This window comes from Takifugu rubripes, chromosome 15 (assembly GCF_901000725.2).
Source record: "Takifugu rubripes chromosome 15, fTakRub1.2, whole genome shotgun sequence".
In the NCBI taxonomy this organism is placed as follows: domain Eukaryota; kingdom Metazoa; phylum Chordata; class Actinopteri; order Tetraodontiformes; family Tetraodontidae; genus Takifugu; species Takifugu rubripes.
This window is the reverse complement of record NC_042299.1, coordinates 4,078,404-4,200,299: the sequence shown is the minus strand read 5'-3', so window position 1 is coordinate 4,200,299 and position 121,896 is coordinate 4,078,404. Positions and strand designations below refer to the sequence as shown.

General features: G+C 43.3%; 8 protein-coding genes, 3 long non-coding RNA genes, 1 other non-coding gene and 1 pseudogene across 26 annotated transcripts; 9 read left to right on the top strand and 4 right to left on the bottom strand.

Moving 5' to 3' along the window:
* The first annotated feature begins 21,150 nt into the window (after nucleotides 1–21,150).
* p2rx5 (purinergic receptor P2X, ligand-gated ion channel, 5) lies at nucleotides 21,151–30,716 on the top strand. Of its 2 annotated transcripts, XM_003976361.3 has the most exons (12): nucleotides 21,156–21,467; nucleotides 22,667–22,817; nucleotides 23,032–23,103; nucleotides 23,182–23,257; nucleotides 24,435–24,519; nucleotides 24,707–24,787; nucleotides 25,298–25,439; nucleotides 28,815–28,948; nucleotides 29,030–29,123; nucleotides 29,203–29,268; nucleotides 29,352–29,440; nucleotides 29,650–30,716. In XM_003976361.3, exons 1-12 carry the CDS (start codon nucleotides 21,337–21,339, stop codon nucleotides 29,909–29,911), a joined length of 1,383 nt encoding a protein of 460 aa, XP_003976410.1. In that variant the 5' UTR covers nucleotides 21,156–21,336; the 3' UTR covers nucleotides 29,912–30,716. The 2 variants fall into 2 exon arrangements, with proteins under 2 accessions (XP_011615583.1, XP_003976410.1); XM_011617281.2 differs by lacking the exon at nucleotides 24,707–24,787 and having other exon boundaries at nucleotides 21,151–21,467.
* Nucleotides 30,053–31,801, bottom strand: LOC105418263 (uncharacterized). The gene is made up of 2 exons (XR_965551.2): nucleotides 31,581–31,801; nucleotides 30,053–31,182 (listed from the first exon to the last, which is right to left on the bottom strand). It is a non-coding gene; the product is annotated as an uncharacterized lncRNA (long non-coding RNA).
* A 1,366-nt stretch (nucleotides 31,802–33,167) lies between these two features.
* shpk (sedoheptulokinase) lies at nucleotides 33,168–37,821 on the top strand. Of its 4 annotated transcripts, XM_029847873.1 has the most exons (8): nucleotides 33,168–33,352; nucleotides 33,424–33,565; nucleotides 33,960–34,134; nucleotides 34,227–34,379; nucleotides 34,577–34,752; nucleotides 35,383–35,619; nucleotides 36,163–36,290; nucleotides 37,690–37,821. In XM_029847873.1, exons 1-8 carry the CDS (start codon nucleotides 33,215–33,217, stop codon nucleotides 37,696–37,698), a joined length of 1,158 nt encoding a protein of 385 aa, XP_029703733.1. In that variant the 5' UTR covers nucleotides 33,168–33,214; the 3' UTR covers nucleotides 37,699–37,821. The 4 variants fall into 4 exon arrangements, with proteins under 4 accessions (XP_029703733.1, XP_029703731.1, XP_029703732.1 ...); XM_029847871.1 differs by lacking the exon at nucleotides 37,690–37,821 and having other exon boundaries at nucleotides 36,163–36,905; XM_029847872.1 differs by lacking the exon at nucleotides 37,690–37,821 and having other exon boundaries at nucleotides 33,169–33,352; nucleotides 35,419–35,619; nucleotides 36,163–36,905.
* trpv1 (transient receptor potential cation channel, subfamily V, member 1) lies at nucleotides 37,749–44,830 on the top strand. 4 transcript variants are annotated; one of them, XM_029847864.1, is made up of 17 exons: nucleotides 37,749–37,878; nucleotides 38,216–38,262; nucleotides 38,973–39,203; nucleotides 39,362–39,513; nucleotides 39,596–39,748; nucleotides 39,831–39,968; nucleotides 40,634–40,932; nucleotides 41,192–41,368; nucleotides 41,442–41,597; nucleotides 41,683–41,778; nucleotides 41,868–41,938; nucleotides 42,229–42,394; nucleotides 42,471–42,537; nucleotides 42,666–42,994; nucleotides 43,061–43,182; nucleotides 43,504–43,610; nucleotides 43,691–44,830. In XM_029847864.1, the coding sequence occupies exons 3-17, from the start codon at nucleotides 38,995–38,997 to the stop codon at nucleotides 43,786–43,788; spliced, it is 2,340 nt and encodes a 779-aa protein (XP_029703724.1). In that variant the 5' UTR covers nucleotides 37,749–37,878; nucleotides 38,216–38,262; nucleotides 38,973–38,994; the 3' UTR covers nucleotides 43,789–44,830. The 4 variants fall into 4 exon arrangements, with proteins under 4 accessions (XP_029703724.1, XP_011615582.1, XP_029703723.1 ...); XM_011617280.2 differs by lacking the exon at nucleotides 37,749–37,878 and having other exon boundaries at nucleotides 38,144–38,262; XM_029847863.1 differs by lacking the exons at nucleotides 37,749–37,878; nucleotides 38,216–38,262 and having other exon boundaries at nucleotides 38,387–39,203; nucleotides 43,504–43,626.
* Nucleotides 44,831–44,972: 142 nt separating this feature from the next.
* Nucleotides 44,973–69,651, bottom strand: fam222ba (family with sequence similarity 222 member Ba). Of its 5 annotated transcripts, XM_029847868.1 has the most exons (5): nucleotides 54,450–54,577; nucleotides 54,241–54,294; nucleotides 53,934–53,952; nucleotides 48,624–53,486; nucleotides 44,973–48,230 (listed from the first exon to the last, which is right to left on the bottom strand). In XM_029847868.1, exon 5 carries the CDS (start codon nucleotides 48,211–48,213, stop codon nucleotides 46,501–46,503), a length of 1,713 nt encoding a protein of 570 aa, XP_029703728.1. In that variant the 5' UTR covers nucleotides 48,214–48,230; nucleotides 48,624–53,486; nucleotides 53,934–53,952; nucleotides 54,241–54,294; nucleotides 54,450–54,577; the 3' UTR covers nucleotides 44,973–46,500. The 5 variants fall into 5 exon arrangements, with proteins under 5 accessions (XP_029703728.1, XP_029703726.1, XP_029703729.1 ...); XM_029847866.1 differs by lacking the exons at nucleotides 48,624–53,486; nucleotides 53,934–53,952; nucleotides 54,241–54,294 and adding an exon at nucleotides 69,288–69,651; XM_029847869.1 differs by lacking the exons at nucleotides 48,624–53,486; nucleotides 53,934–53,952.
* On the top strand, nucleotides 64,897–70,436 carry LOC115252567 (uncharacterized). The gene is made up of 3 exons (XR_003890910.1): nucleotides 64,897–65,037; nucleotides 66,514–66,616; nucleotides 69,686–70,436. It is a non-coding gene; the product is annotated as an uncharacterized lncRNA (long non-coding RNA).
* A 3,373-nt stretch (nucleotides 70,437–73,809) lies between these two features.
* eral1 (Era-like 12S mitochondrial rRNA chaperone 1) lies at nucleotides 73,810–77,912 on the top strand. Of its 3 annotated transcripts, XM_029847875.1 has the most exons (12): nucleotides 73,810–74,043; nucleotides 74,181–74,330; nucleotides 74,437–74,564; nucleotides 74,632–74,709; nucleotides 74,800–74,846; nucleotides 74,915–74,976; nucleotides 75,184–75,296; nucleotides 75,610–75,915; nucleotides 76,011–76,160; nucleotides 76,729–76,791; nucleotides 76,932–77,012; nucleotides 77,647–77,912. In XM_029847875.1, the coding sequence occupies exons 1-12, from the start codon at nucleotides 73,950–73,952 to the stop codon at nucleotides 77,767–77,769; spliced, it is 1,395 nt and encodes a 464-aa protein (XP_029703735.1). In that variant the 5' UTR covers nucleotides 73,810–73,949; the 3' UTR covers nucleotides 77,770–77,912. The 3 variants fall into 3 exon arrangements, with proteins under 3 accessions (XP_029703735.1, XP_029703737.1, XP_029703736.1); XM_029847877.1 differs by lacking the exon at nucleotides 76,729–76,791 and having other exon boundaries at nucleotides 76,011–76,183; nucleotides 77,647–77,785; XM_029847876.1 differs by lacking the exon at nucleotides 76,729–76,791 and having other exon boundaries at nucleotides 73,811–74,043.
* An 886-nt stretch (nucleotides 77,913–78,798) lies between these two features.
* mir144 (microRNA mir-144) lies at nucleotides 78,799–78,871 on the bottom strand. Its single transcript, NR_105345.1, has one exon. It is a non-coding gene; the product is annotated as a microRNA mir-144 (primary transcript).
* A 2,524-nt stretch (nucleotides 78,872–81,395) lies between these two features.
* Nucleotides 81,396–93,295, bottom strand: LOC100049642 (reggie protein 1b). 2 transcript variants are annotated; one of them, XM_029847828.1, is made up of 11 exons: nucleotides 93,095–93,295; nucleotides 90,640–90,721; nucleotides 89,215–89,305; nucleotides 85,699–85,822; nucleotides 85,118–85,236; nucleotides 84,845–84,958; nucleotides 84,641–84,760; nucleotides 84,360–84,574; nucleotides 83,853–84,036; nucleotides 83,505–83,654; nucleotides 81,396–83,424 (listed from the first exon to the last, which is right to left on the bottom strand). In XM_029847828.1, the coding sequence occupies exons 1-11, from the start codon at nucleotides 93,141–93,143 to the stop codon at nucleotides 83,383–83,385; spliced, it is 1,290 nt and encodes a 429-aa protein (XP_029703688.1). In that variant the 5' UTR covers nucleotides 93,144–93,295; the 3' UTR covers nucleotides 81,396–83,382. The 2 variants fall into 2 exon arrangements, with proteins under 2 accessions (XP_029703688.1, NP_001092131.1); NM_001098661.1 differs by lacking the exon at nucleotides 89,215–89,305 and adding an exon at nucleotides 88,652–88,742 and having other exon boundaries at nucleotides 83,383–83,424; nucleotides 93,095–93,143.
* Nucleotides 93,296–99,380: 6,085 nt separating this feature from the next.
* Nucleotides 99,381–100,022, top strand: LOC115252667 (zinc finger BED domain-containing protein 4-like). Its single transcript, XM_029848492.1, has 2 exons — nucleotides 99,381–99,693; nucleotides 99,780–100,022. Exons 1-2 carry the CDS (start codon nucleotides 99,387–99,389, stop codon nucleotides 100,001–100,003), a joined length of 531 nt encoding a protein of 176 aa, XP_029704352.1. The 5' UTR covers nucleotides 99,381–99,386; the 3' UTR covers nucleotides 100,004–100,022.
* Nucleotides 100,023–101,928: 1,906 nt separating this feature from the next.
* Nucleotides 101,929–107,684, top strand: LOC101066972 (sodium- and chloride-dependent GABA transporter ine). The gene is made up of 13 exons (XM_003976356.3): nucleotides 101,929–102,109; nucleotides 102,238–102,372; nucleotides 102,454–102,658; nucleotides 104,192–104,324; nucleotides 104,393–104,527; nucleotides 104,634–104,737; nucleotides 104,843–104,967; nucleotides 105,649–105,761; nucleotides 105,845–105,985; nucleotides 106,086–106,185; nucleotides 106,416–106,516; nucleotides 106,611–106,778; nucleotides 106,872–107,684. The coding sequence occupies exons 1-13, from the start codon at nucleotides 101,983–101,985 to the stop codon at nucleotides 107,022–107,024; spliced, it is 1,740 nt and encodes a 579-aa protein (XP_003976405.2). The 5' UTR covers nucleotides 101,929–101,982; the 3' UTR covers nucleotides 107,025–107,684.
* A 1,339-nt stretch (nucleotides 107,685–109,023) lies between these two features.
* Nucleotides 109,024–117,031, top strand: LOC115252720 (uncharacterized). Its single transcript, XR_003891040.1, has 3 exons — nucleotides 109,024–109,136; nucleotides 109,509–109,643; nucleotides 116,687–117,031. It is a non-coding gene; the product is annotated as an uncharacterized lncRNA (long non-coding RNA).
* Nucleotides 117,032–117,059: 28 nt separating this feature from the next.
* LOC101075633 (sodium-dependent dopamine transporter-like) lies at nucleotides 117,060–120,475 on the top strand (annotated as a pseudogene).
* The last annotated feature ends 1,421 nt before the right edge of the window (nucleotides 120,476–121,896 follow it).

Genomic DNA, 121,896 nt, shown 5'->3' with positions numbered 1-121,896 from the left:
TATCGGCTACCTGCTGGGCCACATTCAGAGTTTCTTTCTGAGTTCTCTGATTTCTTATCTGACTTGGTGCTTAGAATGGACAATGTCACTATCATTGGAGACTTTAATATCCATGTAGACGTTGTAAATGACAGCTTTAGAAATGGCTTCATTTCATTACTTGAGTCAGTTGGTTTCCTCCAGCAGATAAACCAACCAACTCATAGCTTCAACCACACCTTAGATCTAGTTCTGACTTATGGTGTTGAGGTAGAACATGTGTCAGTGTTCCCTCAGAACCCACTCCAATCAGACCATTCATTGATCACTTTTAAATTTGGATTCTTCTATCCTCAGAACACAGTCTTACTATAGCAGATGTCTTTCAGATAATGCTGTAGCTAAGTTTAAGGAATCAAATCAAATCAAATCAATCTTTTGGAGAGGAGAGGAGAGGAGAGGAGAGGAGAGGAGAGGAGAGGAGAGGAGAAGGAGGGGGAGGGGGAAGAGGAGAGGAGAGGAGAGGGAGAGGAGGGGAGAAGGAGAAGGAGAGGAGAGGAGGGGGAGGGGGAAGAGGAGAGGAGAGGAGAGGGAGAGGAGGGGAGAAGGAGAAGGAGAAGGAGAGGAGAGGAGAGGCACAGAGCACAGAAACACACATAAAAATACACTATACAACGGGTCGACCACCGTGTGTTTCCCCAGGGATAAATCATTATAATCTTATCCCTGCTGAGGTTGACTCTATTGCGGAAGGTGCAGCAACCTCACTGAGAATCACGCTTGATTCTGTTGTCCCCCTGAAAAAGAAAATAGTAAATCAGAGGAGGTGTGCCTTGTGATATAGTTCACACATTAGGACCCTCAAGCAGAAAGCGCACAGACTAGAAAGGAAGTGGCATTCTTGTAAAATAGATAGCTATTATGTAGCCTGGAAAGGCAGTCTATTAGTTTACAAAAAGGCCCTTCGCAAGGCTAGAACAGCTTATTTTTCTTCTTTAATTGAGGAAAATAAGAACAACCCCAGGTTTCTTTTCAGCACTGTGGCCAAATTAACCAAGAGTGACAGTGTTTTAGATCCACGTTTCCCTTCTTCCCTTAGTGGTGAAGACTTCATGAGCTTCTTCACTGATAAAGTTCTGGCTATCAGAGAAAAAGCTAACCAGACCATCCCAACAACTGGACCATCACCAGATGTGCTGACTGTGGGAACATACAGGTTCTCCAATGAGCCCTTAAACTCCTTCAGCCCTAAATATTTGTCTGAGGCGTCATCGCTAATTCAGAAATCCAAGTCCACCACGTGTCTTTTAGATCCCACCCCAACACACCTGTTGAAGGGTGTTTTACCAGGGGGTGTGGGCCAGGAAGTGACAGCAGAAACTTTGGCAGGGTCCATCTGCAAGCTCCCCACTCCCATAATGAATTCCAGGAAGGAGACGGAAAGAGCATGGAACTTGCACTTGTTGGCCTTGACAAAGAGTGAGTTCTCCAAGAGGCGTCTCCAAGGACAGTCTGAACATGATGGATATGCTCATCCTTATTCGTGGGGAAGATCAGGATGTCATCTAGGTATACAAACACGAACTGATTCAACATGTCCTGGAGTACGTCATTGACCAATGCCTGGAAAACTGCTGGGGCGTTGGTGAGGCCAAAGGGCATGACCAGGTACTCGTAATGTCCTGTGGGAGTATTTAACGCCATCTTCCACTCATCCCCCTCACAAATACGGACCAGGTGGTAGGCGTTGCGCAGGTCCAGCTTCGTGAATATTGTGGCCCCATCCAGGAGTTCGAAGGCCGAGGAAATCAATCAATCAATCAATCAATCAATCAATCAGTCTTTATTAATATAGTGTCTTTTACAATCAAAATTGTTTCTAGGCGCTTTACAGAATCTCAGGGCCTAACCCCAAACAAGCAACGGTGGCAAGGAAAAACTCTCCTTTAACAGGAAATTAGAGGAAGAGGGTACCAGTTCTTTATAGTGAGCTCATTCAGGCCATGGTAATCAGTAAATTATCCTTTTTCTCCACAAAGAAGAACCCCACTCCTGCTGGTAATGATGAGGGCTGGATGATGCCTGCCACCCGCGAGTCGTTAATATAATCCTCCATGGCCTTCCTTTCGGGAGCCGACAGGGAGTACAAATGGCCCAGTGGAGGGGAGGTGCCGGGCAGGAGGTCTATGGCACAGTCGTCTGGTGTGGTGGAAGGTACATAGCTTTTGTCTTGCTGAACTCCTCAGCGAAGTCCCGATATTCAGTAGGCACTCCCGTGAGGTCCAGAGGAGCACCAGAGTCAAGAGATGGTCGGGGAACCACAGCATTGCACAGACAAACCTGATGGCAGGATGGACCCCACAACAGGATGGCTCCCATGACCTAGTCTACATGTGGATTATGTTTTGCAACCACAGTCAGTGGTAGATGGGGAAAATGCAGGATGTGGAATTGGATGGGTTCGTGGTGGTTCGTGGTACTGAAGAAGGGGAAAGTGGTGGACAAATTCTGATTCTCAATCTCAGGAACCGTAATTCCATCGATCACGGAGCAACCAGTCAAGAGCCTGGGAAAGCTCTTTGACTCCAGCCTGAAGGACACTGCTGCTATCCAGAAGTCTACGGAAGAGCTTGGAGAGTGGCTCACTAAGGTGGACAAGTCTGGCCTGCCTGGTAGATTTAAAGCCTGGATCTACCAGCACTCCATCCTTCCCAGAGTCCCGTGGCCTCTCCTCGTGTTTGCAGTCCCAGTAACAACGGTGGAATCCTTTGAAAGGAAGATCAGCAGCTTTCTGCGCAGATGGCTGGGTGTTCCTCGCAGCCTTAACAGTGCTGTATGGGACAAGTAACACCCTGCAGCTACCCTTCAGTGGGCTCACTGAAGAATTTAAGGTAGCACGCACAAGAGAAGCCCTACAGTACAGAGATTCCAGGGACTGCAAGGTGTCATCAGCCGGGATTGAAGTGAAGACAGGAAGGAAGTGGAAGGCAGAAAAGGCAGTGGAGGTGACTGAGTCACGCCTAAGGCAAAAGGCACTAGTTGGGGCCGTGGCAACAGGAAGAACAGGCTTGGGCTACTTCCCAAAGACGGTGTATGATGTTGTGAGACCCGAAATCTTTAAGTTTACATTTAGCCAGTGACCCCTAGGAAAGACTAGGTGACAACCAAGAACAGTTTGGTCGACTACTGGAAAGACAGTTTGGCAGCTCGGAAAGACGGCACCCGGGACAGTATGGGTTAGCACCCTGGCCTGTATCTTTCGCGAGAAGGAACCCAAACAAGCTACAGAAAGCCCTACAGAGAAACACCCCCAGGAGATCCCAAGAGGGGGGGAGGATGAGATCCCCAATCGGACAAACCTAATGTTAATGACCCCTGCAATGGAAATGACTACGACAGTGACATGTATCTGCAGCAAGCTGTGCAAGAACCAGCGTGGCTTAAAGATCCATCAGGCCAAAATGAAATGTCTGGAGCGGGAGGTTGAGGTGCAACGCACAGGTCCTGGACCTGGTGAGACGCAGGAGCAGCCCGGACAGGAGGCAACCCACAGATCCCAGTCCCTCCACGTACCAGAGCCTTCCAACCCTAACAGAGTAGTTCAATAGCAGCGGATTAAGTGGCCCCCAGCAAATAGACGGAGTGAGTGGCTGCAGTTTGATGAGGACGTGTCCAACATCATCCAAGCCATAGCCAAAGGAGATGTCGACAGCAGACTCCAGGCAATAAGTACCATCATCGTCAGCTATGGCTCAGAAAGATTTGGACGGATCGAGAAGGGCAGCACTGAGATCAAATCAAATCAAATCAATCTTTATTTATATAGCGTCTTATACAATCAAAATTGTTTCAAGGCACTTTCCAGAATCCTAGGGCCTAACCCCAGACAAGCAACAGTGGCAAGGAACTCCCCTTTAACAGGAAGAAACCTTGAGCAGGACCAGGCTCATGTAGGGGGACCCTCCTGCTGATGGCCGGCTGGGTAAAGAGAGAGGAGAGGAGAGGAGAGGAGAGGAGAGGAGAGGAGAGGAGAGGAGAGGAGAGGAGAGGAGAGGGAGGGGGAGAGGATAGGAGAGGATCACCTCTTACACCATGAATCGCAGGTCTCCAACTGCGCAAGGAGCTGCGAACCCTCAAGAAACAGTTCAAGAGAGCTGCTGATGGGGACAAGCAAGCTTTAAAAGAGCTGTATAACATCCTGCGGAAGAAGATGAAAACTCTCCGCAGAGCAGAGTGGCACAGGAGGCGTGGGAGAGAGAGAGCAAGGAAGCGAGCAGCCTTCATTGCCAATCCCTTCCGGTTTTCTAAACAGCTGCTCGGGGACAAGCGGAGTGGCCGACTTAAGTGCTCAAGGGAGGAAGTGAATCACTTTCTCCAGAACACCATGAGCGACCCACTGAGGGGTCAAGACCTAGGACCCAACAGAGCGCTCATCAGCCCTGCCCGACCATTGGCAGAGTTCAAGTTGGCAGAGCCTAGTTTGAAGGAGGTTGAAGAAGACATCAACGCAGCCCGTTTTGCATCTTCCCCGGGCCCCAGTGGTGTACCTTACCTCATCTACATGCGCTGTCCAGAAATTCTCCGGCATCTGTGGAAGGCCTTGAAAGTGATCTGGCAAAGGGGGAGAGTAGCCGACCAGTGGAGGTGTGCTGAGGGAGTTCGGATACCCAAGGAGGAGGACTCAAAAAACATCAACCAGTTTTGGACTATCTGAGTGCAAAAGGAAGGGTTGAAATGGAAATTTAGGAGAGCAGATGAAGTCCGTTTGGTTCCTCATTCATTTACAAGGAAACAAAGGTGCCCTGAGGTTCAAAGAAGACCAGCATCAAACGACTGAGGGGGGGACATTCTCAGTCATTCAACTTCTTGCACCAGCCCGAACACATGCTGTGAAGGCACCAAACTCCTACGGTGCATGCAAGCGCGCACCTACTGTGTTGACGTCCTGTGTCCTGTGCATGCAGCACACACATGCTGTGAAGATGTCCTGTGTCTGCGCCTCAGAGGCGAGCCTTCGGCTAAATAAGTTCAGAACTGTGAACACTCAATAGAGATCTCTCCACATGCTTCCATGTGTGTATCCTGACCGACTGACTGGAATAAAACCATCTCCTATGCAGTAACTTAGATTCATTGTTTACTTCTCAAAATGGCTAAAAATTCCGCGACAAACTTGGTGTCAGAAGTGGGATCCTTGGTACGTCCGTCGGGACCCGACCGAGGGGCTGGCCACCTGAATCCACCAAAGGCGATTCATCCTCAAACCACGCAATCTTAAGGAGGAGGAGGACCCAGTCGGTCCCGATCGACGGTCATAGGATTCCTCGAATTCCATGGCTGAATTTAAACTGGTAAGACGTATTTATCCTAATATTTGGAACGAATTCCTGCGTAGGATAGACGCTAACCTTACTCTGCTAACCGGCGAGTGCCGCCAAACAGCTTAATTAAATACGAAAATCCTGTGAGCCCTTTGAGACGAGACCAGGTTACAAATATAAGTAAACATCAAAGGAATTCCTGTGAATTTATTAAAATAAGACCAGGTTACGACAAGAATTCCTGTGAGATCATTAAGGCAAGACCAGGTAATAAAGTGTAAATCCTGTGAACAAGAAAAGAGGCAAGACCAGGCATCAAAGTGTAAATCCTGTGAGCAAGAAAAGAAACAAGACCAGGTGTTCTGACTCCTGTCAGTGTTTGTGTTATGTTTAGCACCCCCCACTGGCGTCTTAGGGCATTACACCTACCACGAGTTTGTTTTTGAGAAGCCATCTACAGTACGTGTCACATGCAGGCTGTGCTCCACCGCAGTGTTGTTGTCTGAACCTACGCAGTGCTCGATGACCAAAGCAATCGGTCTTTGGTAAAATCAGAGTTCTTCAGTCTTTTGGACATTGACAGCGTCGCATCCCCCTACACTCTAAAAACATGCTCTGGCACAGTCGAGACTTCAGGGAGGAAAGCAACTAACGTCATAGTGGAGTCACTCGACGGGAAAACCAAGGTGACACTTCCCACCTTACTGGAGTGCAACTACTTACCTGATGACCGATCTGAGATCCCAACCCCCGAGTGCACCCAGTATTTTCCTCACCTCCAATCAGTAGCTGACAAGATCCCTCCACTAGATGACAGTGCTCCCATCCTGCTTCTGTTAGGCAGAGACATTTTGAGTTTGCACAAGGTACGCGAACAGCGTAACGGGCCCCAAAACTCACCATACGCCCAGCGCCTTGACCTTGGCTGGGTCATTGTCGGGGAGTTATGCTTAGGCGGCGCTCACAAGACAGAGGAAGTCAATATCTATAAAACTCATATCCTTCAAAATGGACGCTCCTCTTTCCTCAAGCCATGCACCAGCAACATCCATGTAAAGGAGATCTTTCAGGAGACCTGTAAAGATGGTTTGGGGGAAAGTGTGTTTCAAAAAATGGCTGAAGATGACAAACTAGCTATGTCAGTGGACGACAATAACTTTCTCAAAATTATGGACAATGAAGTATACGTGGATGATGAGAACCACTGGGTGGCGCTGTTACCCTTTCCTTCCCCCCGTCAGCTCCTTCCAAATAATAGAGAACAGGCCTTCCAGAGACTTCTGTCTCTCCAGCGCTCGTTCAAAAAGAGACCTGACATGAAAGAAGACTTCTTTGACTTCATGCAGAAGGTCATCGACAACCACCAGGCAGAACCAGCTCCTCAACTACAGCTAGGGCAGGAGTGCTGGTATTTGCCGACCTTTGGTGTATACCACCACCAGAAACCTGGGAAAATAAGAGTTGTTTTTGACTCCAGCGAGTATAAAGGAGCGTTGAATGATGCACTCCTCAGCGGACCCAACCTCAACAACACACTGATTGGTGTTCTACTACGGTTCAGGAGGGAGCAAATAGCTGTCACTGCCGATGTAGAACACATGTTCTATGGGTTCAAGGTCAGAGAAGATCATCGCCATTTCCTTCGATTTCTGTGGTACAAAGATAACAACCCAGACAAGGAGATCATTGACTACTGGATGACTGTCCACGTGTTCGGGAACAGCCCGTCCCCAGCTGTAGCAACATATGGGATGAGGAAAGCTGCAGAACAGGGAGAGACCGAACATGGCACGGATGCAAAGCATTTCATCTTCAGAAATTTCTATGTTGATGACGGACTCGCCTCGGTGGCCAAGGAGGATGATGCTATCGATCTCCTGTGGCGAACCAAGGCTCTGCTAGCGGAGTCCAACTTAAGACTTCACAAGATAGCTTCAAATAGCACAAAGGTCATGGAGGCCTTTCCTGTATAAGAACGAACAAGTGACTTTAAAGACCTAGATTTGGGAGCAGACCCCTTGCCCCTCCAGAGGAGTTTGGGTTTAAGCTGGGAACTCCAAACTGACAGTTTCACCTTCAAAGTGTCAAGGGATGCTAAACCGTTCACTCGCAGAGGCATGCTGTCCACGGTAAACCGTCTTCATGATCCCCTTGGATTTGCTTCCCCCATAACGATCCAAGGGAAAGCATTGGTCAGAGATGTTACCTCAGAGCAGCACGAGTGGGACGCACCTCTTTCACTAGAGAAAGAAACTCAGTGGAAGGTATGGACTGACTCCTTAGTGGAACTTGAACAGGTTAGCATCATTCCAGTCCCTCTGTCATTTTGTAAATGGATTGAGCTATGTGTGTTTGCAGACGCTTCCACCATGGCGATAGTGGCTGTAGCCTACCTGCGTGCCTTGGACTTTGATGGAAAATGGCATGTCGGGTTTGTGATGGGAAAATCAAAGCTAGCTCCTTACCCCATGCACACTGTGCCACGCCTGGAGTTGTGCGCAGCAGTCTTGGCAGTCGAGCTAGCAGAAGTGATCCAGTCTGAAATGGATATAGAGTTGCAAGCAGTCAGGTTTTTCACAGACAGGAGGTTCTATACCTATGTAGCTAACCGAGTAGCTCGCATTCGGAGCTCCACTGAACCAAAACAGTGGCAGTACGTGATGACTGACGAAAACCCTGCAGACCATGGAACCAGGTCAGTTCCGGCGGCTCTCCTAGCCTCCTCCAGTTGGTTGCTTGGCCCTCCTTTCCTCAGTCAGCTAAGTCCAAGTCAGGAGGAGAAAGCAGAGTCATTTGAGCTTGTACAGCCAGATGCAGATAAAGACATTCGGCCCCAAGTCACTTGTCTCATAACCAAGGTCATAGAGCGGTCTCTCGGAGCAACAAGATTTGAACGCTTCTCAGTTTGGAAGAGGCATGACAAGTCTCGTCCACGTAGCCAAGTCATTCTCCAGAGACACAAAGACTGACAAATGTAAGGGGTGGCATCAGTGTGGCCAAGCACTCACCACAGACTATAACACTCTCAAGCAAAGGTGCACATCTTCAAGGCAGTGCAGGAGGATGAAGAGGAGCTAAAATGTCTCACTCAAGGCATCAAGGTTCACCGCCAAAGTCCCCTTGCAAGGCTTGATCCCTACATCGATGAGAACGGACTGATAAGAGTTGGAGGTCAGATACACAGAGCAGACTTGGAAAACCAAGAGAAACATCCACTCATCCTACCAGCCGACCATCACGTGACCACCCTCCTGGTCTGACACTATCACGATAAAGTAGCCCAACAAGGTCGCCACTTCACAGAGGGCGCATTACGCACCGCTGGTGTCTGGATAGTAGGAGGGAGGAGACTCACCTTGGGCATCATATTCAAGTGTGTCATCTGTAAGAAGTTGAGAGGCAAGAGAGAAGTTCAAAAGATGTCTGAGCTGCCGGCTGACAGGTTAGCAATGGACCCACCATTTACTCATGTAGGACTTGACATTTTTGGCCCGTGGAGTGTGACCACTCGGCGAACGCGTGGCGGAGCTGCTGAGAGCAAGAGGTGGGCCGTCATTTTCACCTGCCTGAGTACAAGAGCTGTCCACCTGGAAGTTATTGAATCAATGTCAACCTCAAGCTTCATCAATGCTTTGAGACGTTTTCTATCCATACATGGACCTGTCAAACATCTGAGATCGGACAGAGGCACAAATTTCATCGGCGCATGCAGAGAGCTTCAGGTCAACACAGACGACCCTGAGATCAAGAGCTACTTGCAGGACCAGGGCTGCACATGGACCTTTAACGCTCCCCACTCCTCACACATGGGAGGAGCCTGGGAGAGGCTAATAGGAGTGTCCAGACGCATCCTGGATGGACTGCTAATAAAGGATGGACACACCAGACTGACTCATGAAGTCCTATCAACCTTGATGGCTGAGGTTATGGCTATCATGAATGCTCGGCCTCTGGTTCCCATCTCCTACGATGCTGAGATACCTGAAATGCTCTCTCCTGCTACGCTGCTCACCCAGAAAGCAAGTCTTACCCCTGCTCCCCTAGGAGACTTCAAGTTGGACCATCTGTGCAAAGTACAATGGCGCCAGGTCCAGAGTTTGGCAGACTCCTTCTAGAAAAGGTGGAGAGTGGAGTACCTGGCAACTCTTCAGCCACGACGAAGTGGACCACAGAGAAGCCTGACCTCCAGGAGGGGGACATTGTGCTGATAAAGGACATTCAAGCAAACCGCAACGATTGCCCTCTTGGTCGGATCATCAAGGCCATTCCTAGCTCAGACTCCAAAGTCCGTAAGGTTATGGTTAAGACTCTTAGCCAGGGGGTTCTTAGAGAGTATCTTAGGCCCATTGCTGATGTAGTTTTACTTAGTCTCAGAAGTAAGAGTAAATAGTGGTATTATATAATACCAAGCGGGAAGTGTTCTGACTCCTGTCAGTGTTTGTGTTATGTTTAGCACCCCCCCCCACTGGCGTCTTAGGGCATTATACCTACCACGAGTTTGTTTTTGAGAAGCCACCTACAGTACGTGTCACATGCAGGCTGTGCTCCACCGCAGTGTTGTTGTCTGAACCTCGGAGTAGATCCATCATTTTACAACAAGACAAACAAAGAATAAAACCATCTCCTACGCAGTAACTTAGATTCATTGTTTACTTATCAAAACGGCTAAAATTACGCGATAGGCTGTAGAGGCTTTGCAGGACGCTCCCTCTGTAAAGTCTTTGGCCGATTGGGAGTCATAGGGACAGCCAAAAAGAGGGCCATTAAATCTGCAAGTGAAGCTGCAGAGAAAGCCACAAGGTGGCTGCGGCTGAAAAGGGCAGATCCGTGGGTTCCTACTGGGACACAAGCCGGGTCTTGATCACCCCGGCTGGGTCGCCTGGGCGAGGGTGTATGATGTTGTGAGACCCGAAACACCCTATGAACCCAGGATACATCACTGATGATGTGTCCCAGTGCATCCAGGAGATGTATCTTTAAATGAACTTTGACCTGGCTATCTGGGAAACAGTTAAAAACAACGGAGAACAAGGACTGTGCCAGTATCCAATGGAACTGGAAGGAGAAGACAAGGTCATCCAATCATAAGACAACATCGAACTGGATCAGCATCAATAATATGCCTATTTGTTTCTATAAAAGACTGGGTCAAGGGATAGTTAGGTTGTCAGACTTCATGCCCTGACAAATGACTTTGTTATTGTAGGGTTTTGAACTGGCCCAGAGCTCTGTTTCGTTTCGTTTTCTCCCGCTTATCCGGATCCGGGTCGCGGGGGCAGAAGCTTCAGGAGGGATGCCCAGACAGCCCTCTCCCCGGCCACTTCCATCAGCTCTTCCGGGGGAACCACCAGCCGCTCCCAAGCCAGGCGAGAGATGTAATCTCTCCACCTAGTCCTGGGCCGGCCACGAGGCCGCCTCCCAGTGGGACATGTCTGGAACACCTCTAAAGGGAGGCGTCCGGAAGGCATCCTAGCCAGATGCCCGAGCCACCCCAACTGACTCCTCTCGATGTGGAGGAGCAGCGGTTCTACTCCGAGCCCCTCCCGGATGTCCGAGCTTCTCACCCTATCTCTAAGGCTGAGCCCGGCCACCCTGCGGAGGAAACTCATTTCAGCCACTTGTATCCGCGATCTCGTTCTTTCGGTCATCACCCAGCATTGATGGCCATAGGTGAGGACTGGGACGTAGATCGACTGGTAAATCGAGAGCCTTGCCTTCCGGCTCAGCCCTCTCTTCACCACGAGAGATCTGTCAAGACGCCGCTCCGATCCGCCTGTCAATCTCCCGCTCCATCCTGCCCTCACTCGTGAACAAGATCCCGAGATACTTGAACTCCTCCACCTGAGGCAGGACCTCCTCCCCAACCTGGAGAAGGCACTCTACCTTTTTCCGAGCGAGGACCATGGACTCTGACTTGGAGGTGCTGATCCGCATCCCTGCCACTTCGCACTCGGTTGCGAACCCTCCCAGCATTTGTTGGAGGTCCCTGCTCGATGGCGCCAGAAGAACTACGTCATCCGCAAAAAGCAGCGACGAGATCTTCCGCCCACCGAACTCGACACCCTCCACTCCCCGGCTGCGCCTAGAAATTCTGTCCATAAAAGTTATGAACAGAACCGGTGACAAAGGGCAGCCCTGGCGGAGTCCAACCCTCACTGGGAACGAGTCCGACTTACAACCGGCTATCCGGACAAAACTCCTGCTCCTTTGGTACAGGGACTGGACGGCCCTTATCAAGGGACCTTCCACCCCATACTCCCAGAGCACCCCCCACAGGGTGCTCCTGGGGACCCGGTCGTAAGCCTTTTCCAAGTCCACAAAACACATGTGGACTGGTTGGGCAACCTCCCAACTCCCCTCAAGCACCCCAGCAAGGGTAAAGAGGTGATCCGTGGTTCCATGACCGGGGCGAAACCCGCATTGTTCCTCCTCGATCAGAGGTTCAACTAGCAGTCTAATCCTCTTTTCCAGCACCCTGGCATAGACTTTCCCAGGGAGGCTGAGGAGTGTGATCCCCCTATAGTTGGAACACACCCTCTGGTCCCCCCTCTTAAAAATAGGGACCACCACCCCGGTCTGCCAGTCCAAGGGCACTGCCCCCGATGTCCATGCAATGTTGCAGAGGCGTGTCAACCAGGACAGACCTACAACATCCAGAGCCTTAAGATACCCCGAGCGGATCTGATCCGCTCCCGGAGCTCCGCTGCCGGGCAGCTGTTTCACTACCTCGGCAACTTCCGCTCCGGAAATTGGATGATCCACCTCCTGGTCATCCGACTCTGTTCCACCTTGAGGATACGTGTTGGTAGGATTGAGGAGCTCCTCGAAATATTCCTTCCACCGCCGGATAATTGCCCCAGGAGACGTCAGCAGCTCCCCACGCACACCTAACACGGTGTGTGCGAGTTGCCGCCTGCCGCCCCTAAGGCGCCGGACAGTTTGCCAGAATCTTCTCGGAGCAGACCGAAAGTCTTCCTCTATGGCCTCACCGAACTCCTCCCATGCCCGAGTTTTTGCCTCCGCGACTGTCGCAGCCGCAACCCTCTTAGCCAACCTGTACCGGTCAGCTGCTTCTGGAGACCCACAGACCAGCCATGACCTGTAGGCCTCTTTCTTCAGCTTGACAGCTCCCCTCACCTCTGGTGTCCACCATCGGATACGGGGATTACCACCACGATTAGCACCAGCGGCCTTGCAGCCACAGCTCGCGACAGCCGCCTCGACAATGGCGGAGCGGAACATGGCCCATTCAGACTCAATGTCCCCTACCGCCCTCGGAACATGATCAAAGCTCTGTTGGAGGTGGGAGTTGAAGACCAGCCTGACGGGTTCCTCCACCACGCATTCCCAACAGACCCTCACTAAACGTTTGGGCCTGCCAGGTCCATGCAGTGGCTTCCCCCCCCACCTGATCCAACTCACCACCAGGTAGTGATCAGTTAACAGCTCTGCTCCTCTCTTCACCCGAGTGTCCAAAACATATGGCCGCAGATCAGCTGACACGACTATAAAGTCAATCATTGACCTACGGCCCAGGCTGTCATGGTGCCACGAGCACCGATGAACAACCTTATGTTTGAACATAGTGTTAGTTATGGCCAAACTGTGACTAGCACAGTAGTCCAATAACTGAACACCACTCTGGTTCTGTTCGGGCAGACCGTTCCTCCCAATCACGCCTTTCCAGGTCACGCTGTCGTTGCCCACGTGAGCGTTGAAGTCTCCCAGCAGCACGATGGAGTCCCCAGTTGGGACACTGTCCAGCGTCCATCCTAGATCCTCCAAAAAGGGCGGGTACTCTGAACTATTGTTTGGTGCATACGCACAAACAACCATCAGAACCCGTTCCCCGACCCGAAGGCGTAGGGAAGCAACCCTTTCGCTCGACCGCGAGAACCCCAACGTCGAACTAGAGAGTCTGGGGGCAAGCAAAAAGCCCACCCCCGCTCTCCGTCTCTCACCCTGAGCAACTCCAGCGTAGAAGAGTGTCCAACCCCCCTCAAGGACTTGGGTTCCTGAGCCGACGCTATGTGTGGAGGGGAGGCCGACCATATCTAGTCGGTAACGCTCAACCTCCCCCACAAGCTCCAGCTCTTTCCCCGCCAGTGAGGTGACGTTCCATGTTCCAAAAGCCAATTTCCATAACTGAGAATCGGACCGCCCAGGCCCCCGCCTTGGTCCGCCGCCCAATCCACACTGCACCGGACCCTTCATGCTCCTCCTGCGGGTGGTGGGTCCACTGGAGACGGGAGTGTCCACATAGCTGGTTCGGGCTGGGCCCGGCCGGGCCCCATGGACGTAGGCCCGGCCACCAGGCGCTCGCCATCGAGCCCCAGCCCCAGGCCCGGCTCCAGGGTGGGGCCCCAGTAACCCTCCAGGCCGGGTACGCGGCTTCCCTTTTAGTTGTTTCATGGTGGGTCTTGAACCATTCTTTGTGTGACCCTTCACCTAGGACCAATCTGCCTTGGGAGACCCTACCAGGGGCAAACTGCCCTGGACAGCATAGCTCCCAGGCTCATTAGGGTACACAAACTCCTCCACCACGATAAGGTGATGGTTCACGGAGGAGCCGGAGCTCTGTAATATTTGTATCTTGAATTGATTCTATTTGCTAAATGCATTTTTAAATTGGCATTTTTCTTCTAAAAGTATTTATTCACAGAACACGCGGTTCGGCAGTGACACACTTGAGAATATTGCGATCCAACAAAGCCTAAAGTGGAATCATCCTGTAACAACTAGGAATTTCCCACTGAGATTCCTTACACATTCTTAAACTAAAAGACACCATACTGCGAGTGCCCATGGCTGCAGACCCAGGGAAGAACGCAGACTGCTATGCTCAATTAGTGAATGCACTCGATGATAAGAGCCTGTCTTTGATTAGACATGAAGCTGCTGAAGATGGAAGGAAAGCTCTCAAAATTTTGAGGGAGCACTATTCTGGAAAGAGCAAGCCTAGAATTCTCAATCAGTACACACCCCTGACCACCATTCAAATGGCAGAAGGTGAAACTGTCACTGATTACATGATAAGGGCTGAGAATATTATTTCAGCTCTTCGTGATGCAGGAGAGGACATGAGTGATGGGCTGCTTGTAGCCACTATTCTGAGTGGACTGCCAGACTCATTCAAGCCATTGGCTGTCCACGTCACACAGAATGAGGACAACGTGACATTCACAGACTTCAAGAGAAGACTGAGAGTCTATGAGGAACCTGAGAAGATGAGGGCAACTGGTTCTGCTGACAGCGTGATGAAGACTAGCTCAAAGCAAAGCAGATAAGGCACCAAAATACACAAGAAGGATGGGGATGCCACTCTGACAAGTGTGGACAAAGAGGACACATCAGAAGCAAGTGCTGCCAAAAAGTGTGGTGCAGTCACTGCAAGAGCAACACACACGCAGAGTCCCTATGCAGGAAAAAGGGAAAAGCAGATGGAGCCAGGAAAGTTGCCAAAGAAAAAGAAAGGGACATCGACGACGAGGATCAGTGCTTCATGGCCAAGCATGCCCTGCAGTGAGAGACCATCAGCCAACGTAAAGAAGAAGGGGATCATGGTGGACGCTGGAGCAACGTCTCACATTGTGAATGACATCACCAAGTTCCAGAGCTTCGACAGCTTATTCCAGCCCGACACCCATTCAATCGAGCTCGCAGATGGAACAAAGTGCAGCGGGATGGCTCAACACAGAGGGACGGTGCTGATCTACCTACTAGACACCGATGGACGTCAGCACAGAGCCTGGTTGAAAGACGCACTGTATATGCCAACCTATGCACACGACATCTTCTCAGTGGCAAGAGGGACAAATGGTGGAGCTACAGTCACTTTCAAGAAAGGGGACAGTCACATGATCACCAAAAGTAACCACAGGTTTGATTTTCATGAAAGTGGTAACCTGTTTTACTTGCAGTTGAAAACAATGTTAATGGTGATAAATGTAATGTGTGCCACGACATGCAGACTTGGCATGAAATTCTTGGGCATTGCAATTATGAGGATATGCAAAAATTACTGGATGTGGTAAGAGGCATGGAGATAAAAGGCAGTGCAGTGAGGCCAGCACAACTTTGAGAAATTTGTACAAAAGGGAAATTCACACAGACAAGGAACAGAGAACCAGACAGAAAGGCTACAGAACCTTTACAACTGGTTCACACTGATTTAGCGGGTCCTATGAGAACCCCAAGCATAGAGGGTCACAAATATGTTATGTCTTTTACAGATGACTACTCAGGTGCTATAACAGTGTACTTCCTGAAATCCAAAAGTGATGCTACACATGCCACAGAGAGATTCTTAGCAGACTCGGCACCTTATGGGAAAATAAAATGTCTACGGTCAGATAATGGAAAAGAGTATACTAATAGGGAATTCAAACCACTGTTAACCAAAAATGGCATTAGGCACGAGACATCCGCACCATATTCGCCTCACCAAAATGGCACGGCCGAGAGGGGGTGGAGAACTCTCTATGAGTAGACACACAAAGAAAACACCGTATGAGATGCTAACAGGCACGAAAACGAACATGTCAACATGAACATGAACATTTTGTCTATTGACAAAAGAGATCACATAACTCCTGTAATGGCGTCGCTTCATTGGCTGCCCGTTAAATTTAGAATAATTTTTAAAACCCTTCTTTTGACCTACAAGGTCCTCAGAGGCCTAGCTCCATCCTACCTGGAGGAGCTAGTGATACCTTATCAGCCCAATAGACCACTCTACTCTCAGAATGCTGGTCTACTTGTGGTTACCAGAGTTTCTAGGAGTAGAATGGGGGGCCGAGCATTTAGCTACCAGGCCCCCCTGCTATGGAACCAGCTCCCTGTCCAGGTATGGGAGGCTGACTCCATCGCTACTTTTAAGATCAGACTTAAAACCTACCTCTTTGAAAAAGCTTATTGTTACTAATTCTGTAGTTCCAGTTACTATCATAGACAGACAAATTATCATACTTAGGGGGTCGTCTAATCATTAGGTTAACATCTTAGCTATGCTGTTATAGGCTGTTGAGAATTGTCTTTATCATGTTATGTGTTTCACCATATGTTTCTGTCTTCTCTTAGAAGTTAGGCAAGGTAGACTCATTAGCAAATGTAATAAAGAACAGAGACATTTGCAGGATTGTTGTTTGTTCTATTGTTATCTCAGGAGCCAGTCAGGCAGGAGCCAGTCAGGCAGGGGGTGTCAAACACTCATTGTAAATGCGACATCAGGGGGGTTGATGATGATCACATTTGCATGAAGAATGGGATCTGGCCACTGGGAAAACAATGGAAGAGAAGAACTCTACCAACACCAAGTGGGACTGGAGGAAGAGGACGGGGACATCTCAGCGGGGGATCTGGATTGGATTGCATGGACATTGTGAATTTGCATGTGTGTGACTATAAAGGACTGGGCCAAGGGATAGTTAGGTTGTCAGAGTTTGTGCCCTGACAATTAACTCTGTTGTTGCTAGGGTTATGAACTGGCCCGGAGCTCTGTAATATTTGTATCTGGAATTGATTCTATTGTTAAATACATTTTGAAATTGGTACTTTACTTCTCGAAGTCTTCATTCAACGAACACGCGGATCGGCAGCTACATACAGGAGGTATTGCGATCCAACAAGGCCAAGGCTGCCGGGGTCCGGAAACATGATCACCTGACAGGCCTCTGTCAGCCCACTGGGTCATGGTTTCCTCTCCTCTCCTTTCCTCTCCTTTCCTCTCCTCCTCATCAAGCAGAATAGTTATGCTGATTCTTGTGTAGTTTTTCTGCTTATCTCCCCCCCTATTTATTTACAGGTATCGCCGCCTTCTGAGCTGCATGATGACCTCCGGCCCCGCTGACCCATTGTATAGTGTATTTTTGTGTGTGTTTCTGTGCTCTGTGCCTCTCCTCTCCTCTCCTCTCCTCTCCTCTCCTCTCCTCTCCTCTCCTCTCCTTTCCTTTCCTTTCCTTTCCTTTCCTTTCTTTTCCTCTCCTCTCCTCTCCTCTCCTCTCCTCTCCTCTCCTCTCCTCTCCCCCTCCCTCTCCTTTTCCTCTCCCTCTCCCTCTCCTCTCCCCTCCTCTTCCCCCTCCTCTTCCCCCTCCTTCTCCTCTCCTCTCCTCTCCTCTCCTCTCCTCTCCTCTCCTCTCCTCTCCTCTCCTCTCCTCTCCTCTCTCTTTACCCAGCGGGCCATCAGCAGGAGGGTCCCCCTACATGAGCCTTGTTCTGCTCAAGGTTTCTTCCTGTGAAAGGGGAGTTTTTCCTTGCCACTGTTGCTTGTCTGGGGTTAGGACCTGGGATTCTGGAAAGTGCCTTGAAACAATTTTGATTTGTATAAGACGCTATATAAATAAAGATTGATTGATTGATTGATTGATTGATTGATTGATTGATTGATTGATTGATTGATTGATTGATTGATTGAAAACTTCAAAAATTCGGATTTATGTGTTTTGCCTACAACCCACAAGAGAAAGGGAAAATGGATTCAAGAAGTGTGCAGGGTCTTTTCATTGGTTACGATAAGAATAGCCCAGCTTATCTTGTGTACTATGCAGACACTGAAAAGGTTCAAAAGCACAGGCTGGTAAAATTCACAAACAAGACAGACAATGACAAAGAAATGTAGACCCTCGGGCCACACATCGAATGTCATGACAGAGAGGTGTACCCCAAGGTACTTGACATTAAAGAAAATGATGATGACAAAATGGGAAATACATCAGGTCAAAGTGTTCAAGGTGATGTTTCTTAGGTTGAAGTTGAACTGCCAAGCACTGAGCATGTAACTAGGAAGAATCCACCTAGAACTAGGAGAAAGCCAGTGCGCTTGCAAGATTATGAGACTGAGGATACAGTAGACAAACTGGTAACATGTGTAGACTCTTGTTATAGAGCTGTCTGTGACATACCACAAAACTACCGAGATGCTATAAGGTCTACCAAGTCACAGCAATGGATAAATGCAATGACTTGAGGAGAATAACACATTCAAAATCACCCAGTTGCCACCAGGCAAAAAGGCAGTGGGGGGTAGATGGGTGTATACCCTCAAGAGTGATACTGATGGGTCTGACAAGTATAAGGCCAGATTTGTTACAAAAGGTTAAAGCCAAAAACAAGGTATCAACTATGAGGAAACTTTCTCGCCGACAGCTGACATGACCACTGTTCGAGTTGTGTTGCAAAAGGCAGTGCAGGAAGATTTAGTTTTACATCAAATGGATGTATTGTGAGGTTTATTTGGAACAGTTATGAGAAAAAGTCCAAATCAGGAGAAAAACTGGTATGCAAATTACAGAAGTCACTGTATGGTCTTAAGTAGTCAGGCAGGAACTGGAATACTCTGTTACATGCATATCTCACTGAAAATGGTTTCGAACAAAATCCTGCTGACAACTGTCTGTACACAAGGGAAAAACAAGATGAAAAAGTGATTCTGATCGTATGGGTTGATGATCTGATTATCGCTGCAAACACTGAAGAAGTTGTGAAAAGTGTCAAAATGATGTTCACTGAGAGATTTAAAATGAAAGACCTGGGGAAACTGAACAATTTTCTGGGAATAGATTTTAAACAATCAGATGGTCAAGTCACAATGACACAAGAGAGGTATGCCAACAAGATCCTATCAAAGTTTGGTATGCAAGATTGTAAGCCTCGAGAGACCCGATGTGAGTCTAAACTTGAATACACTGATGGTGCTAAGAAATTGGAGAAGCCAAGGGTGTATAGAGAGGCAATGGGAAGTTTGATCTATCTGGCAACATGCACTCGACCAGATTTAAGTTTTGTGGTCAGCAAACTTTCCCAGCATTTCTCAGAGCCAAGTGAAGAGCACTGGAACACTGTGAAGCACGTGTTCAGGTATTTAAAGGGTACAACAAACCATGGATTGTGTTTCAAAAAGGATGACACGGATGCACTAGGTCTAATAGTCCAGATTGATGCTGACTGGGCAGCGGATGTCACAGACCGATGTAGCACCACAGGTTACTGTGCCAGTCTTAGTCAGAAAAGCTCTCTCATTTCATGGGACACAACAACCTGCAGCTGAACGCTCAGAAAACAGTGGAGATGATTGTGGACTTCAGGAAAGTCACAGCCCCTTTGCCCCCCCTTGCCCTCATGGACTCCCCCATCACCATCGTGGACTCCTTCCACTTCCTGGGCACCACCATCACCCGGGACCTTAAGTGGGAGCCAACCATCAGCTCCCTCATCAAGAAGGCCCAGCAAAGGATGTTCTTCCTACGGCAGCTGAGGAAGCTCAAACTGCCTCCCAGGATGTTGGCGCAGTTTTATACGGCCATCATCGAGTCCATCCTCACCTCCTCCATCACCGTGTGGTATGCTGGCGCCACCGTCAGGGACAGTCTGAGGCTGCAGCGCGTCGTGCGCGCTGCCGAGAAAGTGATCGGCTGCAGGCTTCCATCCATCCAGGACCTGTATATCTCCAGGACCCGGAGGTGTGCAGGTCGGATCACGGCCGACCCTTCCCACCCTGGTCACCCCTCCCCTCAGGCAGGAGACTACGGTCCATTCGGACCAAAACCTCCCGCTACATGAACAGCTTCTTCCCCTCTGCCATCAGGCTGCTGAACACCAAGTGACTTATCACTTAAGCACCATGTAGCCAGTCGGACTCACGAACAATACATTACTCCTGCATTGACCTGCACTATTTCTTACTATTTATATATATACTGTATATATATATTATTTTATTTATCTTATTCTAGTGTTGTCTTCTTTATGTTGAATGTCGCACCGTCACACCAAGACAAATTCCTAGCTTGTGTAATACTGTGTATTACATGAACAATGGCAATAAATCTGATTCTGATTCTGGAAGAGCAGAAAACAACCAATAGTAGCACTATCTACATGTGAGGCAGAATATATGGCCTTAGCCTCAGCTATACAGGAGTGTATGTACTTACAACAACTACTCAAGGGAATTGATAAATATCAGTATGCCCAAACCAAGGTGTTCGATGACAACCAAGGAGCTATTGCACTGGCCAGGAACCCAGTTAACCGGCAAAGGTGTAAACATATTGATATAAAATATCATTTCATCCGTGAAACTGTGAATAGTGGGATGATCTGTTTAAAGTATTGTTGCACTGACCACATGGTTGCTGACTTGATGACAAAACCAGCCACAAAGCTAAAACTCCATAAGTTTGCACAGTATTTGTTTGGCATATAAAGTGCAAGAAGAATGTGCCAATGTGTTTTTATTTACTTTTGCACTGAAGTCCAAAGGGAGAATATTTTTTATTTATTTTCTACCACTGAGTGTATCACAATAAGCAAAGGTCGAGTGGGGGTGTTAAATGTGATATGTGTGCGTCCTTACTCATTGAGTCCTGCAGAGTGTAATGTTCACGATGCGTCATGGACGTGACGTCACTACCTATGTACCTGTTCCGGTATAGTTGTGAAACAGAGCGGCAGCTCATTGCATCTCCCTGTCTGATTGATTAAATATGCCTAGAGGAGGCTAAAGATAATTCTGTTATCTGAGAGTTTGAATCTCCACCGCAAGGCACTCCGTTCAACATATATATTTTTTCATATGTTCCGATTAATATACCATGAAGAGTTTCTGAATTACTGAACAAAATAAATTCAAGAGAAAGCCGCTTCTAGCCTTTACCGTAATGCCTCATATACACAGAGCAAGTGAAATTCGGTTGTCTGCTGGCTTTTCTGTTTCTACAGAAGTGTTTGAAGTGGCTTGACCGCAGTAGTCATTTCTAGTCCCTGCGTAAACATCACCTTGCAAGCGCGCGTATTCTAAAGCCAAATTGATAACCTTGAAAAACAAAATTAGTTGAGTGTTGCCTCTCTGCCAGCAACAACAGACTGACCCTTGGGCAGACTGATCCTTCGGAAGCCCAGACAGGCTCGGGGGGCGAGGGGTTGCAGCCCCCCTGTCTGGGTGGGTTTGTCCAGCAGGAGCGTCTATATCAACTAGGAGTGTTCGCCCTGCTGCCTCACTTGTGCTCGACGTGCAGGAGGAGGAGGTGGAGGAGGACAAATGGCAGGCTGGGGGGGCTTCTTCTTCTCTCTCTTTAACTACAAGACAGAGAAATATGTCATCGCCGAAAACAGAAAAATCGGAATACTATTTCGAATTTATCAACTGGCCGTGTTGGGATACATAATCGGGTAAACTTGCTTTATTTTTCTCATAATATGAATGACTTCAAGTTACTTTAAAACTGCTGGGCTTAAATTATTCTTAAAATGACAGCGCAGTAGATTTTAAAGAGTGCGATTGGCTCAATTATGAAAAGATTGGCCCTGACAGGCTGTGATGTCACCGATCTAAGAGAAACTATCCGAGCAGGTGACAGCGCAGGATTTTGTGGTTTGACAGTATCTGCTTTGACCTTTAACACTGTTTGTCAAAGTTATTTCCAACTGTAAGATGACCCAATAGGTCAGTAAAGGTCCAGAAAAAAAAATCATATTTTATGCTTTGGCATGCACTGATGCTTAGGACCTAATTTGACTGACAAGGCATGTGGGATTTTGGGGTAAGCTTTTGATAATTAATTAAACACCGTGTGTGTTTATAGGTGAGTGATGTCTCATGATGTCAGGAAAACATTGACACATCTACATGGCTCCTCACATTTGCTAGTGAATGACTTTTAGTTTTTATATGAGGACATTGCCATCACACTACAGTAGTGTAAGATGCCTCCTAGGCTGTAGCATGATACCCAAAGTAATATTAGCGAGCCCAAATGACAATATACAAAGAAAAAAAGTGCATTTTGTGCCCATAGTTAAGTGTAAAACCACAAGGTCTGACCCTTTCAAGCCTAAAACATGAAATAACTGCCATTTGAATGTAACTGTGTATTTAATCTACTAATAAAAATAATATGGGAAACTGAACAACAGTTTGCAGGTGTGCATTTTATTTTGCATGGTTTTGCTACATTCAGCATTATTGTGCAATTATTTGCTTGTTTAATAAACAAGAAACAACAAATCTCATAAACCCATCTACCAACTATGGTAGCCTGCTTATTAGAGGGTTAAATTTAGTCTGACTCAAGGAAAAAACTAACAAACTGCAACAAATTTTGTAAAGTAAGGACATCAATAGAATATTATTCACTTTACTCATTCGATTTATTTTTCTTGTCTGTCCCACTATAACCAGTCCATTTATCCTTTCTGTACCAAAATTCTTTTGCCCAAAGTATCCCCTAGATCCCAGTATTAGCAGCTGATTTAGAGGGGTTTCCCACTATAATCAGTCCGTGTATTCCCAGTGAAAGTAGAAGCATATCTTTCTGTGCTAACACTCCTCAGAGGTATCCTGGCAGCTGACCTTTGTGTGCTTCTTTCAGCTGGGTGTTAGTGGTGAAAAAGGGCTACCAGGAGAGAGAAGAGACTATTCAGTCATCAGTCATGACCAAGGTTAAAGGAGTCACGTTAACGAACAGTTCTGAGAGTGGGCTTCACCTGTGGAGCCCTGAGGACTACGTCATACCTCCGAACGTGAGCTCGTGTCCCTATTTACACCATCCCATGATTAAACAGGACAGAAAATGGCAGCAGAGCTGAGGACACACTAGGACTCCCTAAGCTGCTGTCGAAAGACATTTTAAACATGTTCTGTTTCATTAGAGCCAGCTTTTCCTTCAGTGATTAACATCCTTGTTTAACCTTTTGCATCTTCTTTTCATCAACTGGGTCTAATTGGGTTTTTCAGGGTGAGCGGGTCTTCTTCATTGTCACAAATTACATAGAGACCCCCAACCAGAGGCTGAGCTTCTGTCCCGAGGTGAGTTGACAGTGGAAGCACATATTACCTTTCTCTTTTTAATAATGTAGATGTGACAGCTTGTGCTCTGTCCCAAAGAGTTTCAAAGTGCCACATGGACAATGTCAGAGTGACGATGACTGCGTGGAGGGGGAGGCAGTCATTGCTGGTCATGGTGAGGATCATGGGACAATTGTCAGGCTTAAGACTAAAATCATTACATTGTTTTTTGATGATTGGTTTAATGTCAAATTCATTTTTATTTACAGTATACAGTACGTTCCCAAAAAAACCGTTTAGGCACTTTACAGAAACCTGGGATATGGCCCACAACAAGCAACAGTGGCAAGGAAAAACTGCCTTTGAACAGGAAGAGACCTTGTCCAGGACTAGGCTAATAAAGGGGGACCATCTGCTGATGGCCAATCGGGTAGAGGAGGAAAGGGGGGCAGAAAGAGGAGACTATATAGATATAGTGTGTCTAGAGCTGAGCCAGAGTGACCCTTAGACTCTTATTCATGTGAATTCTTACAAAGACCATTTTCCCCAGTTTGCACCACTAGTCAGCTCTGGAAGAGTCCTGGTTCTTTCATTGTAGAATGCTGGAGGTCACTGTGCTCATGGGAACCTTCAGCATAGGAACTCTCTTTTGTAGCTGTCTCATATATCTGTGCTTCAAAACAGTCTCTAGATTCTGAGCTCTTGAATTACTTCTCTGACCTCATGACTTGGGTTTTACTCTGACATTTAAACATCTTTTCAAATTCATGTTTAGCCACTGAATTTAACACAGGCAGAATTCAAGGTTCAGAAACATCTCAAAGGGAATCAAGAGGAATTTAAGTGTCATGGCAAAGGCTCTGAATAGTGGTCTCAATGCAATATTGTTTTATTTATTATAGTATAAGTCTAAAACAAAAAGGGAAAATATATTTGTGTTTACTCTATATATACATATATGATGTTTGAACAACATTCTCTAGTTCAGCAGTAGATGGAATATTACTTCACACTGCAAACATTACCAGATAAGGTCAGAAGCCCAATAGCAACGCATTAATTCTGTCTGGCAGCTGTTTGACGTCACTTTTTGTGTCCTTGAATTCTTTCCATTGTTACCGTTAGCTAAATTAGTAGTGACTTCCCTAACAAGTGAGATAAAATATTATTATTGAAGAATAAATGCTATAGAATAATAAACAACCTATAGGCTGCATATATACTGTAGATCAGATTTAAAACAGTACAGACACTGATTATTATGTTGCATTCATATCAAACACAGTATTTGAAAGATATTTGCGAACTTTATTTGTAAAACAATTTATAGCTTAAACTTTCCCCCCCTCCAGGAATCAAAACTGGTATGTGTTTGAACAGCACAGGGACCTGTGAGATCCATGCCTGGTGTCCTGTTGAATACAGCAAGAGACCAAGGTAAGTCCCTGTGTCCTTCTGCAGAACTGCTTGAGATCTGCCACTTTGTGCCATGATTTCAACACTTGCTCTGGGCTCTCACGGGGGACAGGATACTTCACGGGTTTTATTTATTATGAAGAAAGAGCCCAAGCGACTCTAGTTGCTTTGCTTTTGTTGATCACTCAGCTGCCCATCTCGTCTGCAGAGAGCCCTTACTGAGCGAGGCTGAAAACTTCACCATCTACATCAAGAATTTCATTAGGTTTCCAAAGTTTGAATTTTCCAAGTAAGTGGCTGTAAGTACTGCTGATTGCTGCTGTACTTATGGTTTCAAGGCACCATGACAGATCACAGAGAGAGCTTAGAAGCGTCTGTGTTCTAATGACTGCTTCAAATAACTCTGTTGCAGAGAACCTTCTATTTATACCAGCATGTGCATGGCAGTCAGCGAGACAGTGAAACAGTCATCTGAGATGTCCTTGACAGCAGGCCTTAAACTAGACAGGTGTCAGCTCAGATGGGACTAGTCTAGTGAACTGTGCTGCTATTTCTTTAAATCCTACAGGAAAGCAGAGACAAGATCTTAGTCCAATTACACTGTCATCCCTCACACTCATCCCCCCTTGTTTTCAGTTGTTTACAAGGATTGACTGGCAATTTAGTCCCTTCATGATGGGTGATTACGTTACAAAAATATGGTTACGGCCTGAGCCTGAAACCAGAAAGTGTCTGTACTGTGCATTTAAGTTTACCTATAATCCATATACTGTGTATGACGTCTACTATGACTCCGTAGATCCAATGTTCTTGAAACCTCTGATGATGGCTACTTAAAGAGATGCTCCTTTGACAAAGAGAAAGATTTGTACTGCCCCATATTTCAACTCGGGGAGTTGGTAAGATGGAGTGGGCATGACTTCCAGGAAATGGCTGTGAAGGTGAGTTCACTTCCTGTCATCAAGATGCATCTGAAAACTCCAGTTTTAATGAGTTTTGTCAGTCTCGTCAAAATTTACACTTATAAGGTTTCATTCTAGTCTGACTGGGATATTTAATTCTTGCGATAAAAGCAAAACATTGACACTCCTTCTGTGGTAATCATTAAGATTTAATATTTATTAATACCATCAGCTTTACGATCAATTATTTTTAACATTGACACTCCTTCTGTGGTAATCATTAAGATTTAATATTTATTAATACCATCAGCTTTACGATCAATTATTTTTAACCTAAAGCTCTCAAGTTGGGGGCCAACTCTCAGTTCCCACTAATCTGGGGTGTTCAACATACCACTGCTCTCAACTGAAACTATTCAGCTGAGCCAGCAGTTCCAAGCAGAACTCTAAACTCGGGCCACAGCTGTTTTGCCAGATATCAGCGTGAGCAGTGTTACCCACGGCAGCAGCCAGGTTTGCTCAATACAGCTGCTCCATCAATGCCATCATGATGCAACATAATTTTCAGCCTGGTGTTGCAAAGATGTGCAACAGGTTAAAATCATCAGACAGAATTCCTGTTTTCATGACCCAGAAAAAAATACAGGTTATTTGTGTACTTAAAAAAAAAAAGGTCATTTTACAGTTAGGATTTGACAGGTTAGTTTTGATCGTTTTAAACTGGTCCATCACAAAGCTCTTGTGATCAGTCAACAACCACGTGCAAAAAAGGATCATGCTTATGTAGCTGCTTCAGTTTCTGTCAAGACTTGAATGCCGGAAACTGTTTTAAATTGACTACAGCAACCCAAAGGCAAAGTTAATATTAGCAGTAATGCTCTAATCACCATAATTTAAACAATGAAAACTGTGCAAACCCTGAAGGCAAGGCAGGTCTCATTGTGTGGCACAGTTTATGCCCAAGGCTTCTCAAAGTGCTTTACAGAGGCACAGAAATACACCCAAATTAGATATGACGCACTTGTTAAGACCACATCAAAAAGACTAATGTCTCAGAGGATAAAAGAAAAGTTCCAGACAAGAAAATAGAATAAGTGTGCAGAGAGCAGGTACGGATTTGTGTGCATGTGTAGTGTGTCAATACCACCTGTTATTTCATTGTCACAGAAGGCCAACACAGCATTTCCAAAGAGTCAAAACAAGGTTTAGTAACAATGTTACTAAAAAAAGCTTGTGGAATGTACCCAGATTGAGCCAACACACTCGCAAAGACTCAGAGCTCAGTGCTGGGGTTTACTACAACAGTAGGGAACTGAGGGGGGAAAAGAATTCACAGTATAAATCACCACTGCATTGCCACAGAAACCATGTAAAACACCAGCGGAGGAACCACAACTCGCTTAGCCCTCAGCAACTGTTGTGATACAAGAAAAAAAAAGTCAACACCATGATAGCGTGGAGACATCTGGGCCATTTGCAGTTAAGAAATATGTAGCAACGAGATACAAAAAAGAAAAAACAAGCAAATTGTCAAAACCAAATAAAATTAGTTTTCTATACAAAGCAAAAATTCAATCTACATCTAACTTTAAAAAAGAAGCCCGAGTTTAAACCATTTTAAACTAAATGAGGATAAGCAAAAAACCCAAACTTAATACAGCTTCCATCATCTCAATACACAATAATTGACAACAATTCAATTAATGAAAGAATTTGGTGGAAAAAAATAAAATTATAACCAAATTTAAAGAAAATAATCTATAATATTGAAACAAAATGTTTGGAAGGAAGGAATGACTTTAAAGGAGAGGTGTGACCACCCTGCTTGACTTGGTGGCTGATGTATTTCTATGATCTCTGCCTATTCTCTCCTCTACCTGTCCTCCCCCTTCTCCTCCCTCTCTACCCAGCCGGCCATCAGCAGGAGGGTCCCCCTACATGAGCCAGGTACTGCTCAAGGTTTCTTCCTGTTAAAGGGGAGTTTTTTCTTGCCATGGTTGCTTGTTGGGGGTCAGGCCCTGGGATTCTGGAAAGTGCCTCGAAACAATTTTCATTGTAAGAGACACTGTATAAATAAAGATTGATTGAGATTGATTGATTGATGAGCGGATCACACCAGGACGCCAATTCAATAGGTGCAAATTTAAGAGTGGGGAGGCGGCTGATTACTGCAACTCCCACTGCACAGCAGAATAAAAAAGTGTCATGGCTACAGATGAACAGCTGCAGTGCCAAACCTCTCAGCCTACCTCTGAGATTGACTACACGCCCAGAACCAGCCCTCTCCCTCAGACCTACTCAGCACAGCAACAGAGCGGGAGGAGGAAAACCCAGAGTAAGGTTTAAAAAGAAAACTGCAATTAACGGCAGGTTTTCTACCTCGTTTTTATGACAGGAAGACACAGACCAGAGGCACAAAAAAGGAGAAAGAGGGCCCGGTGACAAACGCACCTGATTATAATTTTGCTCAGTGCTGCCCAACAATTTATTTGCATAACTGGAGACGGATCACAATGTTGTCAGTTGTAGTAATGTTGTAGTATGTAGTCATGTGGTGACACGTTGGAGTGTCATCTCCATAAATATGGTATGAGAGATTGTGATATTCCAATATTGGAGGAAGGAGTAGCTTGTAAGTATTGAACATCGGAGATCCGAGCATGGACCTTTGTGGAACCCCACATGTTTGTGGAAGGTTTGATGTGGGACCATTTAGTAGCTTATGACTGAGACACCCGGTTAAACCTATTCTGGAGGTGGTTTGATCACGGACAGTTTCAAAGTGCAAGGAAATAATCCTGATCATTGAAAAGAAATTTAAATGGTTTGGAGGCAGAGTCTCAAGGAAGGAATCCAAGACATTGTGGACTACCAGAGCAGCATTTTTTTTAGTATGGCAGTTGTGTCATTGATAACATCGCCTTGTTACCAAAACTATTTCTGAGGTCATGAATGTAAACCGAGGGCAGTTGTGTGTTGAATGTGTCACATGTTCAAAGAGCCATAATATCAGTGTTCCTTAGCATTTCCTTCATTAAGAGTCCACTTGAATGTTAAAGTCACTCACTAAAACAACACAGTTACCGGTAATATCACCGCACACAATAGATACTAGTTTAGCAAACTCATCAAAAAGCTTTGCATAGTATTATGGATGTTAGAATAAGCAAATACTGTTGCCATTTTGTTTAATGGCAACCCCCCCCCCCCCCTCCCACACACACATACAACTCCATCTGAATACTTTTAACTCCATCTGAATACTGCATAATCTTAAACCAAATTTTTTTTAATTAAAAACATAAAATTAAGGTCGTATTTTTTTCATTTTTAAGAGCAATTAATGTAGAACATATAAAACAAATCAACACAAAATGCATTCATTTGAACAAAGTGCTTGGTTGTGTGCGTCAGGGCGGGTCCATCGGCATTCTCATCGAGTGGAACTGCGACCTGGATAAAGACTCTTCGCAGTGTAATCCAGAGTACAGCTTCACCCGTCTGGACATGAACCTGAACCACTCAGTCACTTCAGGATACAACTTTCGGCATGTTCTCTCAGGCATATTTACAGGAAATCCTCTGTCACTCCCCACTTTACTGTCATCAGTTATTATGTCTCCCTGCAGATTTACCCGCTACTACAAAGATCAAAACGGCCAAACCTACCGCACATTGTATAAAGTATACGGCATTCGCTTTGATATCATGATCAATGGGCAGGTACAGCAGTAACATGGCTTTTTCCCGATTGAACAATTGACACTGCTGGAAGATGTGCGTTAACTGTCTTCTCTTGCAGGCGGGAAAATTCAGCATTGTTCCTACTCTGATTGCCATTGGATCTGGTCTGGCTCTACTGGGAGCGGTTAGTATTTAAGTTTAGATTAGTACATAGTTTGTCTCCCTACTTTGATAATGTTGATGGCTGATTGCCTTTTTTCCTTCTAGGGAGCCTTTGCCTGCGACATGATACTTCTGTACATGATGAACACAAGCTCATACTATAGAGAGAAGAAGTTTGAAATTATTAATTTCAGGTTGGATGTAATAGAATATATATATATATATGTGTGTGTGTGTGTGTGTATGTATGTATGTACGTGTGTGTGTGTATATATATATATATACACACACACACACACATATACACACACACATACATACACACACATATTTTGTCTCAACTGGCCTTTTCAAAAATGTTGCCCAGTAAGATAACCCTAACCCTCTGTCAACATTGCACCAGTAAAGAGAAGACCAAACCCAAAGATGGGAAGGTGGGTCACAAGGAAAGAAGAGCCAGGAAACAAGCTGAAGACAACTTCTCCAAAAAGCCAGAGGGTGGTGAAGACACAGTTGGTTTTTCTGTCACAGAGAGCAACCAGCCTGTGGACTCGAGGGGTCCCACTATCCCCCGGAACACAGGACAGCGTTATTCTGCTATTGTCTCTCCACGGGCTGCAGAGCCAAGGCATCACATCACTTTCTCCTCACATAACAAGGTTTAAAAGAGGAGCAAACTGTGGTCTCAGTTATGTTACTCGAGGGGGATGCAAAGTTTGGACTCACCAAGGTACCTGAGCTCCGGCCAGATGAAATATTTGCAGGATCAGACAAATTTTCACCAGAGAAGTTTCAACATGCACGGGTTAATAGTGATACACAATATTTTTATTTCAAGGTAACGCATCATGGGCCTGCATACTGACAGGAATGTTACTAAATGTTGACACATGATAAAATGTAAACTTGCCAATATACAGGAATTTACTTTTTTCCTTAAGTCACAGCATCTGATATCAGCCACATAGGACAAGTTCACTTTAGACACGATGGGTCACACTGGTGGTACTGTTCTGGGAGATACACACCCTCAAAGGCTCCCTACTGAGTTCACAGGAAAAATATTTTTGCAATTCAGGTTAAAGTGTCACTGTAATTATGTTGTTCAGATTGCATTTGTAGCCATGCACAAGCTCCAACACATTATTTTCATCAGAATGTATTTTTTTTATTTAACAGCAAGACAAGTTGACTGTTGACTAAAAGTACTTTGTTGTTACCAACCATAATTGACAAGTTATGTCAGAAGATTATGATCTATATATAATGTATGCAAATGTTGTTTCAGAGATATTTATTTCATTTAGTAATTAAATCAGTTCTATATTAATCACACTGCTGTACATTAAATTTAATGACAGGTCCTATTCCCATTACACTTCTGTTACCAGAGTTATGCAGTGAAATTGTTCATGGTCAACCGTTAAATGTATAAGAAAAATTAAGAATAAAATTGACAATTTTTGTTCAGCTAACAGAATTAATTTTTTAAAAAAAATCAAAACAAATTCCAGTTGGGAGGAGACTACTTGTTGACATAGATCAAATGAGATTATTTTAGTAGATTAATTTAGTACACATGTACCATTCCATAGAGGAATGTCCAAAACAGGACATAAGTGAAAAGACCTCCAACTAGACCCCCTGTGAAGAGCAGTCGCCGGGATTTAAAGAATTTGTTCCATCGGCGCCCAGCCTTTAGAATGAGCAACACTGAGAGAAGAAATGCAGACATGAAGTAAAAAATGAAGCCAAACAGTCCAGTCAAGCCAAGGATCCCAGCAGTCGCCCCAGACAGTGCAGACACAGAGGTGCGGCAGTAGTCCAGGACAGCAGCATTGCCCCTCACTGCTACTTCACTGATGAACTGTGGTCCCTCACGCTTGGCCACGACTCCTGCCATCTCCGTCCGGTCAGCTATCACAGGTGGGTGCAGCTGATCCGCAAAGATTACACAGGTTAAAAGATACACAAGCACATTTCGCAACCTTTGCTTTTTTTTTCTTCAAACAACTCTATCAAGTGTTTCATATGTAATTATGAAAAGATATAATAAACAAGGTTGTTAGCATATTATCCTTAGAGAACTTAGCTGCTGGTCACCTTGACAACAATCAGGTTGTATATTATCTACGTCAGAGGTTTAGCTGAGCTGAAATAAAAACTAGAAAATGACACAGCATAATCCAGCGTCAGAATGATCCAGTTTCCAAATTATTACGATATATGGTACTTTTATTTCAACACTCCTCACTTGGTGACTAACGAGCTAGTATTGCTAGTTACTTAGCTCTCTAAAGTGCTAGCTGAATATAATAGACGACAGGTTCTCACCGAATATCAACACAGGAATTTACTTCTCACGGCGAGATCACTAAAGCATAATTTGTTAAGTAAAATTAATATATCGCAATATGGCTATGTGTGTTTAAAGGGATAACGGCTACCCTGATAGATAAACAGCACACTCATTCTTGTCTGGATGACGTTCCTAGATCAAGTCCGCCATGCTCCTTGGCGACAATCTTCTTCTTCGGATAGTGCTTTAACGGCGGGTAGAGTATGCTGCTGCCACCCACTGTTCATAGTTTTACTGCCGTTCTCTTTAAATTTATAGTTACAAAGGGAGAAAATTTCATTATAAAATTTCTCACTATTTTTGAACCGGATATTGTACAAAAAACAACTAGAATCTTATCTTTTCTGTGACATTAATCTTATCTTTTTGTTTCGCATTAAGTTCTTTCCCTAATACATGTTGCCAAGATATGTAAATAAAACTGATTCTACGGTTTTTATATTTTACAAATCCAACGAAGATTTATTTATTTATTTTTACAAAAGCACTTAGTATTTTTTAAAAAAATGAAAATAAATTATCTTCCAACAATTTCTTGCAATTGTTATAGGGTGCACATTACAAAAGGTGCAAGTTGCAAAATAAAAAATAACCCAAATAATGTTTCGTTTGAAAAAAATAAATTAAGTATTGTTACTGTTTATCTGCAATTATCTATTTGGAAGAGTATCTGTTTTGGCCCCAGAAAATCACAATCATCTTCCATCTTAACACGGCAAAACAAACATTTAGTAATAAATATAGATTCATCACCAAACACAGTTTTTTATATTGTGTATTCACTTCATTGATGATAGGATTCTCACCTGAGGAACAAAAAGAAAAAAAAACATTTGTAAAGTAGAGTAACTCCAGTGGGTATAACGTCAAAAGTGAAAACTTTCCTTCTTTGTATTTAATTAATATTATATTCCTTCTTTATACTTAATTTATATTCCTTCTTTGCGGAATAGTTGGCTCACTAATGCAATGTCATAATAAATAAAATTGCACTAGTGATTCATACATTATGATAATAGGCTATTTCTCGCAACTCATCATTCCTAATCGCTCAGTTATTAACTAAAATTCAGAATATTTTTCGTGACTCCAGTAGGCCTAAATGTCACTTTTGATACATTCCACATCGAATCCCTCTCTTTCGCAATGCATTGTGGGAACAGAGAGCCTCATCGCTGCGACAAACTGGATCGGAAATGTGAATTTCACTCTGAAAATATTTTCAAATTGCTATATATCAAAAATTCTGGTGAAAGGAAACATTGAAAATTAAATGTATTACTCACCACGTAAGCCTAAAGGATTCTATCCATTGATTTAGTGCTCTGATAAGAGCTTATTTTTATAGATACTATTCAGTTTCTTTAATTTAATGTTACAAGCAAAACAATAATCATACTTATTTTCTTTGGGGTTTTTTTTTGCATACCTAGAATCTGACTGGGTTTTATTTTTAATTTGAACACGACTGTTACCCACCAGTGGTTGCCTTTGTGTCTATATCAAACCGGTGTGTGAGATTACCTATTTTATGGAATGCGTCATTGGTGACTCTGACGTCATAACAGCCGCTGGCTGCGTGTCAAAGTGCGCGTGGCCACCAGTAACAATGCCTGCTTATATATTAGGTATAGACCTCGGTACCACCTCTATAAAAGTAGCTTTGTTAGAAAAAACATCCCGAACCGTGGCTGCGAGTCACATTTTACCCACTACGTCAGAAATCCTCGACGATAGCAACATAAAAGTGAGTACGTTAAAGAGCTTGAACTATATTAACACCAGCGCGCTAACCAGCCTTTATAAATGCTTTACCAGGCGAAAGAGCAGCACACCGGTCGGATCATAGACACCCTGAACAGATGCATGAACCTGCTGCCCAGGAACACGCTGAAGCATGTCAGCAGTATAGGGTTATCGGGGCAGATGCATGGGCTTTTATTCTGGAAGTCACAGAGTGGTAAGCCTGTTGCAAGCTGCGTGTGTGTGTGTGTGCAAGAGCGTGCATAACACATGATGTGTGATGCAATAACTTCATGCCCAGGAGGCGTATATTATAATAAAAAAACAAATAAATTCTTATTAGAATCGTTCTTGTTGCCAGCCAGTTAAAATGATCTTTGTTCTTTCAATTAAGCGCGACCACAGTCTTTACTTTTACGTAAATTTACTAGATAAATGTTTCTTTACAGTCACGCTAGATTTGTCTTAAAATTTATGCAATGAAGGCTTTATGACTATCTTCTGAAGTTATGGTCTGCATTGAGTTCAAATAATTTTCAAGATCTCAATTTAATTTATATGGTCATTCTGCTTTTCATCTCTCTTTTTGTGTTTCCTTCTTTCCTTTCCAGGTTGCAGTTGGTCCAGTGGGGACTTTTTCACAGCTCAAGACACGAGTCAGCTGATCACCTGGCAGGATGGACGTTGCAGCAGTCACTTCCTGTCTTCTCTCCCAAAGCCAAACTCTCACCTTAGTATTGCCACAGGGTTTGGCTGTGCAACTATCTTCTGGTACATGAAATTCAGGTTAGCCCACTGTTTTAGAAGCCATTGCATTCTAGAACCGACCCCTTCTTCACCCACTGAATGTACCCTGATGATAGTCATTGTCTTTCCAGACCCCAGTTTCTTGAGGATTTTGCAGTTGCAGGGACCATCCAGGACTACGTGGTGTCCATGCTGTGTGGGTTGGATGGATGTGTAATGACACCTCAGAATGCAGCTAGTTGGGGCTTTTTCAACACATCTTCCAACCAGTGGAATATTGACATGTATGTCTGCGTCTTTCTCTTTTACTATATTTAATAGACCAATTGGCTCAGATACAGATTACATGAAAACACATGCACGTTTTGTTTTCAAGTACAGTTACTAAAAAATGGTTATGGTGAGTTCTGAAAATACATTATAGGCATACATTGTCAGGGTTATTGAACATAACAAGCTGCTCTGTGTGTGCACATTTCAGTCTCAAGGGTGCCGGCTTCCCTTTGCACCTACTTCCGAAGTGCGTGTCATCAGGTGGCGTGGCGGGACACACGTGCTCTGAGTGGCACGGCATCCCTGCTGGCACACCAGTAGGGGCTGCCTTGGGAGACTTCCAGTGCTCTGTCTACTCCTGCATGAGTGCACGGACAGATGCAGGTGAAACAGCAAGTCCAGTCATGTCTCTGCTGACAGGGTCCTTCAGTGGAAATATTGTAGTGGGGGAACAGGCCAGAACACCTTAAAAGCATTGCTGAGGTACCCTTGAGCAAGGTGCTGAACCCACAAATGCTCACATAGGGCCCTGCGATGACCTGGTGACTCATCCAGGTCTTGACCCTGCCTTCACCCACATGTGCACAATCCCCGTGACCCCAAAAGGGATAAAGTGGGCAATAAGACAAAACAAATTCAGAACATCGAACATGAATCGGCAAAAAATAAACCGCTAACAAAGCTTCTTTGTAAGGAAACACCAGAGTTTTTAATTTACCCAGGAACTCGCCCAAAATATCACTGGTAGAAGGATTTATTGTTTTACTGTATTCATCCACCAGGGGACGATCAAGAAGCTTTGATCACTGTTGGAAAGTTGTCCATCTTTGAGTAAATTCTATGATTTATTCATTTAATTAACAAGTTAATTTACATAACAGCTGGAATGAGAATGTATCCGAGTAGGTGTAAATCATTCTAATCTTTTCTGTCATCGTGTGAAGATAATTGTCACATTTCAAAAGTTTTTAGCACAGTGAACAGTGTGCTACTTTCTCTTTGGTTGGTTCATAGGCCTCAACTCTTGGTTTGTTCCTCTTGCTCTCACAGTCCTGAACATAAGCACGTCAAGTCAGCTGACCTATGCCATGCCAGCTGACTTCAGACCTCCAGATTCTCCTCAGCCCACCTCTCCCATCTCCTATTTTCCATATTTTGAAGACACGTATTTGGCGGTGGCGGCCTCACTCAATGGAGGGAATGTACTGGCCACATTTGTGGAGATGCTAGCTGCGTGGATGAGAGATCTGGGTGTGTATTTTGTTGATGTGTACAGTATTTCAGTAATTGGGGAACACTTCTGTTGAGCGAAAGCGTGTTGCTATTGAAATCTGATACTGTGGTTCCATCATGTTATCACTAACACTCGAAGTCTGCAGGCTACATATAATATTAATATCTGGACTATACTGGCCTCATCTTTAGGGAGGAAGTAGAACGGAACCACCTGTATTTAACAAAATAACTCAGGTCTATTTGATACTTGCTGATGTTTTTGATGAGCCTGATACTTGTGAATGTCACTATAACAAGGACACACGTGTTTTGTTTTGTCTTGTATTGTAAAAATGTCAATGAATATTTAATTATAACATTTGGACAGTCATTCCCATTGCACCTCTCATGAATCATCATGCTGCAGGCTCTGCAGGTCTTTACACATAATTAAAGACAACACTATTAGCTGGAACAAATGTCAATAATCATAAACCTTAAAGGTTAAGCCTGTTTTAAGTGAATGTGTAGGTTTTAACCCCTCTGAATGATGAAATGGCTCCTTTTCTTAATTCATAGGTGCAGATCCGAGTGAGTCATGCTTATACCAGAAGCTGATCCACTGTGCCCTGAATCAGGCAACCAGCGACCTCCAAGTGAGTCCCACCATCCTCGGGGAGAGACACAACCCACTCTGCCTGGGTCAGGTGACCAACATCTCTCCCAGCAATCTCTCTCTGGGCAACGTGACCAGGGCATTGTGCCGTGGAATTCTAAAAAACATCTTCACCATGATGTCAGCCGACCATCTGCAGCATGCAGGGGTCACTAAAATTGTAGGCAGCGGTAGTGCCATTGCCCGTAATGAAATATTAAGGCAGGAAGTGGAGAAGGCTTTTTCCCAGCCAGTGATATATGGACAGAATGCAGATTCAGCTGTCGGCGTGGCGATGGTCTTCTGTGACCGAAGTTGAGCTGCAACCATATTTACAGAATTAATCAGTGATTTGCACACTGAAATTCTTAGGATGTGTCTCCCTTGGTGAACCAAAGTCATTATTAACCTGAGAACTAGTTTAAATGGTTGCTAATTTGCACATAAGTCCATAGCACTATGCAGGGCCAGGTCTTAAAATCCTCATCTTCTCCAAAAGTCATTTCCATTGAGCTGAATCATTTTGAATAATTTACTAAACATGATAATGATAGAATCTCAATATTGGAGATAAGCCTGAAAATATTTCTGCCCGATCCTGATGTCTAACATTGTTGGACACCCCATCAGTTCAAAGTCTTGTAATAAAATACTATCATATTTGGGTCTCAAAGTATATTTTCTGTTGATTATCCTGATGGTAATGGATAAAGGAATGAGAAGAATTCAAAACTACAAAAGGAGATCAGAAAAATAATTCATCCATCCCGAATTTGATCACCAAAATATTGTATTTCTTTGAACAATTTACTAAACCAGCAGTTTATTCCTCTTTTCCACATGCTGGCGGACTGTCGTCGTCCCCACTGTGGACATTTTACATAATGCAGTGCCTCCCGCAGGGCTGTCTGATGTAGTAATTAGCAGATCTATATTTACATGCAATTTCTCTTACAAAGTTGAGTTGTCAATCTATTATGCTTGATTCCTTTGTTTAATGTAAATTTCCAAGGCCTGGTTACCCTGATCAACACAATTAAGCTGTGAAAGAGCATGGTGATACTGGAAAATGACAGATTAGCTGAAGTCTAAAGATGTCTGTGGTCTCCCACTGGTTTTATGAAGATCTTCCTCTACCCACCTGCCACTTTAGATTAAAATATTATTTTTTCAAGATGACTTTTTGCCTGCCACTTGTTGCATAATTGTCTATTTCATTGTTAATTTTACCTACACCAAGTTGCCTTTAAGAATAAAGAGCTTAATTTAGCATCTGACCTTATGGCATTTTAAAAAAAATCCTGATTAGAGACTTTATACCCCCTCCAGCTGTACAGTTAAAGGTGCCATCATATTTTCTAATTATTCAAGTATATTCCTATTTTTTGTTATACTGTATGTGTTGGGTTGCAGTTGTCCTCAGTGACATGTGTCATTTGTTCTCGCCAAAGACGAAGTGATCACAAGATTTGTGAGTGAACCACCACACCAGAGCACACAGAAGCTGTGCTGACACAGAAACCAGAGGCAGGCGTAACAGGAAACAACCAAAATGTTCAGAACTGATAACCAAAAGGCAAAGAGTATTCACAACTGACAGAACTGCAGAAACACAGCAGGGCAGGTTCTTTTCTCACCAGGTCAGTAGTCTCTCTGTGTTATATTGAGGGTGTTTTTTATGTAATTGAATCTGTGGCTCTAAGAATTTTTTCTTCTATGCTGCTACTGTGTGCATCTGGATACTTCTGTGGCGATTCCTGTCATCTTGGTTTCATCCGGTCTGATCAATACAGCATCCTTTTAAGCACTCAGGCCTCCAGTAATGTGCGCTGATATTCTCCAGGGCGTGTCATCTTATCTCCCTCTGGCTTGTTTGTGCTAATCTCAGTTCCGTTGTGTTATAAGATTGCGTTCAGGTCCTGCTGGATGCTCCGGGGTCTACTAGTATTTTTGTGTTGCTCTCTTTTTGATGTGAAGATCAGATTTTTAATTGGCAAAATCTGGAACAGGAGCCTCTCAAACTGGTGAGTCTTTGTCTTTTTTGTTGCTTTTTTTCTCTTTTTATGCTGGCCATTTAAATATATATACCTATGTATGAATGAATACATATACGTAGATAAATAAATGCATGTCCGTGTCTGGAATATTTACATGGAAATATAAACTCAACAGCAGGACATAACGATGTGGTGCACGAGACTCATTTGCAGATTTCCCAGATTTTCCAACGCATCCTTCTGCAAGATATTTTTAAGATTATTTTTACCCCTTTTAATGTCCAAGTCACACACTTAGGAGTCACCATTTCCGCATTTCAAGAAAGAGGAAGACAAATCAGTAAAATACTAAGCTCTCATTCTAAAGCCCAACAAATTGGAAGTTTATTGGCACTGGGATCAGCTTTGTAGGAATAATATCATGTCAAACTTTCTGTGAGAGTAATAAGTCGATCCTGTAAAGCTGTGGCTCCCAGTTGATCTGCTGTGTGCTTCTGTCACGCTTGTTTTCTTGTAAATATGCTCCTTTGTTCATCTGTACTGATGGAGTATCACATGTCTGAGAATATATTAGTGCCGTTAGAGACCAGGGAGGTGACGGGCCTGTAATAAACATGTCTTCACAGCCAGCTAAGAAAAACACACAATATTTACCATATTAACTCCAGAGGCAACGTGAAGAGGAACTTTTCTGGGATTTAAGTTTGTCTTATGAATGATTTATGTCTGCAACACAGACCACCAAAACGTGAAGTGAAAATGAAGAAGTCAGCGATGTTTGGCTTTTCACTGGAGGTGGATGACAGGACCGAGGAGGACAAGCTACGTCAGAGAGCCTTAAATCAAACCGGAATGGCCTCTGTTCTGGGACCAGGCCAGGAGGAGCCCGAGGCTGTCATGGACACTGACCACCAGGAGAAAATGGAGGAGCCCAAGGATCAACTTCGATATAACCCCAACTTTGACAAGTGAGCCACAATTAACTGCTGCTCATTACCCAGCGTGCATTACCAAGCCTGCAGCAGACAGAGCACTGATGTTTTTGCTTCTTAATAACCTCTGACAGTGTTTTACTGTCTTGTTGAAGAACAAGCTTAGAAACATGATGTATATTTGGTGTCTTTAGAGGCATTCGTGGGCTAGACGATAAGAAGAGAGAGAGCGACATCTATAATATTTCAAGGTTGTTTGAAGCCGTGGCAAGAAGGGACGTGGACGATCTGGCCAACCTGCACCAGTACCTGCACCGGAACATGAAGAACCTGTCTGACTCCCTGTGTGAGTGTGATGAACAGTGATGCAACGCCTGTGCCCGAAAGCTGATTGGTGTGTTGGTAACAGACCAAATGTGCTGCCACAGATCAGTCCTACGGTAAATCTGCCCTGATGAAGGCCCTGCTGCACCTCAAAGATGGCAAGAATGAGACAGTGGAGTGGCTCATCCACATCTCAGAGGAGATGGGGGATCTTAAGACATTTGTGAATTTGGCCTACACCAGTGCCTACTACAAAGGTGACCTGTGTACCAGGATGTGTTTTTCACTAATCTCAGTGTGGCTCATGTCGTGATATGACTTGCTGTGCAACTCTGACAGGGCAGACGGCACTACACGTGGCCATAGAGAGGAGAAGTCTTTCCTATGTGAAGCTACTGGTCAGTAAAGGAGCTGATGTTCATGCCAAAGCCAGTGGGACATTCTTCCAGCCACACAGCGGCCCCAGCTTCTACTTTGGTGACTATGAACTCTTTCATTTTTAGCAACTTGTCTTATTATAGATTTTAAGACATTAAGGCTTTAGCTGTATGGAATTTTGATTTTAGATTTTTTTTTTCAATACATCATTGCATTTTACTTAATACAATTTAACTGCACTTCAATTACATCTGTGTTTGCTTTATTAGAATGTGAGGATGCGAGGATTTCAGATGCATTATAGGACAAACAGATCGTGGATCAGTATAAACGCGAGATGACGCCAGTAGCTCAATCAATGCTACATTTGACAACACTGCCCCCAAATGTTGATATGTAGAACTGCAAGTAAATAAAAAGGGGGGCCTTTCCCTCATAAATGGACTTTGTTTGACAGAGGTAAAGGACGCAATCATTATCATAGTGATAATAATCACAATCATGATCATATGGAAGTCCTTCCCAGCTCTTTGCACATCGTAGTGTAGTGTGTAAGCAGTTTCTGTCCATCCACTCTCAAGTGTTTTGTGATTAACACTAAAAAGAAAGAAGAAATTACCATCTGCCTTTTTCCCTCAGTGAAAAGTCACCATGAAAATAATAACTCATCTTTATTAAGTATGTTAAACATTAGGGTTTATGGCTGATTTTTAATTATTCAGTTGTAATTAACATAAATGAAATTCTATTTGGACTGTATCCAGGCGAGCTGCCACTGTCACTGGCAGCTTGCACCAACCAGCCCGCCATGGTGGACTTCCTTATGGACAACAAGTACCAGCCAACAGACCCCAATAAGAAGGACTCTCATGGCAACACTGTCCTGCATGCCCTGGTGGCGGTCGCGGACAACTCGGAGGAAAACACAAAGTTCATCACCAGCATGTATGACCACATCCTGGTGATGGTGGCTCGGCTCTACCCCAAGCTAAAGCTGGAGGACATCCAGAACAATAACGGGCTGACACCACTCACGATGGCCACCAAGACTGGCAAGAGTGGGGTAAATATATATGTGGGCAGATAGAGATCATATAAAGGCCTTGGGCACTCATCATGTAAACAGCTATTGACTGTGTTGCAGGTGACATTGGCATATAACATCCGAAATTAGAGCTTATTTACATTGTCTTTAACTAGTCACAAGCCTTAGAAAAGAAGTGGTCTGCACTCACCTTCTAGCATCGCCTTTTGGTATCTCAACTCTTTGGCCTGTTCCAGAAAAAACCCATCAAATCTGTTTTCTTTTGGTGTGTCTACAGCTCTTCTCACACATTCTGAAGCGGGAGTTCCAGGAAAACGACACCAAACACTTGTCCCGTAAATTCACAGAGTGGGTTTACGGACCCGTCACCTGCTCTCTGTATGATCTGGCCTCTGTGGACTCATACCAAAAAAATTCTGCACTAGAGATCCTGGTCTACGGCAGCAATGTCCCAGTGAGTCCCATAAGCATTAGCATTAGCCCACAATCAGTGTCATGTGTTTCTGAACTCAGCTGTCTTCCATCAGAACCGCCACGAGATGCTCCAGACGGCCCCTCTGGGCCAGCTGCTGGAGTCAAAGTGGAAGAAGTTTGCGGGTCATATGTTTTGTTTGAACTTCCTGTTCTACCTTGTGTACCTGATTGTCTTCACAGCTGTAGCCTACAACAAGAATGAGGGACAGGTGAGCCTGCAGCAACACTTACTGGGATTGGTGGGTGAAGATACACCTGCGTTTACAGACTTGTGCATTGTTCTTCTTCCCACAGTGGATGAATCGTATTGAACATACCTTTTTAGGATACACGTACATCTCTGGCCAGCTGTTCACTGCGCTGGCAAACTGCTACTTCTTTATCATAGGGGTACGCCACTTCCACCTTTTCAAAATAAAAGTCATTATGAGCCACAAGAGCAGTGTGCTTTATCCCAAAAAATGATTTTGAATGCCCAGATTTTAGACATGAGGAGGAAACGACCGAAGCTGCAGACACTGCTGATTGATGGATATTATGAGATCCTTTTGTGAGTGCTACACTTCTTCCTTTTTATCCCCCTTTGTCTCATCTCTGCCTTCAATAACATCCTGTTACATTTGTTTAACAGGCAAAAATGGCTGAGCGCTTAAGTCGCCATCAGGAATCATTCAATTTGATCAAAAATCAAGATTGTGATTGCTGATGTCAAATAAATGTGACTAGCTTCTTTTTCTGCTGCTCTACTGAGATGGTTTCCATATGTTGGACAGTACACACATGCATCGTTACCAGTGAAAGCCATACAGCCATTTGGTGTGACCGCTCTGCTGTGGTCAGTCTCTTTCAGGGCACCCTCTTCATGATCTCAGCTGGGCTGTACCTGATGGAGAGGGAGGAGTTTCTGGGCTTCCTGGTGGTCTGTCTTGCTCTCAGCTGGGTCAACCTGCTCTACTTCTCCAGGGGTGACAAACACATGGGCATCTACAGCATTATGATCCAGAAGGTATGACCTGTGAGGCAGCGGCACAGTTGATATCCTAATGGAAAACAACTCAACACTTTGGTTTCATGTGTTGCAGATGATTCTCGGTGACATACTACGCTTTCTCTTTGTGTATGCTGTCTTCCTGTTTGGATTTTCAGCAGGTATTGTATGCTAGTGAAGTTTTTATTAAACATGTGATATTGGATGAATATATCATTATTGTCAAGCTTCAGGTGCTCCTGCCCAAAGAGTCATACCAGAATTTCTTGCATGTATTCTCTGACCACAGCGGTGGTCACCCTCCTTATTGAGCCTCCTGCGAAGAATATCACCATTAACGAGCGAGGCCGTCTCTTTGGTCCCATTAGCAACGGTGCGGAGTGTGTAAAACCCACCTACAGGAACATCTCTTACACCACACTACAGCTCTTCAAGTTCACCATTGGCATGGGCGACATGGAGTTTACTGAACACTACAAGTATAAGGAGGTGTTCTATGTGCTCCTCATCGGCTATATCATCCTCACCTACATCCTGCTGCTCAACATGCTCATTGCTCTTATGAACCGCACTGTGGAGAAGACCACCATGGAGAGCACCAGCATCTGGCAGCTTCAGGTGAGGCCAGACATCAATGAGCTCTTTAAGGGAGGTGGGATGTTGATGATATTCTGTGGATTCCAGAGGGCCTTCACTATCATGGATATGGAGAGGAGGATCCCATACTGCCTGAAGAGCTGGTTTCGCTGTGGGGTAAAGAAAAACCTGGGCTCTGGGTGGGGAGATGACCACCGCTGGTGCTTCAGGTTGGTGCAGCGAAGGTTTATCTGCGTTTTTCTTTTCTGTATTCAGACTGTTCATACAGACCAAAGGTAAATATATTTATGAAAAACATGAAAATGGTAGACACGTTCCAACACGTTGGTCCACTGAGCAGCAAAATCACTGGGTCTACCAGGTTATGATAACAGACTAGAACTGTTTTAGGCCTGAAGACGCAGTTGTGTGAGCGATCGATGGACGCCCACGAGCACACCATGTTCCTTGCTAATTTGGCCCCTCTGACAACAGATTGATGTGTCACCCCATGAACAGTAATTGATGCATGTGTCCTCTTGTTGTCTCAGAGTGGAGGAAGTCAACTGGAACAAATGGAACATCCACCTGTCTAAAATCGATGAAGATCCTGGGTGCTGGGATTGTAAACAACCTCTGCGTGATGGAGTGAGCAGAGGTGCTGCAACATTGAGGCAAGAGTTTCAGATTTTGGCTACAGGACAGCGGCCATTAAATGTATTCCTGTTTTGTCCACAGCGAGGAGCAAGAGAGATTTCTTAATGCCCCACACATGGCGTCAGAGGCCTACAGATAAGGCCACCGAGATGGATCCTCTGCCAACTTCAGTGGCCTGACGGACAACAGAGACGGACCACCTCACCCAAACAGCCATAATTTGGCCAAACAGCTCATAAATACATGGAGAACTGCTTTACAACAATTATGATCCTTTTGAGTCTTAAACTGATACAGAATGGTGTGAAGTGAAAGAGCCAGAAGTTTCCTTTTTAGAATTTTAAGATTGTTATTATGCATTTGTACATGTACAAAATGGGAGCTTCATAGCCATTAAAAAGTTGCAGCAAAATGGCTTCACAATTGTAACTCCAAATAGATTTTCCCTCTATAAAACAGGGAATTTTTCTTAGTTTAAAGGCAGGATTTCACTAGGATGATATTGGTGTAGACATTCCTGTATACAAGGGATCTGTTCTAAATGGGGTGCAGCTGATTGCTGTTTCTTTTCCAGGGAAATCCTTCATTTGTACACGTTTTCATCACATAACCTGCCATCACCTCTGGCATCACTCAAAATGGAATTATATACTGATCACCAAGGCCCCCCCACCCACTGTGCGCCCTTAAATCAAGTCCCATTTCCATCACAGCCAGAGAGTAGAAATCTTCTACAGCCCAATAGTCCTGTGGTTTTCACAGCTGGCTTTGTCTACATCACTTCCCCTCTCTCACTAGCAGAGACAGGCTTGGAAAGAAAGCGCAGTGATTGGTGCAACAATGGCCACCTGCAGCATCCATCACTGGCTCAAAACTTCCACATTTCAGAGATCTATTGTCGGCTTCCGCCCCTGGCAAGGCTGATTACATCAGGACCTTATGTGACCTTTGCTCCAGGATAACTGGTGTTTGTCAAAGAACGGCACGTTGTCCCAGTCAGATACGACTACATTTCTCCTACATAAATTTTCCCCCAGAATGAAATGTAAACATATATCACTAACACATCATTAATTCATATTGCTGATTAAATGTCCCACTTTTTTTTTTTATAGAGGATAAACTAATATTATGGTCTTACTGTAAAAAAAAAAAAAAGTGCTTACTGTCACTTCTGAACTGCAAAGAAAAATAAAGACTTTTGGTATCAATTGAAACAAATTTGACGAAGTGGATCATGTTTTATACACAGAAAAAATGTTCTAGAAATGAAACAATAAATTGAAATCTAAAATTAGAAAAGACAACTATGATTGGATGAGTTACACCATCTAATGTTGTAAATAATCCACAAAGTACAATCTTTTTTAAAGCTTAAATTAGAATTTTATTTTATTATTACAATATTACAAAAAGAGTAGCACAACTCTCACTCTCCTGCCTCAGACATGTTGTACAGAAGGACAAAAAAGGCTGTTGGACCTTCTTCCAATTCACAGCAATAATACAAGAAATGAAGAAGAAAATATAATTTAAATAACAAGCAAATCAAGTATTACTGTATAAATAGTCACAACAGCAAAACTGAAGCTTTGAGACCAGGAAAAAGTTATATCTCAGTAACTACACGTTGCTAAAATATAATTACAAAATATTACTCCTTTTCTGCTTTGTGTAATAAAGAAAAGGAGTAAAGAATCTCTAAGGAATTGCTCTGTCTATCCCATAAAAGCATCATTAAAGTAAAAAAACAAAAGAGAAACCAAATTTTTGCTGTTTCTGGATTACATAGGATTTCTTATTATTATTTGGGGTTTTGATTAAAACCATGCTTGTTTTCAAGGGAAGTCCAAGGACCACTTAAGGCTTTCTGAGGGCTGTTAGGGTCAGGTGAACGAAACATAGTCTTCACTGTGTTTCTACACACTCACGGCTTCTACTCATCAGCCACACACACACACACACACACACACACACACACACACACACACATACACACACACAGTCATTTTAAAGTTACAGTAGTCTAGTAGGTAAGCCAGTGTACAAGAAAATAAACAATGCGTTTGCTGTTTCACTCTAAAACTTAAAAGTCCTTTCTGTTTAAATCAAAGTGATCTTGCAAGTGATCAATTTGGTCTTCACGTCAGAATCAGTAGCAACTACGCAAAAAACAGGCAGGTTCCTGCTGTCAAGGTCAAACAGTCACACCATTATTTTTGCCACACCAATGCCTGCAAAACAAAAAACTCAACATTCAAGTATAATGGTTCCAAAATAAAAACAAACTGATTAATGGCACATCACATAACAGCGTGTCTAAACCTGTTAACCTGACTTTGGCCATTTTAAAACATGAGTCTTTTTTGAGGTTGAGGCCAAATCTTCCTGGCGTTGACAGAATGTTCTCTTTTAAACACCTGAATCATTGCAGCGGCAGCAGCAGTAGGACTTTGTTTTCTGCTGGATCTAAACAACCTGATTACAAACTTCCTGACAGAATCAATCTTTGACAGATTTACAGTATGATCATTACATTTAGGTAGAATCAAACATGGGCATAAATGTTTTTAGCTGTATCATAAAGACCTGATTTTGTAAATCCTAAAACAGAAAAGGGTCCTTATCAGAACTAGAGATTACTTTTGATTTTCTTTGCTCTTACAGAACGTGCACAAGACATCCAGCCATAAAAAAAAAAGGAAGAAGCTGGGAATGAAACACAACACACAGAAATGTTCCCCAAAGTGCCAGGTAAAAAGCCCTCGTTGCTAAAAAAAAAACCAAAACAGCAATTGATCACTTGCAAGATATAGAAAAGAACAAAAGAACTATTGTTCTTCATTAAATATATTAATTTACCTTCTTTAGCGGTCATATAAGTTATCATTTTAGTTGTAGTTGTGTATTTCCTTTTTTAAGACTAAACACGGGTTGACAACTGCTGTGTAGACAAGGCCATAGCTTATCTGTACCCTGGATGCTGGATGAGAGCGGTTTCGGCCATCCCCGACCTCTTGACCTACCCTGCCCAGAGGAGGCCTTTGCATCTTGCTCATCAACCCTAGATTCTGATCACGGAAATAGGGCGTCTGGAAGTCCCCACCCAAGTAATCTGTTGTTTGCATCAAATTAGTCTGGGCAGAGGAGGAGGTGGAGGAACTTATTCCTGGCCTGTAATGGGGACCCCCTGGGGGCCCACAGTCTAGTGTAGCGCACCCCCCTGGGCCTGCACCATGGAATGGCATGGCCATGTCCTGAGACCCAGAGCTGTCACTATTGGGGGTTGGTAGGATGCTGCTACTCCAAACGTGGGACTGGAAGTAGGGTCCATTGGTGTAGTGGGCCATAGGGCCTGGCATACAGCTGCTGTTGACTGGCGGGGAGGGGGTGGGTCTCTCTATGGGAGGTTTTAGTGTGTAAGGCTGACCTGCACACACCTCCACTGGATAGCCCATGCCTTTGAAATGAAAAGTTAGGTCTCTGGAGGGCTGCCTGCAGAGGAGGGTCCCACCATTCTGCATGTTGTCCACTTGAACTAATTGGTGCTGATTCCAAGATCGCATTTTCTGATGTGGTGTGTTATGTTGGAGCTGTTGAAGGTGGTGGTGTTGCTGTTTAACATCAGTGTGGACCGAAGGCAAGTGGTTCATAACAGCCACACTCGATGATGGTTGACATCCCAGTCCCTCATGAGGGCCAATGATGCAATTGGTCGGTGGGAAGCCAGGGGTGATGGGTTGACTAGGCATGGACACTCTGGAACAGGCGCTGATGAGCAGGTTGCGGCTGATGGGGCTGGGGTTGGCGATCTGGCCCTCACACATGGAGGTGGCTCCTGACCCCCGTGCCCGAGCTTGGCAGAATTGGTTGATCTGATGGACCAGGGTACCCAGATCAGTCTGGCGACCCTGGTGGAGCCCAGCAGCCATGGAGATCGGAATGGTTGAGGTAGAGACGGTAACATTTGGTGGAGCATCGCCATCTGGCAGCTTCCTGCTCCCCTGCAGACCTGGTGGGGGCTGCTGCTTAAGGTGCTGCTGTTGAAGCATGGCAGTAGGGGGTCCCTGCATGTGGCTAAAATTTGGATGCTGAGCCTGGAGTCTTGGTGGGCCCTGAGAAATCTGGGCCACAGGAAGATGGTGTCTGAGGCTTTGGGTGTGGTCTTGCTGCTGAGGGACAGGCATCTGCAGAGTTGGAGTTGGGTCCTGCAGGTGCACGCTCTGCTGGAGCCGGGGAAGGCCCGGGAGAGGATGGCGGTGGTTTAAAGTGCTGGTTGAAGCCGTTTGATACGGTCCAGTGGGTGGATTCATGATCACTTCCGGGTTCAACCGAGTCCGACTGCCGTCAAAATCTTTTATGACACCTTTAACTGTGGGTGCCCTGACAATGGCGAGGAGGCCCGGCTTGGCACCTGCCTGAGAGGAAGGGTAAGGGCTATAGCGCTGGCCTGATGTGTCCAGCCCGTTTACTGTGCGCCGCACGTGGTTTCGCTGTGGGACCTTGACGCTGTTGGGGAAGATCTTGATGGTAAGGGGGTTGTTGGCAACTTTCTTAGCATATGCATCCAATTCTGCAGGGGTCGGAAATGGAGTAGATCTCATCCTTTGTGTGGTGTCCCCTGTGGACAGGAGAGGTCAGAGGCAAGAAGGGCAGAAAGTCAGAAAAACAGAATTAGTCAGACAAAGACAATAAGAGCGCATCAGTTGTCATCTGAGCAGTGCTCTGATATTCAAATGCTCGCTGAGCTGCTACTACAAACACCCACAGTTCTCCTCTCATGATGACAAAAAGATTTCCAATCTTATTCTCAATGGAATTATTATGACCAGCACATTCCCAGTACAAAATCCAATTCTGTAGTGGCACCTGTGACTTTGAGGTCAGGAGTTTTTAGAGGCTTTATTTGATGTAATATGAAGGCACACAATAGGAATTCTCCTCAGGGGAGGGGAAGGGGGTGTCTGCCAGCTACTAAATTACAAACTGAAAGAAAAAGCGAGGCAGTAATCACCACAACCGATTTAGGGTGGAAGTTCCGAAGGAGATAGATGCAGAGTTCCGTGACAGCAGATAATCAGACCCAGCAGTGGTGTCTCTACACCTCCCAGGACTCTGATCACAGACAATTGTTACACCTACCATGTGTCACAGTTAAATTTAAACAATGATGAGAGACAATGTGAACATGATTACAGCATCTATAAAAAGTCCCTTTCTTACCTTTACAAAATGTCAATGTCTGTAATTTGATAAGAATTTGCAGGGAAAAAACTGTGAAAAGGAGACTTCTATGAAGAAAGCAGAATGAACGCAGACAAGGTAAAACACATGCTTGGCTATTTGTTAGTCTAAGCTCTTTTTTTAGCACTAGTCAGGCATGAACAGTCATGCTCTGCTCACAGGGCCTCCATCATGTTGATTTTTAAGTTGACTTCAGAACATTTGCTTGTTTTAAAGTACACTTTCCACAGTTTTCTCTCTGGGCTTTAGGTTGGTGTGCATGGATGAAATAGTTAGGTCAGCAACTGTCTGGACAGTGACACACAAACAATCTTACCCTCTCTGTACCACAAAATATGACCTCATGTAACTGTAGGTTTTTAGCTATTAGACTTATAAGAACCATTTGAGAATTCCCAGTAAATTAAAGCCAGATAGCTTACAGAAAGAAATCTGCACCATTTTAAGTCATTATTATATTGATATTCATTCCATTTATAAAAGTGAACATCATCCAGGGATGTGAATATTTTTACAAGTGCTGTAGGTGGGTATGTGTGAGGCTGCATTTTCATTTATCATGTGCTGCAAGAGGTGCAAAAGGATCATGCAGGTGTCAGCTAATATCTTCACATCTTGTACATAATGGGCCTCTTTTCTGCCTGGAGAATGCAATTGTACATGAAACACAGCAAGCTCACATCCACTTTTATTCACTAACACAATAAATGTCAAACATAATCGTTTTTGGGAGTGATGTGCTCTCCTCTGTCCCACCAGTCTGACCCACTTAAGCTGCAGCTCTCAGACTGACGGTCAAGATCAGAGTTGACCTGATGGAAGAACCACTGATCTGTGTCTGATGGACTGAGTCAATTTTAATTTACTCATTAGTTTTAAGAGGGTATTTTCCAGTTCAGGTAAAAGTGAGTGCTGGCATCAGAAATGAAGAACTGAAGAACTGAAGAAGCCTTCTGGATAGAAGGCGAAACGTCTTCAAGAGAAGAAACCCAGTCCAGTTGACATAGAAAACTACCTTGGATACAATGACCTGGATGATTGAGAATCTACACAGACATCTGGCATCAGAAATGTCGAAACACCCAGCCGAGGTATGTGGCTTCAAGCATCAGCAGGAGACGGCGCTTGAAGGACAAGGCACGAAAATAATCTGTGAGTGGGGGCATCAACAATTGTGTCAACTGGCTAATTAATCCTCCTTTTATTTATGAATAGGAAACAATGGGTGGTAATGTTTGGGACCATTATGGGGCATTACACAGGGGGACCGCTGTGCGTTCAGCCTGCTGATGGCAGCCTCATTAATGCAGGGGTCTGGGCCAAAGAGCAGGAGCATGACACCCACCATCTCCAAGGCCTAATGTCTGCTGCTGAATAAATGCCAGCATGAGCAAACAGATAAACACTTGGACATTGGCTCACAGACATGCTGACAACCGGCTTGATTAAACACCCATCTGGAAATTATGCTTCATATAGTATTATAGAGATCAGAGAACACAAGAGAAGTTTGTCTTTAATCATATGGGTGGTTTCAGGAAGACATGAGTAACATGGCCAGCAGTACTGAGGTCAGTTTAACATATTAAATTCAACAGGTGACAACACCAAAACTGGACATGCAAAAATAACAAGTGACTTGCTCTTCTGTGTCCTCAAAACAACAAAACAGGCACAATAAGATTGGTCTAGTAACCAATATGCTAAAACTGCTGACTGTTGTGGCACTCATCTGAACTCTGGGTAACATCAGCCCTGGCAGGAAGCATCTAAATATATAAATGTACAATCTCCAGTCATTGAAACTAGATGGGATATTTGGTAGGTGACATGGAGTCCCTGTGAGGCAGCACTACAAAAGTTGACTGACTTTTAGGTGCTGGAATCTTAATCCAAGTTAATATAAGATTATCCTAATTCCATGATGAAATGTTCCATTGCTCACTCTAGAATAACAGATTAATCACAGCAATCTATATTTCTTTTAGTTTTATTTACAGTGCAATGCTATAATGTTAAAAGGGTTTTTATGTGTGCCCGCGGAGTTAAAAAGGTAAAACTATGTCAATACGAGTGACTATGGCAGTGCTACAAAAGCTTGAGTGTGAAGTCTGAGAAGTTTGTTGAAGATTATTTAATATCTTGAATTATTTAAGGGATTATGAGATTCAATATCACAAAAACCTGTTTCAATATCCCAACTGAGTGTAGTCTTGTAAAATTATATTATTATACAAAATATTCCTTTTTCTAAATAGTAAAAATTTAAACAGGGTAATTTAAAAAAAGATAAAAACACAGCCACAAAAAATGCAAGCAGTTAACTCTCATAGTCGCCCAATAAATCAATATACTGTACAGTGATATTTCTATCACCATATTATATACCATATCTTTATATAGATTTATTTTTTTCCATAATTGCTCCTGTATTTACAAACATTCTGGTTGCATTACGTACTTGTCTCATCATTTTTTCCTCCAATGTAGCTTAACAGGACAGCTACTTATATTTTGGTCTTGCTCCATATATAATGATAAAAAGGCTTTCTATTCTATTCCCCTTTTATTTCCTTGCTTGTGAAACTTGTTTAATGAGTTTTAACTTGGTTGTGATACTTACAGCGAGTTACAAAGACAGCAACGTAAATTGGAAAACTGACCAATACATTAAATTGGAAAAAGGATTATAGATTGTTAAGAAAGCACAGAGCAGGATTTTAGGGTAAAAGAGGAACCAATGAGGATAAAGAGCCCAACAGAAACAGGGCAAATTATGTTGTGGAAACCTTACTGGTTTGAGTATTTTGCTCTAATGTGCCCTAAATTCCACATCTCACATCTGTTATGATGGACCGCAGCTGTTGACAGCTTATTAGCATTTCAACCTGAACCTGAATTAGTTGAAGAGCTCAAAGCATCAATGGAGGGTTAATGAGGATATGAGAGAAGCTTGTAGGCGGATGCAAGAATATCATCTCTCAGATCTCCAGTGAAGCATGTTTCACTGGGAGGCAATGGGGGAAACAGGCCAGTTCTGGCCATGCGTTAATTACCCTGCTGCTAGCAAGCTAGTTGGAACACAAGTGCACAGTCAGCAGGCACTAATTTGAGTTTCTTTTATTGAAACCTCTGTTTTTATTGAACAAGGCTAAAGCAGCAGGAGGTTTGGGCTCTTGCTGTGGCAAATTGCAATTTTCACACAAGGGCAGGAAATTGGGTCTGAAGTTTCAGTATCAAATTAGACATGTGAATTTGGCTTTCCCTGTGATGCCACCTCCTTACATTTTTACAGTTATTTGAGCAGAGCATCTCATGCTGATAGAGCTTTGAAAAACCAAACATATTATAGGGAGAGGAAGGAAGAGGGGATGGCTGCTTTTGATCTCAGCAGGAACTCAGATGTGAAAATCAGCCAAGTCACCCAGCTGTACTCACTGTTTGTTCTGCCTGAAAGCACCCAGAAACGAAGGGCCTCTTCCTTGACACTTAAATCTCTTTGCTCAGAGTCCCAGCAATTTTAATCATGACCCAGTGTCTCTTTTTATACCTGATCCACTACTCTAAAGGCATTTACATTATATAGCCATTACTGGTCTGCAGCTGCTCCCGTGTGATAAAGGGAACAACTGCTCCAGACCTGCATCTGTCAGTGACCTGCAGGCTTGTAGCTTTAAATGAATCTCAGACGCACAGATTCCCCGAGATGAGAGGTTGCAGAGCATGATGGGTGTGCTGATGTAGAGTTCTCCGATGGAGGGGAAGGTGTCGAAGATTTTGTAACACAAAACCTGACATTAGAGCAGTGCAAGGATGGAGCACAAAGTAATGGGAAGAAATTTGAGCTAATTATGTTAACTCCCAATCTAGCCTTTTCCCCCCTTTGGGAACGTTTTAGGGTATTAAAGAAAGATTCCAGGGGTAAAAGGACTCTATGAACTCCACCTAAAAGCACTGAAGCACCTCTCTTGGTGTTAAGCTGTCAAATCTTTCTTGCTGGCTGTCTACGGGAGAGAGGCAGCAGATTATTTCTTGAAGGTTCAGCCCGGGTTCTGCCTGTGTGAGGGAGCAACACAACTGCATAAACAGCACAAACTCCAGCTTTTTAACCCCACACTTAATTTTTTCTGTGATACTCTGGTAAGCAAATGGCTGAAAACACTTTGCAAAGTTTTGATATTATGACGTCTCAGATATTTTGAAGAGCAGGTGAAAAGAATTTCAAGAGAATGGGGGGACACACACAGACATCTGTGCCACAAGAAGCTCCATTACTAGTATGATTCAGAGGGCTGAGCGGAAAAAACAAATTAAGAACACTTGTGTCTTGTGCTTTAGTATGTCCCATAACGAAGGAGCAGGGAGACAGTGTAGTTGATGGTTCCACCATGTCACAAGCTCGCCTGAGTGAGGCAACAGACGTTGGCACTTAGCACTCACTCGTGCTTGCTTGCCGATCTCCTGGGGCTGGGCTGATTACTGTGATTCTGAAATTACACTCTTGATGAGCTAGATCATTTTGGGAATGAAAGAAAGAAAAAGAAATGGGTCAAGCTGGGGCCGAGTCTACCCGCAGAAACTGGCAGAGAAAAAAGATCTTGCCTTTTCCCCCAGATGGATGGGCCATAATCACCTAACAAATAGAATTTATTTTTTAAATAGAGTCAAAAATTTGTGCTATTTAATATGCAATAAATTGACCCGCTCACTTGAATGTTTAAATGTGCACTGAACAAAAAGAAAAAAAGCACTGAACTCACATTTTGTCCAATCTGAACAAAGAAATATAACAAGTTGCTGGTTTCCCTGGCACCAGCAGTGTGAAGTGACCTGGTCCCTCTCTATATATTCTAGACAATTTTAATAACTGAACTTCAGTGTTTGTCTTTTTTTAGAAAGATTCCTCTCCATTTATGAGACAAAATAAACTGTTGTTTTTTTTAAAAGGTGGATATGATGTACAACTGACTCCACCCTGAAGAAGGAGGCAAATTAGCCCCCCAAAATAATTTTTCTGAAAACAAATTGTTCTGTAAATTATCTTCAGCAGATTTATGTTTGAACCGTGTCTTTAACTCACCGAATATGGACCAGTTTTGCTGTGGAAAAGACAATGGGGGAGGTGGTAGAATCCAAATGGCAACAGTTACAAATATACATAGAAAAAGGGCACACTCTTGCGTTCTGTGTCGAGAAACAACCTCCGCAGAACACCTCCATTTTAAACTCATCCATAAAAAAAACACATCAAAAACACAAAAACAATGTTGCAGTCTTGCAGGTTTTGTGCGTTATTCACATGCAACTTTGCAAACCAAAGTCATTGCACCATGTTCTTCTTTTAGAGACAATAAAAGTTATGCTTGTTCTGTTTTCTTGTTATTTACCTTTCAAGAAAAGATGTTGTGACCACGGTATTGAGGAGGAAATGTAATCGGACTCTGTTGAAGTACAGAAATATTCTCTTTTTCTTGTTTTGATAGAACCAGGCCTGGGTAGGCATGGGCAACCGATGAGGGCTGGGCAGGGAAATTCAACAGCCTGGCTTATTGTGTGGGCTGGAGACTGTAGTGCAATGTGTGTGTGTGTTGCTTACATTTCTGAAGTCCAGTGTTCATCTGCGTGTGGGGGAGAAGCTGGAGGGGGAGGTCACCTGGCCCTGGCAGACAGGCCAGCATTTCACAGCAACACTAATGCAACATGGGACACACACTTCTCCTCACACTGCAGGGAGACAAGGAGAGGAAGAGAGATAGAGAGGTCAGCAGTCAGACATCACTGAGGGGAAGCACATGGTGCTTGGTGACACAAAGGCTGGGTCCTGTCTAATAGAACTCTGTAGAATATCCCTAGAGGCATATGGGTTGGGGGAGACATAGTTAGCTTTCAATTACAAAGTGATTCACACCTGGAGCATCAGGTAAGGTGACATTTGATGCCAATAACAACTTCAATTAAACATCAAACGGCTGAAGTGAAACGACAGACTGTGCCCGAGGGCCTGGCAGCTTTAAATCGACTCGGTACCTCCTCCATCTTGCCCTGAATGGTAGCCTGCTACTTGGAAGCTACTACCTACACTTTGCCTCTCTGCTTCTACCAGACCTTGGCCAGGGAAATAAATGACTTCTGTACACTGGAAAAGGAACATGCTTGAGAGGCCTGGAGCTGGTGAGTGAGTCTTCCATCAACGTGGCAGCACTCCAGACCTCAAAGCAGCATTTATTTTGGGGACATTAAACGATGGCGGTGATGAAAAATGAATTAATAAACGAAGCTGAAGCTCCAATAAACACCTGCCAGCATCATGCAAGAACCGAATGTTACGCAGAGAGCGAGTGAGACGGGACTTTAGCCATGCTCTACTTGGCACACGGCTGTATTCAAAACACCAGAGATGCTTGCTTAATCAGCACTGAAGAATAGTCAGAGAGCAAATTAAGTCTACAGAGTCATCCCTTTTAGCTGCATGTCATTAGAGGAGGATAGCGAGTGGCATCTATAAGAGAGGCAATTACCCATTAAACAACCTTGGCATGTCTGTGTGCTGCAGTGTGATGCCTTAAAAGTGGCTCATCCCCCCTGCAGGGAGAAGAGACAAGTGGGGGAAAGAATGACAAAGTGGAAGAGAATGGTGGAAAGACAGAAAGAGTGATGGCAGATTTGGGGTGGTGATGAGGGTGGGGAGGACAAACTCACTTAAAAAAAAAAAAAAAAAAAAAAAAAAAAGCAGGAGCTCAAAAAGGTCAGGATGACAGCTCATTTAAATCCTGCCAGTGAGAGAAGAAAAAACAAGCCTTAATAATGCAGCCAAGTTCAACACAGGTACCTGAGAGCACTGCACCTCAGGGAGGCAGAGGGAGGGGAAGGTGGCTGCTGTCTTGAGACAGACGCGAGGAAGAAGATGTCGGGGCCGCGTCACCCTCTCTACAGCTCGGTCTCCTTCTCCCTTCCACTTACTGATTTACAGTCTGGATCAGCATATGGATCAGCATCCCTGCCCTCCATTCAGAGTGTCACAATGCATTAACTTTAATTGGCCTGATGTGTTATTCTTTTCCCTTGGCCTTGAGAAGATTTTATTTACATAGCACCTTGGTGTCAGTAGGCAGCATTACCAGAGCTTTCTTATTTATCAAAATGCCAAGACATCACACAAAGATAAGAGAAATCTCTTTGACAACAGGCGGGTTTGGGTAGGAAGAAAACTAAATATCTAACACAAGCATGTCTTTTTGCTGGGGGCTTTCAAAAGGGAATCAGTGGCATGAAAGCAACCATCAGTTCATTTGTTTCCAAAAAACTAAAACCACACACATCGACATACTCCAGGCAGAAAAATAAAACAGCAAACAGGCGATCAACCCACCACCCGGCATGCCTCCCCCACAGCGGCCCTGAATGTCAGAAAGCTGTGCAGTGGGGAGTGCTACAGCAAAGGTCACTCTATGGAAATGACCCAGCTGACACTGTGCTTTGCAAGCACAGAGCTGGAGGAGATGAAACCCGGCAGCCAGAACCCTGACATCTACTCAGTCTTGTATCACCACCACTGCCAGAGCTGCTTCAAATGTGCAAAATACTGGCACTCGCTACAAAGACGCCCGCCCCATACAGACTTTAACCACACTGAGTATTTGTATGGCACGGGAGGATGGCTACACCTGACAGACTGTTGACTCCGCAGTCCACTGACTGAAACTGAAGGTTGCCACTTCTCAGGCAACCCTCGGCACACAGCAAACAGCTGCAGGATTCTGCCGAGTACACTGGAAAACTAGTCTGTCCCATTTAAAGAAAGCAGCGAGTCCCTGAAATGACAACACCCCCCACACCACATTTAATCGACTATTCCTACCTAAGCATGTCCTAGTTGCCTGGAATATTTGATCATTTTGTTTTATCAAACTTAATAAATAATTTCAAAAATAATGAATACATTTAAAGCTGTAGAGACACGTGAATTATTTTCTGTCACAATTCATCCTATATTCCTTGGAACCAGAAACATTTAGTGCCTCAAGAATGTGAAGATACAAAAAATCAATTCAGGGACATTTTTCCACAACAAAGAGGTTAGTAAAAGCCTCTGCTGCTGGGGCCCAGAAAAACCTGCCCTTTATCTGTTCCTGAACGCACTAGGAATCAACTGTCCAGTGGGATGAAGACACAGAGCTCCTCCTGTCCTGCACTGGAAACAGTGGTATGTTGGTGGAGGCCAATTCAAGCCAGCTGGGCAGGCCTCAAAAGCATGGATCAGTTTGGTGGAGTGTTGCCAGGCATCTCACACTATTGGCTCCATGCAGACAGACACCATGATTCTCTGGGTGTTTGGGGGCAGCAGTATGTCTGTGCAAGATCACACTCGTTCACTAGTTAGTAAAAGTCAAGAATTATCCTTCATTATACATATGTAAATATGAGCCGACACAGGCCGGAATGATGTTGATGATGTTGATTAAAAGCTGGCCTATATTTATTTTTTTTGCTCTTGGAAAAAGAAGAAAAGAAAGTCCTCTAAACTTAAAAGGACTAATGGAAAGAAGCATTTTCTGGCCATCTTTGACATTCAATACCTTACCCAACTTTGATATGGTGGAAAAAAAACAAGAGCAGGCAACAACAAGAACTGATACTGAAATATCAAGATGTAAATATAGTGCTAAATGTCTCTTAAATGAAAATTCCCTGGAAAAGAGAGTCAAAGAAATGAAGACATGCATGGATGCAGCATATTGAAAGAATTTCTTTTCCAATTAGAGGCAAATGCAATTTGGGGTACCAAGTCACCATGTTACACTTTGCTTGTGCTAACGGCTCAAGGACAGGAGGAGTAGTGCAGAAAGCAGGCTGCTGTTATTTTAATTGCATGTTTACCCTCAGGTTATAGGTCTGTAATACAGCCAAGAAAAAGAATGTTGCCATAAAAATTCAATGCAACTTCTCTGTGTATATTCTCTCAGGGACAGAGAGTGAAATTACTTTTCTTTGCAAGTCGAGCCTCTGAATAGAAGGTAAAGAAAGGAAAGGAACAGGAAGTGGAGAATAGCTTTTACCCTTCAATACCAAGCCTGAATGTTGTGAAAAGAAAAGAGAGAAAAGGCTTTGGCTCTTAAGCACATTAGCAGAAATGACACATCAGCTTTTACAAACAACAGAGCCAATAAAACATTTCTGCTGCTAACAGGGCCATGGGTGTGTTGAGCTGCAACAGCCTGGTTCACTGGCACATACAATGGATCCTGATGACTACGGCACCAGGATGGGATGAATGCTGGAGGGTTATCACTGGACTCTGTGAAGCGGAGCAGCGGTGAAGGCAGGAACCTTTGACATAAACCCGAACTTGCACACAAACTCCATCTGTGAAATACCAGCTTCCCGGGTTACCAAGCGTCAAATAAAAGCAGTCAAACTCCAAAACAGCTGCAGCAGTGTGGGAGAGAGAATGACATCTACTTGAATCTGCTCCTCTTTAGAGTTGGGGGGGTTTGGGTCTGTGAAAGGAGGTAGAAGCTGAATGCTCAGTAACTCACTGATGGAAAAGTGACAGATCCCTTGAGGTGGGATGGTGGATTTGGATGGGAGAGAGACAGCGTGCCCTCAGACTTATGCAGAGTCCATAGCTGGAGCGTCTCCGTCTTGGCATACATGGCAGAAATGGAAATGAGTTCACAATAGAAACTCATCTTAAATGAGCTGTGGAAAGAATGAGGCAACTAGTTATCAGACTGGACTCCCAGCCAGGAAACTGGGACAAAGTCCACAGTGATGATGGCTATGACATACAGTATGACAGGAAGATACAAAACAAATTAACTAATGAATTTACTAATAAAAGTCATCATATTTAAATTTGATAGCTTGAAAAACATATGATTTCTTATGTCCAATGTTATATGTTGGGTCCATCTTCACTTCAGTGTGTCAGTGGGATTTTTCCTAATATCTCCTCATTTCATCCTAGGGTCCAAAGACAGGCATGTTAGGCTGATTGGAGATGCAACCCCCAAATTTCCCTTAATAATCATATTTTGAAAAACAGAGGCAAGCAGTGATCTGGGTAAGGCCGGGCAACCTTTGCAAGAACTTTGATTTTGTGGAAGCCATGTCAGAGTTGCAGCAACAGCCGGCCAAGGTCCATTTTTCAACCAGGGGTCGGTTTCACTAACAGCCACTTAAGACCCACTTGGCTTCCTAAAGAGTTCTAGAAACACTGAAGGCAGCGCCAAGTGAACCCTCTCATGTTGAGCCGGGCCAAGGGTGGGGGTGGGGGGTGGCATCACCTCGTGTGTGGTGTCATGAATGCCAAAATTGCCTGGGGTGGCTCCTCTGGCTGTGCTGTCTGACAGGCATGTTTACACCTGATAGAAAATGCAGTGAAAATGGCCTGCCAAAGCAGCAGGGAGCCATACAGAGGGGTACCAGCCACAGTTATTTATTTATGCATTTCAATCCCACAGCCAGAAGCTGGGCACTGCCCAGTGAGGAATAAGTTGGTCTACCTCCAGACGTGACAGCCTAAAAACACTGCAGAGAGGGCAGGAAAAATAAAACAAACAAACAGATATCAAAAACAGGTCCCGAGACTGGAGACTTTATCCAGTTTTAATGCTGAAAACCAGAGAAAATTGAACCACCATTAATATCAAGCTGAAATCTAACGATTCTGCAGAATCATTTCTGTAAAATATGCAATGTCAGGTGATGCAAAATATTTGAGATTGCTTTAAACTATAGACAAAATGTATATTTTTGTTCAGAGTTTTATCGCGTCACAAGGAAACTGGAGACTCACGCTGCTGCCAGTGGCACCACAGAGACAAAACAAAAACAGATATTTATCCTGGTTAGTCTGTGTCAGCAGATAACAGTAGAGAGAAGGTAAAAAAAAAAAAAAAAAAAAGAATGTAGGAAATGCCGATCACATCAAATCAGTATCTGCAATATCTGCACAATCGTGCCAACTCAAATACCAACAGATGCAGGACTGGCCCGGACAGCCAGCGTGGCTAAAGACAGTCAGACAGACCATACTGCCACACTCTAAATATACTCCATGTGTTAAGGAATGTGCAGGGAAAAAAGAGAATACAATGGAGGTTATTATATGAATGTTATGTTGCTTTGATAGAAATCAAAACAACAAAAGTCTGCTTTGTTTTGATCGACTGAAAGCATTACACAACTCACACAAAAGATATGCCCCGAGAACATGGATGGCTTAAAAAACAAGAAAAGGTGTTGGCGTTCAATAATAAAGTGAAACAGAAATAGGACCTGGTTATCTATTCGGAGGTTCAAAAGCAGGCTACTGATTGGGTTTTGTCTATGCAATTCAGCCAAACAGTCTCCATAGTCAGTGGGAAGCAACTCTTTGTTATGAAGACTGAAGCATGGCGGCATTGTTCCAGCTGGTGGAAAAAATTAAGATGGAGTGGTTCGATTTCATTTGTTAGCAGGTGCATCCATTTTGTCTTCTTCCCCCACACCCACTTTGCTGCTCTCAGTCAAACCGCTTATCAGAAATTGGACACCCCAGTGACAAATTGAGCTGCGATTAAAGGGAGAAAGAGGAAAGCTTTGTTAAGTGCTGCTGATTGGGATCCCAGGCTACCCTCATACCTCAAAGATGTGAATGTGTGTGTGTGTACGTGTGTGTTTGGGGCACAGCCAACAGCAGACAACCAGAGCTGACACAACCACCTCATCTCCCATTTTCCCCCCTCACTCCAGGTGTTCCCACAGCTTACATTTCAGTGAGTGCTCAACAGACAAAACCAAATCGATGCAGCTGTTCTCCCAGCTCTGACACATGCTCGTACATTAAACGACGCATGCAGCCTTCATACAAAACTGTGACTTTTCTCATTGGAATAAAGATTTCCCCCTTGCTCACCATGTGTAGCTGTGAAAAATCTTATCTGAAGGGCTTATGTGTCACACAGATTCACATTACTGAGCCCCGGCCTGTTAGCTAGCAGAGAGAGGCTGATTTAAGAGGAGAGGGGCTGAGATCGGCTGTGCACGGCAGAGCTATGCGAGTCTCACAAATCATCCTAAAAAGGGCTTAAAACACAAAAACAGCTTTCAGTGTTACATATGCCTGGTGAGAGACATTAATCCACTGGGCCTTTACACTAACTGGACTCTTAACCAGCTGAGCTGTACTTATAACGGTCCACAAAATATTTCAGTTATAGTAATTTAGCCAGATTCAAGGATATGTAGAAGTGGACAAACTAATTGTACACATCAATGGATCAGAAACTTTGGGTACTGAGTCAGTTATTAACAAAGAAGAGCATTCTTTCACTGAGTAATAGCAGTAAACTATAGCATTGGTGAACTTTAACTCTTAGCAGAAAGAATGAACAGAACTGGAGAAAACATCATGCTACACTGAAAAATACCACCATACAAGTCAAAAACAACCCTCTAAATGTCGATTCCAAATGCTGCTCTGTACACATTCAATGAGAGATGATCCTGCATCTATGGGAGACCGGTAAGGTCAGCCACCTACTCCGCAGCTCTGACATTCATTCTGGCATCTGGCAAGCCAGTCCAGCTCACACCTACAGAGCAGAAATAAAATGTCTTTCTCTCCTGGTGAGAATGAGATATGTCCCTTTTGCCTCAGGCAGGAGACGGGATATTGATGGTCTCTCCTTTAACCTCCATGTATAAGTGAGCCTCTGTGGTACACCACAGCACCTCAGTTCTTTCCCTGGCAGATGCTGCCTTCAGCAGCCAGCTGGTGAGTCTGAAGAGCCAGGCAAACACGAGCCCGGCATGACAAACATCTCACCTCTGTGTCTGCATGGGAACAGCTAGGCCTCAGAGCATCAGAGCCTTCCGACTGTCTGCCCATCAGTTCGCACACGCTGTTGTGTTTGCTGGGCTTTCATGTTCAGACGCAGGATAGCAACACAGAGGCTAACTATCGAACTACCACAACACTGTTTATTAGCGCAAAGGTTAACAGGTTATGTTTTGATTTGTTATGTTTCTGCTGGTGTTGGTATGTTAGAAGCCCGCTCCCCCACCCCCCCAAAAATGCACAGTTTTTCTGCATTGCATTCTGTCTATACTCTATCATTACTTACTCTCTCTATGGGTGTGTGTATACCTAAATGTAAAGGCTTTACTTAAAATAGAAATAAATATAAATAAGCCTGTACCAAAGAGAGTGTTGTGATAGATATAAATGAAAGAAACTTCTTTTCAAGCTCTCCCACTTCCTTGCTTCCTACTTGCTCACTGGTAGCTCATGTGGCCATCCACCAATTCAAGACTGATGAGGCTTGCTCAAAGGTCTGCGCCATTGAGCACAGCGTTAATGCACCCAGCAGCAACACCTCACTGTACACACTTTGGGAGGGACTGTCACAGGGAGGGAGTTACCAGATGTGCTGATAAACAGAAGAGTGAAATGACTTGTGAATCCAAATATGTAAGAAATTCCTCAAGCCTCAAGTTAAAGTGACTAGAACAAAGTAAAAATTAGGAAAAATATAACTTTTGTATTAATTTCAGTTTTGGGTGATTTAAAGCAAATTCTGGTGTGGTTACAACTGATGGAACCAGGGACACTTCAATCAATGTAAACAGCACATGAATAAAAGAGAAAAAGTCATCCATTAAAATACTGAGAAAATGGAAAACGGTGTAAAAAAAATCTAATTTCAAAGGGAAATAAACGATATCCAGTGAACCTGGTCACCGATGTGCAGTAGATTGTGATAGATCCTACGAATGAGGCCAAGGAAGGATGGCCATGAATAGAAAGGTCTGCATTTAATTTGCTAATCCATCATTTCAATTGTCCTCAGTAACAAAGGGAAAAGAGAGTGGTGGTGTATTCAGAGGCAATGAAGCATGCTGCGGGGTGCGTGTGTGGTTCTCCATGGAGATAGAGAGGCCATGGCCCTTGGCCCTGAGAGTCCAACTGGTGTGTCTAAGAATGGGATCTGATGAGCTGAATGCAGGCAGAGCTAATCCCTTCGTGACCAAAGAATTGTTTAACTATGTTTGACTGATTATGCTAACCCCCCCCCCACCCCCCTGACTCCACTTACAATCTATTTGTTCAATCAAGTCTCATCGCGCCACAGAGGTGGAGATGGAGAAGAGGATATATGCAAAAGGAAAAAGGGCAACATGAAAAAAATCATCCTGGAGGAAGCACAGTGCAAGTCAAAAGGCCATTTTTTTGGTACAACTTGCAATTTTCCAAAAGCACAAATATGCAAACTAGCAGTTGCTAATATTTAAAAGGTCACGTTTACTGAGTAATTTTGACAAAAAAGCTGATCATGGTTACTCAGCATACCACGCTACTTTTTACCAATTTTCCCCAGCATGAAAAAAGAGGTTGCCAGGAAGATTAACCCAGCTTCCTTTTATAGCCCCTGACAAGAGGTTAAATCTCACATGACACTGGCTGAAATGTCTGCGAGTAATTATATCAAGAAAATTTATTTTCTGTTCTTCCCCTTGCCGACTGCAGCTGATCAAAGCCTAATGATGGTGTCAGGACTGTTGGCAGTGCTGCCTTGCTAAATCGCCCCATTGGGATGGCAATCTGTCAGGGCTGCGAGCCCTGCTAAACAGCACAGGATGCAAGTACAATGACGCTTGACAGAGAGTTGACTAAATTAACTGGACCTTTTCCAAGCAAGCTTTCCATCAGTGGGATGCCATTAAAACTCAATGTAATGATAAAACATCTCTTTGTTTTGAGTCTGGAACTTTGTGTTTATATGTACACAGAGGGCTGTGTACACAGTCAGACATCTGGGTTACTACCAATAACAATGAAACCCATCACCAGAGCATAAGCCGTTTTCCCATAGAAGAGCAAATCTACACAATGCCTGCTTCCTACATTATGTGAGGAATGTGGCTATTAATTAGGAAAATTAAACACATAGTTCAGGCGGGCAAACTCTCGCAATGACACGTTTCATACAGAGAGAAATGGTTCTCTGTAACAAAGCAACATGATCCATCTAAGGAATATTTAGACCAGTATGCCTTTTACAGGGTGGGCCCCACCAAAAAACAGCCCATCAGTCTCCCACTTTGTCTGATAATGTTACACATCTTCAGGGGATTATTTTAGAATAATTCAAAATAGCCATGCAGTAGCCTGATCAATGCTGACATTTTGCTTTGCTAATTAAAAACCTCCTTCATAAATAACCTCGACTTTTTAGAGTTTGTTTGCAACACAGCATGTATAATGGTTGGTTTTATTATTGGCTCTAAGGCCCCGTGGCCACAGACAACAGGGGGAAATAAAAAGAATATATGCCAATCACTTATCACTAAAGGATTCCTGACAAAAGAAGCCTTAAAAATCTGACAGCTTTTCTTCTCCTTGTCAGTTCTCGGCATTGGTGGCTCCTTAAAAAAGGGCCCTCAACAAGAGGCTCCTTCAAGAAGTTTGACCCTAATCTTAACCCCATACAGGTGGCACAGCAATAACACAGAATGTAGGAGTGCTATTCACAAGAGGGCAAACAAAAAACAACTAAAGACCTGCACAACTAAAGACGATTCAGTCGAGTACAAAGATGATTCATCACCTAAAATGTATTTTAATGTGCTGAATAGCAAATTCCTTTGAGGGCATTAAGGATAAAGACTTCTACTCATGAATCAGGTTAAAGGCTATGTCACAAAGTTGGTTAAAAACTAGGTAGATAGCACCAATGTTGGAATTTAAAAGCTGTAAATATTCAACCACTGTGTGGACAAAGGTCAAATTGCCTGTTTTAAACCTGTAACCGTTAAAAAAAAAAAAAAAAGATGGGGATCTGTCACCTGTAATCTCTTACTTCGGTAGAAAAAGGGGCAATGATTGCTTCTTTGCTGCGTCCAGCTGCAGTTTTTGAACTATGAACTGTGATTACAGGCAACACCATCCCCCTGAACATAAGCTGCATGCCTGCACATTCCAGGAAAAGCAGCCAGGTGAAGACAACAAAAACATAAAAAATGAAGGCAAGCGTGTGAGCTGAAGCCATGTTTACCATCCCTATAAGAGAGGTTCATCATCCTCGCAGCTTTCACAGTAGCCCTGGAATTTGAGCGTGTGGTGCAGATGGAGGGGCAGCTAATGGTGCAGGTCTGTGTACAAAAGGATTAACCACAAGATGAGAGACTGTTTGGACAATGTAGGTGTGATATAAACTCTTCATCAGCTGTTCAATAACGATTCCGTTCCACCTATTACACAGGAGGTTTATTCAAAAACTCAACTGTGGAAGGAGTTAAAAGTAATTGTTGCCTTGTTTGACTTTTGTACTTTGTACTCAGGCAGAAAGGTGTCATTTGTTTCATAGGGGCAGTGAATGACATGCCTATAAGATTAGCTTCTGAAGGTCACAGTCCTAGCCTCTCTTTTCAGTTGCCTTTCACAACACAACTTGGGGCTCTTTTGAACAACGGGATGAATGTCATCTGGTTACTTTTCAAGGCACGGAGATACCATTCACTGAGGCAACAATGGCTGCAACAGGGACCAGAGGGTTAGAAGGGCATAAAGAGTCCCATTCTGAGTGCTGCTCTACTGTATCTCCAGTGTGCTGCAAGCATAAATGAAACACACCCTCACACAGAGGCCTGAAGAAGACCTACAAGTGAACAAACTATGGCCAGGGACTCACCACAGTGCAGCTCCCAATACAAGGAATGGCATTATGGTAAAACATCTACAAATGTGTTTACAGTATTACCTACATTCTTAATATATTACAATTATTCATATTTGACCGTCTTAGAAACCAGGTCTGCAGGTTTTTTTTAAAGTAATCAATTATTTCATTCATCACAAAATGGTGTATCTATTGCATTTAACCCACATAAACCATTTATCTTTTTTGTGAAAGGTTGATCAAAGCCAATTGCTACACTAAGTCCTACCAGAGAAAGAAAAACTAAAAGGAGATATTTAAACACACAAATACAGGCCATGATGACTGGCCTGATCCACATGCTTGGACCTTTATTCATATGTTAAAGGCCTGTCTCCAAAAGATTATTCCCCCAGAACTGGAATCCTTCACCAATGAAGTTTCTAATGAGGCCTTGGCAATATTAAAAATACAGTCAAGCTCAATTAGCCAACTGCATTTCACATCTCCTCCTACTATAATCCTCTAGTAGCTTAGCCTTATCTAATGTCTGCGCCAACTATGACACTGTGAGCTCAGCCACCCTCTCACCCCCTCCAGCTTTACTGCCGCTATGCTGTGGCATTCTTCCTGAACCCACAGACCAGGTCACAGTCTGAGCCTCTTCACTTGTGTCTAATGATGTCCTGAAATGTGCTGTTGGCATGAGCGTTGGAAAACTGCAGCAATAACTATGGAGATGCTAATGGCATGGCAGCGATTACTTAAGGGTCATATGGGACTCACCCAACAACCTCGCAGTACAGAGGATGTGTTATTGGGGGTAGAGAATGTCAGGGGAGCGTTAGTGATCCGACTGAGACGACCTTATCTTGCAACATAAACAGATAAGAGTCTGTGTCTGCTTCACTATTCTGCTGTCTCTAAGAGATTGAGGTGGATAAATAACCCTGTTGTCTCTGGTGCCTGACAAGCCTGATCAGACAGATCCTCACCTGAATCTTGTTTCTCCTGCAGATATTACTGCTATTTTGCTGTGAATGTCACCAGGAGGCTTCGATTCTTGGCTGATTACACTCAAATCAAAGACGCAACATCTGCAGAAAGCCCTTCACAGCAGGTCTTCACCAATTTCTTGCTTTATGTTTGTTTGTTACATCCAGAGAAGCGTAGTTCTTTGAGAGCTTTAGCAAAAATCGCAATGCATGTTGCAATCTTTTATGCATATTTGTGGTGGCAAAAATACCAATTATAGCTACATGTCTTTTTTTAGATGCTTTAAGAACACCTTGGTAAAAATATTGTACTAGTGTTCAACACTGAGAGACTGTTTGCATAGAAATAATCGAGGAAATGGCTTTGGTGATGTTTGACAAATGTCTTGTGATTGGTAAAGAAAACTATAATAACAGGTCAAATTTGTGTGAGAAAAATACGGACGCTGGATAACTTTCAAAGGATTGTGAGGATGAAGGATCCCGAAGGATCCTGGCTGAATTTGCATTAACTGTTATGACTGCAACAAGAATTCCTAGAGGGAACGCCTTTAGTCAGTTTGCAGTTCTCCCGACTCAAGGCTCAGGGTTTGTAATAAAAACTATCCAGTAAGTGCAGTGCAAAGGATCCTGTCAGTTAAATCCAGGCAAACAAACAAAAAAGTTGCAAACAAAGATATTATCTATGTTGCCTGATGCCTGCAGTCATTGGCATTAAAAAATAAAACATGTTAATCAGACTAAACATCAACTGTCCCACAGCCTGAGCCCTGCAGGTAAGTCCCTGACCTGTAGTAACCTCTTTATGTCCCGAACTGATTATCATATGGTTGTACCGCTAATATCTTAGCCTGACCTGCATTCGACCCACACTGGGCTTCCTCAAGTTGATGGCTCACACAAAGACTTCTAAACATCTGCTCGGTGTCTGAGTCCAGACTCGTACAGCTGACGTGACACTGGGTGGCCGCACAGAAAGCCTCTCCGAGTGGTGGGTGGCTAAGTGGGGGAATGCTGGCCGACAGCTGGCCCAGGGACTATTGGAATAAAAGGTGCAGCCAAGCAGCAGATGACTGGTACCTGTCCTGCTGTGGCATACCAGTCAGGCTGATTTCATAAATGGAACGAATGCCGCACATCTGAAAACATTAGGGTGAGAAAAATAACTTGCTGGCGCACAGAGCTCACAGACAACATCTGCAAGAGAGTTGACGTTGACGGTTCCCTGCTGGGAACTAAAAGGGTCAAACCCTGTGCTTGGGAAAGAGTGCAGAATCCAAATGTTCCAGTTTAAGCATCAATTCTAAAACCTTATGGTGAATGACTGATGACAATTGCATGGTGAGAGAGGGAGGTTCACTCCAACATGTCAGAAAAACAACTGCAACTGAAATATACCGGAGAGCAGCGCCATTCACAGTCAGGACTGACACTAATCAATGGATTTTAATCAGTTCACTGAGGATCTCAACAACAGCCGATGCATAAAAGCTGCTCAAATCATCCTCTATTTCAGTCTTTGTACCTTATGATCTGGTATTCATAGTCCTGCTCTGAAGTCTTGAAGAAATAAAGCAGAGCTTTGATGTTACCCTCTTATTACCAATATTGGAGCCAAGCAGAATGTGGAGGAATCAGACTGTCAGTCACATGGCAAACCAGCAGCACTGCACATCTTTGGCTCCGTGTAGGGGCACACTCATCAATATCTGCTCTGTTGTTTGGTTACAAGGATGTTCAAGACCACGAGGAAAACCAAACTGGATTATATTTACTGATTTTCTAATTCAAGAGGGCAGAAATATGGGTATGACAGCAGGTTAACAGGTTGCGCCTCCACCAGGGATGGCAAACTGAACAGCTACTGCGGCCAACCCACACAAGTGTTTATTTAAAAGTATTTAAATACATTCAAATGTGTTTTGCAGCAGTTGGCTGGGAAAACTTTGCTTCAGTTTTGGTTAAAGATCAACCAGTCAGGTCACTGAAATTGGGAGAGACACAGTGAAAAGCTGCGGCGCGACATGATCCACACATAGGTTTTACCTTATTTTCAATGCTGTCATTTTCTACAATTCTGACCAGCATGACCTAAACCTATAATGCCCAAGACACATTCAAGGCCACATCCAAGTTAACTAAGAGTTTGTGTGAAACAGTTACAGCTGTTGCAGATAGCTGTAAACATCTCCCGCTGTCACATTCTTAAAGCTCTTGGCATGTTCTGTGAAAGTAAGAGATGCACTATTACAGAGAAGGATGGGATCTGGATGCTAAATACAGCTATGCTATTTTCCCCAAATGAAGAAAAATGATTAATTTTGGCATCTCCCCTTGCAAATAATAATTTAAAACATGGCTTATGGGATAAAATTTAAAACACTGCCAAAGTTGCTGAAACTTTCAACTTTGCTTTAATTTCTTTCTGAAATATATCCGTCAAACTGCTGTCAGAGCAGGCAGAGTGAAATTTACAGGCGGAGGGAGGCCTTAGAGTTATTTGCTTCTGAGACCTAATTAATCTTCATTGTGCTGGGAAACATAGCACCCCGATGCAAAACTGGTTCCTTCTACAGATAATTGCAAAGAGCCAATAGGCCTGCCTGAGTTTCCCAGACAACAGTGTTTGAAATTAAATTATCTGCTTTTTGCGAAGTACAAGCTTTATAATATTGAAGAATTACTTATGCAATATCAGTCATGCTGGAGTGACCCCCTTATATCGCCGAACACAGTCAACAATCAATTTAAATTATAAACAGTTAAAAGTGTAAACGCATGTTGAGTTCTGCTTACATCTTTTTACCCTCTGCAAAGCAAACACGATCACTTCCATAATCCAGCCAGTGAAATCATATCCGTGCACATTATAGATGGATGGTCATAAAAGCAGCCTGGGAGCAGTCAAAGACAACACCGGCAGCCTGGGGAAACATTAACATTCCACCGTGCAAATGTCAGACATGGGAGGCTGACAAACGTCGACAGGATGTAATTAGCAGCGTGTTGCCTTAAGATACCCGAACTGTGATCAGAGATAGAGGACAGCCTTCCCTCTGTGGCAAAACAAAGCTGCTCGGCTCATCTCAAACTCCTGCACTCCTCCTCCTCAGCGGCCGAGGTTGTGCGGCAGGATCAGGATGAGCCCGGTGACGTCAACCTTTTGTTATCACCTTTAACACTTGCCTTTGCAGGTGGGAACGCTTGTCGCTGTCGTCAGATCCAGCGGTGCTATTTCTAGCCGCGCCGTCGCGCCAGCAGCGTGCAACATCTGCACAGCACGTGAAGGCGGCGGACGCTAAATTTGGACATAACGAACTGGTTTTGGGAAGAACCGTGAGGGACAGAAGCGGTGGAAGAAGGACTGAGTGACAGATGAAACGTGTTGGAGAAGAAAAAAACTCGGGAAAAGCTTCTGGCGGCCTCGCTTCCAACTCTGCTCACAGCTTCATCCTTCTAGGAAAGAAGCAACTTGTCATTTCTCCAAAAAGGTGGCTACGGTGTCTGTCTCTCCACAGCTCTTACACACTGACGCAGGCTTAAAAATGACTCCGAAGTCAAATTAAACTTCTTATCCTCACTGCCTGGTGTCATCTTGTTGAGATAAACACAACTAGTATACGAGTCCAACAACACAGATTCATTGAGTTAAGCAAACGACCTGTAATGAATCTTTAATGTCGAAATGGGACGTTTGCGTGGAGGAAGGGAATCAAGACGTTAAAAGTAAACAGTCGTTATTTAGGTAAGCTCTACAGCAGCTGTAAACCTGCAGGTTATCAGGCAATGAACCCAGGCTCCAGGCTAGCTTACCAAGCCAGGCAGGCTGAAACAGTCCTATTGTTGCCTCATCCAGCTTTCCCAAAATTTAACACAGAATTTCAGAGAACACCACGCATAAACGGAAAGAAAAGGCTTTGGTAAGATACAACTACTTACTCTCCGTTCTCCTCTGCGAAAGGCATCGTTTATTGCGTCGCCATGGTTTAAAACAGCCTAATTTTCTCCCGTTGCCCTGCGTTGCCGAATCACTGCTGCTGCTGCTGTCTGCGGCAGCAACTTCCGGCGCATGCGCAGTGGAGAGGACGGCCCAGACTGCACGCTCCGCTTTAAAGACACAGTCAATGGCGAATTTAATTGGACGTCTGCAAACACGTTTAGTTTTTTACACGTTTTTTTTACAACATCTATCTATCTATCTATCTATCTATCTATCTATCTATCTATCTATCTATCTATCTATCTATCTATCTATCTATCTATCTATCTATTATTTCACAAACTTCTAATGCTGAGTTTTGTGGAGAAGACATAGATGAGGTGTTCTTGTGATGATAAAAACCATTGAGGACCAGTTGAACAGGATACCACAACCCCAGAGTTGCAGTAAATCTGGGGTTCTTACTTGCTCTTCTACCAAACCCAGGGGCAGTAGGTTAAGCAGTTTATCTCTGATAATAATGTTTTGGTTGTTGTTTTGTCATCATTATTGCTGTCAACTGCCTTTTTTTATTTTATTTTTTTAGCTTTCTCCTTCTTAAAATAACCCATGGCTACTTATTGTTGAAAAGACTTTAGAGGAACCTATCTATATGATGGGTATCTATAAATATTAAGATTTTCATCATCCTGTCTTTCCTAAAAATTATTGCAAACAAGCCTTGACCTTAACAGGCCAATTACGTCCTGAAACCAGTCAAATTTACCTGACAGCTCAGATCTGTTTTTTTTTTTTTACTGCTTTCCCCTTTTCACTTAAAAATTTACAAAAATGTAACTGACATTTATGAGAGCTTTCTACTTATCTTTCTATATTTTGATTGACTTGTTGTGCATTCTTTTACTCTTCATCAATAATCCTTGTTGCTGGGGAAGATAAAACTGACCTAAAAGCTTTCATGGTCAATAGTACCACATGCTTCATGACTTGATGAAATGTTCAGTTTAAGTAGCCTGTGTGTATGGCTCCCTAATCAAAGACTTATATTTCTGTGACAACTAAAATAAATTACTCTATTACACCCACCCACCTGCCCTCTCCACAGTATTGACACCATTTTATGAGCAGAGAGAGACAAATGGACAACACTGGGGATTGTGGCAAGTTAAGAAAATGCTGGAAAATGCACCCTTGGTCATGTAGTGTCAAATCACAACCTGCATGAAAAACCCAGATGAATGCCAAAACGCAATAGCAAGTGTTCTGATTGTCATTGCACATCATGATTATTAAAATATTCCAGTCACTTCTGGTCTGCAAGCTTGACTTTCAAAATCAGCAAGGAAAAGAAGGCCAAATTTGGTCTGAAAGCCCAATCAAACACAGTGCTCTCAGTCCAGCAGGTGGGGGAAGCAGCAGCAGCAGCAGGCTTCATCAGGCAATAATACGAAGTTAATGATGCAGAATGGTGTCTTTCTCCACACCAAAAAGACATCAATACAGGATGTTTAAGAATGCCGTTCCAAATTACGCTCTTTAAATTCATCACTGACATGACTGATGATTTCAAAGAGAGGCATTATTGATCCACTTCACAGACAAGTCACATCGATTGCAGGTCTAGAATGAATAAAAGTTTTTTCTCCCCCCATCCATATCCCCTGCAGAGAGAAAGTGATTGTACAATCATTGGTGCAACCTATATGGGTAGTTTGGTAACCAAATCACCTCCTTTAAAAAGCAGTCTGAGACAGGACATACTATATAGAGCTGTATGTGCTTGCTGAACTGGGGGACCTTGGAGGGCCTTAAGGGCAAAACAGCAGAATCACTCTGCTCTCCAATTTTTTTGAATGTGGAAATGCATCCATCAATTTATTAACCTGCAGGATCCTGCAATAAGGAGCCTGCCTGGGTTCTCAGCAGGGTAAAATTCAGGAGGGGCTCTTTTATAGACAATCATCCAGCTGTGCAGCGGTACACCTCTCACTGCAATCAGTGGTGATGGAGTGATAGATGCTCTGACATACTGACAGATTGTTTTTTCCCCACCTCTGCTCCCTGTTGACATGCCCCATGGCTCCTGCTTAGTATTCCATGAACTTTGTTATTCCTCAAGAGCAGCCAGATGTTCCTATTAGCAGATATGCTTCCAGTTATTGCATCCAAGTTATAGTGACATTAGGAAATCAACAAGGTAGGGTTCTGCAGCAAAGCCTGTTCCACCAAGCAATCTGTTTCTAGACGCAGATTCTGAAAATTCAAGGACACTTCCCCAATTTTCATCAGAGTGAAGTTTTTAATGTAAGAATGACAGAAACCGAGATTAATTTGAAATCCAAACAGACTTGCAGCAGCAGTGGGAGGTTTTCCATTACACCATGCTAAATCCCACTTGCAAGGGCACTTCCACTGAAAAAGTGGGCTAGAGCTTATGATTAAATGGTATGCAGGTGAAGCCTTTTTGTCTTTTTTTAGAAAGAAAGAGAGAGGAAGTGTTGTCTTTGAAGGCCCGAGTTAATGCAGTAGTAAAAAGACTTCTGATACACTCCCACGTGAAATAGCCATGTGTGGAAAGCCCAGAGGGAGAGGGGGCCTTGAATGAATTTGAGAGAGAGAGTGGGAGGGAAGCAGATAGAGAGAAAGTTTAAACATCGTTGATCCTCAAATATCCTTTTGAGTTCTGGTTCAATTGGAATTCTGCAGTGAGTGTCTGCTAAAAGCCCATTTTTGTTGCCCTTCCATTGCTGCTGAGCTTTTAGAGTTCTACGATGATAGATTGCAGGCTACCTGATATCCTTCATCATCCTCCCCAGTGGAGGTGTTTGTTCCGCCCTGAGCAAATCCTTGAGGACTAACAAACAGCCGGCACGTTTGATGCATTATGGGGAGACATCTGCTCTTCCTGATTCTCACATACAAATTAAAACAATACAGTAATCACTCAGTATGCAAACTCCTTTAGTCACATGATTTACCTTACACAATCCTCAGCTCTAACATCACTGCCTCCATTTGTTATTATGAATCATTATTAAATGGCTACAGGGTGTAAGTGACGGCTTATACATTGTTTTCCTTAGGTTAGCATATTGTTTTTAACAACCTCTGTAACATTGTCATAAATGTGCTTCAAACATTTTATGCTACAAAAAGTGTAAATTGGTGAGTGTATGCTTTGGTTATCAATTTATAATTACCTAACTTAAATTTGTAAACCCTTTCAAATGTTGTTTCTCCCTGTAAAAAAATACTATTTGACATGAACTGAATCTGTGAAAGAAAATTATTAAAATATTAAAACCGAGTGTCTTTGAGATGTATTCCGGTAGGAGGCAGTAGCGCCCCTCCCTAAACCATTGTTAAGACTCTCTTAGCGGAAGTTGCGTGTCGTTAGTCGTTAGTCAACATGGCTTCATCCTGTGGGTAAACGTGAATGTAAATATACGTCACATTATCTGAAAATAAATGTATTCTCACGTCGTCCGGAACGTACAAGTATCTGTCATCTAAGTTCAATGGCGTTCAGAGTGTTTGCTCGGTCCGTACGTTTCTGTGGGCGGCTGGCGGCGTCTGCCCAGAAGCAAAGCGCGTCAGAGGGGCTTTTCCCAGGTAAGTCACTCAAATCAGCTCATTTGTTGAGAGGTATCGGTCCAGCATCGACGTGTTTGTTGTCATTCTATTAGGACTGAAGCATGAGTAGCTGACAAAGTATAACGTCGACTCTAATGCTCTCTTTATCATCGCAGGTGGCGCTTCATGCAGAGGTGTAGAAGGGAGGAAAGGATTTGTCTTCGTTCCTGCCTGTTTTATTACATCAGAGGCATTTCTTACGAGACTGGCCAATGGGGCAATATTAAAAGCTGATGCCCCTTTGCCCTCAGTTTTGCCAAACAGCGGTAATCCCATTTAATGTCCTGAAATCCGTCTGATCAATCAGACAACATTTCTCCCACTGCTGTCATTTACTTGTAGTGACTCCTGATTCATTTTGTGTTCTTCCAGGTGAACACTTATCTTTATTATTGAGACACCCAGATCAACCTGCAAAGTCAAAAGTGTTGAAAGTAGCCATAATAGGATCTCCAAATGCTGGAAAATCTACATTGTCCAATCAGCTCCTTGGAAGAAAGGTGCCTAAAGTCTTTGTGTAGATGTGATGTGACTGGTTGTGCAATTGTCATTGGTTATTTCCCAAAGGTGTTTGCTGTGTCCAAGAAAGTCCACACTACCAGGAACCGCGCCATGGGTGTCTTAACAGAGGGTGACACGCAGATAGTAAGTTCATGGCATCCATGTTCTGAATAATGCTCTTCAAATGCCTGGTTTTCATACTTGCATATATATATCGATATTTTTGTTTTGTAGATTTTACTGGACACTCCTGGTCTCACTACTGTATCTAAAGTGAAACGGTGAGTTAGTTTTGTCTCAGCTGAACACTTTTTACATGAGATATGAATGGAAACCCTTTTTTCTGTAGACATCAGCTGGAGAAATCTTTGCTTGTGGACCCCTGGAACACAGTGAAAGAAGCTGACCTAAGTATGACAAATAATCACTTTAAACATTAACTTTTTACATTTTTGTTGAACGTGAACTGCAGCTTTCTATTTATAGAGGTTTTAATTTTTTACATCTTAAACAGAACCTTATAAACATTTTCTAATCAGAATATGTAGAAGCATTGGCCTCTACACAGTTTAAAACCAGGCCATTTATTATACAAAAAGATTTTTGTTTCTTTGACAGTGGTGGTGATGGTGGATGTGGCGGACAGGTGGATGTGCAGCAGGTTGGATTTCGAGGTGCTTAAATGTTTGGCTCAGCACCCTGACACCCCTGCCATCTTAGTTCTGAATAAGGTATTCTAAGATCAATTGGGTGGAAATAATATAAGTGTACAGTATGTGTAGATTCTGAGTCATCCAGGTCATCGTTATCCAAGGTAGTTTTCTCTGTCAACTGGACTGTGTTTCTTCTCTGTGAAGACGTTTTGCCTTCTATCCAGAAGGCTTCTTCTTCAGCATGAACTGAAAAAGCCTTCTGGATAGAAGGCAAAACGTCTTCACAGAGAAGAAACACAGTCCAGTTGACAGAGAAAACTACCTTGAATATAAGCGTAATAATTCATGTCACAAACCACTCCTAAATGTTTACTGATGTCTGTTGTTTAAGGTTGATAAAGTTAAGGCCAAAGACCGGCTGTTGGATATCACAGCTGTGTTAACGTGTGGAATGGTGAATGGACACAAAATGCGGGTTAGGCCAGTGATTAAGCCTCCATGGGCTAAAAAACTGCCTGACAACCACTTGGAATCACTGGATGAAGAGAATCACACAGAGACTAAGAGCCCCTCTGAGCTGAACTATCAGCTGAGTAAAGAGCAGCTGAAAGTGCTGAGGAGCCAGCTGGGATGGCCTCACTTTAAGGACGTTTTCATGCTCTCTTCTGTAGACAGTGACGATGTGGAGACACTGAAGGTACAGGATATAAATTAACTTTATTAAATACAGTGTTTGTATTTCAGCACTGAACTGACTCTATATTTGTGTTTTTCCTCATCCTGGTTGTGTAGACATACTTCATTACTAAAGCCAAAACAGGGTCGTGGAAGTACCATAGTGAGGTCCTAACAGATCAAAGTCCGGAGGAAGTCTGCACCAACCTCATCAGGGAGAAGCTTCTGGAGTATCTGCCTCAGGAAGTGCCCTATGCAGTGACACAGGTGTTTCCCAAGTACAACAAAAGGCATTTTCAACCATTTTTCTTTTTAGGTTTGAAGACACTGTAAGCAAAGTTTTGCATTCCTCTGTCGTTCACACATAGCCTTGAGATTCTGAAACACTCCTTGAATTAAAAATTTTGCACTGATTTACATCAGGGGCACAGTTGACAGTTGCAATACAGTGGATCACCAGAGAGGGAAATTAAGCTCATTGTTCATTTAACAGCATTCAACAGTGTCCGTCACAGGATTACTGATTGAGAAGAGGCTGGGCACTTACAGCCAGGCAGCTGCAGATTTCAGAGTAGATTTATGAGCCAAGTTCAACTGTGAGCAGTCTTCACCAGATTGGGACATTACTGGACAGTGGACACGACTGCTCTGCAGGGCTCAGTGTATGGTGTGGTGATGGCTTGTAACTCAGTGGCCGTGCTTAAAAGAGGCAAAAGAAATGTGAGTTTCAAGTGAGTGTCTCGCCTGCTAGTCCTCATTAGAATAAGCTGGCGGGTCTTATCCAGAAAGCTTCTCAACATGCCCACATCACTGAATAAAAATCCTTCTATTGCAGGTCTCCACTGAGCCGCCAACCCTGGGGCGCTCACACACTATGACTGTTTTAGCACCGCCACAGGTGACCTGTGCCAAAGATGACATGGTCACCTGGAGTTCTTCTCTGGTTTTTTAGACAGTAGAATGATCTGCTTGTTTTAAGGGAATGATTTAATCTCTAAAATGTCCACAACAACCTGATAACCTTTTGTCTGTTTACAGTCTATTGAATTCTGGCAAGAGGGTGAAAATGGCGAGCTCCATATCAATGTCAAGCTTTATGCCAAGAAAGACACTCACATGGTAAGAACTCTAACCATGTATTAGATTTATCGGGATACACTAAATGTCCTCTTTTTAAATGTTGCTACAATGTAGTTTTAAATCTGTGAATTAGACTAGAATCAGTCTCTGGTGTGTTTCTGTATTTTTTAGAAAACTCTATGGAGTCAAGCCTCTCTGCTCTCCCAATAACACCTGTGGCCTTTTAAGGTTTCACATATGTCATTCCACCGCCTCGGATTTTTATTCTCCTAGTGTTTTTAACTTGTAAATATTTGAGCAGCCTTTCTCAGCCATGCATCTTTAATGGCAGAGTATATTTGAGGCTGTGCCTGAGTGTGCCAAAATCTTTTCAAGGCCACTGACCTCTTTACAAGTAGAGAGCTTCAGACCAATCTCTTCCTGTCGTTTTTGTGTAGCAAATCCATGCACATTTATTTCATGAATACTTTTGATAAAAAACGTTTTGAACGGTCGAGATGAGACCTCAGATTAATGGACACTTTATCCCCAGAGTCTGAATATTTGTTGAGCTTCTCATTTCTCATCAGATGTTCCTGCTACCTCACGGAAAATGTTAAGTCACACTAAAGCTACTGAGATAGAAGGTTTGGATATTTTGGGTCGCTGATAGAGTTTTTGTGTGTGTCTGCAGAAGATGCTGATTGGCACAGCTGGCCAGGTGGTAGCGCGTATGGCCCAAGAGGCCGGGGAGGACCTAGGCCGAGTCTTCCTGAGGAACATAAAACTGAAGCTGTCAGTCAAACTGAAGACCTAAAGGGATGAAACCGCCACTTGTTTGAATTGACACTATATTTTTTCATATCTGAAGAGGCCGCTGCTGTTATTGTGTAAAATGAAAGAAAAAAAAACATGTAGAAATTATATTCAACAATATATTCAATAAACCCAGCTACTGTATTTGTTCCTATTTCTCTATCAATGATTAATCTATCCTGGAGTAGTTATGGTTGACATGTCTGTGCTGTGAAGACTGATTTATCTTTAGCATTCAGAGCTCTTTGAGTAGGAGCTGCACAGTCATGTTCACTCAGGTGTCCCAGATGCAGCATCCGCCTCTGTTCTACATATAGCTCACATCAATTTAGCCTCTACTGCTGCCTTTCAACTGGGCCCAACCAACCCTGTTTTTGTTTCCCTGACTCCATCCTTTCCTCCCCCAAACCCTCACATTCAAGGCCCTTTAAAGCTCAGCGCTGCCCCCCACCCGGGGTTGAATAGTCTCACTAATGGATGGCCAAATGGAGCACTAACCTGGTGCTGAAATTTTAACTCCATGTTTACTCTATCTGGGCCATTTTGGTGAATACCCAGTCAGTGGCTTAAAGTGAGGCAGGACTGTGTGTGTGTGTGTGAGAGAGAGAGACTTAAATGTCTCTGTAAGCCCCTACAGCTTCCCCTGATCTCAGCAAACGTCTGCTTCCCAGTGATTAGACCAGCCCGTTGTGCAACAGTGATCAACACTCCAGACAAGCCAACCACGGCTGGAAAACTTCCAAACGGATGTACGGATCAGCCAGAACATTAAAACCCATTTTACACACCAACTGATGGAAGAAATAAGGTGCTCATTTGTTTCAATGGACCACACTTTATTTCCTCACAAGTACATCTCATAACAACAGCGGACCGTCCTCTGGGTGCTGATGACTTTGAGCGAGAGCCGTGGAACCCTTACCATAACTGAAACTCAGTAATGGTAACGGTTTGACGGGCCTCCCCTGCAGAGAGCAGCCAGTGAGAGCCTCCTGAGTGTGTGCCGATGGAGACGGAGGAGGACTGAACCCCTGGATAGTACATCATCTATACTGTAGTGTCTCTTTAATAAACTTACAGTATTAGATGATATCCTGTCCAGGGCACAAGACATAACGGTTTCAGCGACTCCCAGCTTCATGTACGGTCTGTGAAATAAAGGAAGAGACATTAAAGAGATTGCCCAGGGAATAATTAAATATACCGTAGAAAAAAATGGAAGAGTCCACCACCGTCGTGACCCATCTTGTTCACTTACCTCTGTTTCTTCATCCACTGTGACGTGACCACATGTGGTTCAGACTCCCAACACTCTGCTTGCTGGTCTCTGACACTTAAAGGCTCCCAGCTCATTAGCATACCCCGATGACATCTGGGCGGACCAGACAGCTTGAGGTTAACTTTGTCTTATCTGGCTAAAACGTGGCCGTCTTCTGATGGCCCCACACCCTTCTTTTTTCAGGCTAATAGCTTTATTCTCCTTTTTACTTTCTGCATTCAAGGATATGATTTAAATAAGACTAAATATTGAAGGTCATAGAAAAAAAATCATTTGTTTTTCCACCTTTGGGATGATCAACCCTCTGATTTACATGTGTGATTAAAAACCAAGAAGCGATTAACTCACGGTTCCTTTATCTGACAATGTTATAAAAGGCTGCGCCTCTTAAATCCTGACTCACAGCCCGTGAATTTATGCGTGATGGTTCCCTGGCTTGGAATTTAATAGTGCTATATGTCAGCTACTGTCACATATCCGTCTTATTAATATTTTTTCTTTGGCTCAGCTAGATTCCAGGATATGGAAAAGCTGAGCTCTCTTTTATTAGATGTGTCGAAATGCATATCGAGCTCAAGGCATCAAATTATGTGAACCTGAGAGAGCTGGTAAACATTATTGCCTTTTAAAAAAAAATCACAGAGATTGTACAGATTGTCTGCTTCTTAAAAAGATATGTCATGCACATATAAATATGCAAGATCTATGTATACATACCCTAAATGTAGCTAAAACTGCTCGAGCCGTTAACACTGGTTCCGACAAAAAGCTGTAAGAATACTTCGTAACTTATTGTGTATGGAGCTGTGAGGTTGCAGACCAGTTAGGGAGCCCACAATGACCCCTGTCCACTGCTGAAAGCACCATCAATGGGCAGAATTGGTGCACTGAGGAATGGAAGAAAGTGGTCTGGCCTGATGGATCACCAGGGTGGAGGACATGAGAAGTTTGGATGGGGTTCTGCCTTGGCATCCATGTGGATGATACTTTGACATCTTCTATCACCTCAAGCATTGCTGCAGACCAACACTAGACCATTCAGGGATCTAGTGGAGTCCGTGGTTTGATGGGTCAGGACTGTGTTGGTAGCAAAAGGGGGACCAACACCATATCAGGCAGGGTCATAATGTTATGCCTGATCAGTATATATGTGAATCATCTGTCATTAGGGGGTCATTTCAGTCATTATAGTGAATACAAACCTGCAGCTGTGCAGTTGCTGTTCTTCACCTCTTTAAATGTGCAGCTCTTTGCTCATGAGTGTCTTCAGGAAAGTACTGGTGGGCAAGCATGGGCACTCCTGGGTGTGGGAGCTGCTTCAGGGTGTGAGCAGTTCTCCTGCAGGCTGGAGACAAAGATAAGGACGGAGATAGGAGGATCTGGGTGGCTTGGCTTTGCTCCAAACACTTATCTGTTGCAGAAAGTCTCAAAAATCCAGTTGCATTCACAGATAAATTTTTTGTTCTTCTGCAGAGGCACAAACATTGAAGGAACCTGTTGTGCAAAACATCAGCTTTATTCAAGATCAGAGGAAGACTTGGTCTCAAATAGTCTTATGGTCGCTGCAACATGCTGCCGACGTTGAGACGAGACTCTTTTATCTGCGTGTAATACAAATTAAAATACATAAGTTACTAAAAGGCTAATAAAGTCAATAATATCACCCGTTAGTCATTTGGTCTATGAACTATGAAGGAGTAATATAAACCATATTCTGCATATAGTCATTAAAAAGAAACATTTAGGAATCAAAAAAATTGTTTAGGTCTCACTATATTTCATATTCCCATTTCATATTTCAAGAAAAAAATGAAAATGTTATAGCCATATGTAGTAATCTGTAACTTAATGCCAATCAGTCAATTAAATAAATTAAATTGAAACAATAACTAATTTTAATGAGTTTACAGAAAGGGCTAGACCATCTGTCATATACTTATTATCAATTCTAATTATTTTAATGGTTAATGGCCTTCTTGAATGGATGATTAATTGCTACATTATTACTAATAAAGAACAGTCACAACATTGGTAGTTCTCAGTTGAAGTGGGTAGCGGGGTGGTGGTGGTGTGTGTGTTTGTGGGGGGAAGGCAATGCTCATCCTGTGGGAGATGACATGACTGCCACCTTCAGGCTAGAAGATGAAACCAACCTGAAACCATTATTACCATAAAATGAGTATAGGAAGAATATTTTACAAATTGGTTAAATAGAAGCTCAACAAAAAATGAAAACATTTTTTCTTTAAACTCTTCATTTTTTATTTTATTCCTTCTAGAAGTTGTTGGTTAGTTATAGTCTTGGTACTTCGAAAGTCAAAAGCTAGTTTATCACAAAGCTACAGACATTGAGGAAGTGATGTAACATTTATTATAACACAACACAGATTAACTTGAACACATGCTTAAAATGCCATGCCAGTTTTCCAAAAATCAACATTACATGAAAAGCGACAATATTATTCCATTACAGACACCAGATGAAGTTGATAAGGCTAGGTTGTAGTGTTTTGGTCTTTAGTCACTCCTTTAAAATCAGACAAGATGTTGGGGATGAATTAATTCAAATGGAGATGTGTTTTTTGGCACTCACTGTGACGGTCATATACTGAATACTTTCAGATGTCTAGAAGATTATTAGAATATTTGCAACAGTTGGGATACAATCTATTTCCTGGTATGTTTACTGCATAGTGCAGAAACCAGAAAGAACTTACGGCTGTAGTTGCATTATACAACATTCTGACACTCAGTCTGGTCAAATTCACTTGAGAATCGCCAACCTCTACTTCAACATCTGCCTGTTTTATAAAAAGGCAAAAATAAAATTGGACCATTTTATGTAATATTACCCTTTTTCAACATCAAAAAAGCACATTAACATGGTTGAGAGGTTTTCCACAACTGTTTTATTTTTCAGCTAAACACATTCTGGTGCCACGTCATGCTGCTGTCTAACTGCAGATAATGACTGGCGTGAGCATGAGCACAGCCTGATGGATTCATGAAGAAAATTCCAGACCAAAACAGGAGAAATCAGGGAAGGACTCATCAGACCTGGGATGGCCCATACAGAGCCACATGGGGAAATGCCACAACGCCTCATGTTTAATTCACAGAAAAGCTGAGAAACAACCCTGCTGATGTGGCAGAAAAATCAGTCACAGGTGCAGAAAAGTGGTTTCACCTAAAACGTAACAGATTGGTTTCAATCCCGCTATAGAAAAACTGGCCCAACTATTCAAACTTCCCCATATTTCCAGCTAAATCAAACAAACCTCTGTAAACCTCATCACATTCTTATCCTTGAACTTTACTAATGAACCGAGTGCAACATGCACGACCTGAAACGTTATCACAGACTGGGTGTAGCCAGATAAGCAACATGGCAGCAACGTTTAACCAGGAGAACATGATATATAGCGGGATCAATATCAGGGACATACAGCTGAGTAAAAGAAAGCGGATGTTTCATCTGAGCGGACGTCTAGTCAGAATCAACGCAAGGACAAAGGAAATGTTCACTTGGTCTGGCAGGCGATTACTGGTTAAGGCTAATTATTTCTACGCATGGCTTCGTGTCATGTGATGCTTGAGCATATACATCGACTTGTGTTTAAACACACCACAAACATTTGAAGACTAAACATCTCTGTTAGTAAAAGCGGATATTCATAGACCAGAAGGCTACATTGACACCTCTCCCAGCTATTGTACACATCCCTCTAAAGCCAGACCACCCTCCTCCAGTTTGGGCACTTGAATGGTGAACAGGCACTGCATATTAGAACTATGTAGATGAAGATACCAGAGGTAAGAGTAGACATATATTTGCTAACTTGGAAGTAAATTAGTGAGGGTGGTGTTCAGTCTACTGTTCAAGCTGGGTATTAATAGAAACAACTTTAAGGAAAAAAACACTGACTACAGCCAAAAAAATCATCATCTATCTGACTTATTTAGTTATTTAAATATCTGATCATATTTAGCTCATATTTTTAATCATATGATATTTAACTACAGGTTTATTTCTCAAAAATACCCAACTTGGCTTTGGATGGTATAGAGTACTGAACAGAGTTGCAGCATAAAAATTCTGGCTCTAGACTGTTGTGTTTAAAATAAACCATAAAAATGACAGAGGATACACACAACCTGGACGCAACAACCCCAGATTTGGTTCTGATAGAAAAATTGGAAACATTAAAAAAAGCCATCAAGTGTTCTTGGACAAATAAAATTGGCTAAAAGGCTGAACTAAAACAAAATGTCAACTGTCATGCTTGAGGCAGATACCCGTTGAAGGATTCAGTGTGGATTTTGTGGCCTGAGTCATCATATGGCGGTTTGGCCGACCATCTTCTGCAGTAGAGGCATCTGTGGGGGGAAGTCAGAGGAGAGGAGATTCAATTAAAGAGGACTTACTGAGAGGCGGGGGAGCGCGACGACACTCTTACCTTGGTCAGATCCACTCCAGTCAGAGCATGGACCGACACTGGCAGTTCGGCTAATAGGCGGTTCACCTCTCCAGTGACCCGACTTCCTTCCCCGCTCAAAATGACGATCTCATTGGTTCTGGCCAATGGTGCAGCCACCTTACCAGCAATCTGGACAAATATAGATGTTTGTTGATAAACCAGGAGAGGACTGACAGTGCTGCTGATACATGGCTCCTTAGTGATCGGATGAATCTTCTAGTTTGGGTGTGTGTCGTACTTAAATGTTAGTTCCAACCTTACAGCAATGGGACTATGAGGTATAGAAATCAATGTGTTGAACCAGCTATGTGTAGAGGTGGTGCAGACCTTGGGCAGAGCCTCCAGGACAAGAGCAGTTTTGGCAGCCTCGCCATATTGCTGGTAGGCTTCAGCTTTCAGCCTCATCTTCTCAGCCTCTGCCTTTCCTACCGCTTCAATTGACGCAGCCTCTGCCTCTCCGATGAAGCGGATCTTTTCAGCCTCTGCCTGAGCCGTCAGCACCGTCTTTGTCCTGGACGCACAAGTGTTTCTCAACATAATCTCCCCTTCCTTTATTTAACCGTCAGCCTCATGTAAACTCAAGAAAAGATACTGTATGAGATAAACATCAGCTTTGTACATGTAAATGTAAGACTTCTACAGGGATGACACTGGGGCTTGGATTAATCCCTCATGTTTCCTTAAAAAAAAAATTCAGAATAGAATAATATTACTGGTAAGTGAATGAAAGCAGGAGAATGGAAATTCCTAGGGGGATAACCACGAAGCCAATGTTTCATCTCCATAAGTCCAAGAAATAACGCTGGGATTCAAACTACGCATCAGATCACTTACTTGTGTCCCTCAGCCAGCTGCTGCATCTTATAGGCTTCGGCCTCAGCAGGTCTCTTCACAATGGCGATGAGCTCCTTGTCTGTGCGCTCGATCTCCTTCTCCTCAATGGAGATCTGCTTCTTCCTCTGCACCACCTCGATTTCGATCTCCTCCATACGGATTTTCTGCTGCTCTTTGGCAGCCTGTAGCTCGTAAGCCAGCTGAGCCTCTGCTTTCTGGAGAGACTCTAGTCAGGTTTAGTCTGCCAGGACATCAGACGTGGCATCATTACACCATCATACCTTTGTGTTCACTTCTTGATTGAAGGAAGCCTTCTGCATTTCCAGCTCTCGCTTGGAGTCGGCCATTTTTGTGTCAGCTAAAAACTTTGTATCCATCATTTCTTTCTTGCACTCAGCTTCCTGAAAGACAACGGCAGGCCGACGGATTGGGAGGAGTTTAATCAAACACCAAGAGATGTCACACATGATTTGTGGTGCTCTTACCCTAATGCCAGCATCTCTTTCTGCCTCTGCTACACCAATGTCTGCATCCCTCTGGACTGCAGCTGTCTGCGTTTTACCCAGCGAGCTCAGGTACTCGACTTTATCATACACATCCTGTCAAAAGTGCCAAAGTAAATGTGTAAAGCGAGTCAATGTGTGACTGGTTGAAGGCTCAACACCCCTCATTGAGCTGTATAAAAGGGAATTGTTGTATTGTATTCAAAGGAATTGGGATTGTTTTAAACAGAAATACAAAAGAAGCCAGAGGCACACCTTGATGGTGAAGCTGAGGATCTCGATCCCCATGCGGCCCACATCAGGAGAAGCCACTTCTCGCACCAGCGTGGCAAACTTATCTCTGTCCTGGTAAATCTGTTCAACGGTAAGAGTGCCTGAAATGACAAGCCCAAAATTAATGTGATGCTTTGTCAGCATGATGGATAAAGTTTCATAGCTGTATTTGCATTACACATTCTAAAGCAAAGGAAGTGAAAATGGGAAAAGTTGAAGCAGTGACTTAAGGGGCCTCTGGGTAATTGGCACAATATCAAAAGTTCTAAAACCTTTTCGGACTGACAGACTCTAAAAAAGACCTGCCTCATTTTAAAATGTGTATTAAGAAAAGACAGACCTTGGTTTACAAAACAGAATCCCTGCATCCATATACTTTAAAGTAACCTGTACCACATGTAACTACCATACTCATAAACGGCACCCTGGCTTTTCAGCATGTGGGTCCGAAAATCACCCACTGCTGTTCAGTTTGAAGATGCAACTCAGTGATTACATTTAGGTCAAGAAAAAGAGCCACTCCATTAGCAAAAAAAATAAGTTAAAATCTTGTGACTACCCACCAAGAATAGCACGCAGGTGACCCTCTAGGGTCTGCAGGATGACACTCTTGATCTCCACGACGGTCTTCCCAAGGAACTGCTCACAGGCATAACCCAAAAGCTCTTTCTCTGTCATCACCTTCACCTGATGCCAATGTAACAAGAGACCGTCAGTTGAACACACACACACAAGCGCACAAGCACAGACAGACAGACAGACAGACAGACAGACACACACACACACACACACGATGCAGTCTGACAACAAAACAGTTGTCAGACTTTCTGGTACTCTGCTCAGTCATTTTTCCACAGACCACTTATTTTTGACTAAAGGAATTGTTTTTAGAACTCAGGAACAAATCAATCACAAATGGGAAAGTTAAATCCACAGTTATAAAGTACATCTGATTTGAAGTGCATGCACGTGTAGTCATGCACAGTTTATAAATGTTGAGCTAAATCTACAGCTTGTGGCTGCAGAGAAGGTGCAAAAGCATCCAAGGTACTCACCTTAGACAAAGATTTATAACATTCTGTGTGGCTACTTTTATCTGCCAGAATGTATTGAGATCAATTAGAGTGATATCTTTTTCACTTTCGATGAAACAAATCAGAGGACTTCACAGGGAATACTCCATCAAAATGTAAAACACTGTAGCTGTGTCGTTGGGATCAGCAACAGCACTTTTAATTCAAGATCATTTTGATTTTGTCAAATGAAGAGGAAAACTGATTAATGGACAATACATTTAGAAAAAATGGGGGGAAAAAATGGAGATTAACTTCACGAGGTCTCAGAGTAAAATAGGTCATATTAACAGTCAAGAAATCGGGAAAAAAAAAGAAGACAAGATTTTAGGTGATGTACTCCACTGGAGCTGTAAATAAAAAAAGAGTGAGCTGGGTCCTTAGGTGAGAGGTCTGCTCATGGTTGGGTTTTAACTTGCAACATGCACTCAGAATAAGAAGAAGGGCAACAAAATATCAGGGTAGATGGACATCATTCCATACACAACAGGCTGCAAACCAGCCATACAACCACAGAGGCCAGCAGAAGCAGGCAGCAGGGGGAGCTGTGCCATGGCTAGACTGGGCTAAAGACTGGACTCAGTGGTGGTCATCCCTTGGCCTTAACTCCTTACATTCTACCCTCACCCAATCTAATTCCATCACTCTTTCTTCCACCTCCTCTAAAGTCACACATCCCTCTACATCCCAGATTTACAAGAACATATGTCAAGGTAGATTTCACATGATTTTTTTCTTCAATTCAAAAATATTTTAATCGTTCAGAAATTTCTCCATAAATTAACAGGACCGCGAACATTAACATTCATCGTTCCTCATTCTACTCTGGTGGCTTTAAATTAATCCAAATGCCTCCCTCCCAAACTAAACACAGGGAAAATATCTCCTGTTGCCATGAGACGCGAGTCCCGCAATGGCTTTGGCTGAAGTTGAGCAAATCACATTGGGCCTTGATAAGTCTGCGAAGTAAACGGTGCGAGAGTGAGGGGCTGTTCATCTCCAAACAGTGGGCTCATTGTTAGCATGCATGTCAGAACACACAGAGGAACACACTGCCATGACCGAGACCACAAAACACAACTGAGAATCTCCAAAAACAAAACGACAAACAGGCATGCAGATGAAACAGGGAAGTGATGAAGGGCAGGTTATCATTTCAGGAAATATTAAAAACAGTGGTTTAGAGCCTTAACTGAACGATGACTTTGACTAAATTAGGTCAGACATCAAGTTATTTACAAGGCGATTGTTGACACTGAGCCACTCCTGAGAGTTATCTTTATAGTCCGTTCTTTTACTGTAGTTACCCTTTTTTAACCAAAGCTATTTATCCTGCGCTCAATCTTTAGTCTATGATTTAATTTTGTCCTTTATAAAAAAAAAAAAAAAAAAAAAAAAATTGTATCCACCCATTTACTTTTAAGAACAAAAACAAATTCCTCATTGGTGACATCAGGGGTGCCAGTACCTAAGAGCCACTGGGTGACAGGCAGGAATTCACCCTTGACAGGTTTCCTGTCTCTCACCAGGAAAAATCACTCTCACACTTCTCTTATCTTCAGGGCTGTTGTATTTTCTTGATTAGGTCTATTTCTAAGTCTTTTAATTACCTTAAATATTTAAGGAATTACAGAATAAAAATCTCTGGTGTTTTCAGCATTATAAATTCTTCAAACTAATGTAACAAGCATTGTTTATCTAAAGTAAAAACTCCCCCATTAGACAAGTTTGGCCACAACAATAAATCAATGAGCTCCGAGGTGTAACTTAAAGAAACCCTTTATTATGTGTCAATAAATAAAGATTGATTGATTGTTTGATTAATTGATTGATATCTATTATTAGAATGAAGGTTGTGATGGATCAAAGTTTGTGAAGAATATAACTCTGGGATAGCTTTTTGTGAAGGTGACAGGTCTGATTTGCCTGACTAAATTTTAGATTCTGGAAATTATTTTAAATCATTCAACATCAGAGACTTAATCAACATTAGATGAAACCTGTTGAAAAAGCAGATGATAATAAAAAGAAAGAAAATTACACATTACACAAAGAACAAAAAAACTGCAACCTAAATCCAGACTGAGCATCACTGTCATAAACCTTTACAAAAGAATCACTTCTTTGTAATAGTTATGTGTGCTGCGGTTTTGATATTCCAACATAACTTTCAGTCTGAATGCAGGCTGTCAGATTGCAATCTCCTGTTTTTTTCTAATATATGTAGGGGGAAGACCATGCAGACAGTCCATATCACATATCTCTATTATTGGTGTCCTCAGAAATGCAGATGCAGATATGGAATTGAGCCCTCTGTATGAAAAACCACCTCTGCTGTAATTGTGGAGTAATGCCAGAGAAAAGACGGGGAAGATGAGGAGAGAGGGTGGGGAGGTGTTTGTGGAGTCTGAACTGGCATTCCCAGACAAGTGTGATGATTTACCTGAGCCACCCCAGTGACAGTAATAGCTACACCCTCCGCTGTCTCTACATCCTCACACTTGGGTTGCAGGGTCATAATCTCAAGCGTTATCCTGTGAAAAATGTGGAAAAATATAAAATAAAAATTGACATGTTCGGAGGGAAAGCAAATGAAGGGAAGGACCAGAACACAAGGAAGAGGACACAGTGAAACCATTCACCCAAGGACTCCAGATCACTAACAACGGAGCACAATCAGATGCTCAGGCCACGTGGGATTTAAGCTTTTTGATCCAAATTATTTAAAACAAATGCTTTAGGTAAGCCAATTTGTATCTACCGGTAGTGTTTTACAGCCTTCATTTGTTTGACCCCGTTGCCACAGGTGACACAAGAGTAAAGCGTTATGGCAAAGCCCCGGGTAGTGACGGTTGCTTGTCTCCCTTACAGTGCTGAGGGGAAAAGCCGCAAAGATGGGAAAAACAAACAGAATGTTAGCTCGTTATTTCAACCATTTTCCTTGGTCTTCCTTTGGTTTCCATCACCAGCCACTGTTTTTTTGTCTGGTCTTTAGAAATGCATTACCTGAGCCACCCCTGTCACATCCAGGGGAACACCCTCCGAGGTTTCGATATTCTCACAGCGACAGAGGATGGTCATAACCTCCAGAGACATTCTACACAGGCGGACAGGCAGGCAGGAATAGCAAAAGCAAAACAATAAGTTGGACAACAGCTGTTAGGAATGTCAGTAACCATGGCAAAGAGTAATACTGGTGGGGTAAAGAGGGTTATATTACACATTCTCATCATTTTTTATCCTGATTTTAGTCTCAAGGGCTGTTTTTCATTGTTTTGCAAAAACCAAATGCAATAATACACTTGAATCCTGCCAACCATTTCAATAAGCTGGAAAAAACTCAAATTCATGCAGGTGTTGAAAGGATTCTTCATCAAACCGCCACCCAAATCCATGTATATGGTTTCAGAAAACCTGCATCGATAAACAATCGTCACGTCCCACTTGACTCCGAGTCTAAATGGACTGTTGATTTAAGATCATGTTGCAGAGCTGAGAAAACAACCACAGCAGTTCTCATGCTTTACTCTAGTCAGTGGGGAAGATATTGGAGCCTACCACCTCTTTCCAGATGAATAAGATCGATGAGATGAGGCCTGGACAATAATGGGATTACTGCATTTTAAGGGGGGAGACGCGCCTCCCACTCTTATGTTGTTATGGTGCTTTCTGGTCATTAGCTTATGCACCCATGGTTAAAGGATAAAGGAGCTGCAACTGAGAAATCCAAAAGATGTAAAAGCTGTAGCAACTAATCCAGGAGAGCATCTGAATTGTTAACCAAACTAGATCAAGGAAGATTTCTGACTCTAAATGGGTATTTATTAATCTAACCATGGTAATTCCGAGCAACAAGAGCACACAGAGAAACAGAGAGAGAGAGACAGAGATTAAGGAAGAAACGCAGGAACTAAGACGGGAGCCATCGACACCAGACAAAGCATAGCAGGTTAGCATATTCCAAGATGCAGAAAAACACCAAATGAGATATCCAATAAAAGACAATCTCTAGAAACAAAACATTATCACTGGTTGTGTATGTCAATTGTCATAACATGTGCTACTTTATAATATATTTAGTTTGATAATAACTACCGTACATATCTTGAAAATGGCAATATATGCTAAAGTCAAACAAATGGTTTGAGCATTGACCAGAACTCCTAAGTTGACAGTTTGTGTAAATGTTTCATGCACAATATCATTTAATATCTATTCTATATCTCTATCTATTCACTCTATCCACAAAGTTCTAACAAGCTGGTTTGCTGGAGGTGAAGCAGAATGTGGTAGCACAGTAAAACATCTAGTATTACAATGTTGTTTGGGACAAGTTGTAAGTCATTCCTATTTATGCAGACCTAAAAACATCTGTATATCAAAGCTTTTGAGGAATCTGTGAGCACCGAGCAGAGGCGAGGGACGGCATACCTCTGGATGTCAGAGATGAGCCACCAGGCCCACGCCCAGCCTCCCACAACATAGGTCTTCTCATCAGATCCACAGCATCCACCTTTAGAAACAACACAATGCAAACTGAATTCAATGACACCGGAAAGGACCAAGGCATGCTTTAATTGGCATTAGTATCAAAACAACCAACACAATAGGTTAGGGATAAAATACTTTTAGGACAACTACTTTTTTTTTAAGCTCTGATCTACAAAATCTATAGAGGTCACCCTCAACTCCCAGTAAATGCGAGATATCTCACCATGTAGAAAGGTTTTCTGAGATACTGCATTCATCTTGGTGAGAGGTATCCAAATAAAGTTACTATTAAATTAAAAGGAAAGTGTTTCTTATATGTTTACATTGACTCCTTGACATTTAAACCAAAATGAGAAATAAGAATACAGATTAGACACACAATGTATTGGTTGTGCAAGTCTACAAATGCTTTTCAAGATCACGTGCAGCAATCCACAACCGCAAAGCTGTTTTTCCTCTTTAGTTTCACTGTGAACAGTTACTTTGTCTGTGTGTTTCACCTTTTTGACTGTCCTACATGCAGAACACAAAACACATATAAATCACAAAATACCTCTGATTCACAAGTAGTAACATTTTTATCAACACATACGATAGACAAGTCAAGTAATACGGTAGTTATTTCGCCTACCACATGGCCTCAGTATGATGGTTAAATAGTGCTCAGCTTGACATTCCCAACCATCACACTTTAAATGTGGGGTCTATGTTAGGTCTATGTCTAATAAACTAATAAAATAACTGCTAGACCTTCTTACATTTACAATAAATTTCCAAGTCAGCTCATACAGTTGCTTCAAGCTGCTCTATATTTCACACAACCACAACAGAAAGCACTTCTTGGAGTCACTGCAAAACACCACAGGAACCAGTAGCAACACGACATGCAGGCTGAGAAAGCATGTCAAATCAAACTAAACAGAACGTCATTAGCCCCTAATGAACTTCATATAATAAAGCCTTGGATTATCAGAACATCACGTGTGACATTGGCAGAAGTGCTGAAACTCAACAAAAGGAACAGGTTCCTGAATGTGACCAGTGATTCTATTTTTTAGTGTTAAAAATGTGAACAAGAGCCTGATGATATTCAGAACGAGGCTGTGAATGAGTAAGGACTGGTACCAAACTCTGAACATACAGATATACTGGACATTGCACTGGGGCGGAGGGGGGAGGGGGTGCTGCTGCAGAGGAACACAGACATAGCTGAGATTCCTGGCAACATTTAAAACTCCACAGCGCAGGGGTCCGGACCCATGAATCAGGGCTAACACTGGGACCAAAATACAACAACCACCAAAAATCCTTACATTTGTGGGACACAGAAAGCTGTTATGGTTTTGCTGTTTATTGTAATTAAGTACGCTTTTCCTGTGTAATCCACTTCTGATGGACAGTACAGATGGTTCAATATAAACAGCATATTAGTGACCAAAGTCCCAACAGAAATACTGGAAGCTCAGTTGTTTCTTTTCAAAGGGAAAGCAAACAAACAGGAAAGCTGGCATTTTAATTAAAATAAAGGAGAAGCATTATTTTTTGGCATCTCCTGCTGTAAAATAATCATTTGAATGGCCAGTCTGAACAATGATTGCACAATCAAGATGACTGCACGGAACAACAATGTCTTATGAAGCAATTAAATAAACAGAGAATCTCTGATTTCACAGGAGTTTAACTGAGGCAAAGGTCAGGCAGTTAAGTGTCCCTAACAGATCAATGTGACATTTGATTTTTAAATAACACTACAGATTTCTGGGGCATCATTTCTGATTGGGTTGCTTCCGTCCCCTTTGGGACCTCAACACTGGGTATTCCTGCCACACGAAGGAAAGAAAACAAACAAACTTATTTTCCGAAAACAAAACAAACAGAACATTTTTCCCTACTATGATTTCGAAAGACTTAGTTAACATCCGACAAAACCCGAAGATACAAAGTGCTTTATGGTCGACCAGGTCAGCGCTGTCGGAGAACTGACCCATAATCAACTTAATTCACGTCGCTACGTCACCAAATACTAAAGCAGCTGGACAAAGGGAGGAGAAAAGAACTCTCGGCTTCAGAAAATCTCGACCTAGAAGACCGAGAACATTCATTGACACCAAGAAAAGCTCATGTAAAGTCACAATTGCAGCCCCAAACCAAACGAACGTCTCCATTTGTCCCGGGGGTGGGGCGCCAAGTGTTGAAACCCGTGGGGGTAATTTGATCCCGACGAAACAGCATTATCTGCACGAGTTATATCTAAATCCATTGATGCGGGTGAGATAAGCATCAAAACGTTATTTTTGTCGGTTTTATGGGTTCTTTCCAGTAAATCCTTCGAGCTCAACGAGGCAGGAACGGACTCGAGGCGCTAAAACACATCGCTGACGGTCGGTCACATTACCTGACACCACAAGGGCCTCGTTTGGTCCGACGGTGTGGCAGTTTCCCATTTTACCAGCAGAGATAAAACACAAAACTAAAATATTCGACACATACAAGTTAAGTTTGCGTACAAACACGTTTTTTGTTCGCACTAGATTATCGATGTTTCTTTTTCGCTAGACTGAACCAGCTAGTGTCAAGTCGAACGAACGACGATTTATTGAACTTCCGTCCACGTCCTTCAAAATAATAGTACAGCCGGTGTGGACGTCATTGTCACGCTTTTAGGTTGAAGGTCATGTTTTATAACTCAGGCTGTCTTTTCATGTGCCTTGATTAAAAGGATCGAGTACCCCTCCCTTGTTTTCTACCCCTCCTCCAGAGTCGGAGGGTACTGTATCCAAGTGGGCGTGGTTGTTTAAATTTCCACTCACGCAAGTGATCGGAAATTCACCGCAAAGAGGGTCGCCGTGGATTAGCCCCACCGTTACAAACCAATCAGTGACATATATATTTCACAAACCGTACAAATGTCGTATCGTACGATCGATCGTTTACTCACACAATTACTTAATTATTATTAAGTTGGAATTTTCTCCGTTCATTTTAAGCACATAAAACTTGTTGGTTTATGTTACCATTTTTCAGAAAACCTATCTAAAAGTCAGTTTTACAAAGGAAAAGCTTAACGCGACTGGATTCACCTGCACCAGCTCCTATAAACAGCTCGTGATTACCTGTAATCATATTCGAAGATGATTAGCTGTGAAGAATTATGTTGGGAATTATTGCTATCATACATCAACATGAACTCACACAAATCTTCAATTTGGTACATGCTAATTTTATCCACTATTTAAATCATAGTTTGCTTATATCTGAATTCTTATATTCTGCTTGCAGTAATAACCCTTTTTGTCCTTGATCCTCTTACAGTGTCCCTATTTTTGTCCTTGTAGAGTTCATGGTTATCACATGTTGAATAGATGGTTGTGTGCTTCAGCAAGAAAAAGGATAGACTTGGATAACCAGCCATGCAAAACGTTTTAAGGAAAGGAGTTCAACAAAGAAATCCATTTGTTACTCAACCCTGTTGATGGAAATTCAGTCAAATTGGTTTCACACAAAAATGTTTTTGGGTATTATAAACTACTGTCCTTTCCAAGTCTGCCTTTATGTTTTATTAAGTCTTTTGAATTTTATTTTTAATAAGAATGATTTGGTCAATCTTTTATTCAGGTAGATGACATTTCGGCACTATCATTTCGTGAGTATCGAGTCTTGTTCTGTTTTAGTTTTGGCCACTTGGGGTCAGCATTTATTGTGTTCACATGGATCCAAACTGCACCCGAAGCAGAACATTATCTCTTATTTAGAGGCTCATCCACGTACAAACAAGAATTGTTCTAACTGCTCTGACTTCCAGTATTAAAGTATAAATAGCAGTGGCGGTTATTAAATTGTGGTTTGACTCCTGTAGTTGACATGTTGCAATACATACTGTACGTCATTTGGTTATAGTGCTTTAAGTGGGCCGGTACGGTCCCGAGTATACTGCGGTAAATACTCCATTATTTCTCAATTTTATCTCTTGACAGCGTACCGGGACTTCTCATTAACTCACCCTGTCCTGTTCCACTTCTCCCTTTGACTACACTACCCAGAGTGCACTAGTTTGCGCCTCACACCTGTCCCAGAAGGTGTGCAAGAAAAGCCGTAAAAGGAAAAGCGATCTTGTGGACGTTGAATGTAAACATCAACGCCAGTCAACACCTGGTCGATTTACTGCTGGATTTGGGTCAGACGACCTAGTTACAAATGTTTCCGTGGCTTCAAAAGAAAAGGCAGACCGGTTACACAGGGCAGACAGGTCATGTTTTACTTTTACAAGTGAAGAGCAGCCAGCGAGCAGTAGAGCTTCTGCTAACACAGGTGGCTTCTGATTCATCTGTTGCCAGTGACATCAACAACAGCCCCACAGGGTTAAAATCAGACTCTTGTCCAAAGGACCAGTTTCGGTATAGTTACGTTCAACCCTTTTGAAGGGGGTTAACGTAAAGACTAACAAACCACCAGGGAAAGACTGATACACTGTCAAGATAGTGCTTTATTTCTTAACAGGAAACACGTGCATATATCAGGAGTGGAGGGAGAGGTGGAACAAACAGGTCTGTACCAAAACAAAAGTCAAAAACGGCACATCTTAAATCAAAAACACAACGGTGGCCACAGCCCATAACCTAGTGTAACAAACAGAATGTCTACGTGCGGCAATGTATGGGGTACCCCGTGTGGTGTTATGTGTTTAATAGGACAACTACATTACCCAGCATGCTCGGTAGGAGAAGAGGTACATGTGCTTGAACGAGTAAAGACGCTTTGCTTGGAAACACGTCTCATCTTTTTGTCATAAAATAAAAAAGACAACACACCCCATCCTTACCTAGTCCCACCTGCCCTCCACAAACTCTTCATGTCCAACACTGAGCAAGAGAGAGCCCCCATGAAATTAGGGAGGAGAGCCTTTAAAGCGGGACTCCGCTGGTGATTGGTCAGATAGACACAGGTGAGCCAATCCTAAGATACCCCGGGAGTCCACAGGTGGTGTCAATCTTCCTCATCACCAGCACTGCCTGCCTTTCGGTGTTCCACCAGTTCTCAGCCTCTAGATGGCACCACTCTGGGAGGTCACCGGAAACAAAGAACACAAAAAGAAACACCCCCTCCCATATAAGTCCAACCCAAGGTTTGGACAATGTTATATTCCTGCCTACAGTGCCCGAGACAGCGCATCCGCAAGAATGTTTTCGGACCCCTTTTTGTGATTAATTTCTAAATTGTAATTCTGGGCGATTAAAGACCAACGCATTAATCGATGGTTATTATTATACATCCTTGAGAAAAACAAGAGAGTTATGGTCTGTAAAAACCTTTATAGGCTTTGCGCTAGAGGCAAGATAGACCTCAAAATGTTGCAGAGCATACAACAGTGCAAGCGTCTCCTTTTCGATTGTCGAGTACCGGAGCTGATGTTTGTCGAACTTCCTTGAGAAGTAGGCTACAGGATGGTCGACACCTTGGAGATCCTCTTGTAGAAGGACGGCTCCAGCCCCGACAGCACTGGCATCTACTTCCAACTTAAATGGCAATGAAAAATTGGGAGCGGACACGACAGGGTTACAGCTGAGGAGACTATTGAGATCCTCAAAGGACTGTTGGCACTCCCTGGACCAAGCAAAGGGCTTTTGAGGACTGGTTAGTGCAGTCAATGGGGCTGCCACAATGGAAAAATTCTTGCAAAACCTACTGTAGAATCCAGCCATACCAAGGAATCGGCGCAACTCCCGCCTGGTTGTTGGGGCAGAAAACGCAGTATGGGCTGCAATCTTTAGATCCGCAGGGTGCACCTGTCCTCCGCCAACCTGCTGACCAAGGTACAAGACAGAACCTCTTCTGTCAGAGCGGAGGGGAGAAAAACATTCTTGTGGGTTAACACATAACTCATCTGCAAGGACAGCAGCCCTGGACAACGTAGACACCTTTTGTTCATTCAAAAACATTACCACCTTCTCTGGCAAGGAACCTTTAAAGTCCTCTAAAAGAACAAGCTGGCGAAGCGACTCAGTCATTCCTGACCCCATTATCTACACCCCATTTATCAAAGAGATTGCCCTTTTCATGTGCAAACTCAAAGGTTTGTCCCCCCGACTTTCTATGGCTCCTAAATTTCTGTCTGTAGGCCTCAGGAACCACCTCATAGGCACAAAGAATTGCTTCCTTCACAACATCATATTGTGGGCAAAGAGCAGACAACCTCCTGTGCTTTTCCCACCAGCTACACTGGAGGAGGGCAGGCCACATGTCCCTTGACCAGTTAAGCGCTGAAGCCATTTGCTCGAAGGCACTGAAGTACGAATCCACTTCAGCCTCGCGGAACGTTGGCACCAGGGAGACATTTTTACTCACATCGAAACCTTGTTGGTGGGATCTGGCATGAAGAGACGTGGACCCTTCCGAGGAGGCCTGTGTTTGATTTGAGTTTATTTTCAGAGCCTCGACTAAAGAGAGCTTTACTCTTTTAGTTTTATTTCCTTCTCCGCTTCAATTTCCAACTTCCGTACCTGTAGGCGAAGGTCATACTCTGCTTTACGAACGGACTCCTCCTGGGCCTCCAGCTGTAGGAGAGTTAAGCGAACCTTGAGCTTTGCACTCAGGCTGGACCCCAAGGAGGGCTGGGGAGAAAGGGGGTCAAAGCGAGGTAACGTTGCTGGAGCCAACTCTCCACCACGATCCACAGGGGGGGTAGCTGGTTCTGCTGACACTCTCATGCCTTGCGACAAAGCCCCTACTGGAGGAGAGAAAAGGCCAGCCAAAGTCTCAGCCATGAGACGAGGAGGGCTGAGGACCTTTTAAGTGAATTAATTTTTCAAGAACACATTGCCTTATTTCTTTTTTAAGCGAACTCTTTCGAACAGAGATATCGTGTTCTGCAATTGACAATAAATCATCTTTACGACATGCCTGAACTTTTTCATATGATGGATTCTCCAAAAACTGTTAAAACTCATTTCTTTTTTTGTGATTTTTTTTTTTTTTTTTTAGGCTTAATAACCGAAACAGGAACTTCCCTGCTGGTCGTCAGTTTCATATCCCGGCCGAGCCCCCACTTGTTACGTTCAACCCTTTTGAAGGGGGTTAACGTAAAGACTAACAAACCACCAGGGAAAGACTGAAACAGACTGTCAAGTAGTGATGTTCCCTCTGACACGGGGCTTCGAACCACGCCCCAAAACTCGGTAGAGTTTTTTTCTGAAGCACTGCTCTGGAGCTCGCTTCAAATCACGTGACTGATGACGTTTGAACCACTTCACTGCTTCATTCTATCTGAATCAGCTGACTGGTTCGGTTCAATGGGCGGGTCTCAGTGTTTAAAAATGGATGAAACAGCGAAATACGTTGCCTATCTGGTCAATACCTTTTTGGATTGATTTGATTAGCGTTCGTATTGCTTTCGGTTTGCTTTGCAATGGAACCAACCAGGAAGAGATCTCAAGTCTGGGACCACTTTGAAATGGTGCCGCCGAACAAGGTGTTACAAACGTATTTTTAAACTCTTATTCACACAGTAACAAATAATAAACCACACACACACACATCTCATTTTTAATTTGCAGGTGAAGTGTTTGCTTTGTTCCCGACATCTGGCGTATAACAACACGTCATCAATGATGAGGCATTACCGAGCCAAACATGAGAATGAAGCTGGTGGTGCTGCTGTGATGACATTTCCACCAGGTGAGTGGGTTCCAGGCAATATTAAGAGTAACTTTTAAACTTTACTGCGCAGGTTTGGGTGTATAAAATTAGTTAATTAACTAAATTAATCTTGTTCTGCTAACTTCCATATTTTAGGTAGCAGGAAGCAGGAGCTTGATGAAGCTCTAGTCGATTTCCTAGTGAAAGATTCCCAGCCTTTCACTGTGGTGTCTGATCCTGGCTTCCGTGCTCTGGTGGCTAAACTGGATCCCACATACACCCTTCTATCAAGGCAGACAGTTAAAGCCATGGTGGAGAAGAGGTATGTGGAAGAAAAGGAGAAGGCCAAGGCAGCCCTGCAGAATGTTGACAGTGTCAGCTTGACCGCAGACATGTGGACTTCCATCAACATGGATGCGTATCTCACTGTCACCTGTCATGCTATTCATGCAGGTGAACTCTCCACCACCCTGCTGGGAGTTCGGCCTTTTCCTATCAGTCACACAGCAGAGAACATCGCTGGAACTGCTCGAGAGCTTTTGAGGGAATGGGCTCTTGAAGAGAAGGTGAAGTGCTTAGTGACTGATGCAGCAGCAAATATGATTGCTGCAGCAAATATTCTGCGGGTGCGGCATGCCGTCTGCCTGGCTCACGCACTAAACTTTATTGTCAAAAAGGCCATGGATGCTACTCCTGGGCTGGATAATATAAGATCAAAAACGAGGCGGATGATCACCTATTTTAAATCAAGCACCACTGCTAAAGAGAAGCTGCAGCAGATCCAGGTGCAAATGGGCCGTCCTGTCACAAAACTAATAATTGAAGTAGACACAAGATGGAATAGCACCTATGAGATGCTGCAGCGTTTTTATGAGCAGAGGGATGCAGTTGCAGCTGCTCTGACCACTCTGCCCACAGATTTGGAGCTATTGACTGCAAATGACTTTGAATGTGCATCTCAGTGTATGAAGATACCGTCACCTTTTCATGCTGCCACCTTAGAGGTCTCACATGAAAAGAGGGTGTCGGGATCAAAAATAATACCCCTGGTAAAAATGCTGAAGTATGCTTTGAGTGAGCTGATGGCACAGAACTCAAACAAAATGGCAAAAGACCTAGGCATAAACCTCAATAGAATTATGAACGATAAACTCAGTGGAATAGAAACCACAAGTATCTTATCTTTATCATCATTGCTTGACCCAAGATATAAAACACTTGGATTCCAAAGCCCTTCAAATGCCGAGTCAGCTGTGCACCGGTTAAAATCGGAGTGTGCGGCATGGTTGCGGAATGCACCCACTGAAGAGGACCTGCCATCCACTTCAACAGCACAGCCAGAACCAGCTGCTTCTTCCCAAGGTACAAAAATTATAGAATTTGGATCAACAGATTTATTTGTATTGATTCATGTACGGACTAAACTTTATGTAATGTTTCATTTTAAGTCATTGATCTGTGGAAGCTGTTGGACAGGGATGCTGAAGAAGCAAGAGCGTCCAGGAATGCCACCACTGATGCCATAGTGGAGGTGCAGCGTTATCCCTCAGCCCCTCCACTTGAACGATCACAGGACCCTCTGGTGTACTGGACGACAAACAAAGCCCTGTACCCAAACCTGTACCACCTGGCAAACCAGTACCTCGCAACACCAGCATCCTCTGTGCCCTGAGAGAGGGTGTTTTCTAAAGCTGGGGAAATAGTTTCAGAAAGAGAAACCGCTTCAAACCCTCGACTGTGGAGAAACTGTTGTTTTTAAATAAAAATGCATAAGCACACCAGTTCACCAAAGCACCTTAGGCCCATACCCCCCTCTGTTCCTAAAATATATAGAAAAATAATATTATAATAAAACATCAAAAGTGCACAAACTAACAACCATTTACATGGCTGCAGTACAACCAATGCGCCAGCAGATGACCCCCGCGTTCGAAATGATTGAAGCTTCGAGTAATGAACCAATTTTCAACACAATGGTCCAAAAGGGTTCAAAGCCTCATGAAGCCTCATTTGGACATCACTACTGTCAAGATTGTGCTTTATTTCTTAACAGAACACACGTGCATATATCAGGAGTGGAGGGAGAGGTGGAACAAACGGGTCTGTGCCAAAACTAGTCAAAAAACAGCGCATCTTAAAACATCAAAAACAACAGTGGCCACAGCCCATAACCTAGTGTAAATAACAAACAGAATGTCTACGTGCGGCAATGTATGGGGTACCCCGTCCTTACCTAGTCCCACCCGCCCTCCACAAACGCTTCCTGTCCAACACTGCGCAAGAGAGCGCCCCCATGAAATTAGGGAGGAGAGCCTTTAAAGCGGGACTCCGCTGGTGATTGGTCAGATAGACACAGGTGAGCCAATCCTAAAATACCCCGGGAGTCCACAGGTGGTGTCAATCTTCCTCATCACCAGCACTGCCTGCCTTTCGGTGTTCCACCAGTTCTCAGCCTCTAGATGGCGCCACTCTGGGAGGTCACTGGAAACAAAGAACACAAAAAGAAACACCAACAACTCCCCTGACAAGTAACAGTATATTTTCATCACATAAGGATGGCATAATGGCTTATATGTAAAAGGCTCATATTTGTAGCTATGTCAACCCCCTTGCATGAGTGGAGTGGATGTTTAAAAATATATTGGATAAAAATATTGTAAATGCAGATTTTAAATCACAGCAGTCTGAGAACTGTCCCCCTGAAGACCCCCCTTGGGCCAATGTGCAAGTGAACAGACATAATTTGAATGGAAAGTTCAAATAAACAATTTTCTTTTTCAAAAATTAGCACCGTGTTCTAATATTTGAGTATATCACTTAACTACGTGCTGGTTCTAACCTCCCACCGCCTAATTTAGCGGCACTATTTTCCCCACTTAAAGCACTAGTTAAAGCACATGTACATGTAATGCACACATCCTATATTTAACATATTTGCATTGTCTTTTTACATATGAACATTAAGTTAAACTTGAAATTGTATTTTAGTAATTTAATGAGCAGTTTCACTGAGAAAAAAATTAGTATGGACAATAAATGACCACATTTTCTCTATGGCCTTACAATAAGTTGCAATAAACTAAAATTATGATGTCAATAAAAGTCCACCAGAAGGTCAATATCCAGTGTTATAACAACACGGTCAATCTCTTATCTTTGAGTCTTTTTTGCTCTTGAGCAGCAGAATGAATCACAGGTGCAACTACAACAGTGTGAAATAGGCCAAATTAATTCAGTCGAAGCAAGTTATATGACATATCAGATGTTAAAGTGATGGAGAGGCCAGTATGCTATTTAATCAGTATGACCTTCCTGCCGTTATACAGCTAGATGCTGCTGTCATAATATTTGCTTTCTGAGAATGGTTAACCTCCAAGTAACAGAATAACACAAAAAACACATTCTGTGCTAGACATTTTAAATTCTAAAAAAGAAAAAAAAGCACCTAAATGACACGAATGGAATACAGAACAGTAATCCACGTGCCATTGACATAAGATGAACTCCCCCATGTGAATAGAGGACTCACTCCAGGGATGATTTCCTTCAGCTAATCATTAAGGAAGATAAAAGCGTGTTTATGTCACCCAGCCTGCATGTGTTTTCAGAACACTCAATTGTGGACAAGCAGCAGTACCTAGATGAGCAGACATGGAGGAACAGCCCAACAGACCGACATGGAGCAAGCAGATAGAGTTCACCCTGGCCGGCATTGGTTGTGCTGTGGGTCTGGGAAACATTTGGAGGTTTCCTTATCTCTGCTACAGAAGTGGAGGAGGTGAGACACAACACTCATACTGTACTTCATCCATAGTGTTATAGAACCAAGCAGGATGGATTAAATGATGATACAGTGTCTTTTCAGTGCATGTGTTTAATTCATTGATCTTTATAAATTAATGCCAGGTGCCTTTCTGGTGCCATACCTCCTAATGCTCTTTGTGTTGGGGATCCCTCTGCTTCACATGGAACTGACTGTGGGTCAGTACACCAGGAGAGGACCTGTCCATGCCCTGGCTATCGTATGTCCACTGTTCAAGGGTATGCTAATCACTTGAGCTGTGCTTCATGAACAACGCAAACCTTAATTGACTTTCTCATATTTATCTTGTGTGGTGACAGGAGTGGGCATGGCATCGGTAGCTATCTCCTTCATTATGTGCACCTACTACAACCTCGTCATCACTTGGGCCCTCTATTACCTCTTCAGCTCCTTCCAGGCTCCATTACCCTGGCAGACCTGCAACAACACCTGGAATACCCCAAATTGCACTGATCATGCCACCAACAGCAGCTACTCCTCCACGGCCAGCCAGGAGTTCTTCAAGTGCGTTTACCCATGTGGGGAAACCAGAACAGGTTCTCAGTATCAGAAAAAAGAACATGGTTACAAACATGCTTTATACAGTGGTCTAAATTCTAATCTAATCTGAAATCTATTAAATCACATTGCTGCCTTTGTATGTCAAAGGAAAGACTGATCTCAGCAGGTAGCTATCAATAAGCATTCCAGCAATAAATACTTGGTGAAAGGTTAACCTGCAGCAATAACTGTAGTCAATGAGCTTTTATATCATGTTTAAGGTGACATGAGTTGTGTAAATTGATATAGCAGCTTACATGGATAACATTAACATTGAAGACTATGCTGGAAGTTCAGAATGTTGAATTGGTAAAATCACCTTCAGGCATGTAAGAAATAATTTTATGAACATGGTGTGAGCATGCTTTGATTGAAACCCAAAATAACAAATATAATCATGATCCTAGTTAGAATTATAATTGCTAAATGCCATTTTACACAGAGATGTATATATCTGAATGTTGTAAGCCCCTCTGCTTCTGAGGAAACAGAGAACAGTTTGGAAGCTTCCTAATGTTTTATTTTTGATTTCCCTTCCTGATCTCTCCAGCACTTTAGTTGTTTCCTGTTTAGCTTACTGAGATGTTAATTTTCCAGCGTGTAAGGAGGACATCATTTGTCACCCATTTGTCAAATATTTGTGATTTTTTAGTGGAAGGCTTTTTGGATTTGAGTATCGATTAATCCTGCTCTTTTTCCTCAATCTGATCTGTCACCTTTTCTTTTTTGGCTCATCTGCTGTGGTTCACCTTGGGTGCCTATACCCCAAGTTACATCATCAGGTGTTAAAAAGTGTAGTCTGATTGTAAGCTAGGACTGAGACATTACAGCCCTTAGTTGTCAGATCATTTGGTTGTTCCATATGTATATCATTCTGCATATACAGAACACACATAATGGCTACAATCAGGACAGATTAGGACTATTGGACCTACTTTTCTTTATCAGCTCCAGAGCTGTTGTTACTGTAAGGCCATAAACATGTTGAGGAATTGCTATTTCAAATAACACTGAGGCCAGGTTAAGGTTTATCAGTTTACCCAGTTCTACCGAATCAGGAGGTTGGAGAAGGAATGGGCTCCTATGAACAAGAACTCTAAAGCAGATGCAGCTGAGCAACAACAGGGTGTTAAGATGTGCTGCAATCATGCAGTGTCAACACTAAACACACTAAAAACACTTTCATCAATATTTGTTGGTTGTCTCATGATTCTAAGCAACAATCAAACAACTTTAATGAAAAGTTAGTGCACATCAATCATATTTTTAAGGAGGCCATGTTTGCAACCATTGTGATAACCACCTAGACAAAAAGAAAAAGGCAAAACAGCAGTGTGAAAAGCAGCACACACATTCAAATGGAACTTACTGTGTACTTTACACATATTGAATGTAACCTCTTAAAAACACTTGTCAAGGTTTTTTAAATTGGAGTTGAAACTCAATCATCAGAATTACAACATTAGAGCATAAAAGTTTGTGTTTTCTTTGTCTTAGATACAGGATGTTGCAACAGACCAGTGGCGTAGATGAAATTGGAACCATCCGAATGGAACTTTGTCTCCTCCTTATTCTGGCTTGGATTCTCATTTACCTTTGCATCTTCAAGGGGGTGAAATCAACAGGAAAGGTACATGAAACAGAGATGGATGCCTGGAGAGACAGTGGAAGCTAACCAGTGCGTGTTTTTGTTTGCAGGTCGTATATTTCACAGCTCTGTTCCCATATGTAATCCTGATTGCCTTGTTAATAAATAACGCACAGCTTCCTGGAGCTTTAGAAGGAATAAAATTCTTCATTTTACCCAAATGGGAAAAGTTGCTCTCGTTGGAGGTAAGAGGTACAAAATGCTACTGTACTAATGACATTCACTGACGTTCACTGATCTTACTTGTTGATGTGGTTGATGACGGCTGACAAACATCAACATGTGCTGCAGGTGTGGGTCAATGCTGCAGCTCAGATCTTTAATTCTATCGGGATTGGGTTTGGCTCTTTAATGGCGATGTCCAGCTACAACTCCTTTCACAACAATGTTCTCAAGTAATAGCATGTTCTCAGTCAATTGTTCTTTCCTCATTCAAAACAGAAATTAATGCTCAATGCACACAAGTATACATGAATACAGAAACACACTTTATTGCACAGGGACACCCTGACCATATCCATCATCAACTCTTTGACCAGCATCCTGGCAGGTTTTGTGATCTTCTCTGCATTTGGCTACATGTCTTATCTGCAGGGCATTCCTGTCACTGATTTGGCTGTGGATGGTAAGAAAATGATTAACTAAATTCTAACTAAAACTTTCGGGTTTACTTACTGACTACATTTGAATTTCAACATTGTTCAGAGAGTGCAATGGTAAAATAAGACAGATGCCTACTGACAATAACCTTAGACAAGCTGAATTTTAGAGATGCAAAGCAACAAAGGAACAGCAATGGCAGTTAGACTCATACGTAAGAGGAGAATTGGGAATCACAAACAGGAATGAGTGACCTCTCACACTGCCTTATGACAACAAAATAAAGCAGAAGAGGAGTTACAGGGGATCATGGATGATGGAGCTCCTCATGGACTGGTGCCAACTGGCAGCTTAGCCCATCTGACAGAATTAGCCTATGGAGGTGCACGCTAAATTTTCTAAAGAGGGAATGTCAACAAAGGAAGAGAAAAAAGAAGAGGTTGTGATTCTAACAAGGAATTGTTATAGACTTCTGAGCAGGATGCATGGATGGATGGATAGATGGATGGATGATGGATGCACAGATGGATGCACGGATGGATGGATGGATGGATGGATGGATGGATGGATGGATGGATGGATGGATGGATGGATGGTACTGTACAGTATGTTGTGATTTAACAATTGTCATACACTTGTGGTCAGCTAGCTGAGTAAATAACCTTTTTCCATATATGTCATAACTTATCTGTGCATGTTTATTTAGGTCCTGGACTAGTTTATGTTGTTTACCCACAAGCCTTTGCCAACATGCCAGTAGCTCAGCTTTGGGCTGTACTCTTCTTCCTAATGCTGCTCTGTCTAGGACTGGACAGCGAGGTAATTTGGATATAGATTAGAATTTAAGGCTGACACAAAAGTAGATGCATCTAATATACTTGGCTTTCTTTCTTCTGTTGTAGTTTGCGATGGTTGAAGTGCTGGTGACCAGCCTCCTGGATGAATTTAATCAAAAGCTGCTCCAGATTTTTAGGTGGAAGGAACTGTTAGTTCTTGCTGTGTGTGGTGCAGCCTTCATCATAGGAATTCCATGTGTCATGGAGGTACGGACTGGAGTTTATGTCAATGCATTGCCTGTCATTGTGCAATAGAGTGAAGATACTATTTTACAGCATACAGTCAGATAATACATCTCTCTTTTAGGGGGGAATATATGTTTTCCAGCTGATGGACCACTACACTGCTATAGTGTCCATCATGTTTCTGGCATTCTTTGAGGTGATAGCAATCTGCTGGATTTACGGTGAGATTTTTATTTGATCAACTAACATTCCTGCCACATGAGGTCATTGTTGTGTAAAGATGTAACAGGTCAGACGTTTCATTCTAAAATTGCACTGTGTTCTGAGTGATATATGACAGAACAAATGTGATGATAAAGACATATTTATGTCCTATTGTCTGCGGGGAGAATGCTTTAACATTGAATAAATAAATCACCTGCCTGTTTTCTGAATAACCTTCAATGTTCAGGAGTGAAACAACTCTCCAGTAACCTGGAAGAGATGACGGGAAAAAGACCAAATGTCTTCTTCAGAGCATGTTGGTTAGTTATTGCTCCTCCGCTGATCACTGTGAGTTAACTTGGTGGTGGTTTTATCATCACTCAGTGTGAAGATGTTTCCAGAGTAAATTATGCATCTAAGATTCATTTTTCCCTCAATCCAGGTTATCCTGATTTTCTCCATCATCCAGTTCAAACCAGCTCGGTATGAGGATTATGTCTTTCCTCCCTGGGCTCAGGGAATAGGCTGGGTCATTGCCATGGCCTCCATCATCTGGATTCCTTTAGCTGCCTTTCACACACTGTGGCTTCTTCCTGGTTCATTCATGCAGGTGATATATTTATTATTTTGTTTTGCACTCTCGTGTATGTGTTTCCATGCTGTGTTATGATGTGTTATTATTGTTGCTACATCTCTCCTACAGAGGTTGAAGCTGTCTATCACACCATATGCATTGAGTAATATACCGAAAATGCCATATTATGAAAGAGGAGGAAATCACGGAGATCAAGACAAAAATGTCATCAGCCTCCACAACTATCTACCTGAAAAGCCTCCTGTTGAGGCAGAATTCTGATACCTTGTCACTTTGCACGTGCTCATCAAGCCAGAGGGAAACACTATTCTGAAAGAAACAATCAATTAAATTAAAAGAATTCTTCAGAATATCTGCCATGCAGATTAACTACATTATTGAATGCAGTTGTTCTGTAAAAGTGGTCTCTGGACGAATCTGAGCTCTTTGCGTATTTAGTGTATCTTTTATTTGAGCTTTCAGATTTCCACTGTATGATGGTTTATATTACATATTGCTGGTTTGATTTAGAGTGAACAACAGTGTAACTTGTCATTGTTGCTGAATCATTTACCACCTGAAAGGTCACTGCTGATTAAAAAAAGACAGTGTAATAAAAGATGTCACAAAGTTCACAGTCACAAATTTTATTCTAAGCCTCAGTCTTTCCATGTATTATACGATTATAAAGAAAAGTTAACATTTTCAGTCTTCTATACACACGCACACGTGCACACACACACACACACACACACACACACACACACACACACACACAGTCTCATCTCTGTCTAGTTTTACAGAGACGAACAGCTCTTCAAGTCCAGTTTCAAATTATCTGTTGGGCTGACCTTCGTCCCTTTTTATTGCTGTTTTAAAATGATGCTCAAAGTAGATTTACAGGTTCCGTGTTCTTTTTTCCTTGAGTGTTGCAGATTAAATCTCAGGCACTGTTTCATCATCTATAACTTGCACATTTGACTTTTTGCAGAGTTGCTCGCGATTGTTTACTCTTTGTGAATGTGAATACCGATAACCCAGCTATCATCAAGACGCACGTGCAGCCTTGTGGCACATGCACTCTGATGATCTCATTTGTGAGACTACTCAGGCAGGCTGACTTGAAATACAGCAATACTGAGCATGAAGGGTAGGTTGTTTCTCTGCAAACAAAATCAAATCAAATCAATCTTTATTTATATAGCATCTTATACATTTAAAATTGTTTCAAGGCGCTTTCCAGAATCCCAGGGCCTAACCCCAGACAAGCAACAGTGGCAAGGAAAAACTCCCCTTTAACAGGAAGAAACCTTGAGCAGGACCAGGCTCATGTAGGGGGACCCTCCTGCTGATGGCCGGCTGGATAAAGAGAGAGGAGAGGAGAGGAGAGGAGAGGAGAGGAGAGGAGAGGAGAGGAGAGGAGAGGAGAGGAGAGGAGAGGAGAGGAGAGGAGAGGAGAGGAGAGGAGAGGAGAGGAGAGGAGAGGAGAGGAGAGGAGAGGAGAGGAGAGGAGTCCGGCTAACATTCTGTCTTTATATTAAAAAAGTCTGAAAACCATGTAAGTCATAAAAGGATCAAATGCTATAACATACCACCAATTGAAAAAAAAATGCACCGCCCGTCCATGAAGGATCTTAACATGAAATTTGTGTCCAGTTTATCAGCTGGTCCACTAATGTATTGGGAGTAACTGCTAGGTAAATACACAGGACACTATCACATAGTCACATATCCAACATCTTTATGAATTAAATCCTCCAGTTAAAAATTATTATTGATTTCATAGTAAATAGATGGGAGCCTTAGAATGATGAGTTTTACAGTCCAAGATGTGAAGAAGAATGGCACAGGTAGGATTCCAGTCTGACAAAAAGTGAAGGATGAAAACCTGAAGAGAACAGGAGGCAGTGGCTGTGATTCTCTACTTCACAAAAAAATTGGTTTTACAGATATTTATGTGCACAAAATCAAAATGAGTTCAAAAAGGATGAATCCAGTGAGATTGTCTAAATTTATGAGTCAAAATATATTCATTGTTACAAATTTTAGAATAATTGCTTTTTTCTTTCATATCATCTGGCTCAGAATAACATTTCTGCCTATATATTAGGCTTTTGTTTTATTGGAGCTCAGAGCCTCGTATGCAATGTGGTGTGCATCCAAGCTAATCATTATGAACAATAAAACAAGTGTTTAGTGTCACCACCACCTCTACAAAGCCTCCTTAAGTCAGGTCAAATAAGCAACACTTGTACCAGGGAGCAGCCTTGATGGAACAGCCCAACAGACCGACATGGAGCAAGCAGATAGAATTCACCCTGGCCGGCATCGGTTGTGCTGTCGGTCTGGGAAACATTTGGAGGTTTCCTTATCTCTGCTACAGAAGTGGAGGAGGTGAGACACAATATTGATATTTCGCCTGAAAAAGCTTTTATCTTTGCACAAATAACTACATTTTAAAATCTCAGCCCAATATTGGTGAACTGTAATAAAGACAAGCACTTAAGGATCGAGTTTTCCCTGTATGGAATGTGATTTTTCAGAAAAAAGGTGTCAAAATGTAAAAGTGTTTAAACAGTCAAATTTCCACATATATTTACAACTTATACAGGACATAAAATGTGAGATAATCAAGTTAAAAATTAACAGACACATATGTGGTCATCCACCATGTTAATCAGGAAAACTAAGGTAAACTTGTATTGATATTACAGTGCCTTTTCAGTGCATGTGTTTAATTCATTGGTCTTTATAAATTAATGCCAGGTGCATTTCTGGTGCCATACCTACTGATGCTCTTTGTGTTGGGGATCCCTCTGCTCTACATGGAGCTGACTGTGGGTCAGTACACCAGGAGAGGACCACTCCATGCCTTTGGAATTATCTGCCCATTATTTAAAGGTATGCTACCTTTAAATACCTTTGTGGAGAAAATATAATGTTCCAGGGACTGAAATGTAAGAGCTTAAACATAAAATTAACCTGAACAAAATTCAAGGTAGTTTTCTATGTCAACTGGACTGGGTTTCCTCTCTTGAAGACGTTTTGCCCTCTATCCAGAAGGCTTCTTCAGTTGAGGCACTTACTGAAGTGCCTTACTGACTATCAGTTTGACTCCCACCACCCACTGGAACACAAGTTGGGAGTGATCCTCCAACACTGGGCCAAAGAAATACCCACCACATCCTAATGCAGAAAGAAGGAACAGGACCACATTAAGACAGCTCTCAAAACATGTGGTTACCCAGACTGGGTCTTCACCAAGACCTCAAAAAACAAAACCCCAACAAAGAAGAGGAGAGAAACAAAGACCGCAGCATTTCAATCCCATATCTGTCCGGGGTCTCTGAGGAATTTAGGAGGATCCTCCAAAAATATGACATACCGGTGCAGTTTAAATCAAGCAACACTCTCGGACAGAATCTGGTACACCCAAAGGACAAGACACCAAGACATATACAATGTAATGTTGTTTATGCTGTACAGTGCCAGGAGGAATGCAAGGAACTGTACATTGGTGAAACCAAACAACCTCTCCACAGAAAAATGACACAACACAGATGTGCCACCTCTTCAGGTCAGGACTCAGCAGTCCACTTACACCTAAAGGAGAGTGGGCACTCCTTTGAGAACAACCAAGTACGGATACTGGCCAGAGAAGATCGCTGGTTTGAGAGGGGTGTCAAGGAAGTCGTCCATGTCAAATTGGAAAAACCACCATTAAACAGAGGTGGTGGGCTAAGGCACTTCCAATCACCCACATACAATGCAGTCCTCCACTCTTCCAAAAACAAACTAAATGTTCAAACCATTTCAGGAGACCTGGTGACTCACCACCATGTGAGCCAGCAGACAGAGCGGAAACACACCAACTGAAACTAGGTGAACCACCCTACCAACAACCCTTCCAACGACTCTCAGGTGACCACCCAGGTCATAAGCATGATAATGGTCCACAAGGTGAGGGATCAGACAAAACGTAGCCCAGGACCCCCAAATGACGAGTAACAATATTGGTTCCAAGTTTCCCTTGCCCGGGTGTGGGTCACCGGGGCCCCCTCCTGGAGCCAGGCCTGGGGGAGGGGCACGTTTGCGAGCGCCTGGTGGCGAGACATCTGCCCATGGAGTCTGGCCGGGCACAGCCCGAAGAGGCAACATGGGACCCCCTTCCCGTGGGCTCACCACCTGCAGGAGGGGCCAAGGGGGTCTGGTGCATTTTGTGTTGGCGGCGGCCGAAGAGAGGGACCTTGGCAGTCTGATCCCCGGCTGCAGAAATTAGCTCAAGGGAAAGGGAAAGGAGCCTGAGCTGGTGCGCGAGGTTGAGAAGTTCCAACTAGATATAGTCGGCCTCACCTCGACGCATAGCAAGGGCTCTGGAACCAGTCTTCTTGAGAGGGGTTGGACTCTCTACTACTCTGGAATTGCCAATGGTGAGAGGCGACGGGCAGGGGTGGCAATTCTCGTTGCCCCCCAGCTCAGTGCCTGTATATTGGAGTTTACCCTGGTGATTGAGAGGGTAGCCTCCCTTCGCCTTCGGGTGGGGGGACCGATCCTCCTTGTGCCTATTGCCCAAACAGCAGTTCAGTGTATCCACCCTTTTTGGAGTCCTTAGAGGGAGTGCTGGAGAGCGCTCCTTCTGGGGGCTCCCTCGTCCTCCTGGGTGACTTCAATACTCACATTGGCAGCGACAGTGTGACCTGGAGAGGTGTGATTGGGAAGAACGGCTTCCCTGATCTGAACCCGAGTGGTGTTTTGTCGTTGGACTTCTGTGCTGGTCTCAGATTGTCCCTAACAAACACCTTGTTCAGACATAAAGGCGTCCACATGTGCACTTGGCACCAGGATGCCTTAGGCCGCAGATCGATGATCGACTTTGTGGTTGTGTCATCGGATTTGCGACCGCATGTTCTGGACACCCAGGTGAAGAGAGGGGCAGAGCTGTCAACTGATCACCACCTGGTGGTGAGTTGGCTCCGATGGTGAGGAAGAATACCGGACAGACCCAGCAGACCCAAACGTATTGTGAGGGCCTGCTGGGAACGCCTGGCAGAGTCTCTTGTCAGAAGGAGCTTTAACTCACACCTCCGGGAGAGCTTTGACCACGTCCCAGGAAGGCAGGGGACATTGAGTTCGAGTGGACCATGTTCCGTGCCTCCATTGTTGAGGCAGCTGATCGGTGCTGTGGCCGCAAGGTGGTTGGTGCCTGTCGTGGCGGCAATGCCCGAACCTGCGGGTGGATACCAGCGGTGAGGGATGCCATTAGGCTGAAGAAGGAGCTGTATCAGGCCTTAGGGGCTTGTGGGACTCCTGAGGCAGCAGAGTTCGGTGAGGCCATGGAGAACGACTTCTAGGACGGCCTAGAAAAGGTTCTGGACCACCATCCAGCGTCTGAGGAAGGGGACGCAGTGCACTGTCAACACTGTGAATAATGGTGATGGTGTGCTGCTGACCTCAACTCGGGATGTTGTGGATCGGTGGAAGGAATACTTCGAGGACCTCCTTAATCCCACCAACGCGCCTTCCAATGAGGAAGCAGGGCCCGGGGACCTGGGGACAGGCTCTCGTATCTGGATGTTGTAGGGCTGTCGTGGTTGATTCGACTCTGCAACATCGCGTGGACATCAGGGGCGGTGCCGCTGGATTGGCAGACCAGGGTGGTAGTCCCTCTTTTTAAGAAGGGGGACCGGAGGGTGTGTTCCAACTATAGGGGGATCACACTCCTCAGCCTCCCTGGTAAGGTATGATAATCGGTGTCAGAATTTGGTCCACCTTGCTGGCAGTAAGTCGAACTCGTTTCTGGTGAGGATTGGTCTCCACCAGGGCTGCCCTTTGTCACCAATTCTGTTCGTGACTTTTATGGACAGAATTTCTAGGTGCAGTCACGGTGTTGAGAGGGTCCGGTTTGGTGACCTCAGGATCGGGTCCCTGCTCTTTGCAGATGATGTGGTCCAGTTGGCGTGACCTCCAACGATCAATGGATCGGTTCGCCGCTGCGTGTGAAGCGGCTGGGATGGAAATCAGCACCTCCAAATCCGAGGCCATGGTTCTCAACCGGAAAAAGGTAAAGTGCCTTCTCCGGGTCAAGGAGATCCTGCCCCAAGTGGAGGAGTTCAAGTACCTCGGGGTCTTGTTCACGAGTGAGGGAAGAATGGAGCAGGAGATCGACAGGCGGATTGGTGTGGTGTCGGCAGTAATGTGGACTCTGCACCGGTCTGTTGTGGTGAAGAGAGAGCTGAGCCAAAAGGCGAAGCTCTCGATTTACTGGTCGATCTTTGTTCCTACCCTCACCTATGGTCATGAGCTTTGGGTAATGACCGAAAGAACAAGATCACGGGTACAAGTGGCCGAAATGAGCTTTCTCCGTAGGGTGGCTGGGCTCTCCCTTAGAGATGGGGTGAGAAGCTCTGCCATCCAGGAGGAGCTCGGAGTAGAGTCGCTGCTCCTCTGCGTTGAGAGAAGCCAGATGAGGTGGCTTGGGCATCTAGTTAGTATGCCCCCTGGACACCTCCCTGGTGAGGTGTTCAGGGCATGTCCCTCCGGTAGGACCTTGTGGACCTTTAGCATGCTAATGATCTGGGTGGTCACCTGAGAGTTGTTGGCAGGGTCGTTGATCGGGTGGTTCACCGAGTTTCAGTTGAGGTTTCTCCCAGGAAGACCCAGGACACATTGGAGAGACTATGGGCCAGATTCACGAAGCGTTCTTACGAACAAATTTGTTCTTAAGTCCCACTTACGAACAGTTTACGAAGATTGTGGCATTCACCAATTTCTTCTTATCCTGGATTTATTCGTAGGTAAGAACAAATCCTACGAACACTCAGGAGTACTCTTATGCACATTTCAGTGCCGACATGTTGGTATGGTTGGGTTTTCTTCTCTTGTGCAGTTCAATAAAATTCAATATTACAATGATAATTCTGTCATATTTATTTATTTATTTGTTTATTTCCTATTTTTTGTGATTTACGGAGAATTTTAAAATTACGTAAATGTGCCAATGACTTAACATTAATCAACCAAATTGGAAACCATGCCAAAACTGTCTTTTTATTTGATTTTATCTTGATTTATTTTATTAGGGGATCGAGGGTATGCCCTAGCTCCCTAGTTGTTGACACCACTGACCAACCCTCAGACTCCACAGGAGTTTTATTCAATCAGATGCATGCGCGCAGTCGCTCCACCATTGAACGCACCATCGGCATGTTAAAGGGGCGCTGGATGTGTTTGGACACAGAGCCACAACCCCGTGAGGATGTGCGTCCTGACGCAATGATGGGGCCAGACTGCAGGCACGCGGTTCACGTTCGAGCGCGATTAATTGCCCGTTTGTGAATAAAATGCATTATTGTCACAATCCGAGCACAGGTTTTACACGTTTATTTTTTTTTACATTCTTATTTTTTTTACATTCTCGTTGATTTCTTTAAGCGTGTTGGCTATAGTCATCAGGGTTGAGGCAATTTTATCAAGCGTGTTAGCCATCCTTTCTTGATTGTTCAACACGGCGTCAGAAATCAGGCGTGGAGAGGCAAGCTTTGGGCATTTGGCTGCTTTTTGCTCTGTCTACAGCAGGGGTCGGCAACCCAAAATGTTGAAAGAGCCACATTGGACCAAAAAAACCAAAAACCAAATCTGTCTGGAGCCGCAATAAATTAAAGCCTTATAAAAACTTTATTATGAAGTCAACACATGCTGTAAGTGTCTATATTAGCCCATTAAAAAAAAAAAATCAGTAGGCTACAAATACATAATGAGCAATCATGATTAAATGTTTATTTTCCCTGCAGCATCCTGGAGAGAATGACGCACCACGTGACCACTCTGCTGCACGATGGTGCTTTAACTTCCATTATAATGAGATCTTGAAATTAAATACTTATTACCGTATTGGCCCGAATATAAGACGACCCTGATTATAAGACGACCCCCTCTTTTTCAAGACTCAAGTTTGAAAAAAGACTTTTTGAACACCAAATGTCATTTTTATACAGAAAATAATTACAGTACATCTGAAACAAATGATTATATCTTCGACCCACTTTTCTCCAGATTGTCGCTACATTTCTCTATTTTCTGTTATCTCTTCTCTTATTTTCTTCTCTTTTCTTTCTTATCGCTATTTTTTTATTTTTCTTCTTCGTGCTACCGCTATTTTTATTTTTCTTCTTCGTGACAGGGGTTCGCTTTGGCCTGCGACGTTAAGTTCAGCATTCGCTTTAAATATATATGGCGCCATCTAGCGTTGTGAATGGGTATAATGTCTAGACCGCGAATGTAAGACGACCCCCACTTTTTCAGTCTTATTTCAACGCAAAAAACACCGTCTTATATTCGGGCCAATACGGTATACACATTTTTGCAGCATTGGAAAACTTGTAGAATGTTTGTTGTGTTTTTCCTCCTACAGAAATTATATCAAAACAAAACATATATTCACACATCTTTTTACATTTTTATATTTTTGAAAAAGCTCCAGGGAGCCACTAGGGCTAGAGCCACTAGCTTCTTCCCCTCTGCCATCAGGCTGCTGAACACCAAGTGACTTATCACTTAAGCACCATGTACAGCAGCCAGCCGGACTCATAAACAATACACTACTCCTCATGGACCTGCACTATTTCTCACCACTCACTATTTATGTAAATACTGTATATAAGTCTTATTTTATTTAATTTATCTTATTCTAGTGTGGTGTTGATGTCTAATGTTATGTTGAATGTCACAGCGGCGCACCACGACAAATTCCTAGTTTGTGTAATACTGTGTATTACATGTACAATGGCAATAAACCTTCTTCTGATTCTGAGGGCGGCGCTAAAGAGCCACACGCGGCTCCAGAGCCGCGGGTTGCCGACCCCTGGTCTACAGGGTCCTGCTGCAGTTCCTTTTATGGGCATTAGTGGGCGGTGACTTATGCTAATCGTATGTTAATTAGACTCACCTGGCACGCGCTTTCAACTTACGAACAGATGGCATTCATCAATCTAAGAACACAGCTGCGAACAATTCTGGGGCTTACGAACGTGTTGATGAATCCGACGTAGGGTTTTCTTAAGAAACTTCTTAAACACAACTTAAGTAAGAATCTAAGAAGATTCTTAAGAACATATTGGTGAATCTGGCCCTATGTTTCTTGACTGGTCTGGGAACGCCTGGGGATCCCCCTGGACAAGCTGGAAGAAGTAGCTGAGGAGAGGGGTTTGGTTTCCTGTCACATCTTTCTCAGAGTCAGGGCCTCTCTGCTTAGGCTGTTGCTCCTGCGACCCGACCCCGGATAAGCGGTAGAGGATGGTCCACAAGGGCTGTATTTTCAAGCTCTATCCCCAGCGAGTTCAGAACTGAAGAAGCCTTCTGGATAGGGGGCGAAACGACTTCAGAAGAGAAGAAAAACAGTCCAGTTGACATAGAAAACTACCTTGTTTATACTGACTATCAGCTTTCTCAAAGAGGAAGGTTTTAAATTTAATCTTAATAGCAGAGATGGAGCCAGCCTCCCATACCTGGACAGGGAGCTGGTTCCACAACAGGGGATCCTGGTAGCTAGATGCTCGGCCCCCCGTTCTACCCCTAGAGACTCTGGGGTCCACAAGTAAACCAGCATTCTGAGAATGGAGCGGTCTATTGGGATTATAAGGTGTCATTAGCTCCTCCAGGTAGGATGGAGCTAGGCCTCTAAGGACCTTTTAGGTCAGAAGATGTAATTTAAGAACTATTCTAGATTTAATTGGCAGCCAATGAAGAGGACAGTTTAACATTTCTACAGATGCACTTTTCACCAAATTCTGAGCCCATTTTTATCCACATGTCTTTTTTAACCTCATCGCTCCATAGGACTCGTTCCTTTAATTCATCCAATTCTTCCAGAAGTTCTTTTTAATTATTATTAAGTATTACATAATAAGAAACTGTGTGGTTTTCATATTTTCATCATATCTGTTCAGATACAGGATGTTGCAGCAGACTAGCGGCCTGGAGGAAATGGGAACAGTCCAGTGGGAGCTATGTCTTTGTCTTCTCTTGGCTTGGACCCTTGTCTATCTTTGTATCTTTAAAGGAGTTAAATCAACTGGAAAGGTGCATTAAAGGATGACAGCGATAAGAAGGAATATGTGAGATTGAGGTACAGCATGACAACCAGAGTGTGCTTCTGTTTGCAGGTGGTGTATTTCACTGTTACCTTCCCGTATATTATTCTAATTGCCCTGCTGATCCATTACGCACAGCTTCCTGGAGCTTTAGAAGGAATCAAGTTTTTTATTTTACCCCAATGGGAAAAGTTGCGCTTGGTGGAGGTACGACAAGATTAAATATGATATGACGTTACAGCCTAGGTCTGAAGCTATTTGAATCTATGCTGGGTTTTTTTTTTTATGTGGATGTAGATGTGTAATGTTAATGGCTACTGAGAGAGGTTGATGAAGGTGAACAAATATTGTCTTGTGCTTCAGGTGTGGGTGAATGCGGCAGCTCAGATCTTTAATTCCATTGGGCTTAGTTATGGCTCCCTCTTGGCGATGTCCAGCTACAACTCCTTTAACAATAATGGGCCAGATTCACGAAGCGTTCTTACGAACAAATTTGTTCTTAAGTCCCACTTACGAACAGTTGACGAAGATTGTGGCATTCACCAATTTCTTCTTATCCTGGATTTATGCGTAGGTGAGAACAAATCCTACGAACACTCAGGAGTACTCTTGCGCACATTTCAGTGCCGACATGTTGGCATGGTTGTGTTTTCTTCTCTTGTGCAGTTCAATAAAATTCAATATTACAATGATAATTCTGTCATATTTATTTATTTATTTGTTTATTTCCTATTTTTGGTGATTTACGGAGAATTTTAAAATTACGTAAATGTGCCAATGACTTAACATTAATCAACCAAATTGGAAACCATGCCAAAACTGTCTTTTTATTTGATTTTATCTTGATTTATTTTATTAGGGGATCGAGGATATGCTCTGGTTGTTGACACCACTGACCACCTAACCCTCAGACTCCACAGGAGTTTTATTCAATCAGATGCATGCGCGCAGTCACTCCACCATTGAACGCACCATCGGCATGTTAAAGGGGCGCTGGATGTGTTTGGACACAGAGCCACAACCCCGTGAGGATGTGCGTCCTGACGCAATGATGGGGCCAGACTGCAAGCACGCGGTTCACGTTCGAGCGCGATTAATTGCCCGTTTGTGAATAAAATGCATTATTGTCACAATCCGAGCACAGCTTTTACACGTTTATTTTTTTTACATTCTCGTTGATTTCTTTAAGCGTGTTGGCTATAGTCATCAGGGTTGAGGCAATTTTATCAAGCGTGTTAGCCATCCTTTCTTGATTGTTCAACACGGCGTCAGAAATCAGGCGTGGAGAGGCAAGCTTTGGGCATTTCGCTTTGGGCATTTGGCTGCTTTTTGCTCTGTCTACAGGGGCCTGCTGCAGTTCCTTTTATGGCATTAGTGGGCGGTGACTTATGCTAATCGTATGTTAATTAGACTCACCTGGCACGCGCTTTCAATTTACGAACAGATGGCATTCATCAATCTAAGAACACAGCTGCGAACAATTCTGGGGCTTACGAACGCGTTGATGAATCCGACGTAGGGTTTTCTTAAAAAACTTCTTAAGGACAACTTAAGAAAGAATCTAAGAAGATTCGTAAGAACATATTGGTGAATCGGGCCCAATGTTCTCAAGTAACAAATCAGATAATTCTAACATTCCTTTATCATCTTCAGTACTTAGACAGCTTATAAAAGACAAAAAAAAAAACAACCCCAAAAACCCTCTTTTACACACAGGGACACCCTGACCATATCCATTGTCAACTCTTTGACCAGCATTCTGGCAGGTTTTGTCATCTTCTCTGCCTTCGGCTACATGTCTTATTTGCAGGGCATTCCTGTCACTGATCTGCCTGTGGATGGTGAGACTTGAAGTGATTAAAATTTATGGTGACTTATATTCCATAAATATGTTATGCAAATCTTTAGCTCTTTTAGAAACAAAATATTTCCATTAAAGCTCTTCTAAAATTTTGTCTCCAGATGAGTCATGCTTTTTTAAAGTTTTTTGTGGCACCACTAATTTTTTTTATCTCAATTGTAGGTCCAGGACTAGTTTTCATTGTTTACCCTCAAGCCCTTGCCAACATACCAGGCTCAGCTCTGGTCTGTACTCTTCTTCCTGATGCTACTTTGCCTCGGACTGGACAGTGAAGTACCTAACTTTATGTAAAGCAGACACATCCAAACCCAGTCCATGAGGGCCACAATCTAGCTGGGATTTCTATCCCACTGAATGCATTTTCAACCTTTTAGGAAACTCTGGCTGGATTGTGTCCCTTGAAGGTTGGGTTTGGAGATGCCTGATGTACACTATACTAGCCATACAGAGTTAAAGTGTGACCTTATTGTTTTTTTTCCCCTCAGTTTGCAGGTGTTGAAGTGATAGTTACCAGTCTACTGGATGGATTCCATTACGATTTAATTCGTTTTTTAAGGCGGAAAGAAGTATTTGTGCTTGTTGTTTGCGGAGCCCAGTTTCTCTTTGGAATTCCCTGTGTTTTGCAGGTGCAATGTGGAGTTTAATAGAAAAAGTTAACTTAAATCCTGTTGTAAATGGTGTGTCTCTGTTTAGGGGGGAATCTATATTTTCCAGCTCTTGGACTATTACACAGCTATTGTGTCCCTCCTGTTTGTTTCATTCTTTGAGGTTATAGCAGTCTGTTGGATTTATGGTAAATTAAACCATTTACGTCCCTAGTTCCAGAATTCTATGTTCAGGGACTTCAAAAGTAAAATAATCTCTTATCGTTTGTCTTATGGTTCAACCTGTCAGTACTGTATGATTAAAGATGCATGATTGTTTCTCTGCTGCAGGAGTGTCTCGACTTTCAAACATTCTGGAAGAGATGACAGGAAAAAGACCAAACATCTTCTTCAGGACGTGTTGGTTGGTCATTGCTCCAGTGCTGATCACTGTACGTTGGGGTGGGGGTGAAGATACTTTCTAATCCGGTCTGTGTGAATAGTTGTAATGCAAATGTCCAGGTTTATACTAGAATCCATCTGACCTGTTTCGTTCTCATTAGTAGGGTAGCAGGGACAGTCCTGTGCCCAACTTCCTCCTCCAGCTTCTCTGGAAGTACGCCCAGGCCCTCTGTAGCTGGGTTAGAGATTGAGTATCCTGGGTCTGCCTTGGTGTGATGTTTGAGCTCCTAACCCCATCTCCACTGATAAGCGATAGACCTCATACTCCTGTACTAAGAGAACCATGGCCTAAAATGTGCCTATGTAAAGGTGCCTCCAGCACCATTGAGAGGGTACAGAGCTGGTCCACTGTTTCACATCTGGGATGAGACCACTATTGTTTAGTGGGTTCAATTGACAGATGAAGCCTCCTTTCCAACACCCAGAATCGTTGAACACCATTAAGTCCCATACTAATTGAAAAACCTAATTTGATTTTTTTTTAACATAGGTTATCCTGATTTTCTCCATCATCCAGTTCAAACCAGCTCGCTATGAGGATTATGTCTTCCCTCCCTGGGCTCAGGGGATAGGCTGGGTCATTACCATGGCCTCCATCTTTTGGATTCCTGTAGCTGCCTTTCACACACTGTGGATTCTTCCTGGTTCATTCATGCAGGTCATATATTTATTGTTTGCTATAAATTATACAACAGCATATGTTTCCATTACATTTTAATAATACTGCTAGGTTTTTACTGCAGAGGTTGAAGCTGTCTATCATCCCAAATGCGCTGAATGGAATGTCAAAAATGCCATATGAAGAGAAAGGAGAAAGTCATAAGTGCCATCAGCTCCAACATCCACCTCGGGCATGTGATGTCATGATTTGATGATATGCACCTGATAAATCTGCATATCAAACACAAATGTTATAATCAACCATGACAATGCATAAAATCAGCCATTTTTCTGCCTCTGCTTATTTAGTTTAAAAAGATATATAAATTGCTTGGTGCCTGTTCAAATCAATCTTTTTTTATATAGCATCTTTTACAATCAAAATTGTTTCAAGGCGCTTTCCAGAATCCCAGGGCCTAACCCCAGACAAGCAACAGTGGCAAGGAAAAACTCCCCTTTAACAGGAAGAACCCTTGAGCAGGACCAGGCTCATGTAGGGGGACCCTCCGGCTGATGGTTGGCTGGGTAGAGAGAGAGGAGAGGGGGGAGAGAAACATGATCACCTGACAGGCCTCTGTCACCCCAGTGGGTCATGGTTTCTTCTCCTCTCCTCTGCTCTCCTCTCCTCTCCTCTCTGAGTAGATCATAGCCGATGCTGTTTCTTGTATAGTTTCTCTGCTTCTCCCCCTCCCCCCTCTCTCTGTATCCATCAACAGGTCTAGCCGCCTTTATAGCTGTATGCTGGCCTGACAACCTCCGACCCTGCTGACCCACTCTACTATTATACCAGCAGCTTGTACTATTAATGTATCTCTATGATCTCTGCCCATTCTTTCTTCTACCTGCCCTCCCCTTCTCCTCTCTCTCTACCCAGCCAGCCATCAGCAGGAGGGTTCCCCCAACATGAGCCTAGACCTGCTCAAGGTTTCTTCCTGTTAAAGGGGAGTTTTTCCTTGCCACTGTTGCTTGTTGAGGGTCAGGCCCTGGGATTCTGTAAAGTGCCTAAAAACAATTTTGATTGTAACAGACGCTGTATAAATAAAGAATGATTTGATTTGATTTTGTTTGCATCAGACAAGCAACCTACCCTTCATGCTCAGTCCTGCTAACAGTGCTGCAATTTTCCCTCTATAAAATAACAACTTATAATCAATCCCCTTTTCCTAATCTATTTTACTTCAACACGCATGCACGCACACACACAATCAAATAACAAGGCTAATAGCTCAAAATCCTTACAGGCTGTATTTAGTGGTCTGTCTTGTGACTCAGTTCAGGTATAAATGTGTGTTTAGTTTGTGATAAACAAAGTAAATTGAGTTACATCATAAAGAAAACACTTGTGTGTCTTTATTTTGTTGAATAAAGCTAAACACAAGTTGGGAGTGATCAGAACTCTCCAACACCGGGCCAGAGAAATACCCACCACATCCCAAGGCAGAAAGAAGGAACAGGACCACATTAAGACAGCTCTCAAAACATGTGGCTACCCAGACTGG

Excerpts from the sequence above, each read along its gene's own strand:
- p2rx5 (XM_003976361.3), top strand. The coding sequence starts at position 21,337 with ATGGCAGGCTGGGGGGGCTTCTTCTTCTCTCTCTTTAACTACAAGACA. Across the intron at positions 23,258-24,434 it reads GGCAGTCATTGCTGGTCATG|GAATCAAAACTGGTATGTGT; the intron begins GTGAGGATCATG and ends CCCCCCCTCCAG. Across the intron at positions 29,441-29,649 it reads TTTGAAATTATTAATTTCAG|TAAAGAGAAGACCAAACCCA; the intron begins GTTGGATGTAAT and ends ACATTGCACCAG.
- shpk (XM_029847871.1), top strand. The coding sequence starts at position 33,215 with ATGCCTGCTTATATATTAGGTATAGACCTCGGTACCACCTCTATAAAA. Across the intron at positions 34,135-34,226 it reads TTCTGGTACATGAAATTCAG|ACCCCAGTTTCTTGAGGATT; the intron begins GTTAGCCCACTG and ends TTGTCTTTCCAG. Across the intron at positions 35,620-36,162 it reads TGCGTGGATGAGAGATCTGG|GTGCAGATCCGAGTGAGTCA; the intron begins GTGTGTATTTTG and ends CTTAATTCATAG.
- trpv1 (XM_029847862.1), top strand. The coding sequence starts at position 38,947 with ATGAATGATTTATGTCTGCAACACAGACCACCAAAACGTGAAGTGAAA. Across the intron at positions 42,395-42,470 it reads ACAGCATTATGATCCAGAAG|ATGATTCTCGGTGACATACT; the intron begins GTATGACCTGTG and ends CATGTGTTGCAG. Across the intron at positions 42,538-42,665 it reads CCTGTTTGGATTTTCAGCAG|CGGTGGTCACCCTCCTTATT; the intron begins GTATTGTATGCT and ends CTCTGACCACAG.
- fam222ba (XM_029847865.1), bottom strand. The coding sequence starts at position 54,084 with ATGAGTTTAAAATGGAGGTGTTCTGCGGAGGTTGTTTCTCGACACAGA. Across the intron at positions 48,231-53,933 it reads GCAAAACTGGTCCATATTCG|GGGACACCACACAAAGGATG; the intron begins GTGAGTTAAAGA and ends TCCTGTCCACAG.
- eral1 (XM_029847875.1), top strand. The coding sequence starts at position 73,950 with ATGGCGTTCAGAGTGTTTGCTCGGTCCGTACGTTTCTGTGGGCGGCTG. Across the intron at positions 76,792-76,931 it reads CTGTTTTAGCACCGCCACAG|TCTATTGAATTCTGGCAAGA; the intron begins GTGACCTGTGCC and ends GTCTGTTTACAG. Across the intron at positions 77,013-77,646 it reads CCAAGAAAGACACTCACATG|AAGATGCTGATTGGCACAGC; the intron begins GTAAGAACTCTA and ends GTGTGTCTGCAG.
- LOC100049642 (XM_029847828.1), bottom strand. The coding sequence starts at position 93,143 with ATGGGAAACTGCCACACCGTCGGACCAAACGAGGCCCTTGTGGTGTCA. Across the intron at positions 84,037-84,359 it reads CAGCTGGCTGAGGGACACAA|GACAAAGACGGTGCTGACGG; the intron begins GTAAGTGATCTG and ends TTGTGCGTCCAG. Across the intron at positions 83,655-83,852 it reads TCCTGGAGGCTCTGCCCAAG|ATTGCTGGTAAGGTGGCTGC; the intron begins GTCTGCACCACC and ends ATATTTGTCCAG.
- LOC115252667 (XM_029848492.1), top strand. The coding sequence starts at position 99,387 with ATGCTGAAGTATGCTTTGAGTGAGCTGATGGCACAGAACTCAAACAAA. Across the intron at positions 99,694-99,779 it reads ACCAGCTGCTTCTTCCCAAG|TCATTGATCTGTGGAAGCTG; the intron begins GTACAAAAATTA and ends TTTCATTTTAAG.
- LOC101066972 (XM_003976356.3), top strand. The coding sequence starts at position 101,983 with ATGGAGGAACAGCCCAACAGACCGACATGGAGCAAGCAGATAGAGTTC. Across the intron at positions 104,738-104,842 it reads TTTCACAACAATGTTCTCAA|GGACACCCTGACCATATCCA; the intron begins GTAATAGCATGT and ends TTTATTGCACAG. Across the intron at positions 106,779-106,871 it reads TTCCTGGTTCATTCATGCAG|AGGTTGAAGCTGTCTATCAC; the intron begins GTGATATATTTA and ends TCTCTCCTACAG.